Below are 113,939 nucleotides of genomic sequence, written 5' to 3'. Positions count from 1 at the left end.
TAAAATGTTAGTAAAATTAAATTTATCTTTTATGAGAACCGTCATGTGTTGAATAATTGAATCATTTTTATCACTTTAAAATATATTCAACGAAAAATATACTGATTGATTCCACGCTTGAAAAAAGTAAAGTATAATTAGATATGTGAAGATTAAAGTCCTTATAAATTTAGCAGAGATTAAAAGGTATCAATAATTAGTTTATAATAATCACCCGTATAAAAATTTTAATTTGTAATTATTATAGCTTTTACCTAATAGTTAAATTTTAATATTAAAAAAGTGAGTACGATGGAATCAGCTGATCAATAGAATCAAACAATCTGCACCAACGTGATCGAGCAGAACTCGGTCCGATTGCAACATTTATAATTTGTATTTATCAATTATTATTTGGGAATCATAAAACAATTGGCAAATCAGGATGGTGACCTCGGGCTTACGGGTGGACAAATAGGTAAAGAAGAAAAAGGACTAGAATAATCAATTTATATTTATTTATTTTTGACATCTTCATAATTTTTTATCAGCTATTATAATAATTTGTTATTTTAGAGGTTTTTGTGTGGCCATTTCTGTAGTGTATAGTTGTTATTATTATGGTTATCGTTGCGAGAAGACGGATGACGACCATGGACTATAATAATAATAATAATAATATTATTATTATTATTAAATGTAGGTACATATACCTACCTATATAATATATATTACGGGCAGAACCATACGATCGGACGAGACGGTAGGAAAATAAAATTTATAACACCGCTGCCGCCTCCGTTCACTTTCACTCAGACCGCGCGCGATTTCTGTTAACTACAGTCGTTCAGTTACCCGGTGGTCGCGTGCGCCTCAGCTGCTCTGCGGTGGTTACGACAAAAACATACGTTGCGCTTTACAAACAGTATCGGAAATTTGCACGTGAGTACCTATAACTATTCACTAGCCACACCGCTATTAAATTATTTCGTGATTGCTAACCAAAATACGTTTAAAGCGTCCGGTGAGTTGAGTCTACTCGATATATATGTACTCGACAATTGTCTCTCAACAAACGTTCGCCTGCACTACACGCAGATTCGAGTAAATATTATATCTATATTTTTACTTACGTAGGTGCACATCATACGGCATAACGGGCATAATTAATTTGGGCGAATGACCGAAATGTACCCGAGTTAAACGTCTGTTTCATTTGAACGAGAAATTAATCGATTTTTAGTGTGATATAAGTCGTTAATCTTTAACAAAATGTCAGTCAACTATTTTTATTCTTCCTCTGAGCAACGCGATACTACGATACAAAATATTTAGGTTCATTAGAACCAATTTTTTTTTTTTTTTAGACTTAATATTAGAGTAAATTATTGGGCTATTATCAAACTTAAAATTAAGAAAATGATTTCTGTTTGTATGTTATATTTGCAAGATTTTTACGTTAAATTTTAAATAATTTATAATATACCTAGTATAGAAGGTATATCAACACAATAATACCAATATTAATTACATCCAAGAAACATTTTTAACCATACCAGTTGAAAGTTGAAACTAACAGACTCTAAGTCTCTAAGAAATAAGAATGTGAAATATATTAGACATGTTAGATATTCATATAATTTCAACGAAATGGTATACATGTGATATGTAAATTTTTAGGAATTTCACCAGAATTAAAACAATCCATTATAACTTTGTAGTCACGAATATTCGATTATATTATATTCGAGCATAAATTCGAACTCTATACTAATAGCCAACGGTATAATTTCAAATATCACATTAAATATATCTAATTTATTAAGTATTGACCAATTTTTAAATATATATTTTTTCATAACTTTAATTTCCATAGTAATATTAAACTTCAAAGTATGTCGTACCCGCCTAAATTATTTCTGTCTATATTATATACTAGTATGACATTTTTTACGTTTAGAAGAGTTCATTTTACTTATTTATAATATAAGAGTGTATTGACTTATAGCCTATAGGCTATAATCAAATTTAAAGGTAAATATATCCAGAGCGCCGAATAGATTTTTTATATTTTATTGTTGAAACAAGCTATATAAGTATTTTAAAATTGTAAATACACTATTTTATGCGTTAATAAGATAAAGACAATATACGACGTTTTATAACGAAAACTAAATATATTTGTCAATTGTATTAATTTAATCATAAACCACAGTACCATCGTGTTTCGTTCTCGTGTATAAACATAGACGTGCGCATGTGGTGTATGAATGGTATTCAGCTGCACACCCTGCGAAACATTATACTTACTTTAAATATTTAATTTATTTCAAAATATTATTAGAATTATTAATTGCGAGAAAAATTATGGTGTAACCAAAAAAAATTTTTTTTATATGCCTATACTTATATAGTATAAACTGGTCATAACTCGATCGTTACTCTGTTAAGGCTGGATATAGGAAGTCAAAAAAAAAGTTACCCCTACAGAAATTATTAAGTACTAAGAAGAATCCTAGTAGTAAGAAAAATTCTGCGCACGCCTATGTTTATCTAGATTCGTTTCAAAAAGCTCCAATTCGAATTTTGAAATCATTTTATAACATTTTTTTTTTTTTGTATTGATCAATTAAAACATCAACGACAAAGGTATTAGCTTACAACTATAGCTATTACAATATTTAAAGTTTTACGATAAATATAGTTAGGTACAATGTTTACATATTATAAAAATTAATTATTTAATAAATTGTTAAATTTGATTATTCAGGTCCATTTTTTTTTAAGAAGATGATTATATATTGTTCAAATTTACTATGTTTAGACCTAAAGCTGCGTTAGGTTACCAATTGGTATTGTGGGCGTTGTGTTTAAAAGTGAATATAATGGCCAATTTTGTTTACATTTTTAAAGATCGTATCATGTAGCTGGTGTATATATAACATCGATAAAATGTCACAGAAAGTGTGACGTTTCAAAAATAAAATATCTACTTTGAATTATACTTGGAAAATATCATTTAAAGTATTTTAATTTAATGCTTTACACATAATTTTTATATATTATGTAAGGTTTTGGACTTGATGCACTAAAAATTATCAGAGTATGCAATTTGAATTACCAAAAAAAGTCTAAAATTAATAAGATGATGTTAGTATCATGCTGAAAGTAATGTATATCGATTTTGATATTCACGTTTTTTTTATCCATGGAACTTATGTACAAACTTAAAAAACTTCCAAAATATCTGTCATTTAGAGATTTTAACTATATTTAGTAATAGATATTTATTTATTCAGAGGTCAAATTTAATCTTATACTCGTATTAATCTATTATTATATTTAAATAAAATACGGTTCTACTGATTTTGAAAAAAATCCTTCGCACAATTTCGATGTAAAAGTGTTAATAATACTAATTAATAATATATTTATATATTTATGTAATTACAACACCGATTAAATCTCTCAGTTGAAATTACAACTATGTTTATATAGTTTATAGTACAATATTAGCGTATTAAATACGTAGATATCTTTAAAAACGTAAATTACATTAAAGTCGTATCTTCAAGATATTATACAAAACTGTTATACACGAAATACGATAACTTATGTTAAACTAAAATCATTAGTGTGTGGCGTCCTCTTAAGAATACATTATTTGATCAAAACTATTAAAACGGTCTTAGTGTTCTACCGCATATCAACATTTTTTTAAATGTCTTTGATACAGATTTATAATTATATTACATTATTGGCTTGTATATTGTCACTTTTATAACTTAAAATTGTTTATTATTTTTCTATATGTCGATAATTTTTAGAATACAAGGGTGCAATACTAGTATACATACTTTACCTATCTAAAATACCTTTTTTAATCTCACCCCATTTGTAAGCAGTTATCGAAATTCCAACTGCAAGTATAGTTATAGGAAATAATCGCGTATTATGTGTAGATTCCGAGTAGTGCGGATGGATAAATTTATTTAGTTTAGTTAAATATAGTAGGTATGACAATGAAATTGTTATACATTTGTGTCTTATTATATGAACATTATACAGAAGTACGGAAGTCTCAAACGAAAATCAGAATATTGTGGCATCCTTTTAGGAATCAATTTTTTATTCGAAATCATGAAAATAATCTTACCACCGGTTGAATTAATAAATTCACTCTTTGGTAACAGATATATAATTATATCACATTATTAGTTTATATTATATCGTCACTGCTATTACTTAAAATCGTAGATATATTACACATATGACAATAATATTTTAATAAACTTACACAATATGTATAATAACAATCTCACAGGATTTGTCATAATAAATTGAGATGAATGTTGATGAACACAAAAGTCTATTTTAACCGTGTCATGTGCTATTACAATAGATTAGTGATATGTTCATAGTATTATTACGATGATGGCGTTGTGTAATATACCAAATATAATAATATTACTATGCATAATATACTTCGTACATCTTCAAAATACCAAAATTTCACTTGCAGTGTTGAGATTGTAGTGCGAGAAATACACAGACTTAGTCTTCCGTAAAAACGAATTCATTATTTTAGTGAAATTACAAAATATAACTACAATGTATAGAGAACAATAGATAATGCGTTATTAAAGTGTAATATTACAATTTATAATAAACATAATATTATTAATATGTGATATAAAAAACCTTAACTTGATTTCAGCATTGATTTTCTTGGTTATTGTTTCTTTTTTTTATCTTAATAAAAATTTCAACTAATTTATGTCCGTAAAAATTAAATTTTAATTTTCCCCATCAATTTTGCCATTAGTTTAACACACTGTTTTTTATACATATCTAGGTATATAGTATAGTTATTATTATTATTTCTATGTATTACTTAATGCTGATATTAGGCATTATAATAATATTACTTATTTATTTAGCTAATTTATAAATCCAATTTATAACGTATATAATATTATATTATATTAGCTCTATTATTTTGATTGTTTTAAGGGTACCAACTCAAGCATAATATGTTTTGCACGTTTGAGTGATATTAACGGTGTAATTAAAGTATATGTTTTTTTTTAGTAATTGTTACATTAACCATTGTGTATAACAAATCGTAGATAAATAGCAGTTAAAAATTAATTTTTTTTTATATTTATTCTGTGGTTGACAGTATCAACCTATCTAAAAATATTATTCACTCCGTGTAAATCGTGTAACTGTAAGTATATATAATTATATTGCATGCACAAATATAAAAATTATTATTAAAAAACAAATTGGAGCAAAATGTATGCCAAGGTCTATATTTCTTGTGAATTGTTCTTAATTTGTTCGTTTATTCTGTTTAATAATTTATATCATTTGATATCAATATCAACAATTAATATCAGTCTGTACTGTATTAAAATATTATAATTTTATACACAAAAATAATATTTTTCTGTTGTAATATTTCAAATGGGTATATGTATATAATATTATAAACATGTTTTTAACGTAGACATTTTAATGAAACATATTACACCTTGTCAGATAAATGTACAGATTTCAATTTATTATTTGCAAAATTTGATCCGAAGAACAACTATTTTTTCATAGTATTATAGTAAAATTTAAAGTTTAATTACAAATCATTTCTATCCATTTTTTAAAATATTCTATAGTTTTTAATTCGGAATAATCGAGGTAAGAATATGCGGTGTGATTGTAACAAATCGTGTATTATGATATTATCTCACTAACAAATTTTAAACTTGAAAAATTAAATTCAACAATTTTCGTGATTTTTTTCTACGATTAACTTGACTAAATGTATACCCACAATTTATATTATTACTTGCTAGAGCTTTTACGAAATTCCGCATTTCCTGTCATTATACTAAATCCGAAGGTTGTAGTCTTTTTGTCGAACTACACAGTATTATCACGTCTTGAATACTTCACCCCGCGACTCTTATTATATGCTGCATTATTTACAAGGTCATTGGAGCTTTAAACACCCGTTGGCAATATTATATATACACAATGTCACTATCGTTCTATTGCGGTTAAACCGTATATAACTATTATATTTGATAGTACAGTAAAATTAGCTGAGTATGTACGATAATAAGTGTACTGTGTAGAGGTACCTATTTTATATAATAATATGTTTATTATTATTATTATTGCAAATTGACGCGCAGAGAACGCTCAGGTAGACGGATTGACTCGGGATTGATCTTCATCGTCCACAATGTGAATCGGCAATATTTTTCAGCAATCATCTCGAAATCGTAATGAAGAAACGTTAACGTAAAATAACTACAACCTTGACCCGGTTATACGGGTTTCTGGAGTTACATCACTACAGCAGGCCGGTTACCGCGGTATACCATCAGCTCATACCGGTTGGACAGGGGAACACTCGAGCACGGCCACAATATATGACGTGTGTGCGCTTATTGCTGCACATAAATATTGGTACCTATACCTATTACACGCGTGGCGCGGGCGATCGAGGGTTACAATTTCTTAGACTTTCCAAAAACAAACGAATTTGTCGCGACAAAAAGAGTACGCTACCTTGAACCCGACACTTAAATATGCGTATGTAACACGTTAAATAATATTACGGCGTCGTTTGTTTTATCAAATGCTCCTATGTACGTACATATATTCATAAATAATTATGATTTATTGTGAAGGTTGTGGTTAAACTGCACACACATGCACAGGTGATTAGGTCTTACGAGCTTATGCGCTTCGAATATGGACAATAAGCGCGTTGATATGACTTTTCTTTAACGGAGGACAATAGAAAAACGATTTAGAAATACCATATACTACCATCATAGATTTCAAAACGTTTCAAAAATTTGTTATGTACATGATTATAATAAAATTTGAACTACAATCAACCAACTAGTCAACTGTCATCGGCTTACGACCCTCAAATATATTTTGATTTAAACAAAGTTTTTGAAAGTTTTATTTTTTTTAATTTTTAAAGATTGACGGAAAATGTTATTGATACGAATTAGTCCATCATAATAATAAAATAAATATAATATAAATTTGTGTTTATGATATATTGATGTTACAAAATACGATCGCCAAGTGAGCTTATTCCTAAATGTATTTAGCCAAAATTCGACAATAATATTGTTCTATTGTTGTATATTTATTTTATGTACGCGTGCAAAAGTAGGTACGTTGCACTGTGTAGGAACTTACCTACAACACAAGTATATTAATTTACATTATTAAAAAAAATTGTATGTTGATTAAATCTTTTTGCAACCTGAATTTTAAGTAATATTTTTAATGATTCATATGAGCTTTCTAAAAATACGACCTCGACAATTAACGTTATTTTTTATGTACCGATTGGAATTGGGTAAATTGTCGTCATACACGTAAAAAAAAATTAATAATTGTCGACAACATATTAATACATGACGTGCCTACATGTATATAGTACAGAGTATAACGTTTTATCAGCTGCGCGCGCAGAAGAACCAAAATATATTATTTTGTAAATAATTTTTATTCGCGTATTATTTAATATGCAATCATTAATATTACATCGTCGTTTATATTTTCCAGAATGATCTGACACCAAGCATGAACATGAAAGAGCCATGGCCGGCTATACAATCAAGAGTTACCAAACATTACTATACCTGTTCACGTTCGTTGCAATCGGTACGTGCGCGCGGTCGTTCGGGTCGACCGCGGTGTTAATACTTTTAGTCATATATATAAATATATTAAAATACTAATTAGATTATTAAATATTATAATGATATATCATGTCATTGGATTTAGTCTGTGCAATGTCTATAGCTGTATAATGATTATGTATAACTACAGACTATTATGTCATTACGAGTGTTTGATATATTTTAGTTTTAGAATGGAATAAGATAGAGGGGATGGTCTCACGAATAAAAAATCAATAAAGCTCATCGCTTTTTAAATTTTGAAGAACAATGTTAACATTGGAAAAATTAGTTGTTATTCGGAGTGTTAAAATGTTGGACTACTTGTTACGGTCTCGATAAATTTATTCTTTACGAATCGCAGTGTTGATCGTCTATGGCGATACCGAGCTTTCGATTCGTGAAACAATAATATCGTGTTCTCGAGGCCTTGGATTGCTGTTGGCCGTCGGGTATAAGCGTGCTTACTGAGAAGACAGGGTGTGAAACTGCCCCTCCTTAGGGTTAAATTTTTTTTCCTCGAAATTTAATATAGTATACAAATTTCAAGTATTAAGCAATAATTTATCTTGAATCATGACTGATATTAAAAAATTATTTTTAAAAATACAATAATACTTGACTAAAAATATGCGCCTAGATGTATGGCCATGCGGTTAAGCGAACTAATAATTATTCGTATTTCGTAGTATTATCAATATTCAATACCATAAATAAAAAGACATTATTGCACTAAAGTATAAAATAATAATAATTTAAAAATAACTCAAATAAAAAGTAAATTGGTGTTTATATTGAAAACGAAAGAATTAAAATACCAATAATCGTATTTTATTCTTGATTTAAACTAAAAAAAATTATCATTATTATTATTATTTTTTATTATTTATATAACATATTATTTTTGATTTCATTTACTTGCTTTATCGGGTTCAATATTCAATGTCGCAAAACAAAATACATTGAATATGCACTAATGTAACAAATATATTATACTTTTAAACTTTTAAAGTAAAATAGTTTGAAATATGTAAGTACATAATATATATATATATGCGATATAAAAATGTTATTTTTGTATTGTAAAGGTTACGAAATATATTTCTACACTCAACTTTTACTATTAAAGAAGGCAAATGTGCAAATTCATATAACTTATAATTAATAAGTCCTAAATAAACATATGCGCGTAAATTAACGTCTTAACGTTTACACGTTTCAGGCGAAATACAGTGTCAGGGTAGAGATGCCACTGTAGCGAGACTACAGACGCCACTGCCAAGAGCGCGCGCCATACCTGTAGCATCTGCCAATGGAGGTACTGCGTCAAACGCTATTAGCCGACCGTCCAAACAGCAGCAGCAGGACGCCATCTCCAAACAAACCACGCCGACTCCACCGGTCTCTGTCAAAGAGCTCTTTAACTCTTCGTCGTGCGTTGAACCTCCGTTCACGTGCCCTCATCCGAGGATCCAGTTTTACTTGTACACCAGGTAGTGCCTATCTACATAATAATAATATAGAGATTGTAACAATGAAGAACATGATAAATGTAATTAACTAACAAAATATGTAGGAAAAAAAATAAAAATTATTGATGGACACAAAAGGTAGGTATATAACATACCGAGTACCTACCTAATAATTACATAATATTTAATTAGTTCTCTCTTGCTTTGTATATAATATGCACTATTTTTATATTCAAATCCGATGGATAACAGTTTTTTCTTTCGATATTTTCTATTTTTCTAATTCTCATAGAGCGTTATCAAAATATAACGATTATATTATTAATAATAACAAAATGTAATTATAAAATAATATCGTATTCTTTTGTTTTATAGCCAATATTCAATAAAACTATAATGAACTTTTTTTTTATCAATTTAATAGTAGATGATAAAATAAAAATTACCTAATAACCAATAACTAGACAGCATTTTATTACAAATGATTTACCCCCATGAGAGGTACCTATCCTCGTACAATAATTATTTTCAACTGATACAACAAAATTGAAAACTTTATCAATTTTGTGTATAAAATATTAAATTACGAAAGTACAATAATATATTGTTTAATTAATTAATAATGTCACCTGAAAATTAATTAGATATTTCTTAAAAAAAGAAGCCGCTGGTGGCTGGTAGATTAAATTTGAATTACACTTCTATTATAACGTCTGTTATTATCGTCGATCTGTCTATCACAGATTTCTTTTTAAAAAAATCATTTCATTTACCTTCATTAACTATTCAAAACATGTTTTAATTATGGGTCGTATATCATACTTTATTATGGAAGAAATCAGTTGTACCTATATTATACATTATATACCTCTCATTCTACACGTTTCCTGTATACTCATTTTAATCCACGAAATACCAAATAAATATTGTTTAAAAAATGTTTTAAGGATTTTAACTTGGGTTTTATTATGATAGTCGTAAGATGATGACTGTAATATATATAGCGCAGCCGCGTAGGACGTAGGTATTACAGTAATACTATACTTTCTCTCATTTAGTGGCTTTCGTTTACGCCGAAATAACCATAAATATTAACCACTTGTTATTTCAGGCTCACACAGAATAATCCCGACTTGCTGGACGTGACCGACCCGGAATCGCTGTATACGTCACATTTCAACCCCAAACATCCTGTTAAGATTATCATACACGGTTTCCAAGGTGGGCGAAACTTGTCACCGAGTACAGATCTCCGGAACGGTAAGTACATTACTACAATGCAGATGTTATAAATTATCCGACAATATTATATCATATTCAATTGATGATTAAAATTACTAAAGAGATAACATATTTAAATCGATACATTTTAATAAATAATTTACATCTGTTGAATTTGTCAATACTGTTTATTATGAATTGAGATATTAATGCTAAAAATTAAATTTTAATCGATTCGACTATGAATACGAAAACTAATTAGTGAAATTAATTATAATATTTTCTATGATTCATTTTTTTTTTTTTTGCTTTATTTTTAACAACTAATAAACTATACAACTATATTGAGAAATTCAATGAATGTATACATTTAATGAAATTTATAAATTTAAAACTAAGATATATAGAGTAATTCAACTAAGTTATTCTTATTTTCCTCATGTAATTCATTTGTTTAAATTTCTATTTTTGGAATTTTTAGGTATACTTATAAGAATCATATTCTAAAATAATTATATTCATTTTCTATTCAATGGATTAACCTGTGTTAATAAAAACATGTTTATTTATTAAAATCTCCCTTCGTTTACTGTACCTATATTGTTAATCAAATTATTATTATTTAAATTTTTAATGAATCTAAATCGAAATTCGAACGTTGATTATTAAACTTTATGTAGGTATTAACAAAACCATCCAGTATAATAAATTAAAACGTATGATAGCGGTTATAACTTTTTTTGAATTATTATAATTCATATTATTATAATAATAATTAATAAATAAGCATTTTATATTTGTAAAAATTGTTTAAGTATAATAATTAATACTATATAATGGTTATTACGTCTATTTTATACTTGAAGTAAAACCATTATTATAAACTATTATTCTTAGTTCAATAATTAACTGAGAACTAATCTAACAATTTGATTTAGATGTATTAGTATTTTTTAAAAATCAGCTGCCTAACAATTTACAATAAAAAAAATGGTATTTCTCATTTGAACAATTGTTTTCACCGTATCACAAAAATCAGAACATTAATATATTTAACATATACTATCAAATTATAAAAGTAGAGTGAGCATAATATGCTTCATGGGTATAACACCGAAAAATTTTTATACACATTTTAATGATATGTTGATCACATCACGTGCACCCTCATCGCGTGTATTATTCGTTGCTTATTTGTTTTTTTAACATTTTTATATTTATATGTGCTGTAGCTTATTTCACTCGGGGAAACTACAATATAATCATAGTGGACTATTCAAGTTTGGCGCAAATACCTTGTCTGAACCAAGTAGAATGGGCACCAAGATTCTGTGGCATGTGCATTGCTCAACTAGCTAACTACTTAGCCGACCATCCTCGAGGAGTTCCACCTGACAAGCTACACATGATGGGGTAACATTTGTCATAACTTATATAGTCATACAGAGTGTGAATCATCAACCAAGTTTTACCGTTTTTTCTGTATTGTCACGGCTATACGTAGAAAAACGCGGTGAATTTAGGACAATCGGTCTCCGCAAGTAAACACCGTATGTGGACAATTATTGGCCCCATCCTAATTTTATAACCAATCAAAATTCGTATATCTTATCTTATCCTATTTAAAAATTTATCTCAACTGTTAAGTTAAATACATTGTGTCTGTTGCCGAAACTATATATGCAATAACTTAATTTACATTTTTTTTAAATGTATTATTTTGTAAATTTTTTTTTTTATTATGTGTATGACAAAGAAAAAAATTGGCTGGTAACCAGTTGTCCACATACCTATACTATGTTATTTCGTGGAGACTAATTGTACGTTTACCAAACACGGTGATAGCCTTGCGCCCTGTATCAGTGGCGATTTTATAGAGAGAAGAGAGAGGAAATTAGTGAGTCACCCCCTCCCTTGACCAGTGTAAATATGTAAATACGTTGAATACGTTAATGTCGTTAACTCTAATGCCTTGTTATCATGGTCATCTACAAATCATAAAACCTTTATTATTATAAATAAAAATTATTGCATATATTATATTACTATATTAGATAATATAAAGGTATGGTATGTATAATATAGGTAACAAGGTAACAGGTAACACGTCATAAAATCATACTTCTCGTGTACATATCAATAGAAAATTAAGAGAAAAGTGTATGTATTTTCGCCCCACAATCTCAGTGTCTGCATATTTTTTTGTCGCTCAAACGAAAATAATTATTGGAATGTGTGCGAATAAAAGTGGTATAAAAAAGGAAACAAGTCAAACTATTCAATCTTACTAAAAATATACCGTATACTTTTAGTTTATTACACTCAATATTGTACTATAATTTATAATTGTCGCATGAATTTAATTATACTTATTAGGACTAATAATACTTGAGTCATACACTCATACTAATTAAAAACAGCACTTTTTTTAAAAAATAAAGTATTTTTGCTATATTGTTATCATTTTTGAACTTCTTACTTTTTTAAATAATATGTGACAATTTTGGTAAGTACATTTTTAATTTATATTTTAATATAGAATATTTTTCTGAGTATTTTAAAAATGTAATATGGAAAGAACAGATAATTAGTTATAAACATATAAAAATGTTTAATGTTTACGGAGTACTAATTATAACTAATTAAAAATGCGTTAAAAATTGCAAGAAATATTCAGCACTGGAGTGGGGAAATAAAAATATATGTTGTCATTAAAAAAAATAAAACTAATAAATCATAACGATAAAAAAGTGAAAATAAAAGTTTTCTTCAAAACTGTTATTTTTAATACTTACAAATTATGTAAAATAATAGCTATAGAAATAATGAATGACTTATGTTATATCATATTATGTACCTATGGTTTGTTTAATTTTATACAGCTAATTTAAGATGCGAAATAATACAACATTTGTTTTTAATTTAATTGTAAAAACTACGTCAAATATCATATGTTAACAAGATAATAGTAGAAATATTGTCAAAATCCACAGTTATTCCCTTTCACCAGAAGGTATACTATGTAAAATATAGTGTTGTGTTTAAAAACCAGAACAGATTTAAAAATGCGATTGCTCCTGTTGTTGTATTTCTATAAAATAAAAATAAAAAAATATATTTTTAAATCAAATTGGCATACATCGAACCATAACAAATTATTAAATCAGAATGTATAAATGTATAAATCTTCAAAGTGCACTTTGTTTAAATATATATACACCTAATCAGTCGTAAACTGTTCTTAGTTTCTTAGAAATTGAATATTTTACATAAAGATGTGTGTAATAACTAATAACATTATTAATTTTGAAACAGCAAACCATAATAGTATTTCTATTTTGTACAATGGTGTTAAACATTTTTTACAAAATTTACGTAATAATAAAATTGATCAAATTTTGGATTTGATATGCACGTTTGTTTTCATGACAGTGACGTAGCCAGGATTTTTTTCGTGGGGGGGCTTAATTTTTGATGGCCAATTATGACAACCAATTAAGTTAGCTCTGTATTTCTGATAATATAATTAATATAATTAAACATATTATCAAATTAAGTGTGATAAAAGTGGCGTTACTTTATCATCACAAACGGTAATTAAATTAATAAAAATTATTGTCGACTGACATTTTGGGGGTCTTGAGCCCGGAAGTCCCACCCCCTGGCTACGGCACTGTGTCACGAATTTATTTATGTTGATCTGGTTTTGAATGCTTTTTTTTATTCTTCCTATATATCTTATAAATTATAATCAATAAATGGAAATCCATCAATATTTTGTCCCTGATAATTACTATAGTAAATAATAATAAACATAACGATAGGTATTTTTGTTAAATCAATTTCCTGTCGAGCCATATTATTCTTTACAAATCTAGTTATTACACAAACCCATTGTCATGTAATGACAATATATAATGACTATAATTATATTTAGGCAATGTATATATAGTAACACAATATTCTTTTAATTATTATTTAAGCACTGTTAAAGCCTAAAAGCTATTTTCAAATTAGATAAAACTTTCAAAGATCACAATGTCTGTAAGCGTACCTATAATACTACAGCAGATACATACATATTTTAGATTCCAATAAATTAAGTGGGTAGGCAATTCAGCTGGCGATGTCGTATAAAGCTTTGTTTTAGGTGTATTTTTACACTTGTCTACAACATGCTATGCTGCGATTTATTTCGAAATAAACAATTATTATTATTACACGTTTATCCCATATGAAAACAGGTTTCATATAAAGAATCTCAGTCAAATTATTTTAAAGTATGTATTAGTAATACAGTATTGCTAATAGAAACGCGACCTTTCTCTAGATTCGGTTTTAGTAATTATAAGGCATTAATCTATTACATTCAATACATAACTTACTATAATATTATTATTTATTTATAATACAATAAATGTATTATATAAATACAATAAGATGTAAGAACATTTCATACGATGACGCGTGTCGTGAACGGATTTAATTGTAATCTTAAACCCGAGAATTTCACAAATAATATTAATACAGAATGAATCAGAAGTTACAATCAACAATCATACTAATATAATTTTTTTAGGGGCTCAAAGGGTCTAATTGAGAAATTTGTTTCCATTACACTTTTTTTTTATTTACATACATCTAAATATAATAATACACAATATTATAAATTATTATTTATTATTTAGTAAAATTAAAATTTTTAATTAATAAAGTACTTCACTGCATGAAGGGTAGGGTGATTATTTTAAAGGTAAAAATTGATTTTCTCGAAAAGTTTAAAATGTTTCGTTTCTGCAATAATTATTAATTTAAAATCATTATTTTTTTTAAATTTTAAATTTAATATCATAGGCTTAACGAACATATAGGCCAACATTGTATTGTGTATAGGTATATTATAGTATACTTATATAATGTTTTTTCAAACAATATTGTTATTTTGTAATGATAAAAAATAATGTAAAAACATTCTTACATTTCGAAACAATGAGTGTTTATTATAAAAGTTTCACGAGACTGTACAAAATAAAACCGAAATTTAAAACAATAAAAACTATTAATACGTGCTTATTTGAGACGACGATTAAAATTATTACTAAAGATAAGGTTAGGTTAGGTGAATGATATTTTATAAAATATTTAAATACGTTCATGTCATATATTATATGCAACGTAGGTACAGCGTAGGAGCTCACATCGCAGGCCTGGCGTCCAATTTTATCAACTCAGGAAAAATTGGCCGGATCACCGGCTTAGACCCGACGATCATATTCTACATGAGCAACAATCGATCCAGGGATCTCGATCCCACAGACGCACATTTCGTCGATATCATTCACACAGCGGCAGGCATCCTAGGCCAGTGGGGCCCCAGCGGACACGCCGATTTCTACGTAAACGGCGGTACTTCACAGCCCGGCTGCGCCAGCGATAGTATCATACGTGAGTACAAATATGTACAGTACCTATATGTTAAAACTTTAAAAGCACAACGAGTTTATTAAAAGTATAATGTGTCTTAGTCCCAATCTTGTTAAATGGTCGAATGCTTGTATTTAAATACTTTTTTGGTATTTCAAATATTTTTAAAATACGTTTGGGTTTGGCAAAATTATTTTAAATATTTTTTAATCGTTTATTTACGAAATTATACTTAATACTTTTTTTTCGTTTTACCGTATTATTCCAATTGCCAATAATTTCATATTTTACTATTTTAAATTGTATTTCTAAAATAATATCTATACATATTTCATAATGTTTCTATTAATTTATAACAAGATTTTATCAAATAAGCTGATATATTGGCTCCAAATCTAAAATTGTATGTACCTATAATTTAAAATTCCAATAAGTTATTTCTCAGTTATTACAATATTACATTAAACATTTTCTGAAACTCCGATGATAGACTCTAATAAAAGTAATTTTTGCTATAATTAGTTCTATATATTGAACATAGTGAACATACCTCAACTTTTAAAACTAGTCCTCGACTAGTAGTAATAAATTGACTGTCTAGCCTTGTCGAAGCGGATACAATTTTCAAGTAACTTAATAACTTATTGATCGTTGTCGTCCTTCTCCGACGTTTCCGCTATGCATAATATTAAACTATACTCACTTGTCCAACACATAGTTATTAATTATTACTTTAGTGCTCATTTAATTAATAATTATTGAAATTCATCGAAATAATAATCGAATAATTATTCACGTGGATGTTATGTTAAATATTGATTTTATAATGACTCAAATCCATAAAGTCAATCGATACAGTTTTAATTTGAAGTAAAATTCAATATATCACAATATACCTACTATACTATTACTAATTACTATACTTGGAATTTATATCTAATCGAATAAAAACCTAATAATTGTTATTATAATCATTAAACATAGTATATATTTATTATTTATTACTAAACACGTTTATTTCCTGTTTATGATTTAATTAAAAATATTTATTTTTTAATTTTTAAAATTACACTGCAGTTTAACGACCATAGTCCTTAATAATAATTAATAACTAATATGTAAATGATATGAAACGCTTGATTGAATCATTAATAATTGGTCTTTATTATGGTCCTATTTACAATTGTTACGATGTGGTGCATAATGTGCATATTATACTCTTTTACATAAAATGAAAATTATTACAAAAATTATTTTTTTACATAATAATGTATTATTATGCGTATACTGCTAATAAAGAGTTGTGCGTTTTACAGAGACGCTATCGTGTGACCACACCAAAGTTACGCCGTACTTCATCGAATCGATCAATTCTAACATTGGATTCTGGTCAATACCGTGTGCTAACCGGTTTTATTTCAATTTGGGTCTTTGCAATCCGCCGGAGTCTGAGTACGTTTTGATGGGCGAACACGTGACACACAAGTAAGCTGGTTTTAAAACAAATTTTAAAAGTAAAACACTCGCGTTTTTTCAAAAATTGTAATAACGCTTTTGACCTAGCTCGCTAACTATACAAAACTACATTTTTTAAATAAAAAATATTATATTTATTATTTTTACCGTTAACAGTTTTCATTTTTTTTAAGAGCAGCATAGATTTTTAATGTCATAACTTGTGTCGTTCCTTGTGCCTAGGAATTTTCGATGCGGAGGGATGTATGTTATAAGTTATAAGAAAAGGCTAGATTTAATTACATTAAAAACACACAAAAATTGTATAATTATATCAAAAAATACATAATAATAGCATAATAAATTGCACTGTAAAAATGCAAAAATCTTATAAAAAAACTTTAAATTCTTAATTATAATTAAATTAATAAAAAAAAAATAGATGAATACATTACTTTTTTGGATTAAAATTGATAATTAAATATATTTCCAAATTATTTTTCATCAAAATTAAATCTTTTAATCACTTAAAATATGTTTGTACAAAGAAAAAATACGTTCTACTTCTACACTAGTTATTGATGTATGTTTAAAAAAATTCAATAAGTTAAGCGTTATATCTAAATAAACATTTGCTTTACCTGACATGACTTCATAGTAAGATTTAATAGTTTTATATCCATTATTATTTTTAATTATATACCTACATTAATTTATCTTTAGTTTTTTTTCCATTTAGACCAAGAATATTTGTTAAAATAACATCAATTTTTCTAAACATATTCATACTTTTAAATAGCTCACTATTCGATTCTTGCAAGTTTCTAAGATTAATATGGATAACTCAGATAAGTGTAATTGTATGAATGCTATTATTTAAGCTGTTTCCACTAATGGGGATTAACATTGTCTTTTAAATTTTTAATCACAATTAAACAATTTTCAAAATTATTTTCATGGAAAAATGCAGCATTTAATCATATTTTCCCTTTTCCACCTTGTAATAATAGGTTCGGGAAGTAAAGGTATACCCAGCATTTAATCATAGTACTTTTAGGAAAGTTTTTTTTCCAAAAATAAACAAAATAAGTTACACATTATGTATTTAGATTTTATAAATAAAATTAATTACCATTGCTAAATAATCTATTTATGTAATACTAAATTAGTTTAGTTAAGTATTTTGTAGATTAAAACACATAGGACAGAATTTAAAAAAAAAACCAAAAAAATGTGGGAAATTATAAAAAAATGCATATAAAATTAAATAGACAGAGAATGAGAAAACATAAAGTAATAAGTATATATTATGGACTATATATTTGATCAGATTTAATTTATCTTAGATGCAAAAAAAGTTGCAATATCAATTAAATCCTATCTTTAGTTATAAATAATAATACATTTAAATTAATTTATTATGGTAATCCAAACACAAATAAGGAGCTTTATGAGTTTATGACTTATGGGTCAATAATTTATAAGTAATAACTTATTACTAATAATCAAAAATCATGACTTTATAACAACTCTAATATCTAATAATGTGTTTTCTGAAAGTCAGCAAAAAAAAATTCAATGCGGGGGTATAAGTATATAACACCTAACCTCCCCCCTGGACACCACTGCAGATCATAGGTGTTCCAAAGCAAAACAATTTTTTGGGGAATTTCAATCGGTTACCTACAGTTAATTAATAATATAGACATATGGTCCTTTGCTCTATACTCTATAGAATACTTTTAAAATTATAACTTATACAATTTATAAATTTTTAACTAATTAGCTATTATTTTGAAATTCTCAAAATTAAAAAATTTTGCTTTAGAATGTGAAGTTTTAAATATAATTATTGTAAATCTAAAAATTAAAAACCTTGATACAATGACAATGAACAAAAATATTAAGAACTAACAAATAACATTTCCAAAAATGTTATTCTGCTCAATTGTGAAATTATGAAGAAAAATATTTCCAAAAACGCTAATACTTTTCAATAAAATGAGTTTTTATCTTTAAAATAATTACCTTTTATATGAGGTTAGTCATCTTATATATACACTTACACTCAAACATGCAGTTATTTTAGACAATACGTCACAGCGAACGACCAATTTTTATTTTTACAACCCTATTCTTTTGTACAAATATTTTTATTTCACATATTATACTTATTAACTTTTTCCATTCACATATTTTCAATATTAATGTTCTTTTTTTTGTTCACAGAGCCCGTGGTATTTATTACTTGCACACGAACGCGAAAAAACCTTACGCCAAAGGCTTCCCCAAAAAGTGATCGTCGACAAACTGCAGCACGGACCGCAGCACCCGACAATACACAATACTCATACAAACAAAAAAAAGAAAAGGCCTAGTCAAACAATATTTTATTATTATGGTTTTTTTGCGATATGGACTGATACCATCATCGGATACTTTTAATGATAATTATATCGTATTGTATTGCACGTGTGCGAAAACCTAATGTGTATATATTGCTTCTGTATATTTTTTACGCGGACGGTGAATGTTTCAAGATTATTGTGATCATAGATTATTGTATAGTCAGGTATATAGTTGTAGTAGGTACAATTAATTCGTATAAGTACATGTGATATGTGCGTCTACTTTAGTAACGGTAAAATGAAAACGCTTTATATACATATGTATATCTGGAACGACACGTGTAGACGATAAATTGCAAAAAATAATAATGCCAATTTAGTTTAAAATAATATTAGTAAAAATTAGTTTTGTGGTGATTAAAATATGAAAATTATTATTACATGATGTATAGTCCCAAAAATATATTGTGTCGCAGTAGTATGAAATTTCCTATAATGACATCACAATCGTATTGTATTTTATTGCCATATAATATTATTATTACAATTATTATTGAAAATAAAATGTTTATTGTAACGAGTCGTAAGTTGTAACCATTTTTGTTTTGTCTACACCTAATTTGATATTATAATATATCTGCATGCTTGTGTATTGTGTTTATATTATGTGATCAATAATCGCACAGGTAAATATTTTATCGTTACACACTTGTCACTTACACTTAATAGTTAGATGACTATTTGACTATTGTGCACTGAGAACAAACTGATCCAAAAATAATGAAAAAATAGATTAATTTTAATAAAACTAAAATTGTATTCCTACAAGTTGCTGTTGATATATATATAGTATCGTCTTGTAAAATGTTTACACACAAATTAAAAAATCCAAAAAGTCGAACTTGTTTTGACTAATTAAATTTTATATTTAATTCAAGTATAGGTAGTTATTTATTTTTATTATTAACACATATAAGATATAAGTATATACCACTAAAATCACGATTCCAGATTTTAGAGTTAGGTACCTATATTGGGTAATATCTAGTAACGTTACGTTTAGTTACTTTTTCGAGTAACGAGTAACGTTATAAAGGTAACTTCTTTTTTTATTTATTAAAGTACCTCAAGTACCTAATGCAAGAGTAGGTATCTAGTTGTCCTAGGCAGGGCCCCCACAAGGGGAGCTGATGAACCTTGAGTACAGAGGCCTGGCTATTTTAAGGGCATGTGGGCCCATTGAAATTTATTTGTAATTTTTATAAAGTTTTATAAAGGGCCCGGACAAACTTTAGTACAGGGGCCCGATATTGTATGTAGGGACCCTGGTTCAAGGTATATATTAATTAGTTAAGTTTTACATTATCATAAATCATTTAACATAAAAAAAAAAAAAAATTATGAATGTTTTTCGTTTAACTATACAGTTAAATATTTTTTCAAGAATACCAAATATTTATTTTTATGCGATAAAAGTTGTTTATGGTCTATTATTATATTTTAAATAATAGTCAATAGGAAGATTTGTTTAATACCTATTGTCTTATCATTTTGATATAATTTTTCAATATTTTGATTTTTGATTCATAAATATAAAAAACACAAGTTATTTTAATTTTTAAGATTTATTATTTATATAAGTAGTTTATAATCTAAATCGGTTGTTTTATCTTTTATCACAGAATAGGTTTCATTATGAAATGAACATTGATCGATTTGATCATATTATTAAATTGTTTTTAATTATACCTATTGTTATAATTTAACTGTTATGATTTTATATTTTTATCATAATGACATGCCTAGTACCTATATTAGTATGCAAGGTTCATGTTTGTAGTCAGTACAGCTACATCTTATTTTGGTAATTGTCTAGTCTTATGTTTGTAATTTTTATTCAAAGACCACAGTAAAATATTTTGGTCTCTAATGTTCTTAATATAATTAATAACCTATACAATTTAAAATTATACAACATAAATATCAACAAATCACCTATAACAGTGTACCTACTAAATATTTTTAATATTTTCTCAGTATAGTGTGTAACATAATATTATAATATTAAATAGTGTACACTACATACCTAGGTATACGGTCTGCAAGTCAATACATCAATCAAACCTGTGCTCGAAGAACTGTCCTTATTAGTCATTGTGAATCAATATTCAATGGTATTTTATTATTAAAATTGTGTTCTGAGTTATTGAATTATATCGAATGAATATAGGTAAGTCTTAATTTTTAACATTTTAGGTACCTACCTATATCAATTGGAACTATTAATATCACTAATTTAAAGTAAACTACCTACCTACATTAAATCTGTATGAAAATACATATAGATTGAATTCATTTTTACCTAGTATGTACTTTATTTACATTACATAATATGCCACCATATAATATGCAATGTGATTGTAATATTATTATCCAAAAATTGTTGTAATTATTATAGGTAAATTCTTGAACATTGTTTGGTGTTTATGTATAAATTGCATAAATAACTAAAATTTTTAAACAATTGATTAGAGTCACAACATTCTAGCCTAATTCTTATAATAGTCGAGACATTGACTTAAAGTAATCAAATAGATACTAATATTATGTTAATCACAAAAAAATATTAGTATATACAAATAGAATGTATACTAATTAGAATAGTACTAAAGTACCATGTTTTATATAAAACATTATTTTACTAAAAATAACTTATTTTATGATTTATGTGCAACTTTTAGTTCAAATTTGTATTTTTTGAATCGTTGATAATTAATTTGATGTTACCCAAGCTTATATTCAAGAATTTGTAAATTGTAATGATAAATTAATAAGACCATCTGCATGCATTATGCTGTTTGATTATAATTGAAAATGCAAGTAAATTATCAATTGCTCATTGTTTATTTAAAGTTACTATAAATAAATATGTAAAAAGTATACACCATTTTTATGATATTTTAAAACATTTTATGTTCATAAAAGAGATGGATGCACAGACTTTATTATGTGAACATAATAAAAAGCTAGTTACAAAATCCAATGGATGTGAACCAACAAACTATAGAAATAAATCTCACATGGTTAATGTATTTAAACTCTTTCAATCTCTACGCAAGTATGTTGTGAGAAATATTTAATGCTAACAAAATAAATATTTGTAATACATTTTTGTTTTAGAAATGAAGTTTTATGTGAAATAAAATTACAAACGAGTGATGGTAAAGTAGTAGTTGGACATAAAATTGTTTTAGTTTCTGCAAGTCCATATTTTCATTCAATTTTTACTAGCTTAGTCAGCTTAGATGAATACAATAAATATATTGCCAATATAAAAGAGTTAGATTCCACAGCTTTACAACTTATGGTAGATTATATTTATACTGGAGAAATCAATATCACCGAACAAAATGTACAGGTATATATTATAAATATTTGATTTATTATTTACTTGAACACCAATTGGCAATTATACAAATGCAGTAATGTATCTGCATAACATAGAATTTTTCCATTACTATTTTATATTCAAGTATAATTATCAGGAGTTAAATGACAAATAATATTATCCATTAATATTACTTAAGTTGATTAAAAATAATAACCAAAAATTTGTTTTAAATTTTAACAATATCAATGTAAATGAAGTTTGATTTACTATTTATCATAATTTTTAAAGCATTTACATATTAGACCATTTTTTTTAAATATTTAAAAATATTTAATACTTATACCTATATAATTCCAACAATAGGCAAATAAAAAAATATTCTCAAATCATATAGAACTTTGATAAATTACTGCACTCGGTTATAAAATTCTATTGAAATTATTTAATTATATTTTTGTTGATATTTCAAGGATTTGTTACCAGCTTCAAATCTCTTACAGTTAGAGTTTGTAAAAGATGCAAGTGTCGAATTTTTACAAAAACAACTAAATCCAGCGAATTGCCTTGGTATCAGATCACTTGCTGATTTACATAACTGTATGGAGTTGTTGTCAAGTTCTGAAGCATATATTAAAAAACAGTTTTTGTAAGATATATTTGATTTAATTTTCTAATTATGTCAGTAAATTGTATAAATTTTTATTATTATTTTCAGAGAAGTGGTTAAATATGACGAGTTTCTATCTTTATCATCTGAAGAAGTGATTAAGCTAATTTCTTGTAATTGCCTTGTTATTCCATTTGAAGAAAAAGTAATGTATCTAGAACTAATATTGTTGTTAGGAAATCAATTTACTTATTTTTAGATATGTTATATAAACCTATATAGTTTTAAAAAAAATGTTGAATCACATTTCACACTAATTAAATTATATGTCTCTAAATGTTATATATACATGTTGACAATAATTATTTTTATATTTTTACAATACATTAATAGTTTTTGATAGCTGATTAAATTTGAAATAGAAATGAACAGTTGTATAACATTAAGGGTACATTGCTACTGTCACATACATGATTATGTTAATTTATAAAATTTTTAATAAATAATAATATTGATTTTAATTTTCTACCTTTCAAAACTTTTTTTAAATTTTGAGCCAAAGTATAAAATATTATTGATAGGTGGTATAGTAAAATAATTATGTAAATCTAGGCAAAAGAATTTGAGCCACTGATTATACATAACTACTTTTTGTTTTATTTTAATTTGATTGTACCTATTTATTTGTTTTAGGTATTTGAATGTGTTATTAATTGGGTAAAACATGAATTAGATTGTAGGTATAATAGCTTACCTAGATTAATTGAACATGTACGTTTGCCTCTAATATCCTTAGAATACATAACAAAAGAAGTTGTTGAGGAACCTCTTCTTAAAAATAGTCCTGAATGTATGTATTTTATAAATATTCCTTGTTTTAAATTTAATCTCATAATTCAATTGTAATATTTTTAGGTAAAAATTATGTAAATGAAGCTTTACATTTTCATAAACTTAAGACACAACAGGTTATTACTATTCCACAAACAATTCGTAGTACACCTAGAGTGTTTGGACATAAAGTATGATTCTGTTTTCATTATATTATTTTTGCAATAATTACTTTATCCGTTTAATTCCATCAGGTTATTTTAGTGTTATGTTTTTCATTAACAATGAAAAAGTATTGCTTAAACTGGTATGACCCAGTAACCAAAGAATGGCAAATTCCAATTAAAATTAATAAAAGGTATTCTCCGTGTGCTCTTGCCTTATTAAAAGAACATTTTGTGATTATATTGGGTGATGAATGTGGATCAAAATCTGTTGAAATGCTTGATTTATCTTCAAACTCATACTGTTGGGTATCAATGGTTGACATGTTAGTCAGTCGAGAATCTTTAGGAGTTGGCGTTGTTGACAATTGTTTATATGCTGTATATTACTTATTTTTATTATTATAGTCTATAAATAGTTATTTATATATTATATTAATTGTTAGATTGGTGGATCTGATGATGTCAATATTTTAAAAAGTGCAGAAGTTTTTGATGTCAATATTCAAGAATGGAAAATGATATCTAGTATGTCTACTATGAGAAGTGACATGGGTGTTGGAGTAATCGATAATCTTTTATATGTGGTTAATAATTATTTATTTAATTTTAAACTTTTTGTATTATATTGCATAATATAATTAAATTGTATAGGTAGGTGGTTATGATGGTTCATTGGCTTTGAAATCTGTTGAATGTTATGATCCCAGTACTGACACATGGACAACAATTCCGGAAATGTCTGTACGCCGCTTTGGTCCTGGGGTAGGAGTCTTAAATGATGAATTGTATGTTATTGGTGGTCATAATGGAAAAAAGTATCAAAAAAGTATCGAGACTTATCAACCAAGTACTGGTGTTTGGTCTTTTATTGCTGATATGCACTCATATCGATTCAATCCTGGTAATAATAGATATTATTTCTTTTATATAATATTCGCTTCAGATTACATTTTTTATATAGGAGTATTCACATTAAATGGTTTATTGTATGTTTTGGGTGGAAGTCACGAATTTACTTATTTGGATTCTTTAGAAATATACAACCCAAAAAGTAATACTTGGTCCATTGAAACATTATCAAAAGGTGCTGGTGAAATTTTCAATGGAATTGTTATTAATAGACAACCACTTTTTAGTACTAAGTAGCAAATACAATGTATATTATACATTATGGTCTCATTCTTGGTATATACATATTATATTGTAATAGAATATTAAATACATATTCATGTAAATTTAAGCTAAACATTTATTGTGATTTTCTGATTGTTTGATTAAAATATTATTATACAATTTAAAATGACTGATTGTATTTGAATCAAATAAAATACTATAATGCCATATTATGTAATAACTCATGTAACCTAAATATTTAATTTTTCATTCCTATAACCTTTTCCATTGATAAAATAAAATAAAATCTATTTTGTTAAGTTAAAATTATGTTCCATAATGATGTATTTTTACATAGTGTAGGTACACTCCACAACAAAATAGGTTTTTGAATAATAATACCCAAAACAAAGTTTTAAGAACGATAACAAACGCTCCTTGGTTCGTAAGGAACTCAAGTATACACAAAGACTTCAAAATTCCAACTCTTCAAGATCACATCAAGTTCTTGGCTGTGAACTTCTTCGAATCCTACCACAAGTCAACAGGCTCAATGCACTACCACATCAACACCAGACCACCTTCACAACGTCGCCCGCATGACCTAATTCCTCAAGAAATATTCTAACTATTGTTATCATCTAACTAAAAATTGTAATAATTTAATGACCGCACTTAACACGCCAAAATGTGTTAATTATCCTACATCTCTAGGTATAGATAGCGAAAGCTAGGAGTACCTTATTGTAAATAAAACAAACAAAAAAGAATAATAATACCTACTATTTATTTTATTCACTCAAAAAGTCTATTATAAATTTTGATTATTAATTTGTTATTGATTAATAATTACCTACAGTATTTGAGTATTTATAAGAATTTATAATCATGTGAATAACATGACAATTTAATGAAAAAATTTTATAATACTATATAATTTAATAATTTTAGACTATGATTATCATTTTTTTTTTATAATTTCTATTTACTCATGCAATAACCAATAGGTAGATCGTAGACACTGGGACTGGGGAGAGCACAAGTGACGACCGACGCGTCTTTTATCGAACTCCGATTGGTCAAGTGCTCAGTGGCCAATGCTCATGTGTTCGACAAAAGTAACGCTTCAGCTGAAGACTCAGAAGACTGAACGCAATAACATGTTTATCGTGCTATCATTATTTTAATAAGTATCTATTTTAAGTCAAAATTTTGACAAAAATCACTAAAAATTGCAATGTTCCGCAATTGAAAGTTTTATAAAATATTTTATAGCTAAGGCTTGAAAATTGTAAATAAAGTTTCTAATCAGTAATAAGTATTTAAAACTGAAACCAAAATAACTAAAAAATATACAAGTATATTTTATTTATAGACGGACTTACATATTTAAGCTATAAATAACGGACATAATTATTTTGTTATAATTCAGATCATTTTCGTGGGGCACATTAAATTTTTACGTGCGTATATTATTATATTTAATACACACAATGTTTTCATACACGATTTTTTCGGAAAAAAATCAATTAAACTTATCTACAATTTTTTTAACGGCGAAATAAATTACTTTATCCAATAGTAATATGGAAAAAAACGAAAATTCAAGTCCCGCCAATAAAAATTTGGCCCGTTGGCCGTTGACAGTATATCCTCATCTATTCTATTATAGGTAGATTATACAGTCGTCGGACAAACAAAAAAATTAGTTCAACATCAACCGTAACTACATGTCAACCATAGGCAAAACTAGGAGGGGGGACTTTGGTTTTTTATGTTAATGTCAATAATCAATACTAGTGGTGTAGGGGGAAAGCCCCCACGGGTTGCTGATATCAATTTAGCCTACCCAAAAATAAAACTCTATAGTTGCGCCTATAATGTGATGTCAACATAAAAATAATATAATTTATAAATTTTTAAATATATTATATAAATAATAAATAAACTATCCTTACTATCCTCAGATCTCAGAATCAGAAGAAATATCCGATCTACATGTCTTATTTGCTCGGAATCGTCAATTCACAGAATTCTAGTATTCGTTCATTGCAATGACCTGAGTAAATAAAATAATGATAATAATATTACTTAATATTTTATTACCAAGTGAAATAAATACATTTAAAATACGTATAAGTAAATATATTTAACTCTTCCTCCTCCTCCCCCCCAAAATAAATAAATAATAATTTAGACATGTCCCTGACTAGGTAACTAGGACACTTGTAACTAACTAATAATTATGCAGTACCTAGCCAGAATGGGTCTAAACCTCTACATTCTAAACGTCTGTGCCCCAGAATTAAGAAGCAAATTCGGGTTTTTCTTACTGATATTAACTATATAGTGTTGTTTTGTCATTATAAACATACTAAGTAAATTATTTTCGTCTCCGATTATTTTAATTTATATATATATATATATATATATTATAAGGTAGCCTATTATACTATTATAGGTAGGTATAAATAGTCATTTGCCATTTATAACAACAAAATATTTATAACCGTTGACCGTGTATTTACTAGGTATTTTTAATATCTTCATTAGTCTATACTCTATAAATACTCTATTCTATTTGTGTGTACTGTGTATATGGTCTGCAAATTTTCCAATAATTCATCACTCAATTTCTTTTCCAAGTAGTGATACACTCCTCGCGCAAGACATTATTGTGTATCGACATTCAATGTATTGTTGGTATATATCTATCATTCAGTATTTAAATTAATTGTGTTTTGAATTTTATTGAATAAATAGTTTTTAAAATTTAATTATATTATAGAAATATAAAATATTGTAATATAATATTTCTAATCAAATTCATTTGTAAGCCATTACTTACGTATCCTGATATTATTAATTTGAAGTAAACTACAAATAGGTAAGAAAATACGTTAATATTGAAATTACACTACCTACTTATATTTTATTTATTACAATATCACCATCTCTAAATATTATTATAAAAGTGGTGTGTCACCTAACTATATCATCTAATACAATAAAAATTCCTTGAAAATTGACAAATTATTTATACAAAATGATGATGATAATAATAATAATAATTGTATATTTTAATATTTTAAAATTAGTTGATACTTATAAGTTATAACATAATTAAGCTTTAAGAAATATGATCTTATTATAATACTATAATAGTATTACATTTTTCTAAACCTCGATCAATAACAAATTAACTTAAAAACCAAGTTAAATATAAGTGCTTATTAAATTATAAGGGTCGTTATTCATAATTATTATGATGAAAAAAGAGACTTGCTAAGTAGGTATGTTATTTCTATTAGACTTACATTTATTTTTTTGTGTTGTGTCCAATTTTAACCTGATAATAGTAATAACTGAAATATGAAATAAAAATAATAAGTTAAAAACCCTTGTGAGTTGTGGAACACTAAATCCTGTACAACCCAGTATGTTGTACTTCCAGTAAATTCAGCACTGAATTCCATACATACACTATTCCTAAACAGTTTATTATGTGAGTATGGTATTTATTTTATTGGTCCTTAATCTTTGCAGAATTTAATTTAATAATTACACAATCAATATATATAAAAAATCTACTTATTTAAAAGGCGTGTGTCCTTATAAAAGATGAATGCCATACAAAATTCATCATGTAGTACTGATCAAAATCAATTTATGAAACCTGAAATATATGAATCAAAAAGTTATAGAAATTGCTTTCACACGATCAGAATATTTGAAGTCCTACAATTATTCCGCGAGTATGTTGGGAGGGATATTAAATGCTAGTAGAATAAATATTCATGGCAAATTTTTTTGTTTTAGAAATGAAGTTTTATGTGATATAAAATTACAAACAGACGATGGTACCGTACTATGTGCACATAAACTTGTTTTAGTATCTGTAAGTCCATATTTTCAGGCAATGTTTACACGTTTTAATGAAAGCAATAAAGATATTGTCAATATAAGATATCTGGATTCCACTGTTTTACAGCTGTTATTGGATTATATTTATACGGGTGAAATCATGATAAGTAAAAAAAATGTCCAGGTATAAATAAAAATTGTATTTCTTACCAATATTATGTTTATTTGTTTCAATTAGTTTCAATTTACTTAGCTAAATGCATTTTTGTTAATTTCTCAAGGTTTTGTTACCAGCTTCAAATCTCTTACAGTTAGAGTTTGTAAGAGATGTATGTGTTGAGTTCTTAATAAAACAACTGAATCCTTCAAATTGTTTTAGTATCAGAGCATTTGCTGACTTACATGACTGTATGGAATTGTTGTCAAGTTCTGAAGCATACATTAAAAAACAGTTTTTGTAAGATATATTTGATTTAATTATCTAATTATGCCATTAAAGTATATGAATGTATTATAAATTACGATAATTATTTTTAGAGAAGTGGTTAAATATGATGAGTTTTTATCTTTATCTTCTGAAGAACTGATTTATCTAATTTCAAGTAATGATCTTAATGTTGCATTTGAAGAAAAAGTAAGTTAACTAATTTTCATAAGTTTATATAGTATTTTATTGTGTTGAACTAAAGATTTATTTACTTACATATAAAATGTATAATATATAATCATTATAACCCTATAGATTAGTGTCTTTAAGAGAATGTATATTTGATTATTTGAATAACATGTTCACAAATAAATTAAAATATGGTTGTCTCGTTTCTATATTATTGATAAACACAAATAATTATTTTTATATCTGAATAATAAATAAGTTATTGACAGTTAAGTGGGTATATAAATAATATGGTTGTAAAAAACTTGTCTTAGCCATGAAGGATTAAAATTATTTTATAAGTATTAAATAACCCTCTATCAACTTCATAACATGTATGTGTAAATGTGTAATATTTATTTATCTCATAAAAAACTGAAAACTTAAAATCATTTTGAGTTTACCAACAATAGTATATTATCAATTTAAAGTCCAATAATACAATTTAATACTCGTTCAATATTCTATTTACCATATGTTTTGATTGTATATAACAAATATATATAAATCTAAGTAAACAAAGTTTCAACCACTAAATAATCTTATATAATTTTTTTTTGTTATATTTTTATTTGTTGTAGGTATTTGAATGTGTTATTAATTGGGTAAAACATGAATTAGATTGTAGGTATAATAGCTTACCTAGATTAATTGAACATGTACGTTTGCCTCTAATATCCTTAGAATACATAACAAAAGAAGTTGTTGAGGAACCTCTTCTTAAAAATAGTCCTGAATGTATGTATTTTACAAATATTCCTTGTTTTAAATTTAATTTCATAATTTAATTGTAATATTTTTAGGTAAAGATTATGTAAATGAAGCTTTAAATTTTCATAAACTTAAGACCCAAGAAATTATTATTATTCCACAATCAATTCGTAGTACACCTAGACTGTCTGGATATAAAGTATGATTTTGTTTTTATTATTTTATCTTTGCAATTATTTTATCTAATTATTCCCATCAGGTTATTCTTATGTTAAGTTTATCTCAAAGAACAATGAAGTGTAATGCAAACTGGTATGACCCTAAAACCAACTTATGGCAGACTGCGGTTGGAGTGGGTGAATGCCCTAGGCCAACTGGTCTAGCAATAGTGACAAGTCAATTTGTGTTTTCTTTGGGTAGTTTTTATATGTCTAATTCTCGGTCTGTTGAAATGCTTGATTTATTTTCATATGCACCCTGTTGGATGCCAATGGCTGATATGTTAGTTTGTCGATATAATTTAGGAGTTGGCGTTTTAAATAATTGTATATATGCTGTAAGTATTTCCTTTACATAACTTATTTCTTATTATAATTTATAAATAAAATTATCTATTATATTAATTGGTATATAGGTCGGTGGATCTAATGGTATTGGTAGTCTAAATAGTGCAGAAGTTTTTGATGTTAGTATTAAAGAATGGCGAATGATATCTAATATGTCTACCAAGAGAAGTACTTTTAGTGTTGGTGTACTCGATAATTTAATATATGCAGTAAATAAATATTTTTATTAATTGTATATTAATTTTAAATTTATAATACATGTAATTTAATTGTGTAGGTAGGAGGTTATAGCGGATCAGAAATTTTAAAATCTGTTGAATGTTATAATCCAAATCTTGATACTTGGACATCAGTTGCAGAAATGTCAGTAAGTCGCTTTGGTGCTAGTATTGGAGTCTTAGATGGTGTTATGTATGTTGTTGGTGGTAATAATGGATCAGGGCATCTTAAAAGTGTTGAGGCTTATAGACCAAGTACTGGAGTTTGGTCATCTATTGCTGATATGCACTTGTGGCGATTCAATCCTGGTGACTATAATACTTACTTTTTTGAAAACAATATTTGTAGATGGCCAATTAATTTAAAATTAAATTTTGAATATAGGAGTGTTTGCATTGAATGGTTTATTGTATGTTATTGGTGGAAAACGTGGAACTACTTGTTTACATTCTGTAGAAATTTACAACCCTAACACCAATACCTGGAACATAGAAGCATTGTCAAAAAATTTTGATCAAATCATTGGTGGAGTAGAGGTAGATAGGCTACCTCAGTTTAGATTCCATTAGCATAAATGACATCATTGTTTATTTATATACATATATTGTAATTGTATATAGCACTGAATACATAATTATGTATATCCCTAATGATAAAAAGGTTATTATATTTTTACTATTTTTACTAGTTTTATCAATTTTATTTTTTGTAATTGTAATTACATTTTTAAAATTTAATTTGACCATTTATTTTTAATTTTTTTTTAAATCAAATAAATATTCTTTATTAGATTATTCATATAAAATATATGATATTGTTATTGAACATACCATGTTTTTCTGCATAATATTCTGATCCCTAAATCAACTATATAATATATATATTTGATTCATAATCTAGAAATACATTTTGTTTATTTAAACTTTAAAGAATAGGTACTAAATAATATACATTATGTATTATATGTATGAATTTATTGTATATGAGGTGGTCCAATTTATTGTGCAACTTGAGCCACATTACATATAAGCGAATAGGAGTTATATGGACTTAATATATTACATAAACTATATAGTTGGGGTGGCAAACCTACTGTACGCGTGCGAAAAGTGACATATTGATTAAATTTCAATGGCATGTGAAAAAATTGAAATTATTAAAAATGATGCTATTTATAAAGTTTTGATTATAACTATTATAAGAAATTCAAAGAAACAAATTATATACATTTTAAAAATATAATTACAAAAAAATAGTACACTAATAAATTTTGAATGTATTTACTATTTACTTATTGCATTATTTTGTGTACTGTGTATGCAGACTGTAAATCTTGACACACTTTTATATTTTACAACAACTAACTGTTTATTTGTTTGTGACAAATACATTTTCTGTACTGGTATAGTGGTGTTACTTTAAACAAAACCCAAAGTAAAAATTAATTTTTTATACATTTCAGAATTTATTTTGAGCAAAAGTACTTGTACAACATATAGTATAACAATTTAAAATAATTATAGTTTAGTGTAACTATGTGCAAAAAAAAGTCGTAGGGAATGTATCTATAATCCTAAGATTAACCTTTTAAAGGATCAAATCAGAAAACTTAGCACACATATTATGCACAAAGAACGTTAATTGTCAACTGCAGTTTGGGTACAAACTACAAACATCATTACTTTAATGTGTCCACCAGTCCACCAACCTAAAAATTCAATAGCTTGCCGATTTGATTGATTAAGAAATAGGTATTTATTTTAATTTTTATATTTTCAAGTATCTACTTCGTTTTTGAATTTTGAATCACTAAATGTCTAAATAGTAAATATTACCAATCATGTCTCATATAACTAAAATAAACTATTATACATTATCCTTATTCCTTAGTAAATTAAATCGATTCAGTTATAGAATTCTACATTCAAAAGATATGTTCTATTCGACTACCTAAGTAATAGTCTTTAGTAACCAAGTTGAAAGTTCATTGTTTTTCCTAATAATGATTGTATACGGCTTCTTTTTACAAGCGTTTGACTGTTTTTTATACCACCATTGTCCATTGTTATACAGTTCAAATACCTACTCAAACAAATTCTATAAGATATTCTTATATTCCCGACGTTTTTTCCTTCTGAATTTTTAACCATTCCGCTGTTCATGTGGTAAATTCCATGTTTACCAAAATAATAGATAAACATTAATTTTGTTTTTATATTTAATTATTGTTGATTTAACGATATTTTTGCAAAGAATTTTTTTATATAGAATCCACTAACAGTCATAAACCACTTTACGAGTGTTTACCGTTCGTAGTAGGATACTGTTGCCCACTCTCTGTTAGGTGATGGGCCAGGGATTTCGGGAACTTCCGGATTTGCACGTAAGAGAGGCTATGCTTCTCGTCGCACTATACGGAGGTCACTAATCCGAATGTAGTACAGACCAATGACTTGGGAAATCGGCGGCGACGCGTAAACTTGTAAATAATATCATGAGTTATGACAGTCGCTTGCAGGCTGCACTCAAACAAAGCCGCCTTAAGACGACTGTTGAAAATGCCTCAAGGCTTTACGGGTACCTATAGGTAATCGACGTCCATCGTTCGCGGATATTGAAAGACAATTATAGAGTTCGGGCTAATAGTAATAGTAATGGAACTATGGAACTATTTACGTGCAGCAAGCGTCGTCGAGTTCCCAGCTGCTCATTATATCTATTATATGTTTATAATGTTTACATATGAACCGGATCTGAGACCGGAGATCACCAGGAATCGCTGCGGCTACCGTCTTCATAATAATCGAAAGTCTTATCGAGGTGTCCGTAATTATTATTGATGTCATATATACAATAGAATATAAAATTAAACTTTTCCATGTGTTGTTTTAAAATTGGTAAAAAAATTCCGATAAATACGTTGTCATTCGAATAACTAACCTTTTTTTACTACGTTTTTCGAGTTGCTTATTATAGTTAATGTAATATAATAGTTAATAGTATTAATGACTATGATATTAGGAAATCTATAATTATTTCTAACAAAACATTTAAACATAAACATAAAACGTTTTTATAACATATACATTATACAATATATATATATAACATATATAAAAAGTAACCCACAGAAAGACAAATGACATTTAGACAGCTTACATGATAAATGACATTATATTTGTATTGGTATTTAAGATTCAATTTTTCTTTATGCACGATTGGTTGTATAATATGTGTAAATCCAAGGTATATAATAGTATATTATATTATAATAATGATAATAATAATATTATATTATATTATATCCGTGTCATTACCGTTCGTCCGACCCAAGCGGAATATAATAATAATTATTATATAATATTCGCTTTCACTATTAGGTACACTCGTCCGCGAAACCGTTTTTACTATTTAGTATTTACTATTTAGTTTTCGTATTTGATTTCGTGTATAATATATATATATACTCGCAGATGTTTTGAACTTATATTATTATCTTAAATCTTCATTTTTCACAGACAAATTAAAACTGTCACACCACTCGCACGTGAAATATGTATATTCGCTGGGCCCTGCGCGTGTCGTGCGAAACAGATCTGTACTATATTAAATCTACTAAACGTCTAAACACATATTAGACGAAAAAACTATAAATCTTAGCCCTTAGGTAATTTGTAGAAATCATAAGATCTCGTTGATGAAACAAACACCAACAACGTCCAAACGTACGCGTCATCATGATTCATGACACCATGTTAATATGTTATACGTTACCAAGCAATCGCGCAGAATAACCGAATAGCACGACGCAGCTTGAACAAGACGCATAAATTACACCGATTTATTATATTATTTCGTTATAAAAATGTATTTTAAATATTTAATATCAATATAATATTATTATAGACTTTGAAAAAATAAATAGGCCCAAATCCCTTAAATCTATTTTTTTTTTATAGTATGCACGGTGGGGGCGGAAGAATATATAGTGTATACGCGTTTAATCTGTGCGCGATGACGGTGACGACGAATATACATTATACAGTGAAAAATATAGTGAAAAAGTGCTGCGCGGTATTAATGGCCACCGAAGGCGGAGTGATTCAGCCGCCGAAATGTAAACGCGTAAAAGAGGTAGTGTCTGCTGCACAGATCATCGCGATATTCTGTATAATGGTAATGTTATAATGTCGTCCCGTCGTCGTCTGCGTCATGTCTGCATCTTCCGGTCGCCGTGTCGATGTCTGCGGCGCACTTGCACCGTGCCCGGAAACCGTCGGATCGGCCACAGTCGACATTTATCCTATTCCGTGCAATTCGCCCCCCATACGGTTTCCGCACGTCAATATACGTCGCTACCATCGCAGCCGTATCCGGATCGCGTCGTTGCTCGCGTTCGCGTATGCCAATATTAGCCGCGCCGTACGGTATTTCCGGTCATCCGTCTTATACCGGCAACCCCGCTTCCCGTCGTGATAATAATATATGATATAATATTATGACGTTTGCGGGTTTCTCTCGGCGGTCACGGATCTGCAGACTGCATCTCACAAGTACACAAACGTCGAGGCGTCTCGATGTTTGACCCGCGCGCGCAGCCAATGCACGATTCGGCCCATCCCGGTCACTGCACGTGCGTATATTCTCGGCACATTTTCCGCTCCGGCGACGACACGATGTCCGTTTCACACGATGTCTTCGCATCTTTCTGAACTATTACGAGTGCGCGTATACGCGTCGTTTGGGAGGTGTCCCCCTCATTCACCGCATTTTATACTTATTTTTATTATAATATGAGATATTTTACAACTCTATACGCCACATGTACGGAAATTTGAACTTTTTGTTTGTGCCTCCTCCATAAGACATTTCTAAATAGGTACGCCCCTGACAAGTATCTAGGTACTCACTTTTGTCGACGCGCCGGTAAGACATTATACATATAGTGTATAAGTGTCAGACGTATTATACTGCAGGAAGGAATACCTTCCGAAGGACGAATCATTAGACAAGTAATTATTTCAATAGGTGTTTAGGTATATATACGAGTCATCAATATTATATCGACCGTCTATTATATATTATTAAGAAATAATTTTCGCTCGCATCTGGAATGTCGATTGTTAACACGTGTTGACAATATAAAGTGTACAATATACATAAATAATTGTCAATACCCATATATAAAAAATAAATTTCCTGTATACACATAGCACATTCTGCACGTTACTGGGTTACATCAACAAGGTTTACGTACACAAAAACGTATAGAAAACCCATTGACCAAAAAACCAATATCTATTGAACATTGATACCACTGTAGTATAGGTACCATATACCGGAGCCGGTCATACTTAAAAACATAATATTTGCTCGCACCCGGAATGGCAATTATCATTAGGAGACATTATTCTTTTTATTTCCTCTAAAAAATGTATTTCGTTATAGTGTTTTGGAGCGCAAATTAAAATCTGTAGTCCGTGTACACTATATATACCGTCTACATAAGTGTGTTGAAATGACACAGTATTTGCTGGCCACTCCAAGTTTAATCGTTTGCTGCCAGTTTGTTCTGTCTTAAACTCTTAACACGTTTTCAGTGTTTAATATTTTATAACAAGTGTTACAATGGCCGTCAACCATCCCGTAATGGTCGTCGCGCCGCGCGCCCGATCAAACGTGTCAGTGATCGTCCGCGACAATATTGCAAAGAGGTGACCTGCAGTCGTGGGCAGTGGCCTACTGGCCCATATGGTTACTGGTTAGTATATATTATGTATTGCACCTTTTTCACAATGTCTTATATATTATTATTATTATTATTATTATTTTCTTGTATATTCCGTCCTCGTTTATTGCGTTGTCTATCCAATGCACTTTTTTTTTACCATTTTTTAAATCATTTTTCTTTTTTAAAAAAATCACTTTTTATTTTACGTTTCGTTATTTTATTTGTTATCATTAAAATTGTGTTTCTTATTCAGCCATATTTTCAATGATATATATATATATATTTATTTATATTTTTTAATTTGTTTCGTTGTTTTTAATATACAATGACACAATGCCACGTGAGCTACTGTGTCAGGCTGTCAGTGACATGTTTTTTTTTTGTTTTTCCTAAAGGCCAATTCCTTAAATAAACCTACACTCTCAATGATATTATTTTCATTATTATAAAATTAATGAAGTTAAAAATTGTTTATTTTTCCGTATTGTCGAATATTTAAATCAATCGTTTCTGAATTATAACGACTAATATATAATCGTTAATACTTCAGCAGAAGACTCGTGCAGGGTGCATGTAGAGTTATGACTGTTATGAGTATCGAGTTGTAGTTTAAACACTTTAAACGGTATACGTGTATTATATAATATGTTTCAAAAATAGTTAAAATATCATATTTATAGTCTATTGGTAACTATAATAGTACTATAGCCGTGACCACAGACCAAAATTGTGCGAAACCCTATTAATTATTAAAAAATACAACACCGACGACAATGTATATAAATTATGAAAATTAATTTTTAATAATCAAATAGTTTATACAATTATACGATATAATGAATAAAAATAATTCAAAATTGTAACTTCCATTTTATAGTAGGTACTTGTAGTACAATGGTCCAGACATTTAGTCGGTGATTGTAATTTGTAACTGAAATAAATATAAAAACGTTGGAAGAAAAGTTGGAACACAGATAAATAGACAATAAATCTATTTATTCTGTGGTTGCCGGTTGGAATACATTTCCTTGATTACGCTTATCATCTGTATCTTTATCCGCTTATCACTGGGAAGATCCGACCAAGTCCGGTTCTGTACTTTAGTGTGGAATTTGTTGTTTACTTTTTTGGTGTAATCACAAAATAATATTTTGAGTAGAATTCAAAATTCAACGTTTATTTTATTCACTTTAGTACTTGAGTATTTTACTATTAATTATTATATAAATCCGACTATTATTTTAAAACATGATCTGTTAGTGTTTCTTTATCGTTAAAACTGAATAAACGATGTGAAATAAAAATACTCGATTTAAAATAAAAATCGTTTACTAAAACTAAATGTACTCGTTTATACGGTGTGTACAATAACATTATGATAATGTACCTATGTTTTTTATTTATGTTTACATATTAGTAATATGATATTATATATTAATACAAATTAATTTTTCCTTTGCGGTAGACTGTTGTTGATTCAATAATTTTGGTTGTGATTACGATTTAAATGATTCAATCATGTCGGATGCCTGGCAAGAAATTCAAGCTGTGAAAAGCAAACGAAATTCGCTGCGGGAAAAACTTCAGAAGAGAAAAATCGAACGGCAGGTTATTCTAAATGAAACGCCTGATAAAATTGTTCCAAGTAAGTGACGCCTACAATAATACCTTCATACATCAACGTTAGTGGTCCAGTGATGGTGTTTTAAAATAATCACATATGTTACAGGGGAATCTTTAGCACCGAGTACGAGTAATGCAGAAAACGAATCAGATTTTGATTGGAGCAAAGTAGGCGGTGAACGTGTATTACTTGAAATACTTGTTGATCTATCAGTTAATCTCCCGATCACATCTCATCAATTAGTGACTGATCTTTTGAAAAAAGAGTCTACCTACATATCACATTCATCTGTTGTTAATTTGCTGTACAAATTTGCTGCACAAAATCTTATAAGGTATTCTCGTTACAATTGATAACTTTTACAATGTCTCATGTTATTATTTGTTTAGTTTAAAAAATATTACAATTGATGGCCAGCAAGGTTTGAAAATATTAACAGCCGAACATGCAAAATTACTTGCAATGACTAATAGTTTATCATCAGAGATTGATTCAAACTTGCATCTTGAAAAATCTCGCTTGCTGATAGAAGATAAAATCAAACGGCTTGAATGTAATTAACACCATTGTTATGTATATAGTATCATAAATTCATAACGGATTACTATTAATTTAAACATTTGAACTATTTTCAGATGAAGAAATTGATGAATGTTTAAAAAATTCAAAAGTACCAAAGTTGTCAATTGATCATAAAAAGTCTGATGAGTCTGATGATGATATAATGGTGAGTAGAATACTAGAATGTAAGGCAAATTTAGTTTACCATGCACTTTGATAATTTAAAAAAAAGTTGCTGGAACTGGTGTTTTTTTACCGACATTAGAATGATAGTGAAATTAGAAATTGTTACTCAGACGTCATTTTGATGTTATAATTATTTGAAATTTATAACGAAAAATGAAAATTATCCATAGATTCTTTTTACATGACTGTGCAGACTGCTAATGAGCAATATCACTGTCTATTGATATTGTATTAAATCATATAGTAACTTTAGAGTTTTAACTTAATTTAACTTTATTTGGTGTAAATCCTATTAAATAAATTTCTTTTTTTGGGTTATATTTAAATAAATTAAATTGAGAAAATGTTTCATTTTATGATGGTTTCTAGTTTTGAATAATTATGATACTATTAAATTCTCCACAATCTATCATTTTTTTTTTGCATGCAACCATTGTTATTTATATTATTATACATAGTCAAAATTAAATTTAAGCGACAATTTCTAATTGTATTATCTTAAATCGATGCAATAAAATACATAAGTTTAAGCAATTTTATTTTAATTTCTCGAGAGAATTGGTAAACTATACTTGTTCCAAATGTGATTTATAAGATTGTATGTACAATTCTTATATGTAATCAAAATGTTGTTTATAATATGCTGGTTTAGTCCCTTATTTCAATGCCTTCGATTAGAGAAAAAGAAATAAAAAAAGTCAGTGAAGAAATAATGGAACTGCTTACCAAACAAACAGTTAAAGAAAAATCTTTATGTGAAAAAGTTTCGGTCTAAAGGAGGTAAATATAAGTATTATGACATAAATAATCAATAATAATGTATATTTTTTTTATAAAAAGGAACGCATGTTATGGAATTTTGTCCACACGGTACTCGATCAGATTGCATGGAGGGGCATGTTTGTAAAAAGCTTCATTTTAAAAAAATTATCCAAATGCATACTGATGAAACTTTAGGTGATTGTTCTTTTCTAAACACTTGTTTTCACATGGATACTTGTAAGTAAGTATCAATATATTGTATTTAGTTATATTTATAATTAATAATTTGAAGACAACTATAAATCCTGCTATTTCATATTATGAATACGCTTGTTAGTAAAGTTGGCAAATTACAATCATGTGTTTATATTTTTGTCAGACGACACTACAGCTTATTAGAGAATAATACATTATAAATAACTTAAACTAATTTTAAATTTAGTTACACATATTTTAGTTCTATACTTAGTTACTTTGTAGTACTTTGAGTAGTTATCCAAAAACTAAGAACGAAACATAGATAATTTGATTTGGCTTTTGTATTAATAAATTAGTTATACTATTAAGTTATATCGGATGTTGTTAAAATTGTATGGTACTGGTTTTATAATAATTGTCTATGTAAGCGAATATTGTGATGACTTATCACAGATGGCCTATTATTTGAAATCATGTGTGGGGCTTTCCCCAAACTGTTAAGAGAGTTTTTATCATTTAAATCATTTATTTTCTTGAGTTGAGCAGATTAATGTTTTTAGTATTATCTTTGTTCCATTTTAGTTTTTCCCGATAGATTAATAAAAGGTGATTTTGACTTTTGAGTTTATCATTCAGTTTAGATTTTTTTTTATTTTTGTAAAATTGAGCTATTTACTTGTTTTAGATATGTTCACTATGCAGTTGACGGTGTAACTAGTAAAGTGAATTTAGTAAACGCTCTTAATAGTTTTCCACCAAAAAAAGAATTAATTAATGATAAGTCTGAATTGTTACCATGTCAGTGGATTCAGTGTGATTTGAGGTTTATGGATTTCACTTTTTTAGGTGAGCAACAAATCAAAATTCAGTTATTAAAGGCCTATTTGTCTAATTTATTATGTAATATTTTTAATTTTCATAAATGTTGTGTAATCCAGGAAAATTTGCCGTAATTATGGCTGATCCACCATGGGATATTCATATGGAACTTCCTTATGGCACATTATCTGATGATGAAATGCGGCGGTTGGGTATTCCACAATTGCAGGATGAAGGACTTATATTTTTATGGGTCACTGGACGGTAGGCTTAGCACATGATAATTGCATAAATTGTATTAAATTATTATTATCATTGTAATAGCATCTATTGTTTATAGAGCCATGGAGCTCGGTAGAGAATGTCTAAAATTATGGGGTTATGAACGAGTAGACGAAATAATTTGGGTAAAAACCAACCAATTACAAAGGATTATAAGGACCGGGCCGAACAGGTCACTGGCTGAATCACGGCAAAGAACATTGTTTGGTGAGTTATTTAATAATATTTATAAACTAGAATGTTGTTTGTCCTAGATCTAGTGATGACAATTAAATGAAACACTTGTGTATATTTTTAGGTGGGCAAGAAAGGCAACCCATCCAGTTTGAACTGTGGTTTGGATTGCGATGTGATAGTTGCCGAAGTGCGAGACACTAGTCCATAAACCAGATGAAATATATGGTATTATAGAACGATTGTCGCCCTTTACTAGGAAAATTGAGTTATTTGGACGATCTCATAATATTCAACCCAACTGGTAAGTTTATACTTTGCTATCGTTGCCATCGATTGTAATTGAAATGTTTTATGCAGGATAAACACTTGGAAACCAGGTAGAAGGTATAAGGCTAACTGATCAAGATCTCATAACAAAATTTAGAAAAGCATACCCATCTGGGAATTGTTTGACGACATTAAAGAGGAATACATGAGTTAGATTATATTATTATTGTTTTTGCTGTTGTATGAATCCATTAAATGTTGTAACAATTTGTAATAAAACAAATATCAGTTTTCAGTTGTTTTATTTTACTATGATTTATTTGCTGCAAATTTATTAGCAGGTATGATATTAAATTATGACAAATATAAGTATCTAAAAATCGTTTGACCAGTATATTTAGTTAAAATTTCATTACATAAAATATGCTTAATTTTTATACAATATTATTGGCACTTGCTAAGCTTAATATTCTTGGGGTGGGCAAGACACGTAATGTTGTCTACTTGACAGGTCAATGCTTAAGTAGATATTTTTTTTGACAGCACAATATATAATAATTAATTAATAAATAATCTTAAAATTAAAATTCAATACCCTAAAACCTAAGCATTAGGTAAATAGGTAATATGTTTCAATTTGATTGATTTTCATGTCATGTCGCTCAATTATATAATAATAATATTATCCATAATAACGTATTACATTAAATCTATATAAAATAAAAAGACGTTTGATGTAATGAGAATTTCATAAGGAGAGAAAAATGCGTTACAATGAATTACAGAATGACTTGTGGCATCGAAATCAATTCTTAATTTTTTAAACACATTTGAGGTGGTTAACGTTTAAAATATTATACAATTTCATTTTATATTGATGAATCTTTGATGTTATTAAACGCATTTAGTGTTTAAAAAAAATCATATTAAATTATAGTACAAACATAGTAGGTATAATAAAACGTGTACCAGTGTACCTATGTTAAAAAAAAAAAAAACGCGACATAATATTATAATCGTTACGAATAATAATAATAATAATAATAATAATTTATGTTTACGACATCGTGAATAATAGTATAATACTATAATACTATTAATACTATAATAAATAATAATATTATGTAGGATCAGTACAAATAGTTTTTGGGCTCTTCGGTGGGCTGCCCGCAAACTCCGTGATACTGTTTGCTGACCAGCGACCGGGACCGGCAGTTCTCCATTTCCAAGAAACAGTCGTTGCTGTAAGTCTTCAGATCGGTGCCGCAGATCGGGTCGTAAAGGGTCGGACACACTCGCTGGCATCCTTTGAACTGGAATCCGGTCAGACACCTCTTCATGGGCACCACATACACGTGTTTCCTGCGGAAATACAAACACGGTCAGCACTCCGCGGGGTAACTGGATTTGTATGGCGTTACGGGGATTTATATTTTTAACGCGCGGTGTTGAAGTCTAAAGAATTCCAAGGCGTTCAGCTAAATACAGTCGATTAGTTTTCCTATAATCTGCCCAAATATTTGGATTAAGTCCCGTCAACTCTTTGCTCCGTTCGACCCGGTCGTAAATATAGAACCAGCACGGTGGGACGCATAGTGTCACATCACAATGCCTTGAACAGGAGTACGGCGTACCTTCCCCCCCCTAACCCAAAGTGTACACTCACCCGCAGTTTTCGCGTTTCATTTCGCACTCGTTCCTGTACAGTTTATTGTCAGATCCGCACACAAAACTCTTTGGTCTTTTCGCATTGTTGGTGGCACAAGGCCGTCGTGGGACAGTGTTGCGGCGGAACGGCCACGACTTTTTGTCCGCACGTGTTCATCTTCAAATCGCACTCCGACCTGTAGACAAAGTGTTTTCGTATCAATTACCAAGTCGGTATAATAATACATTGATAATTGGTATATATAAGTATAGATGATTGTTTTATGGGCTGAATTCTCGATCTGTCAAAATAACTATTTAATTATTCGTTTACGTTTCTCAACTTTTACTACTACGTTTTTTCGTAGTGTTTGTGAATTTGTATTTTACACCCGGTTAAAAAATAGCAGATTAAACTAAAAAATGAGCCATTTGATTATAATGCGTTGAATAGATAGTTTACCGTTTACTTATTCGAAATGAAAAATTAATCCTAAATAAATTCACAATAATTGGACATTCCAACAAGTGTCAACTACAATCAATAATTAAGTTTTTATTTTATTTTGGTGGAGGCGGTACTAAAGTTTGTTCATTTTATTTTTGTAAGAATACGAATATCTAAATATTTATCAAAATAGTTATTCAAGTAGGTACCAGGTACCTATATATATAACACTCAAAACACTGTAATGTATATTGGCGTACCTAATGTAATTTATAAATTACGTTCATCTTCATGACTACATGTCCTAAATAATATCTAATAAGCGTTTAGTAATCATAAATAGTTTTAGAAATAGAAATTTGCTGACGTAATTTATGTTGATATTTCATAGTTATTTTAAAATTGCATATTTTTTTGCCCCATCCTGCACGTTTATTAGCTGAAATTCGTAGACTTAAATTTATATAAGTAATCCATTTGAGTATTTGGCGCTTAAAACGATAAATTATATTACCTACATATTTTATTTAATGTTCACAGTTTGTCTGTATGTTCGACGTATATATTGTATGTAATTTATAAGTACCATTGTTTATTTAATATATTATACTATATATATCAATGGTAGTTTATTAGTACCTAGTACCTACGTATATAAAGTCAGAATGGCATTAGGTACCAACTAACCGTGAATACTGACCTGTAAACGTTTGCCGTCAGACGCGCACACCGGTTCTTCGCGTTCGTTTTTCACAGCTCTGTGGGCACTTTTCAGTGGACAGCAGAGACGAGCACTTGCCCAAGTGTGCCATTTGGATTCCTCTCCTGAAACGACAAAGCGCGACGAATTTTAGTGACAATAATAACGTTTACAGAGAGTGTCACACATATATTGTTTTCCTAAACGGTTTGTTCTGCAATCCTGTTTGGAGCCTTGTAATTTATATAGGTATTATATAATATGATAAATAATAAATCATGAGATAAATAGAAAATTTTCTTTAAGCTGTCAACATACGTTCTAAAATATAAACAAATTATCTGAAATTGTGGATATTTAGAAACTGTAATGACTTCGGTAAAAAATTTGGTGTCTATATCCCAATTAAATCGTTCGATATAATATTATTTTAATTGATTTCTAGTATTTTTTTAAAGCCCAAAACTCTTAAATTAATATATAAAAATATAAAATATACACATGTCATCCGGGACAGGTTCGCACGCATTGTATATTTATAATATTCAGTTGCGTCCAATTTCACGTTGAACACGGACTAATAATATAATTTTTCTTAAATTCGACTGTAGTATATTTTTGAATTTTATTCAGAAATTTGGATAGTATAAAAATCTGCAGTAATCGCGGTACGTATAATATAATAATTTTTTTTTTCATCGAGAGCTATAATTTTTATTTTAAGGGCTTTGATTACTATTCATTACAGTCACGTCATATGTACTTAATCCACGTTTAATAATGTGCCAGTATTTTGTATGTACTGTATACAGACATATAGTGTATTGTAATATAGGTAGGTACATACAAACAAGTGGCCTGGTCTAATTGGCATTGGTTTTTGTAAGTCTGAGCATCGTTTCCACAAATCGGGTCCGCTTCATCTGAACACTGGCCCCTTGTTGCATTTGTTGATTCTGGTTCTACACTTTTCCAAATCTACTTTGGTCACCTTCTTCTTGGTCTGTTGTCTATTAAACAAAAATAGGTAACGGGAAATGTTGAGTTACCCAAGATACAAAAAAAACCTCGACATTTTAACCTAACCCGACACGAGAGTACACCGAGACGAGAGTAGTAGGTAAAAAATTACGAATATTTATCCTTACAAATTATAAATGTCAGTTCCTACACTAATTGTTATTAATTCATTCTATTTGTTGTTTATTTTTTTAAGACATTATTTTTTATTAGTAACATTATTATTACATTTTAATATATTATACAACATTATATAATTTAAAATATAATGTTTTATTATAAAAAATAATAGTTTAAATAATTTAACGTTCATAAGTATAGGCAATAAAATATTATAAATGAAGGGTAGAAATTAAAAATGTTCTATTGTCAAAATACTGATTTATTAGAAGATACGATTTTCTGTACATCCTCTTCTGTAATCAATGTTAAATTGTCCTAAGTTAATTGAAGCCCAATAAATGTAATGTGTAAGCATAATGTGTTAAAGTGAATTAAAAAAAATTTTTTTTCAAAATTTATAATTATCCAAAATAGTACTAGTTCGATTAATTTAGTTCGTTTTGGATTAACCAGTCATTTTTAAAAGCGGATTTGATCGGGAAACAGTCTACAGTAGTATAGTATACATTTGATAAATACCTAATACATACTACATATTCCGATAATCACAAATAAACGATTAGTTTAGGAACTTACATTCGTAATTATTTTACCCCTGCTAGGTCACGTATAGGGTAAAGAAAATTACAAACGCCCTGTAAATTAGGTTTAGTATTTTAGAGGTTTCGTCAGGTCAGGTTAGATCATTATTCGTTTTATTCTGTTCTCACCCGCAGTTGAGCATTTTCATCTCGCACTCGCTACGGTATACGTTGCCATCGGAGCCGCACGTCAGCCTGTCCTTCTCTTTGTCACAATTCACTGGACACGCGTTCGCTGAACCGACCCGATTACGTTCTTGGCTTAAGCAGAACGCCATCGGCACTTCGAACACATGCTTTCCACAGTTTTTGGACTTCATCCGGCACGCGTTGCTGTATATATTACCGTCCGACCCGCAAGTAGGTTTCGACACCCGCCAACACGATTCCCGGCAATGTCTGGTCGTCTGACAGTGCTTCTTGGACGTCCTCACTACCCCTTGGCTGCCATACAAATAATAATTATAATGTTTATTCATTTAAATGTCAACAGTACGACTCATTCGTACGACACATATACATCTCATTCGTGGTTTGTGGGGAAATAAAACTTTTAAAAGGTTATTATACATAATGATGTAATATATATATATAGCTATATAACTATATAAGTACGTATGCCTCACCATTACAACGGGCAAATGCATTCTGCAGTGATTTGTTGTTTGATTTTGGTTTTTTTATCGATCGCAGTCTAGAAAAATTGTGAAAAATTCTTCTGGTGGAAAATAAATTGGATAATGTTGCTTTGTGGAATAAATTATTTAACTATGTAGGTATATTATATATTATATACTAAATAAACTCATAGTTATATAGGTGTTCTACTTAAAAAATGTTTAGTTGTAGGTATTGCCGTACTGGTATAGATTGATTTAAATCAACCAATGTTATCGGATATTCGGATGTAAGAAAATAAAAATAAATATTTGCAATACACTCAACAGTCAATACTCATGAAGGCTTAATGTGGATAAATATCAGAATGATTTTCTAAACATATATTTATTCACCCTCTTGCATCTTTTAATAATGATTTTGATAAAATTCTGATTTTAAATTTGAACTATATCTGCAGTGATTATATTATTATTAAATACTTAGGTAGAATTCTAAATAATTTTGTATTTAATTTAACGAGATACCTGAAACACTATAAGTTTCTTTAAATGAAAAAATATTATTTTACCGTGAATAATTATTAAAAAGTATCCAGACTCTTACCCGCAAGTGAACAGTTTCATCTGACAAGTGTTCCTGTAAACATTTCCGTCGGATCCGCAAATTGGTCCATCCATCGGCGCCTGGTCACAGTTTACCGGACAGTTTTCCCGGTGGGCCGATATGTTGTTACATGGTCCCAAGTGTGACATCGACGTGCCAACCCTGCGCAAATGTAAAACAGAATGCATATGGTTAACATTTATAATATTTACATCATAAAATAAATGGTAAGTCGAGAGTGTTAGATACGTATTTAATATTTATTAATTTATATTGTATTTCGATTATCTCGATTGAACATAAATCGAATACTACAAGTGTTTAATACATTAAATATGAACTGTACAGGTATACGTCATGATCATTATGGTAATCGTGCAAAGATATTTCTGATGTGGTTTAAAAACCACATTTTAATTGGATTAAATAATACTTTTTAAGAATACTTTCTCATGTATGTATGAAAGTATAGGTATTAACGAGAAAAATGATACTCGTTGAAGGAATACATAATATATCTTTTGGAGTTAATTGTCTTGGTCACCTACGCCAACAGAGTATTATATTTTACATAGATAGTCGATAGTCGTAAATGTTCACTCAAGTCTTCTTTCCTATACATAATATTATTATGAACGATAAGGTGTGTAGGTACTGTGCATTCTGTCTGCTTATCAAACCAGCTAACTACCCTGTTTGTGCATGTTTATCTACACATTATATAATGTTTATACTAGGTCGGTTGGGTTGTATGTACCTACCTGTAATGTTTATTTTTATTGTTTTTAATATTTTAATTATTTTTCATCCCCTACGTAGTTCTTATACACCACTACTACAGAATGTAATACACGAATCGCAGACAGTTGTAGGTTATTATATTTATGTATACGGTGTACTGACCTACATATTTCCACTTGCATCATACATCTGTTCAGGTATGTTCGGCCATCGGTACCACACACCGGGTCCTGTTCTTTGCCACAACGGTGTTCGCAATTCGATCCGTACGCCCGCAGACACTGCGTTGAACTCTCTGCCGTGACTATGCCTGTGGTGCACACGCAGTAAAAGAGAAAAAAAAGAGGGCGATCGGTATGATTATAATATTATAAATTAATTGGACACATAATATGATAACGATAATGGTATATTATCGTCGAGCGTAATAACATAAATAATAATAATTATTATAATATGTAGCAATAACAGTAAATAACAATAATATATTAACGTAATTTTCACCTTTGCCGCAAGTTTTCTTTTTCATCTCGCACTCGTTAGGATAGATTATGCCATCCGAACCGCATACCGGCTCTTCGGAACTTCCCTGCGGACATATCCTGGGGCACGCGGAATCCCTGGCTCCAGATGCGCCTGTGGTAATAAAAATAATTGATTTTTATTTTTGACGTACAATAATAACAATAATAATACACAACAAGGTTAATTTGATAATATGAGTTTCTATATATAATGTGTAATAATATAATCTTAACAATTAATTCAAATATTACAATAAATAATAATTGGACGTAAAAATAACAACACGTGACACACTTCTCTAGTTCTACATGTCACGATATAATATATTTGAAAACTTTATTGCTTATTAATAATAAATTATTTCGTATGCCACCGCTTCTTCTCTGCAACGTAGACGATTGAAAAGAGTATATGAATGTTATTGTTATGATATAATATATTATGCCGTAAGGCGTATACGTATATTATTGTGTGGTATATATACGAGTATACTGTTCATTCACTTCATCAATTATGCATCGCTAAATGGTTTATGTAAATATTAAATCATACTCAAATTAATTATTTTTGTTGCAGCAGGGTGCAGTGTAGGAAAACTTTCTTGTTATTAAAAAACTGTCAAATATATTAAAACGTTTAATACGTCCTAACTTTGTATGGTGTTATTGGTACAGTATAGCATTTTTAAGCGCTTTTCAACTTATATAATATAGATGTACTCATGTCTCATAATGTACCAATGTAACATTATTAATCTAAATTCAAATATTTTCCATAATATATTATATACCTACATAATATATTGTTCAACACTATATTACAATAATAAATACATCTAAACAGAGTAAAATGAGTATTTATATAAAATATTATGATGTATATATTTTTCATTTTTAAAAAATGAAATTAATTATAATTATTTATATTGTCTTAAAAATCGTTAAAAGACAATTAACATTCTAATTTAACACTAATTAATAATCGTCGTAATAGTGATTCCCTAAATTCTTATAAAGACGCTAGTTAATTAGTGTATTTACATATAGGTATACCCGTTTCCGGGGAAATCAAAATATTCGTAAACGTCATACGAACGCGTAAGAGTAGGTAAAAGTGCTAATATAATAATAATTTAGTATTCTGCGCATCGTGTCAATATAGGTTCGCGTGTGAGTACCTAATAATATACGTTGTCGTGTTTCAGGTTAATATTATAAATTATAATATGGATTAGATTTTCGACCGTCCGTTTGTGTCACGCTTCCTGCACTCCGTGATGATTAACAGTGTCGTTATTCATTACGCGCTTCATCTGTCGTTCGTCTATTACAGTATTATACAGAGTAATTCACCAAGCATGCTTAACCCCCTTTTTCTTCAATTTTGGAATTATTCAAAATCTTATTTTCGGAATTTTATAATTTATAAAAATGGTCGAAGTATAATATACATTAGAACCAATGTAAACATTAGAACTAATAAATAATATTACATTATATATTTTATATTTTTGAAAAACCATTTTTAAGGACTTTTATGCTTAGTACAAACATTTTTATTACTAAAATACTACTCGTTTGAATTTTGAATTAGTAGCATTAAATATTTAAAAAAATATATTCACAGCTATATTATTATAATTTACAGTATAAAAGGGGATTTTAATTTGATAAACACACACATAAGACACTCCTTAAGTAGAACAAATATCTAAAGAATTTAAAAATGTGGTCTTTATAAGAAATATATTCAAACATTCCAAAAATCAGAATTTGAACAAATTCATTATTCAATTAAAAAATTTGGATGAGAATGATTGACGAATCACTCTGTATAGCCACGTACAAACGCTCAGTCACGTCAATTAATCCACTGCTCTACTGCACCGTCGCGCTTATAAAATATATTACATGAATGCAATATTATTGTCATGTATAAACGACCACGATTTCCGATCGATCACGATCGTTGATCTCGGTTGTTGTTTTTTCACCGTACCTTTCGTATGTAATATATTATTATAATTCTGCTGGATGATATGTACTGTGTTAGGTACGTACATAATATATTATGTACAGTCACTGGTCCTGTGGATATATGTTTCTAGTCACTCGTGTGTAATATATATGAGTATTGCGAGTAGACACCTATTATAGATCCGTGTAAGCATTTGTCTTACTTAGTACCGGATTAAGGTTGTTTCCTCTCATATGATATATTATTAATATCTATCTACTAATAATAAATGATTTAATTGCTGTTTAAATATTTCATCATCCACACCCCTCTTAAAATATTAATTTTAAGTATTTTTTAATAGGTGACAATAAATAAATTAAAAAAAAAAACAATATTCTATTTATTTTCTTGCCGCTCTTTGTGGCATAAGGCTTTCACCTTTGAACGCAGAGTGCCAGAGTTATTATTAATAGTACCTATAACATGATAATATTTCCAGAAGTTAACTTATATTTTAATTTCACATATTTTATAAAAAAAATTATCTCGAAATGCCGATATCGTTTAAGAATTTAAAGTTCAAATGAGAGCCAGAAGAATTAGTGGACTGGATGCCTGGATGTCATAATTTCCTGGTCATTCCATCATCTAAATTTAATAATATTTTATGGTAAACGTACGTTTTATGCTCATATATATTTTCAAACTGCATTTTCTTGATAACAATTTTATTTTATTTTTAACATGTCAATGTGTGATTAATTGCAAACAAGATATTAAATTATACGTGTACGCACCTACCCTGGTTACCTATTAGCTTTTACGTATGTTACGGTATGTGTAAATATAGTATCTACCTATATAGGTATAATGTATATACGCTAATATGATATAATGCAGTGTGCGTCACTATCTTACTAATACTTGTATTACAATTTTAGTATAACATGATACTAGTACCGGTTTCCCGTTGTTCGTTATTTAAAAAAAAAACCATAACGTATATCTGCTAATAATATCTAGTTATTAAGTTAATATATATAAATATATTTTATAAGAGTAAGTACAAGAGTCATTCAGAAAGTAAGGCTCAACATTTAAAAAAAATTTAAAAGTGCATATATTTTCACGGAACTTGCCGAGATTGTACCACAGGTATAAAGTTATTTTTTTTACATAAACACCGTTCAAATTAACGCATTTCTGTAGGCGTAACATCAAATTTTTCTACTGTTAGTCCAATATTATATAACTAAATATAATATTAGGTTTATGTATAAATGTATTGTAATAATTAACAATAAACTCTGATTTAACCTCAATATTATAACACCGTACACTGGACAGTTTGAATGAAACTGATCCATGACCTATACGCGTCATTGTTTTTTTTTCCGGTTTGATGCTTTGAATCTGCATTTCCCTACTTATGTTTTTTTCGATGCATCTAAGAGATAATATGAAAACTATAAAAAAAAAATTGATTTTTGAAACAAAAAATATAAATGTCAACACGGAGAAATCGTATAGTACACATAGTAGCAATTTTTTTTTCTTTTATGGCAAATGATGGTTTATCATGAGGTATAATGGAACTATTGAAAGACACGCCTTGAAAATCCGAAAAAAATCATCTAAAGTAAAATCGTCAACTAATAATGTTTTGAATCCTCTGCTGAGCAGATATTTACATTTCCTATGCACGACGACGTGCATTCGGATTATATATTCTAAGGATTTCATTTTAATCTGATGATATTTCGCGTGAATATCACGCATAAGCTCTATGTCGACACTTAAGTCAGATTATATGTACATGTTATATTGATGTACACACACCTACTCGGTATGTAAAACGAGTTTCCACTTGGAAACACTCGATACGGCGCGTATTATTACTATTATTGCGTTTTGCGTATACACTATATATACGTACAACGCTATATATATATATATATATATATGTATCGGCCAACATATTATACTTACAAACGAGTACGTAACATTTAATATTTAACATTTATACTCGCAATATAATGTGAAATAGTTATTATTGCAATGCGTGCCAATGACAGATATTTTGTTCGAGTATCTGTCGACAATTTTATTTTAAAATGTTTCATGGCTAGCGATATAGGTATAATAAATGTGCAGTATAGAACGCGTGTTTGTAAAATGTTTTTACTTGCAGTAAGTTCAATACGCGTTTGCAACCTGAATGGCGTATTTTTTTTTCCTATTGCAAAAGAAAATATTCACAATCTGTGTATTGAAAAACGTGAAAAATGTGCATTCAATAATATGATGATATAAACTATTTTAATATCGTTGGATGGTGTAGCCACGAAACATAATAAATTATGTACCTATTAGAATATACTTAATACTTATTGTAATAGTGCATTGATCATTTACAAATTGTAATACGGTATTTAACCTATCGTACTTAATCTTTACATCACGACATCACCGTTAAATATCTATGTACCTATACTTTACGTTTCTGCAGCGGCGCTTGTTTTCGGGTCGAATATTTTTTGACGCGATTTATTTAACAATACTTTTTAGGAAAATTGGCTTTAAGTGGCGTGATTATTTGGAACTATGACAGTTATCGGAATGATGAGATACGTGGGATGGGGGGGGGGCAGAGAATCTACTCCTCTCAGAGATCCCATCCCTCGAACGCCACACGCGCCACGAAGGAACAGAATATCATTAGCCGACCGGAGCTACCGCTGCAGAGTGCAGGTTCACCCACGTCATCATTATAATGTATACACATATTATTATTTACTGCAGCGGCGGCATGGCGGCGGTGGAATACGCGCGCGCACGTTACTTTCTATTGCCGTCTGGCCAGCCAGGTCTGCTGGAGGGTCACTAGCCTCGTTCTTTGTTATAACCGCGATCACAATAGAAATAGAAATGTGACCGTCGCATGACGGCTACAGATGTCGTGGATGACCTACTGACCAGAACGTAAAAAATACATAAACATACATACACATTACACACGACACGCACACACACTTCAGACATGCACATCGCGAATTTATTTAAATTGGTCTTACCGTTTACCAGTTTTTTTTTTACGTTCGTCGTATCCACGCACGTCGTTAATAATAATAATAATAATATTGTGTGTTATAATTATGCGCTTATATATGATATAATATATACTAGGTACTTATGTATATCCATATATCGTGTGGAGTCACAAGTTGAATAGGAACTGCGTGTATTTCAATCCCGGAAATCCGTTCCGTAAAATAAAATTCGATATAGTCGTGCGTGTCCCGGTATAGTTTATACCTATAGGTCCAAAAGCACTAACGTATGCCAACTATAACTGCAAGAGTAAAACTGGTTCTTAACGTTTCGCGTAAATATAATATTATATAGTGTATTAGAGTATATATGACTGCATATGTTAGAATAAACACAAATGTTTGAAAAACACGTATTTCCGTCTCATGGATAATATAGGAATGCAATATTCCTTATAATATTGAGATGTAACGTCGAATTTGACCTTGAGGTGTAATGTGTTATCAAATCTTAGAATTCGGTTCAAAATATGTTCACAATAAGGTATTAAGGTGTTATGAGTATTAAACGGTTGATTTCAAATTTCGAGTTTTAATTAATGTAATATTTAACATTGTTTAAGGTATTAGGTATGTGTTTATTGGGATGTTACTATTTGGTTATTTATTAAAATTAATTATTATTTTTCCAGACACAACTACACTACAAGATGTTTAATATGATATTAAAATGATGTACTCGTTTACAAATATATATACACAATACACTGCTCTGCAGGGACGTATGCAGAAAAAAGTAGTGCTCAGTGGTTGGTTCGTTCAAGAGTTAATATAGAGGAATTTGTGCAAACTCATTATAAAAAAAATTATTATTTTTTAAACTGATCGTTTCACTATTGTTCTAAAATGTTTAATTATTTTGAAAGTAAATAGAAAAACTGTATCTATTTATTGTGTAGATACTTTGATATTATTTATTAGGCCACGTCACGTAGGTATAATATAATAACTACTAAGTTCTCAAAACCACTACTCTCCCGAAGTCTCAAAGTTTAATAAAATATTTAACACGATGTTAACGAGGAGATAGTTATTATACTGATCGTGTAGTACAATCCCATGACAAATTTAATGACTTATTGGTATTGTGGTTATACTTTTTTTTAACTGCCAAAACCATCAACAGCACCGACGACATCAGTTTAAACTATTTTGCGGTTAAATTTAAACTATTGAGGACAGCTACTAATAGTCCAAGATAATGTGTACCAAGTACCAAGTTTGTACTGTTTGAAATTTATAATTTATCATATCCTACACGCAGGTATATTTAATTAAATAGGTAATAACATTTAATATTATATTGTTTTAGGATGCGTGTTATATGGGTACCGGTGTTCCATTATAACGGTATATAATATACGTCTAGTTGCACACATTAACTAATGCTACCAAGTACCAAATATCAGGTATATACAATTATACACTTTATGTCAAGATAACGAAACGGCACTTTCTGCATAATATTGTAAATTTGTAATATGTAAAATATATAATACGCAATTAAAGGGTAAGATGGTAAGGTATCGTTTCATTTCAAGTACGAGTGTATAGATACGTAAAATAATTGCGCCGTGTGAGGACATGTTTCGGAAACCAGTCGGCGGCTCCTACATTTCCGGATTGCGATATTTTTCACCGTTATAACATAGATATTAGATTTGTACTTATAAAATAAAAATTTATTTTATTAATTGATCGGCAATAGTGAAGTCGTATTCATACGAAATAATTGCGTTCTACACTATTGTAAGTTTTATATACAATATATTCTATACTTTTTAGTTATTGTTTTATGTTTATAAATTATATACATGTTATTCATTCTACATGTACACTATAGGTTTACAGTGGTATACCATATACTAGCGGTTATCAAATAGTGGGTGACTCGTGGATGAACTTTATCAGGCCCGAAGACAGGAAATTATTTTTTAAATTATTTTTATCGATGATAAATTAAAAGTGATTTTTATTTTGCCTTTACTTTCTTTGGATAAATATAATAATTATGCAAAAAATTTTTGATGAAGTCCAAACATTTCCTAAATAAGCACTTTTTTGTGAAAAATCTATGTTTAGAGTGTTTAGACATTCTTCTGAACGGTTTCGTTACTTAAAGTTAACGGTCGATCGTCGACCATGAATTATAATAGGCGTACGTGTAATAACAACTTATCGAATTCACGTATTTAAGAATTATGCGAGTAAATAAATATATACGTTGTATTGAGTTGTCTATTGTCCGATTTTTATTTTATTTTCCATGACAATACATAACAAGTAATAAGTATATTATATAATACCTATATTACATTTTATAGCGGGAGAGTATCTCTTATATTTATAGCCATTATTTGTATATGTTTAGTAAGTAAGCTTATTTTATTATGCTTATTTTTATTTATTTATTAAATTTATTAATGCTATAGATAACTACATTTTTTATTACTTAGTATTAATGATCACAATTATGATATGATACTACGTTTTTATAAAAGTATAATAGGTATACGACGTATACTATACGTATATATAGTGCAAACTGTAAAGAATCTATAATCTATAATAATAATAATAATAATAATAATAATAGTTTATTCAATAGAATAAAACGGGCCAAGGCCCAATAGTACAGATAGTAAAGTTTGAATACAAATACAAAAGAAATGCAATATTACATAAAATAAAATCTTATAAGTATATGAAGTTTACAAAAATCTAAAAAGGAAAAATAGTATTAAATAGATAGGCAAACCCAGCATTACGTATTCACATTGTTCATGTGAGCATTTATTATCTCCTTTAAGGAAGAGAAGAAAAAGTCAACTCTCGTCGAAAGTTTATTGCATAGAGCCATAGCCCTAGGAATAGGTGAGTTTTTCAAATAGTTTGTGCTATATACTGGAATATAAAACAAAGATGTGGAACGGTTATTGTAGGCTGGAATAGTAAAGGGGATGCATTTTAAAAGATCAGGATCATCGGTGATACCATTAATTAACTTATATATAAAAGATATATCTGCTATTTCACGTCTGGAGGATAAGGCTGGAATGTTAAGAAAAGATCTGATTTGTGTATAATCATGATTATCAATGGTCAAATTAAATTTAAAGGCTACGAATTTTAAAAACCTATTTTGAACGCGTTCAATGAAGTCGATATCGGTTTTGGTGTATGGATTCCAGATAGGAGCCCCGTATTCAAGAATAGACCTGACTAATGCACAATACAGGAGTTTGAATGATCTAACGTTTTTGAATTCAGATGAATGCCGCTTAATAAATCCTAGAACTTTTAACGATTTTTTTACAACACTCTCAATATGATCACGGAAATTTAAATTAGTGGTTAAAGTTACTCCTAAGTCTGTAATTGAAGAGACTGATCTAAGCTGAACATCATTTATAGAGTATGTATAGGTTATATGCCTACGGGATCTGTAAAAACACATTGAATAACATTTATCAGTATTGAGACACATTCCCCAATTACGACACCATATAGATAATATATTTAATTCATCTTGTAGAACTAGGCAATCCTCAAACGAAGAAATACGAGTAAATATTTTTAAATCGTCCGCAAAAAACAGAATTTGGCATTTTTTAAGAACAAGTGATAGTCCGTTTATAAATAAATTGAATAGAATGGGCGATAAGTGACCTCCTTGGGGAGTACCAGATGGGACCGGGACCGTCTCTGAGTAGAAGCCATGCACTTGGGTGAACTGAGATCTGTTTGTGAGATAAGATTTAAACCAGGATAACAATGGATGACTAAACCCTAATTTATCCAATATAATAATCAATAATTCATGATCGACACGGTCAAAAGCTTTCGCAAAATCGGTATAAATTACGTCAACTTGACAATTATCATTAAAAGCGTTGAGTATGAAATTTTGCAGCGATAAATTACAAGTTAAGGTGGACCTCCCCGGTCTAAAACCATGCTGGCTTTTGTCTAAAATGTTATTAATTGGCTTGATCATTTGAACTAGAACCAATTTTTCTAACAATTTACCAATTTGTACTAGACCAGAGATGGGGCGATAATTTTTGACGTTAGATTTATCGCCTTTCTTGAAAACTGGGGTGATAGAGCTTGTTTTCCAGATGGATGGAAATACTCCTTCCTCAAGTGATTTGTTATATAAGATAAATATGGGATAAGCTATAGAATTTGCTAAGTTTGCCAAGAAGTAACCAGAAACACCATCTGGGCCGGGAGACCTACATTTTATAAGTGCCCGTAGACCATCAGATACCTCATTAAGAGAGATACTACATTTATTGGGGATGATGTGATCAAATTGATAAGTAGAGGCGAAAATGTAAGGTTCATCAGGTGAATGGACGGGTGAAGTGTTATATACAGAGGAGAAATAATCTGAGAATAAATTAGCAATAGCCGCACCATTATTAGCAATAGTATCACCTAAGAATACAGAATTGGGTATACCATGAGACTTAGTATTAAAGTTAACCCAGTTCCAAAAATATTTCGGGTTACTTATAATTTCACTTTCTGATCGGTTTATAAAATCATGAAAAACAATTTTAGACTGCGATTTATATTGAGCACGCAACAAGGAGAATTTTTCATAATTTGATTTACTTTTATTTTTGATATAATTTGAATGAGCTTTATTTTTCTTCCAAACAAGGGTTTTGAGTTCTTTGTTAAACCAGTAAGGGAAATTATGGGAGGTGCTTATGGTTTTTTGAGGGACAAAAGAGTGTAAAGCTTCTAAAAGTGCGTGTTGGAATACGAGCGCCGCTGCCTCAGTATTGAGGTGTTTAAAAGTTTTCAACCAATTAAAAGAATTAAAAAACAGGTTCGCATTAATATAATCACCTTTCACATAATTGTAGATTGTTCTGTCGTTGTTAAGAATAGGCTGAGAGATAGGTAAACGAACATTAATTTGAATTGGAGGGTGGCATGGGTCAATAGGGACAAACGGGTCGTCGTAAAGATTTATGGAGCTCTCTGGGAGATTAGAAAACACCAAATCTAGAATATTTCCATGAGCATTAATGATAGAATTAAACTGGTATAAATTTAACACAGAACAACTCTCAATAAGAGAACTTCCTACTTGGGAAGAAAGGAAGTTGACACACTTAAGCCCGTGCTTATCACTTTCCCAGGATAGGGAGGGAATATTATAATCACCACAAATGATAAACTTACAATTCGGAAAAGAAGACTCAATAGACTCTAAGACTGAAAGGTGATTTAAGTATAACTGTAAAATGTAAATCACTATTAGGTGGTATATAATAGCCAATAGGTAATATATTAAAATGTATATGAACTAAATGTTAAATGAAAAATATTTTAACGTAAGCAATTTTGTTAAACTATTAGGTTTGTCTAAAAATATATTCATTTTTCGTTTCTAAAAAACAGTGTAACTTACAACAATAACTAAATTGAATGATAATCCTTAAATAATGTTTCCTTTTTTTATTTTTTATCAATGAGTTATAAGTATTCATGAATCATGATGAGTACATATTATTAATAGACACATCGAATATTAAAAAAATATATTATATTTTTCTTATATTATTATATTTATAGTAAATAATAATTTACAAAGATAAATCAAATGAACATTTTTAATTATTTATCAAAAAATTTACAACATATAATGCGGTGTATTTTGTTTCAGATTTGGATTTTTTTTATCACATATTATACTAAATTGGTTCAGTAATCTAATCTATTTTTTGTTTTGTTTTTTTTTTTAGTAGTTATTGTTCATGATGAGTAACTTCATAATCGCAATTCACATAATAATAAAAGTATCGTGTAAAATAATAATATTGTTCCAAGAAACTTAAGAGTTAAGATAAAAAAAAAAATGAAAGATGCAATATTATAAAATGTATGAAACACCGACATTGCAAACTATTGTGTGTCTGTTACAAAACTACTACTATTGCTACTATTAATAATATAATAATAATGATAATGGTCTCTAATGACTACTGTAATTCAGAGAACAAGTTAAACTGTCGTTCTAGACTCTTCAATGTTCGCATTATATTATATATATTAGGTATGTATTTTTTTATGTGATATTAGATCCTTTTGTCTGGCAGAATCATCATTGTCTTTGATCTCTACCATTATATATACCTATATACCTATCACTATATACAGTATATATATAGTATACCATTATATCTGTATGATTTACGTTACGTATTAATGGAGTTGGTCATTAGACATTTCATATTTAATAAAATATACTATATTATATATATATACCTGAACTAATGAAATTATATATTATACTGTATGATTACCTATAGGTAAAATTAAGGTACAGTTATGTTTTTAAAACTGAAAATTAATTGAAATACGCATTATTAGCACATGTACAAGTACAAATATATGTTAATAAAAAACAATTATTTTTGTTTGATTTGGAAAAAAATTATTAGAAGGCGAGATCAGTCTATCAATATTTTCCATTAAATATACCTAGGTAATAGGTTTATAGTAGGTATAATATAGGTATACACATTTATAATATAAAATTGATAACCAGCCAATGTTTATAGTACAATTAATAGAATAGATACCTACACATAATTGTGTTTCAAACTATTTCAGGAGAAGAACGTAAACGAGAATATCAAATAAATTAAATTCAGATTTTAAACGCCATAACCGATAATGTAATTTCAAAAAAATGATTATAAACGGCTTCTTAAACAAGTTGATTCAAGTTGATTTTACATCAGCGCATCTACTTAAAAAATTGATATAAAATCAAAAATCCAATTAAGAAAGCGAACTGCCTATTTAGTATTTCCTCAACATTATCGCCAGAGAATAGCGATACGCATTAAAGTATATTCTAAAACGCACAGCATCGAGTATACATAATATTGACAAAAAGTAGTAATAATCTACCTAAACTAACAGTAATTCCAGCCAGATTCCTGATCAAATCTATGCAGTGTCTAATTTATGGGCAAGCTTCGCGGTTTGTGGTTTTATTTAATTATTTTTTAAATTATTTTTATTTCTATCCATAAAACGATTCATTTTACGGTTATATTATTTTATGTATTACCTATAACTATATTGGTATGCACGCGTATAATGTTATAAATGTTGTTTGATTGCTAAAATAATAATTAGTGCTGCCTATAGATATATTATAAAGTAAGAATATACTCAATTATATATATTATATTTACGGAACGTAAATTGGACATCACGGCATGTTTTCGACTCAAAATCTGATTGGAAGTGTGCATACAGCATTTTTATTTTTATTATAGTACTTTTCGTCGGAGCTTTAACGATGGATGATGATTAAACGGTTATTAGTTTAACTGGCGTATAGCATAATATCATAATTCGTAATATATAGTCACATAATATACGGTTACGACGTGCGCGCGTGTATACTGTGTATCTTATACACAATATTAGATTATAACATCTTTAACGAATCGTTTTATAGATCGAAAATACATTATAAAAAAAAACGTTAACGATGGGCGCGCATATTGTGTGAGAATGAACTATAAACAAAATACGAAACTGCGAAAATAGCAGAAAATAACTTTAGACGATGTCCTCTGTATCGAATACATGTTAGTTAAACACTGAAGTAATTGTTTACAAAATTACAAAATCACCCAATTAAAACTACCAGTAATTAAATATTAATAAGATAGATATCCGTATATTTTCTATGATATCGCTAAAGAAAGTGAACCATCGTCAGCAAAATTGAGATACTTAAAAACTACCAATAGGTAGGTATAATATCTTACATTGGACATAATTCGTAATTAAAAAAAAATTGCGTTGGAGTATTTATTTGTATGCAGTTCATTACGCCTCAATCACTTATTATTGTATTTGACTATATGCAAAATAATTGTCTCGTCATTGGAAACTGCTACAATAACGGTCAGTTCTACTGCACCTAAAATTATTTTACCCCGGTCGTGACTCAACCACACTGACCGGAAAATATTTTCTATGTACTCGCCAGTACGTACGGCGATGTGTAAAAATCGTATTCGATAAAACTTCCTTACACAGTTACACATATTATGCAATGACCATATCCGTTAAGTTATATGTAATATAGTAGAAGTTAGAGTAGTATACTTGATCGATATATCAAATAAAGATGAACAGTTTTCATAGAAGAGCAAACACCTGTAGTCTGGCGACTCGTCACCACGACGAGGCAGGGAGCTCACGATGATATAATGAGCCAATTTGCGTAGTACGAGTAGATATTATTTCCTAAAATATGTAAAATTAAAAAGGCAGAAAGTAGGTAACTGTTTTACTGTACAGTAGAAAACCGTTCTGCTATACAGTAGGTGTTAAATGCACTTCGTCATTGAGTGAGTCACTATAATGTACGAGTATGTTTTATATTCGAGTTTATTGATAAATCATTGCATTCGATAAATGAATTTCAAACGATTATTATACCTAACTAATATAAATATATTTTATGATATATTTATATTGCTACAATGTTACTATAGGAATTTACTTTACTATTAATAATGCTAGTATCACTAGTAGTTTAGTTAATTTTTGCCTTAAACATATCATTTATCATATTAATATGTAATTATCATTATAGTGTACACATTTTACATCGTAAATTATTGTTATTGATTTTTGAGTTTTACTGACTTACCGTAGAATGGTGTGCATAGGTCAGTTGTTTAAATAGACAGTAGTATAAAACTATAAAATCAATCGAAAACGTAGAATAATAGAAACGTATTTAATATTTTTAAAATTGTTTATACGAATAATATTTTTGAATTGAAAAAAAATAAGTAAACTCGTTCTTCGACATTTGAATTTATAATTTCGTTTAAGAAATAATACGTTGTCAAAGAAATCAAAAAACATTACATTTTTTCGTTAAACAATTTTTTTTTTGACTCCCGGACTTAAGACATGTTAATGTCAAATAAGAAATCATAATAATATAAATACATTCATCGCTACTTGCCTACTTAGAATCCATAATATATATCTGCAAGAGTGAATCATACCTATCATAGATTATAATGTTATAACTTACTTATATTTACAACTTCAGCGGTGTCGCGTGTGATTTTAGTTAACATTTGGTCGGTATCGGATATAATTAAATTGAATACATTCAGATTGGCTGTATAGTGGTGGGATATTATAAGTCGTACTACCTACCTATACTCGGAGGTTTGTAACTGTATATTTTATAATAATTGTAAATGATTTATGGGATACATCCGGGGACCACTTTGAAATTTTTACTCCACAAAACGTACCGAAAATACACACAATCGGTAGAATACCACGGTCAGCGACACCGTTATACCACGTTTATAGACGTAAGTAGCTGATGTCTGTTGCCGACCACACGCGAGTAGGTATCCAATATACACGATGTATAGGTACATATATTATAATATACGCCTTTACTTTGCGTCAGACGTTTACGACGGGACAGCGGTATCGGTATATTATAATAACATAACGGTACCCCAACCCGGGTATACGGCATCCGTTTGAGGTTCAATATAATATCGCGCAAATAAGTATAATAACGATTATACGTATTTACGCGTTTTTTCCGCATACGGCGCGCAGCTATTAAATTCTATATTGTAATACACGACGGTATTCGATCGCGAAACGATTTTAACGGAGGTAGTCGTAAAACAATTACCCGGCAGTCTCGGCGGAGGCGACGAAGACCATTTTTTTTTCACATACTATATAATATTATCGCGGTGGTGAGTGGCGACACGACTCGGCCGAAAGTTCACTGAACCGATCGAGTTCCGATGATATATCGTAGCGTATATTATAATGATATCGGTGCAGCAGTGAAGTACGCATACCATTATTGTATAATAATAATAATAATAATAATAATTATAAAAATAGATATCGCACACGTTATGCAAGGTCGCCGGTTTTGCTGCAATGATCGATCGCCCCGTCGACCACGGAAATACCATAAGAAATTACAAATGAAAAAACAAAAATCGAAGAAACTGTTTAGCGTCTGCGGTGACGAGCGCACCTATATAGTCGCCGGTCGTCCGTCGTGATCGTCCGCGGCATATACACTTATAAGGTACCTATATATGTAAAATATTATAATATACATATTATATTATATATGTATCATAATGACGAGAACCAGTTTTTGTACGGGGCCATCGGCGATCGTCATGTGCTTGTGTGTATAAAATAATATATAATTGGTGTGGCGTGTCGTAGAAAATTGGATATGGCATCGGGAACGGATGTGTGAAAAAAAAATCGAAATCGGTTCTTCGACGAGATCTACTCCGGACGCGGGCGCGAGCGTCGGACTTGCTCGTCTGACCACACTAATAATAATGCAATGATTGCAATGCGGTTTCGCCGTTTCGACGACCGCACGCGTTTCGTGGTCCGAATTCTGGCGACTTCATCGTCGACAATGTTGCTGTCGTATTTTTTATTTATCTTTTTTATTCGTTTGGTGTACCTATGTGTTGAGAGCACACTATTATTTTTTATGTTACGTGTCTTACACGTATATGTTTAATGCATACCGTTCCCGCATACGATTTCGATTATGTTCGCGATCGATCTGAAACACTAAATTACCTATACATGCCTCTGTCGATGTTCAATAATACATAATACAATATTATATAGGCACGACTCGTGTACCATAACTGTCACGTCTGTCATCCAGAGGCGCCCCTAGACCAGTTCAACCCAGATAACCTATGGGGAGGGGGTGTCGAGTTGAAAACTAAAGGTTTAAACTCGGTCTTTGCATATTATAGTTTTAGATTGCTTGTAATTAAATATTTATTTATTTTAATAACTATGTATTAATAGGACACCGTAATAACGTAAGCCGCATTATATGTTATTTTTGTCTTATATAAACGATATAAACGTATAACATGGTACATTTACTTCAGAATAATCTATTTTACTCTAATATTTTTAATATTAAAAATAATTTAAAATTTCATTAGATTTAAAGGTAAGAATATTATTCAAGGCCGGCGTAGGCTTATTGATAATTTAATTTTGAAGTAAATTATAAGTATTTTACAAATTAAATTTTTTTTCTATTTTTAAAATTTTAAAATGCTTGTAGTTTGTTTTATAGAAAAATTAAGTGTAAAAACTTAAAACATTTGTAAAAAAAGCTACGATGAAGCGATTGCCGCTTCGCCCTCCTTGAATTTACCCCTCGCTGTTACCACAATATCATATATCTACGATATTTGTATTTGAACAACACGTATCTACAAAAAGTTTAAAAATGTCACTTATCTTCATTATTTTTCTGTAATACTTCGGAATAGCATCATTTCCAATAAATCTGATTACATTCAAATTATAAATTACATAATTTTAAAATTGCAATAACATCCTTTTATTAAAACCGAGGAAAGAAAATTGAATTATTATTATTTATTCTTCTGTAACTAATTAATTAGTTCTTTGTGTCTCATGGATAATAATCAATAATTTTTTATAATTACGTGATATTGCATTAATGACTGTATCGGTCAGTTTCAGAGGGATTCTTTAGAGGACAGTAGAAAAATATCATTTATCATCGTTATATTTTGCCATTAAGTTTGTTTTTTTTCACTTCAATTTTGATTAAAAGTTTTTCTATATAGTAAATCGATAATAAGTGTTCTGCGTAAAAGAATACTTGTGTATTCAACAAAAATCTAAATTTCAATTAATTTATTTTAGGATCACTATTATTTAAATATTATCTCATCATTTTAGTGATATCTATAGACCATAGATCAACAATCACCGTGAGTTACTTAGGAATTTATGATCGCGTTTCCGTCAACAAACGATACGCAAGTGATGTTTGATATAAATATTACAATATATTGTAGTTTATTTAAAAATTTAGATTTTTACGTCACTATTTCAAACGGACGTGTAACCATATATAACTAGTTTCCTATCAACCATATTATGCACCGTTGCATTCTTTTTGCGTGGTGTCTCATGAAGCTTTTTCTCTTCCTCTTTGGCTCTTCCCTCGCCAACACCACGCGTCTCCGCCACTTATGCACTATATACATTTCCCTTCACCGCCTGTCTATAGCTTATATAACATGAACTTGTTACGCGTACACGTGCAGGTGTATTTATATTTTATAATACTACTATTCTGATAACCGCGTGTAGCACTGACATCGACCTTTCGCCCATTATACCTAGGTACCTATGTAATGTATAGTACATCCGTAGACGATACATAAACGTGCGTCTCTCGTGATGCTTTGTCGTTTCAATGGGCGCCGCCTACATGATAATAATAATAATAATAATAATATGTATCTTGTCGGATCTCGTTTGTTAGTCATACGAGAAATAAAAATAAGATTGCATCTAAAAAATCATTCATTTAAAACATAAAGTGGGTACTATTATAGAGGTATAATTATACATTTTATATATGTAGGTACGTTTTGTGCAGAAACAGCACAAATGTGCACTTGTGACAAATCGGACTAGGGACAGCGCAAAATCATTGAGTATAAAATATTATTATGATTATGTTACCGACGTGTCGTGTATGTCTAGACGATATTATTTTATGTCTGTAGTTTGTTTCTTATAATATTATTACGCATTTTTTCATAATATCATCGCAACTTGTCGACTACGGTGTCATGTGTATGTAGGCGTTTATTTTTATTTTAAACCCTAGAATTATATTATATTAATGATACATAGTATTGAAAAACTCACAATAATGAATAACGTGATGAAACTACCGGTTGCTAATGTGGATGAATAAAAAATGTATTTATTCATTTAATTTAAAGATTTACGCCAAATGTGATGTTAATAAATAGCTTAAAATTATAGGAATGATAATAAACTTAAATTGAAGTATTACTTACAACTGAATAAAAACAAAAATATAACGCTTGTACAGCTTGGGGTACTCAAAGAAAACAGTTATTGAATGGATCAGACGGTTATTAATATTCTGTATACATATAATTTGCTTTGTAACTCATTGTAAGTAGGGATAAAAATATAATATTATGTTATTATATCGGTGTACTCGCACTCCAGTTGGTTGAAGGTAAATATTTAGTTACATTTTAAGGTTTGATTTTTTTGTTACATAAGTTAAATATCTAATTTCCATTTTTAGGGAAAAATGTTATACTTGAAATTAAATAAATGTAACTGTCTAATGTCTATAATATGTTTGTATATAAAAATTTACATATATACACACCATCCGGTTCAACCAGTATTTTAACCGTTAAGTCTTGTTTGGCAAATGTCAAATATATAACTATTATAATTACTAACTCAGTAAAATTGTACTATGAAATGATAATACACATAGAACTGAACACGGTTTTTGATAAATATTATTAACATTTTTCAAAGTTATAAACTTTGAATTCAATTTTTTTATATATAATATTATTATTACCTAAATCCGTAATAAGAAAATATATATATATATATATATATTGCATTACCCCAAAGCCTCCTTAGAGTGAACAAAGAATATGTGTATTATGAAGCATAAATCATAATTGTGATGGACAGTGACAAAGTTTTTAACATACAATTTTTTTAACTCGTAAAACTGCAATGTTGGTAGATATATATTCTTAGATTGGAAAATCTGGTTGAACTGGAAAAACGTGTAATTTTTTTTCCTCGGGTTAGGTATAAAAAAAAAATGATTTATCCGTATCAACATTGGATTTCTCGACTCCCTTAAGATACATTTTATTAATTGTTTGTTTAATTAGTTATCGAAAGAAATCTTTTATATAATTTAAAAATAAGGTAGAACTTATCAATGTCATTTTTAAATGAGGTCTATGACCTTTTGATTAAATATTAAACTAGTAAATAAATGTCAAAAAATCAATTAATCTCACAATGTATTATTGAACAATTGTACAAAATACATTATCTCCAATATATTTATTCATATATAATATATTAATTTGCTTTTAAGCTTATAAAACTTAGAATATATAATAATTAAAAAAGTATTTATTAGGTATGTACAGTGTCTACAGACAATAAGTTTTATTTACTACCTATGAAAATAATAAGTAATAAACAAGTAGTGTTGCAGAAATAATTGTTAACAAATATTTTTGTTTCAATTGTTTTGTTAAATTACCTTAAATTGATAATTATAAACTATTACTTATGCAGCGTACTTTAAATATTGTTTAAATAAAGTAAATGTTATTAATCACACTAGATTTTTGTAAAATTTACAAGTTTTTATATCTTTTATTGCAATAAGCATAATTATTTTTACTTATGCATTATTTATTTAGTAGTTAATAATAATAATAATAAATGATATATGATAAACAAAATTATTAACGATTTTATAAAATATAATTTTAATTGATCGGTTAAGGTATGAGATTATGAACTATTTAAATGTTTAATTTGTACACATTTTTATCATCGATGTTGATATACGAGTACTTTTAAAATGTTGTGAAGTACACAAATAACCTATAGGTTATAATATTGTTTTGTATAAATTTACAGTCAACACTCTATGAAAATTTTGATATAATACAGCATATGTAGTACGTGATATGTTATGCACCTAATTTTTAACACACAATTTGATGAATATTTTGGATAGAAAAAAATTTGTTAAAATATTTTGTTATTTTATATTCTAAAATAATCACTGTGAAATCGCTGCAACGGTATATGTAAATTCATACCTATACCTATATACATATCGAACTTTTTTTTCTAACTTAAAATATTAAAATAAAATACTCGTTTTATATTGTACCATTATACGGCTTAAAACGACGATATAACGACAAGAATAATAAAGATAATACAGATGATATTATGCTCACCGTGGTATATTAGACATTGGCTCAGGCACCAGCAAATGGCAAGGTACTCGGCAAATCCGAGACTCTTCATCGTATCGCAAGGTATAGATTATATTCTTTCGTCAATTACGGAATACGGTTTGTGCTCCCGTGAGTATATATAAGTATACTGTTTCAACAATTGCACATTACACTGTCCCGACGTGTGTATATAATTTTAAATACTTAAATATTATATATATAAGCCGGTTTTAAGGTTATAGCGATGAAAACAAAAACGCGGATACGACAATATCGATGTGCGATACAACGTCGAGTACGTCTATTAAAGTGTCTCGGGAGAAGCGAATTACTATACTATATACGATTCGCGTGCCGGTCGTTCGTCGCAGAGTGTGAGCGCGAGACTGCGCGTGTGTTATATCGTACGGACTGATAGGTACGACTGATACGATGCACCTGGAGCAGGGCCACAACCTACTGACTCCGTTCTAGAAAATACCGGCGGCAATGAACTGGGCACACGAAAAACGTACGAAACGAAAAATGCAAGAGAGGAGAAAGGCGGTAGATGCGGTACGACAGAGAATATAATGATGATAATAATAATAATATAGTCGCGTATCGGGACGGCGTGTGTTTGTGTGCGCGTGCGGAGGAAAAAGCGATCGGCGGCCTGCGGAAGGGGAACGCGCACGGCGCGGCGCGCGAAGATGCAGCAGCAGCAGCAGCGGCGGCGGTCTTCATTTCTCTCTCTACAGCTGCTGCACCAGTGATCGTCGTTCATTTCTCCTTTTATTATCATTATTATTTATTATCCGTCTTTCTCCGCGATATTATTCCTAGGCACTGCTATTATCACGGCCAACGGGTTATACACACAAACACTTAATGATAAATAGTAGACAAATATATAATGTATCAGAATGATCCGGACGTCTCCTCCCCGCGCCTCGCTTCCGACGCCTTCGGTTTCGTGACTTGATGTTATATACACGTGAATAATAATATATTATTTTTACTATTATTATTGTCGCCGCCTTGACTATAGGTCGCCCGGCAAAACATTTGCGTTTTTTTTTGTCATAGCAATGCGTCGTAAAAAAAAAACGATTGTATTGCAACTCGAAAGCTATACTATTATTTATATTATGCTCGTTCTGTGATGGACTACCCGCCGTAAAATTAAGCCGCACTTACCATCCGTAGTTGTGCGCGTTTATTTGCACAATGCTCCGAATGCCGAGTGTATTCTTTTTGAAACGAATATTATATGTTATGTATGTTGTACACTATAAAATACTATGTAAATAATGTGAACCGATGATACACAGTGGTACACATACTTCTGCAATTCAACTCGGGAAAAATGAAAATTTAATGGACTTCAATAATTTCATTCGGCGAAAAGTCTACATTTTTATTTCATATAAGATAAACAATTCACGAAAGTCTTTTTGTTTAACACAGTATCACAACCCTTAAGGAAAATATTAGTAGCGTAATGGACATAGTCTAAAACAACTGTTTTTACACTAAACTGTGTATATAATAATGTAATACATAAATAAGTTATTTATTTATTTTATTTATTATATTATAAACGAGCAATATCCAATTAAACAAAAGTTACAGCTTAATTAATAATTAGTAAAGTATTGTATAAGTATGATCATACTAATTCTTCACTTAATTTTAAGTTCTTCACGTAAAACGTATTCTTTCTCTTTATCTATTTATAACCCTTAATAATGGCGATGTTGATGGAAAAATATGTAAACTAATTTTCCGTTATTCTTAATATTTTCCCCACTTCATTATTTTGCAATTTTTGTTTATTATAATAATTATAATTATTTACCATTAAGGCATTAAATATCTGACTGTACTTTTAAGAAATACATTTTAAATATCATTTATCTAATTAAACTATTTAGGTACTGATTAAAATATCGGAGTATTTCGATCATAATTCGAATGCTGGAAGTATTTAATTGTCATTTTGCATATTATATTGCCCTGACTATAAAAATAAGTTTTAATTTATTCCTTTTTTTAATATTTAACTAAGTTACCAAACAATATTCGGATATGACTAGTAACTAGCCGTTGAGTTCGGGCACATTAAAAAAAAAAGATTAGGCTATGGCTTTAACTAAACAAAGAACCACTGTCAATGCAATTGTAAAAATTTTAAATAAATTCAAAATATTTATGTACAATATTCATGATAATTTAAGGTAATCTATTAACATTTTAAGATCCTCGTTTACAATGGGCCTAGTGAATTAAATTAAATTAAACATATAAACATTGGTTTAAAACTTTAAAATATACTTAAAAACTGTGCAGTTATGTATATTAATGAATTAATTATACGAATATTCTATATGTCAACACAGTGACATGAATATACTTATTACTATTACTATTACCTATTAGTTATTACTACATTAATAGTGTAATGTGAAAGCTTAGTCCAGATATTCGGGTCAGAGCAAATTGAATTATTAACAGGATCATTATTAAGACTATCTCTTTTGGAGATGAGATACACCACTTTTAATTTGATAATAAGCTTTCTCTATCAATAATATTTAAACAGTTATGATAACACTCGATACATTGAATTATTTAAATAATATTTACCAGCACCAATGTTAAGTGAAATTACAATGTATTCTTTTTTTTTTTTTTTTACTAATGAAATTTTAACATACAAATTATTATATATCTCAACACTTAAGTTAGTAAACATTAAAGATAAATTACAATGTATGTTGAGTCGTATATTAATAATAAATTCACTTTTACAGCTATGGGATTTCTTGAGTATCTAATTAGAATTATTTGAAATTTGTCAAAATTTAACGGAGTATATAATATATATATATATGTATATATATATATGTGTGTGTAAGTATGTATTTATATATAGGATTTTCTATATAATTTTCTATAAAATCTAAGAATTGGAAAAATAATTCTAGACATACTTAGAAATATGTCTAAAATCATTAATTAAATACATTTATTATATTAGGAAAAACGGGGTGAGAATGTTTGGTGAAACAATTTGTTTATGTATTGGTGCAACTAAACATAAAAAGGTAATAATAATAATATTATAGCCATCAGCCATCATATTAAAAAAAAAATAGGAAACAAAAGGAGAATAACACGATTTTTTTTGTACAGCTAAGGTATATATATATATATATATAGGTTTGTGTGAACCCACGACTTTAGATTCAAAACAAATTCTCACGATTTAAATAGTATGGAAATTGCATACTTTCCCTAATGACACATTTAATTTCTTAAACATAATATTATATTATATACTATTGTTGATTGAAATAGTATGTTGACCATTCATTGTCAAATACCCTATTGGTATTTAATAAGTTTTATGTATGTACGAGTATACGTTTATTTAAATCGTTTAAGTTTACATTCATACAATTATTATTGTAATGAAATAGTATTAAAGTTTATAAATAATAAATATATTTTTTTCTGTTTGCTTAAGTTATAAGTGTACTTTATCGGTAAAAATTGACGAAATTATTGATTTTTTAAAGATGATCTTCTAGTTTGTTAACCAAGAATTCAAAATTATCTGAATCTGTAAAAAATATTTTATTTTATTACCGTAGTGCTATTAAATTAATTTATTTTTTACTGCACTAATTCTGTCCATTATGAAGCTTATTTATTTTTTATGAATATTTAGAGAAAGACAATTTAATTTGCCAATGTATATATAAAATATTATAACAAAAATACATATTGTTGCTGTGTTTATACAATATAGTATGTAATATTTCAAGCCTTTAAATTAATACAGTCATTCTTCGATACTCGTATACACAACAGTACGTAGTTAAGTAGGTACATAATTTAAATCAAACCATTGTCTATACATAAATTAAAATACACGTAATATGACAATATAGACTGGGCTCAATTTATTCAATTTTTAGCATTGGAATTGATAGTTTAAATTAGTTATTATTATGACCTAAATAACTAAAGTTCATAAAATAAATGTTGGAGGGTCGTTAATTTCCTGTTTCTAACGGTTCGAATCAATTTAGCTGATAAAAGAAGTGAACGGCATACTTGAGTTTTCCATAATATTTTAACATTATTTCGATTCAGATAAAGTAGTTTGGCTGATAAATGAATTTAATTTAAATAGTAATGCGTATACTGAGTTTTACGATGTATTATATTTTGTTTATTTTAAGAGTAATATAATTTCTGTATAATACACAATATTATCCGATCTCTTACATTATATGAAAAAAAAGAAGTTTTAACAATTTATTTAAAATTTATTAGTGGTTATCATCAATAACCTATTAATTACAGTTTTGATTTTGATATATTATGATAAAATGTTTCTGAAGTATTATTATACCAATATTAGTACAGCTTAAAATTTAAATTTAAACTATACTAATTGCAGGAATTATGGTCACGGCAGAACACTAGAACGTGATACTGTAATATACAAAGTTAAAAAGTTAAACATAAATCAGATAAAATATATACGGCAAACTAACGTGCTTCTAAGTACTATAAGAGAAAAAAATAGATAGATCCTAGAAGTAGGTATAATTAATAACCCGATAATAAGACGTGCCGGCATATATTTTGTAATTGCTTTATTCCGGCAATAATTATTTTATATAGGGACCATAGGATCGATTTAAATCCATTAAATAAACGTATAATTTTAATGTATTTTAACTACACCCCACGTCTTCTACTTGCTGTTAACAGCTGTACAAGCTTTAATTAAGAAGATGATAAATCGAAAGTATATTATATCTACCGACTATATATTACAACTAGAAGATAAAATATAAATCTCATAAATGTATGTTTTTGACAAGTCGTTATGTTAAGAGATGGATAATGTGTAGAAATCTTATTATTTATTGTTCCAAAGAGAGTGTGTAGCTGTTGTAGCACCTAGGCCGTGATAAATACAACGTGATACTTAAAAATAATTTCTTTTTCATGTTTAGGCTTAATGTATGTATACCTATATATATATCATTTGTAGAGGTTTACAATTATTACGCTATACATTTTCACGTAGAAGTTTACAGGTTCCGTTACTGCAGAAAAGTCATTCCAATTCTGTCCTTTTGTGTCTTTAATTTTTAAGCAATAATATTATTATACATATTATATGCACCTATCATAATTATTAACGTATATATAATTTACAAATTTTTAAGTTTTGGACGAATTGTGAAGTATGTTACATAATATATAAATATTAAGAAATATATTATAGATATACATTGTTTACGTTTATATACATATATAATGTAAATATATAGAACACATAGTTTATTTTTTATAAATGTTGACATAATATATGTATATGGCTTATAATTACGTGACGATTATGTAAAGTTAACTCTTCGTACAATTTATTTAACATATTCGTATATATTTACACGTTTATATATAAATATAACTGCATTCACTTATAGCTGCGTTCTGCGTTATGGATTTCAAGGTTAATAGTTATATTTTATACGGTTTTTTTTTGTGCACTTGAATATTATTTTTGAATGCCTTTCACCTTAACCTTCATCATCATATTATGCCGATTGTTATCCATTAATAACTATATCATACATTTTCATACATAATTATGCCCTTACGTTAACTGTCCAATATTTGTATTTAATATAAAATATCAGCAAAATATAAATAATTTATATGATGCGGTATTTTTGAAATTGGTACTTATTTATTGTTACCGCTCAACCGTTATGCCACACAAAATGTATCACTCTTTTGTCTTGTCTGTAACAAAACTTTCAAATAAAAGTAAATAATAATAAATCATATTGCAACTACAGCACAGTTGTTAATTAATATTTCATAATTACATATTAATACGCTAATATGCATAAAAAACCACATGAAAGTCGCTCTACTGTATAGTTGTAGGTATCGGATGTACCTCGTATTGATTGGATCACTGATTTAATGGATGTGATAAATTTAAATTTAATGTTAAATCATTGTATAAATACAAAAAACGATGCCGTGCAGAGACCGTTATTGATTAAGTATTATTATTAAGTATTATTTATATTACTATTATACACGAGAAATACATTTTTCTATAGGTAATTCATCTAATTTTTGCCAACAAAATATCACATAAATCATAAAATTATAATTATAATATTATTTTTTATAAATATTTAATATATTAATAACTTTTATCAACATATAATATCTTTTTAAATCGTTAAAAAAACAAAATTTTTCTAAAATATAATATTTTATATTGCTATAATTTTTTTTAAGTATTTTTAACTACTTCTTTCAAACTTTCAAAGTAAAATATTTTTATGAAAAATCGGAATTTAGGCGAGTAGATTATGAGTTATAATAAAAGTATTTAAAGTTTTGATAAACATGATAATGGACCAATACGTTTCAGGGTACCTAGTTGCGTTCCATACAACTTATTAAAATTTCAAATATTTATTACTCATAAAGTATTCATCTAAAATTTAACTTTTAGACATCGAAGTATTCCAAAACTCTCCGATTTGAAATAAGTAATTAAAAATGCACGTTACTTATCATCTAATCCATCATAACTTCTACGATTAATGACACATTTTCGACAATAGGAGTTTTAATGAATATAATTGAAATTTTTTGAAAATTTAAATTTACTTTCGTTATAATATACTTGTATACTATATTATTATGTTGGAAAATATAAATATGGACATTTTGTTTCTATGTTTAAATCATTAGGTATTATAATCGAATTCTAAAGATCATAAAATATGATTCTGTAATAATTATGCATATTACTAATAATAATTCAACGGTATATTGACATAATACAGTACATATATAGTCATTTTTTATTTTATTTATTATTATTTTATAAACTCTTATTTCTCGCCATCTGACTTACAAGCTATTCGTGCAGCATATACGTACAAAATAACATAATATACAGTATATAGTTGTTTTCAAACGAATATACAGGAAATGCATAAGTATAATGTATATTAGTATAAGAATCCTATTTTCGGACAAAATCCTGTTAATATTTTTTTTTTTTTTTTTGGGGGGGGGGGCTATAATTGTAGTGATATTAAAGTAATAAAATTAAACCAAATTATTTGAAATATTATTATAATGCCTGTATAGTATTTGTAAACATATCAATACCAACGCTACACCCATGCGAGCCGTAAACACTATAATTCTTTTTTATTGGGACTTTGACTGGGGACAAAAAGGGGCACGAATACCGGAACTGTAATAAACTATAATGTATATAGGCTGTTTTTGAGCAATGTAACGCGATACTTAAAATATTATCTTATTACCTTATGCGGTAAAAGAGGTTAACTGTGAGTAAAACGCATACGCGTCTAGCCTCGTCGTAACACATTTTCCACCGGTATTGTTCTATTTTGAAATGCGGGCAAGCAGCGTTTAGGACGAAATGATGGCTAAGGGGAGGGGAAAAAAGAAATAATCGCCTAGTATTTGTAGAGAAAGTATGTCGTATCGTGGTGATTCACATAAATCAATTAAATGCCTTAAAAAAAACACACTCACGCGCATGTAATACCGTGTGCATTTCCGGGTTAACAGTTATTATATTGCGGGAAATAGTCGGTGTCGTGATCAAAGAGGTGTCGACCGTTTCAAGAGCTTAAGTGGTAAAATGGCAAACCCGTTTTCGGTATTTATCGAAACAAAAAAAAAGTTCAAGCTATCTGAAAAAGGCGATTTAATGGTGTATTTAAAAGTTGTTAGGTTTACTGCAGGGACGTTCAAATGGAATAAACCTGCTGAACCAGAACCGCCTACTAAAAATTCTCTAACTCGTATACATAATACATGTATACGAGGATATGAGTAGGTAATAGGTATAGTGTACGCATATACAGTTATTAAAATCTTATATGCAAGTACTAATAACTAAAAAGAGGTGTGTAAGCATTTTGTGTTGGAAATGTATCACGAATATTGTGTATGTTATATACAGCTATATGTGATTGGTATGGCAAAATTAATGGTATTTAATGGATGTATGAAATATAGTTCTTCTTTATGCAGATTTTGATGAAACGTGTGATGTGCCGAAAAATATTCGGTGTACACACCCCTAAATTAAATGTTATTGTGACCTTATTACGGAATAGACAATTATATAAGTACGTATTAGAACTAGAAATATTAAATTTTCGAAAAGTTTCTAATAAGAAATTTCTAAAAATGTCAAGAAATATTTGAAATGTATATGTGATTTAATTTGTAATTTTAAATACAACCTTATTAGTTGATTTATATCATAAAAGTTTGAAATACTTTTAAATTAAATTTAGAAATATATTTCATTAGTTTGACATTGTTCTTAATCTTAAATTATCATTAAAAGCTTAATCTTATTAATATAGGAGTACTCAATATATATATACATTTATATTTGTGTGTGCGTTTTTTTTTTAAATAAACTTAATTCTTAAAGTTAATATGTGAACGTAAATAGTCATTAAAAGATTGTTGTTATGACATTTCTAACAAATTAGAACAAATTAATATCATTGTTATATAATTGTAAAATACATAGATGATGCATATCAACACTTGTACCAATGTTGATTCTTCCCAATTACTCGTCAATATAATTATCAAAAAACTTAGGTATAGATATTACGCGCAAATTAAATTATGATTCACTGATATTACTTTTACATGATAATTTTATAATAATAATATGTAATTTAAACAACTATATAATCAACTATATAATATAGGTACCGACCCTCCTATTTTGTTTTTAATAGAATATTGAAAGAGAAATTAATCATGTATAAGTAAGACCCGTATATTATATTGCTTCTGTGTTTTGGTGTCTATTTAATGAATTAAATATATAAATTAATCGTTTTTTGTTTATCTTACTAAACCTATGGCATAAATACATTTATAATAATTATACTACGATTAAAACTACAACTTTTATAAATTTAAAACATATCTTTAATATTTTTATTCTTAACGTTTATAAAATATATTATAATTACACCAAATATATATATATATATATATACATATATATTATATACAAATATATATTTTATTAAATAGTTGGTTAATTGTCTAATTTACTTAAATAGTTAGAACTCATTGTAATAAATTAGCTTTTTCTAGTTGATTTAAAAAATAATATGATAAGTTAAAATTCCTTTTAATAATACTGACTTAACTGATATCTGCAACTGCGACTGTGGTTGATACTAATTAATGAATGTTTTTGTATGTATAACTATTCTGTATATATATATTATACAATAATTTTAAATACAAATAAAGAAATAAATATATCTTCATTTCATAATATATAGTTGATATAAACGTATATAGTTTTCCAAGTCACTACGGTTAGTGTTCAATGAGAAGGAATAGCAGTTATATAGGATGCTTTTTAACAAAATGTTTAGTTGTTATTTAAAAAAAAAAAGTTAATATCTATTAAACAATTATCCAATCACTATAATGTGTGTGACTTAGGTTGTAAAAAAAAAAAAAATAATAACAATAATCTTCTTTTTACCCGTTAACGTCTTTTCTTTATATCGACTTTAGAACTGTTAGAGTTGAATAGTTTGCACTATTAACTTAATGTTCAACGTTCTTATCATTGACCTAACTTAACTAACTCAAGTTTATTTTTTTTTATTAACTAGGCTATCTTTGAATATGGTACATAGCTGAGTGTACCGAAATTTGCAAATTTGCGTTTCCGACCATATATGTATATTACCACGGTCGTGCTCTTGTAGGTGATGAGAGATGAGTTTGCACAGTCAAATCGTTTCTCAAATTATTAAAAATATTATAAATTACATTTTTACTTTTTATCAAATTTGACGTAAGCTTTTAGTACGCGTGACTGTGTGAATATCATGTAAGTACACTTATACACTTTTATACACACTAAGTGCGAACGCCAAACCGCGTTATAATCGAAATCACGTCACCGTGCAATTAATTGATTTTGGCTTACGTGAAACCTAGGCGCATTGTAACACGGTAGTATAGTAGACAGTAGTGTATTATTATAATAAAATATGCGTCGTATATATTCCCACAGCGTGTGCGCGCGTACTGATATCTAACTTTTGTATGTGCGCGTGTCATCCGTGATCATCGTAACACCGAGATGACATAAAATCCTTCAAACATCAAATGCGTTTTGTAATAATAATAATCATCATTTTAGACGCACAATGACGAAAGAAAGGGAGAGCAGCGGTGACGGTGACCGGGTGCAGTCCAAAACAAAACGAAAAAAAAAACCATCACGCGGAGAAGAAATTCAAACGAAAGTAAATCGTCGGCGAAAAATAAAATTACGAAATACGCAGTTTGTTCGGTGATACGATCGTACGAGCATCACATCGCGTAGTTGTATTGTATTAAACGGCTGTCGTTTTCCATTTAATATAATAATAATAATATCACTCGCGGGTCCCCGGCGATCGCGCGCGGATACCCGTCGGGCTCTTGTCTCCAACAATTTATTTTTCTCTCCCGTCCGCTTTTAAACGGTACGACGTCACAACAATACAACAAATGACAACAATAATATATGCGCCTTTCACTATTATTTATGTACATAATATTATTGTATTATTCGTGTTGATATTGCGCGACGTACGATTTGTATACGGTACACGGCGGAGGCTGCATCCGACGAGATCTCCGCGCGAGTTTTATGGGAGCTGAATGGGATGGCCCACCCGCGGCCGTCAAACGAGCGCGCGACCGTGTGCGGTAGCGTATACGTATCATTATTATTTATTTTTCGTTCTTTTCTCGCGCACGCTAGACGGAAGCGTTAATGTAAAAAAAAAAAATTATATTATGTTAAATTGATATGGTAGCAGTGCTGCGGAGAAAGTGGCCGTCGGGTGCGGGTCGCCCGCCGTCGTCGTTTAACCGCGGTGTCGAGTCTTTATTATCATTACACATTTACACGTGTACCCATAAGTATTATAATAAAACTTCTACTTATTGCTTACATATTATAAGAACCTATACCCGTCGGGCGTCAATTATCATCAATTTATTCGATTATTACCATGACGTTATTATAATTTTGTGTACGCGCCTTTAGGTCTATCGTCTTTAAGTACAATTTTAAGCATTATAATATTATGTAGTGAGTGATATTTCAAGTGGGGTAATCACATATTCACATTCTATTGGCCCTATATTTTTACAGGAAAAATTGTCGATTTATTTAAATTTTAAATTTTTGAAATTTTAAAGTCGGTATCTACTTAAAGTTATAAAAATGATATTATATATAATACCAATATAATACTTTTAAGATACTTGTGAACTTCGTCCTGTAATGATAAGTGTCTATTATTTTTTTAACGAATACCAACTTTTTTTGTGTGCGAATAAATAACAGCAGTGCTTTTTTTTTTAAATTTTGATACGTCAATAATTCGGATGAGTAGGTTTAGTTTATCAGTTATAAAAGGTGTCTCAAAAAGAACGTTGGGTTTAAAACTGCTATAGATCAAATTTATTTATGTAAAAAAAACAAAATAAAAAACATATTATTCTCTTTAAAATAAGTTGAGGCTTAAACATGAAATATAATATCTGGAATATGCCCCCCCCTACTAGCCCTACACGCGATCAGTTGGTCCATGCAATTCTTCATCATTCGATCACATATTACCCTATCAAGTTCGTAAAGAACACGTCCAAACACCAACTTATAAGGTATAAAATATAAATTATAACTACGCCACTAATTGCTCGCTGCTTTATATATAAAAAACTGCAGACGTTTCATCATGTACATATATTAAGTATATTAAAATATTACGTGTATCTAGAGATCGGGTCTCGGTCATTTTCGTATTTCGAAATGACTTTTTTTTCTTTCAAACATCCATTAGGTATACACAATATAATATATACGTGTCATGTGTCGCACTACACGTCACCTATATAATATTATAATTTAAACACGAGCAGTTCTTTTCGATTATCGATGCTATATAATATTTAAAAAAACCGTCCAGAAACGCCCCTGATAGAGAAATGTATAGTTGTAGGCTACGGCGTGTTTTAATAACCACGAGAGCTTTCCAAATATGAAGAGAAAAAACCTATACGACGTAAATATATATATATATATATAATATATATGTGTGTGTGTGTTTATATACAATTACAATATGCTAATTATACCGGACATCAACGCAGTCTCTCTGTGTATATTATATTATATATACCTTTAAATTGCACTTATATCTATACTATTATACCGTATATGGCTTTGACGTGTATACTGTACATGCATATGTGTGTGTGATTTTTAGTCGTCTATATCGTTGCCCGTCAGTCACATGCATGAGTAATATATTTAGTTCGTTTATTCGTATAATGCGCGGCCTGATTTCCCCCATATCGTGTGCAGCCTCCCCGCCGGTCGCATCCATCCGGTTTTCACAATCCATGAGAGAAATTTCCAAATTTGGCCCCGCGGGCGTGATATGAAAATCGTATACACTTGGTCTTTTTTTCTCCTTTCTCGGTAACTCTACAACGGCCGTCGATATCATAAATATGTATACATTTGAATATGGTTGTAACTATCATAAGCGCATAATTTATATATGTGTGTCATACGCTTTGGTTGCAGCACAGCGATCGATTAGTTATCGAAAACGATCTTCGTGCAGGTCTCCTGACCTAATGATCTGACTTGACTGCGGATCGCGTTCAATATTTAGTGTGAAGAGTATATTTTTTATTTTATCGTCTTAGTCGTTGTCGTGATGCTTGTGATGAGGATGGACGATGGTTTTTTTGTCAAAGCAATGTCTTCATCCCAAAAATAACCTAAGTTAAACGTGGAAGGATGTTTAAATGATGATTTCATAATAAAAAATTAGGAAACAAAGGTGGATACTGGATATATATATAGAGGTGTAAACACTTCCTATCTTTTATCATTATAATAGTGGGCCGAAAAAAGTACAACATTCGTAACTGCCATCGGAAGCACTGACTACCCTAAGAAGTCTCAAACATACTAAAGTTTGTATGGCACATAATGCATTTTAGCATTTATTCTTACTTTAAGCTCATGGCTTCTACAGTTTTATTTTACCTGCTGTTTATATATTTTATTTTGTTTGGGTAACACCAAAGTTACATCCACGCATAGAACACTTGAGAGGCATACTAGATAAGAAAAAAGTTAGGTTTGATCAAAATTTATTGATACGCCACGTTTTAAGTATCTATAAAAGACCAAGAAACTAGACAAAATTACGAGACTTGGGGTTGATTGATTTTATTTTTGAAAAGTTGAAAAGTTTTATCCTGATATTATTATTAATTTTTACATAGGTTATAAAAGCCAACTAATTATTTGTAAACGAAATTATTACCAACTGTAGGTAATAACAGTAACTGGGTTTGGAATAGGAAGTATTTAAATTATAGTTGAAATTTTTTGTTATTGAAAAGTGAGCTTAGTTAAATTATATTTTATTATTTTGGGTACTAGATAATTATATGTGACATTCAATAAAATATTAATTCTACTGAAGTATTGACCACTAAATTTACGACCATCTCATAATTTTATAATGACCTAATTTAAATTATCTGTAGACAATAGGCATCATTTTTAATAAGTAAATAAAAAACACCATCAAACATATATATTATATGTATAATATATTTTTTTTTTTTTAAGTAAATGTATATACACATATTTGATCTGTTGAATCTTCTTTTCTTCTGCATTCACGCATTTCAAACTCAAATTTGATTGGTTATATATAGCTTAGTAAATAATATAAATTACAGTTTTTAATATTATGATACACGCATATAAATAGTATTTATTATAAAACTACGCAAAACAAATGTTTTTAAAAATAGGTATGAATATTGTTTTAGAAATCTAGTAATATTTTTTAAAAATACTTGCTAACAGTAATCAAAGTAAAGTTTTATAACATGAGTTCGTTATTGTTTTAATTTTTATTAGTCTACTTATTATAGAGCTGATATAAAATGTAGTATTAGTACATACATTTGAAATTTAAAATTTTTATAATATTTATGCACTTACTTGTTATATGTATTTAGTATAATATTATTACTGTTTTGAGTTTAACGGTACGCTGTTTATACTTCAATAAATAAATAATCATAAAATAAATTGCAGCGTTAAATTCTCTATAACCACCATATATACATTACATACATAAATAATATGTATATAAATTTACTTGGTAGGCGAGTTGGATGTTAAAGTAACGATGATCTGCAAAATATATGCATAACTATACTCAATGTGCTTATTTATTAACAACTTCTCATGGAGAGAAAGAGAGAATCCTGAGAAAGTTTGCAGTTAAATTCGTTCGTATGTACCTATTATATATCTTATAATAGGATAATTTATCTCACGCTTTGTGTGATAAATAGAATCTCGAAGCTGCTCCATCAGCTTGTTTTTTTCGAACGTATGTATTTATTGCTAGATCGGTTGTACATCTGATAGACGGTAGTATAGTTACGCGAGTCTAGAACACAATTTATAAACACTCGTTTGTATAATATGTTTGTACAAGTTTAAGTGGATTTATAATTTTATGACATCTATACACTCACATAACCATAAAAAGTCGGACTATAATGCTATATTTAAAATGTCTTCAATGATATTATTAACGTTATACATATTCTTATGTATAATATACAGATTGAATATTTTCACTAAACACTCGTAATTTAAAAATCTATTTACGTATTTGAAAATATTATTTTTACATAATTTTAAATTATTAGTATTTGTTACAAATAAACATTTAATATAACAACACTATTGCTATTTAATACCAATTAATCATTTTCAAGTTTAAATGGAAGGAATATGGTGGAACAAAATTTTGCGGGGTTGGTAAAGTTTAATACTGGGAAATAATATTAATAAGTATAAATAATTAACCAAACCAAAACATTAATGTATTGAATATAGAATTGCTAGAAAAATATTCTGCTTTAAAATATGAAATAAAAATGTATGGTGTGATTCAAAAATATTAAATTCTTTTAATTTAAAATTATAAATATATTAGACATTTTTTTATATAGTTTTATATAAAGTGAAGAGATGTTACAGTGATTACAAAAAACAAAAAAAAATTCAAAATTGATAATAGTTTTTAACATATGTTAAAAAGATCGTTATGTATTAAAATAAAAAAGTGTTCTTAAGTATTTTTCTTAAGCGTTCTTAGTGTTCTTAAATGATGCATTAAAGTTGTATTTAGAAGCCCACTGTATCCTTTTATGCCAATAGGTACAAACAATTTTAGATAAGATTTTTCAAGGTTATTTAAAACCAATAGACTGGTAAATTTTTCTTGTATTCAGGGATGAATACAATATATCTCGATTTGTGTATAAATAATTTTTATATCTGCAACATTGAAGACAACAATCAGGTCGACAAAGCTGCTAAACTCGCTCAATTATCCAATAGCTGTCCTATACTCCCGATCTTTTCTTACCAGGATGTCAAAATAATTATCGCTAAAGAAACTCATGAAATGTGGGAAGATGAATGGCACTATCAAACAAATTACATAAGATAAAAAGAACCACATACTTTCGGCCTTTCCTCAAAAACATCTCCAGAAAACAGAAGACAACCATCACCCTATCTTAAGATAGGTCACACCCATATTACGCACCAACATCTCATGAAAAGAGAAGAATCACCAATCTACACTAGCTGTGGCACCTCAAACATATATCCTCGTAGAAAGTCGAATTTTTGAAATGGAAAAGAGAGAATCGCTTCCGAAATACCATCTCGCCAAAATCCTAAATCCAAATCTTACATAACGTTGATGTAATTCTGCATAGAAGCGCCAGCTGTAGTAGAAATAGAAACATGCGTTTCGCCTACATTATTGTTCTGTAAACCTCCAATAACGCATCGGGCGTTTAAATCTTTTACGGATATTGTACAAATTTGGACGCCAATCGAAATTAAGTTTGCTAGGTCCACAGTAGGGAGTAAATACAAATACAGGTGAAGAAGGTGCGTCAAATAAAAATATATTTTTTTATGAAAATGTCCTTAATATCATCTATTATTATTTATACATAATATATATTATTATATTATTATTCTTTGGTTAACTGTATATTTTTTGTTTCAGTTCACAGAGCACCATGTAACGCACGAATAACGTTATATATATAGAGATACGTGTATGTGTGCCTATATGTGTACCTGGAGTATTTCAGTTTTGAATGTCCTCGGTGTTGGATCAGATGGCAACGATATATAACACACACACACACACACACACACATACACACATTCATACGAACACGAGTGTTTTGTAACTCGTGGTTTTACAATGCATCATTGTTGTCTACATACATTGTATTAGGAAAAGTAACGAAATAATATAAAATACATAACTGTGCGCCGTTCAGCTACACAAACGCACAATGCCTTCGGGTGGATCGTTTATTTGCTCGCTTGACGTTTATTTGATAACCGAGCACAATATATATATAATATATAATATTACATTATTATTATTTATTATTATCATTTAAGCTATGTTTCGCCAACCGCGTAAACCGTATTATATTGTTATTATTATTTGCCAGTCAAGCAATACAATAATATAATTACGACGATGTACTTCTGCAGGCTCGCCTCATTGTGATTTGTGTTAGTGCTTAAAATATTATTACTATTGTATATATATTATATTATGCGAGCCTTCGATTGAAAAGCACCTTGGGGAAATAGTTTACAAATAAGTCAAAATTGATCGAGTTTCTCAGTTGCACGGCGAACATACCTACTTTGTTTATGTGGCGTATATAGACATTTTTTTCTGGGTAGGCCCTAATGTTGATATTAGTTTAACGTGACATACTTCATACCAGTCATACCTACATATTTTATAATTTTATTATTATACAATTATGTATTATGGTTATTTGACGTAATACACATTACAATTATTCGTATCATTGATTTGTCCAGACAATTATTATTTTATAGTTTATAATAGACGACACATTCAATACGGTATACAACATTTATTCTTGAAGAAAAGTGGCCACGCCCGGGACTACCATGACTACCCGCTGGTTTTGTTCCTATAATATATCAAAATTCTATGATTTGACATTGATGAGATATACAACTTGAACTTAAAAAAAAAATCAGTACGGGAGAAGACGAACAACGTGAGCGATTTAAATTAAATAAGCGAATGGGGCTATCATATAACATCTGCTGCATTCTGCTGCTGTGCGTTATATAATACGAATATATACTATGCTGTATACGAGTTGATCTCGTTTAAAGTCCGTACGTTTATCAAAATGTCTATGGCTGCTGCGCGCATATAAAATATAATATTATATAGTGTAGGGCCATGCACTTTTACACGTTAAAACTCGTTCCGCTGATGGAAGTGCATGCGTTTCCCCGCAAATCGTTATTATAAACTCGCAAGTCCGCAACCATACATAATACGTATTATTGTATTATATACCTTTATATATATCAGAATAATGATATATTTTTATCGTCGAAAAGACATATATCCGCGATAACGAAGCGATACATCTTGTGCTTGTTATGCATATACGGCTTTATAACTTTGCCGCGATCTCTGAGATTTATATATACGCGTGTACGGTGTACATAATATATAATATGTATTATATGCCACTACCGCGTTACATGTATTTACGTTTACATAAATTAAATATAATACGACTCGGAGTATTTTAATGTTTTTATATATATATATATATACATTATATATTATTATATATAGCGCTTAAATAGTCATCTTAATTGTGTGAATAAATAATAAATATCCTTCAAAGTCACGATGCGCCGTATACCGGCTATATGTGATGTAACCTAACCCAAACGATTTTTAAAATTGGACATCGCCTTCTCATTATTTTTGTTCCTGCGCCAGTGATTATCTGCAGTAACTAGTAACTATAAGTATACTGCAAAAAATAATAATAATATATGTACGTGTGTTATGGTACAAATATGCTGCATTATAATATAGGCACCTACATTTACGTGCATATATACATAAACCTAACCGTCTTTGATATTTCCGCGAAAAAAAATGAAGGTGCCCAGTTTAACGGTAGTGTTTCGTGATGAGTAAGTACAAATTACAATATGTGTATTCACAATACTATTTTACAACTTCCAAGTATTATAACTGGTAAGTAATGTAATAACTTATGAGCATTTGTATGTATATAATATGTATATATTTATATAGGTTGCTCGGCGTTACTGGCGGGAAATGGTATGCTCTTGCAGTTCCCGAAGCACAAACATCATATACGATTAATGTCATAAATACGGTTTTAATAAACCATTCGTACGGCGAAAACGCGCGGTAGGTGTTACATTATTTATTGACATTTTAAAACGACACAAAATGTAAACAACGAGGAATGCTTTATCATTAACATATTTCCCTGTGCCTGTGGTGAGCAGTCTAATTTATTATAATTTTATGAATCACACAGCAGTCACATGACGTATATATAATATTATGACAGGCCCTACCCTGTGCGTATAGACATTATATACATTACGTATTAACGTGCGCCAGAAGGGTTATTATTATAATATTTGTTATGAATGCATTAGTTGAGCTGTGTATTCCGATGAATGCTATGTGACGGCGACGGGGTACTTGCCACGTTTGCTTGACGTAGGTCGAAATCATTTCCAGTTCTTCAATAAACTGACAGGTGACTTTCAAGTGTTGGCATTGAATTTCGTCATAACGTCATTTTCGTTGGATTCCGTCGACGTCGTAACGGTATTATACATAATACGATATGCAATTGTATTGTAACCATCAGGCGGACTCAATATTATTATATACGTTCCCTATATATTGTGTCTTACAACTGACTACTAAGAATATTATGAGTGCCAATATCATTATTGTTACATGTACATTTTGTGTAACATAGTAAATCTATATACCTCAGTCATTTAATATAAATCATTCATGATTTGCAGAATATCTCAGATTTTCGAATAATTATTACGACCGAGTATTATTATAAATAATAATTACACGGATAATCTAAATAATTTTACCGAACAATCAGATGTCAAAACGTCTTATCTCAAGACCGTTAGAAAGGTTTTCAAAGTAATTCATTATAAATATTTTACTAACCTAATACACTCGCCCATAAAATTGGATTGGCTAGCTTGGTTTAAAAATGTCTGTGCAATTTAAAGATGGCTAAAACTTAAAGGAAATTACAAATAAATGTAAATAAATTAACTCTTACGACTTCAAAACTCAATGAAAACATTTTTATTATTAAAATTGTCATATTTTCTTCTATAGTTTAAATAATTTAATCAGTACAATTTTATAATAAAAAATATCATTATTATTTTTCTGAAATTGTTTAAAATAGGGTTTTCCTTTAATAATGCATTTATTCAAATGTTGTATTATTAAGTAAACTTAGTAAAATTATTTTCATAATTTGAGGAATTTCCAGTGAAATTTCAAGTTGTCAAATTAACCTTTTTACTCTAAAATCTAAATGAATGAGCTGGTGATTGTTTTGAAAATGCTGATATAACTTAATTGAAGTTCTAATAACAAATAGTTCCTGGGTTATTAAAATGTATAATATATTTACTAAAAGTAATCTTTCAAAAATATAAAATAGATACAATATTGAATCTAAACATTTTATACTTGGATAATATTTATAAATTATAAAATGTTGATACATTAATAGTAATAAAATAACTAAAATTTTCAAATAGTCATAAACCCTTATCTCCAAACTCATTTTCATGTCCTAACTATCTAACTCCTAATATCCTTAGTAGGTACACAAAATTAAATTGAACAATAATTATTTGTTCAAATTTTTAATTATGTATCATTTTCAAAAATCTCATTATGTCGACTGTCGTTCAAAAAATAGAAATTTGTATCACCGTAATATGACAATCTTTAAAAGGTATAGGTATAAGAAATTTAACTACTTAAAATATGCTTCTTAAGTATAAATACTTAAAAATTCCAAAAATCAGAATTTGATTAAATTATTTTGTTAAAAGGACTTTATACCCACATGTGTTGTCTCTGTCTTACTAACGTACATCATAGAAAATTTGTGTTCAACAGAACATATTTTGTGATGTTGGTTTTAATATTAAAGTAAATTTACCTAATTATCAAATTTAAAGGTAAGAAAATTATCTAAGAAATGTCACATGCTTTTATTCATATTATCATTTTAAATTGAATTATAGGCTTATATTTATGTAAAATATTACAACATTTACAACTTAAAAATATTTATAACTCGCTTTAAAATGTTAATGTCAATAATAGCATATGCCATTTCTTAGATAATATTCTTATCTTTTAATTTGATAATAGGTAAATTTACTTTAATATTAACCAACATCACAAAATGTGCTCTGCTGGACGCAAATTTGCTATGATGTACGTTGGTAAGACAGAGACAACACATGTGGCATAACGTCCTCTTAAGGAAATATAAAATCCAGCTTACTTGGTATATCACTCTGTATAATATAAATCTGATACATGGAAATCTTATTTAATAACAATTTGTATCTTTGATATTCAATAAAAAAGTGAAACCGGAATAGTTTTTATTTTAACCTCCCTGATTTTCATTGTAGATTAACTAACAACCCTCTTTAAATATATATATATATATAATAATTGTATGATATATCTATACCAATACATTTTATAATATTTATATTGTGTAATATTAATATTAATATTGGTTTTTTGTGGATTATTATAAGAAAGAGAACGCCTTATAATTGTATTGAACGCAACAAAACTCACATTGCCGTTAAAATTAAATACTATTTGTATTTTAAGGCGAAGTACATTATTATCGTCTGTTTTTAAAATATCATTGATTTTGAATAAATTCAGAGGCGGACTGGCAGATCGGTAGATCGGAAAATTTCCCGATGGACCGGCAAAAATTGAATTATGGGGCTGGCTAGGGCCGGGAAGTTTGGTTGTATAAGTAACTTATTATAATTTTTATATTTTATATTAAAATAATAGTTTTTCAGTTTTTGGTCTATTTAAATTAAAATCTATAAAATACAACATAAATAATAATTATACTTAAAATTATATTTTGTTGTTTAAAGGAATAGTATTTATTAAAATATAAATTATAGCCAATAACGCATCCAGTAGAGGTTTGTTTTTGTTTCATTGATTGTTATTTATATACGATAATTCAATATAATATTATTGTTTTATTATTTAAAAATATACTGTTTTCGTCCACAATTCTGTCGTCTGTGATATTGTAATATTATTTAATTGTTAATTTGCATTTTGCATTTACTGCTGGAAAGAAGCACATTGAATGTTTACGAACTATTAATATCGCCTTTTTAAAGGGAAGTCAAATTAAATTTTATACAAAATAATAATAAAGTTATAAGTCCTATAAATTATAATCTGTGTACAATTGTCTTAAAATAATGTTTTTAATCTAATTTTTTTATTTTATATTTCTCTATAGTATTTGAATAAAAATATTGATAAAAACTGTCAAAAATAATAATAAAAGGCCAATATTTATGGGATATCGGGTTTTAAAAATTCATATAACTTTCAAGTTTAATAATTAAGGCTCGAGTAGAAGTTTTACTATATTATTTTATTAATCCTTATTTCACCATTGATTACATCGAACATCTCTATTTGTGAAAATGTGTAGTATTTGATATATATAAGTGCTGTGATTAGGTATTAAGTTATACGATGATTTTTAGGCTGCTTTAAAAAAAAATTCCCAAGCCGCTCTGAAGGGCTCAGTCCGTAACTAGATTTTGTATTATATTAACATGTTTCTATCATGTTATAATATAATCAATGATGTATAATACTATTTTATACATTATTTAGATCTCCATTAACTCTTCGTTAAGTGAAATGTATCAAAAAATAAACATACTTTGTACTTTTACATTGTACAATTTATAATATTAATCTACTTTTTAGATACTATATATTTGAATCTATATACAAATATCATCTGTCTATTAAAATTACATAAAAATAATATATAAATATGCATTAAAAAAAACAAACAAACAAACCAATCATACAAGAACATGAGTATTTTATGGTCTATAGTAAATATACTATGTACCTAGGTAAGTATGGTCTGTAGTGTCATTGGACAAGAAAATAGTATTTTATTATTTGTAGAACATGATGGTGACGTTATAGTAAATTGTTTACAGAAAAACAACGGAAATATAAAATCGCAGAAGAAAGTGAGAAAGAATAACAAACCAAGATAATAATATAATATATACCACACGTTCACACCCTAAGTAAAAACAAAAAACAAAAACCCGCCAAAAACAAACAAACTCGGCTGGTGTAAACCAGCTTACAGGCAACGCGTGTTGCATGTAAGTATTTGATAACAGATTTTCTTTATGTGTTATATTATAATTTCTTTTCATTAGGGTTCTCTATTTACAGCATAATATAAAAGACTCAATGTCAACATTACATTTTTATTTGTTTTTTTAATAAAGTAACTATTATATTATAATTTTTGTATGGGGCAAGGGCACTACTATAAGATACACATTATTCATATTAACCTTATATATTTACCTGTATTATATAATATACCTATCATTTAAAATATACATACATACATATTACATATTCATGTATATATATTGTACTTACATGATAATATAATAAGGTTCACTTATGGATAAATTTTGATTAAAATTCAAAAATTCCAAATAATTATTTTTAAATTTGTGACAAACAAAATTTTGCATTGTTATTGCATTGTTTAATTCGGTTTTCATTAATAACTATGATTTACTTCTATGTTATATTAGATTAAAATCGTAAAACTACTAAACTTTTTTTTTTAAGCAAATCATTTATTATTCGATTTTAATTTAATTAAATACTTACCAATAAACTATTTTTCAAATTCAGTATTGATATATTTTACCATAAAATATCTAAAATATAATTCAATATAATACGTAAAGACCGGACTTTGCATATAATGCATGTTCATATTTTTATAAGCAATTTATATTAAATTACAAGTGCATACTTTCCATAAAAACGCATGTTTTTGCATATAACGTATACATTTAAATTTTTTGATTTAGTTTTATAATTGTATGTATAATTATTATTGACAAATTTGGTCACAACACAAAAAATGAAATTATTTTTAAAAATATAATATTACGTTTCCGTAGAATGTAGATCATTATTATTTATTACTTATTAGTTGGTAAATTGGTAGGTATACCTAATTTTCATTTCATACTGATTATCGTATCAAATATTTTTATTTTATCTATTTCATCTAACATTATTGACTTATTGTCATTAGTCAATATTACAGAACACGGACTGACAGACTGACGTTTGTAGTTCAAAGTGTACATTCGGCAATAGTCAATGTATTATAGAAATGTGTTCATTTATAAAACATTGTTTGTCTTGGTTACTTTACATTGCCTAAGTGTCCAAGTTCAAGCTTACCATCACTTAGAAAATGGATTGACATATTACTGTTACTTATTGTTTTTCCAATAACGAATATATTATCTATTTTTTCATCACAAACATAAAATATATTATATATATAATATTGTACTTTATTTTTTTCCATCATTAATGTTTTATTTTATAATTTAATAATAAATAAATACCTAGCTCTAATAATCAAAAATTATTTTACATATTTTGTGTCTTTTATGTGCATATTTTAAAATTTTAAATGCATATAAATCCGATCTTTAATAATAAGTATTATATGTACCTCAGTCTTTATTTTTATCTTCGACAATAATTCCAAACTATTGCCAAAGTGGTCTATATTGACCCCCTAGCGCCGATTCTGACCTGCAAGGGGTCCATGTCAGTGAAAAACAAAATTGGGAGCGCGTGAGGTTTAAATAGTGGTTCACCGCGAGAGTTATTAAATCAAAAATGCATGTATCGTAGTTTAATTTAATTTGCATTTCTTGTCCTTTTAATTATTAAAAAAATGAAATAAATATAGTCATTACTCATTATTAAAGAAATAAAGGTATGAATAAAAAAAAACTTAACACAAAAAAAATTGCACTCTATAGTAAGACCTGCATATTAACCGACCATGCCAGTTTGCTATAGTCAACAGTGTACAAGCACATTCGGTCGGTCCATCCTTGCACATTTCGTCCTTATTTGATAAACTATAAATTGTATAGTCTGCTGTTACATGTATAGTGTTATTATATAATTAGTAATATAAATAGCCATATAGGTAACCAAAACGCGGTTAGTCAGTGCACGAAAGCCGATTCACAGCTACGCTGTCTGTTGTAAAATGTCTAAAAGTTGAGGTGGACTACTCGATTCTAGAAATCCTGGGTAGATTATGGTTAGTGAATGGTATACCATGATTGGCGTGATTACCACTAGCTGAATACGACGAAAAACATACGACACGACGACGATACAGTTTTGAACCCGACTTAAGTTGAACGTACTCTTTCGGCGGAACAATAACGCAAAGACAGCCAAACGTAATATAATTGGCGGTATCCACGTCAGCTAATTATTATCACAGAACGTTTAGGTGGTTACGTGTAGGTGTATAATATGTGCTGCAGACAACCATGACGTATTATTATACGGAAGCGGCAACGAAATTTCAAATTAAACATGTTAACAAGTACCAATGCGATTACGGCAATTTATGTCTTAGAAATACGGATATTTAATGGCCAAGCATGATTATGTATGATTATAAATTGCAATACTACGATATTTAACGTACATAATACAATATTTTTTAATACTATACGCACAGATTACCGAGCGGAGCGGACAGACGTACTCGCCGTTGATTTTTGAGATGTGTATACCGTAAACGTATCTATAAATATTTTAAAAAGACTTGTTGTTAAAATAAAATCTCAAATTTTAAATTCCACATGCATAACCTTTATAAAAAAAAAATTCTTTATAATAACACTATATGTTGTAATAATTGTTGTAAATGAATACTTAGTTTTTCATTTTTAATTATATGTAATTATAGATATAATAGTACTATAAGTACTTATCCTCGATATTTTTACAGTTTTTTTTTTTAAATAAACTGTACAATACATCTATACTTTATATTTGCATTTCGAATATAGTTGTGCTGAAGAAACATATCTTTAATAATAAATATAATATATTCCAATGTGAGACATTGCGTGTTAAAACCAAAAAAAAAAAAACGAATTTTATATGATTTGATGTCCTCTAAATGAAATTGGATTTTTTCTTACCACTTAAACCGTTCATTTAATATGTATATATACATATTTTTTTATGATATATATTATTATACTTAAACTCAATATTATATATTGGCGTGTCGCACGTGCAATAGAACATAATATTATATTTCAAGAAATTATAGTAACGTCGAATATGAATTGATAGTAGTTATGTTGTACATGTCTAGAAGGCCAATTTGTTTCACGATTGCAGGTATATGTATTATGTATATAAAAATATATTTATAATAGTATAAAACTATAAAATACACATATATTATACCAAAATATTTCATTAAAAAAAAGACTAATTGAATTATATTCAATGTTATTTTATTCGACATATTATTATGAATGGCAAATAGTCATTAATATATACAGTTAAAAATTGCGAAAAATATTTTATTATGAAATAATACTTAAATACTATATTTAGTGTAAATACTAAGATACTTTAGGACTTAAGCATGTGTCTTTTATCAAAGTATAAACATAGATAATAGTTCACTGTGATTCTATTGGTGATTTTCACCTACATAATATTTGATTGCAAACAAAATTTGAAATCGTCAATGAACTCATTTCTATTCCTTGTATTGCAGGTTTTATCTGTGACGTTTTTGTTAACTCTGTTTGTTTGTTTGTTTGTTTGTTTGCTTATACTTGTTAGTTGTTTAAGCGGACGTTTTAATGTGCAATAAAAATAGTTGACGCAAGAATAGGCGCCTATTTCTCTATATTACAACTGCACGTGTAACTAAACACACTTGTAGCTTCGACTTTTAAGTTAAAATAATGTAAAAATATTATTCAAAATAATTATTCGTTTATACGAACACTTCGTGTCCCGTGGAACTCTTCGACATTTATGACTTTTTGATAATTAGGGTGGTTTGACAACAATTTATTTTAATCAAAAATTGTCTTATATCGTAATCAAAATTTTTATAATTGAATGTTTTAAATATGATTAAACATCAATGTGTTTTCAGATCATATATTAGGGAGGCGTAGTGATCAGATATTCAGATACCACAAGGTTTTTTAAGACATTTATGAAATAATGTTTTTCTTTTAAAAAAGCTTAAAAATATAATATTATTGTTCATGTTCATTAAAAAATGTACTTAGTTCATTTTCTTACGTTATTTTTAATCATAATCATAATAAATCCATAAGCCCCTTGCGGCAATATACGATTTTTTTATAGGCATATATAGTAGGTATAATGTGCAAAAATATTTTATATAATTTATATAATAGGTAGGGTTATTATTATACATACAATATAGACAATAGATCTCATAGATTTCACTATCATTTAAAAAAAACCGTCCACACGATGATAGTATTGGGTACGCAATAATTATATACTTGACAGCAAATATCGTGATATTATATAATTCTGTAAGCTTAGGAGTAATGAGAAATTTGCATTTTGAGTGCTTTAGTTTCATTAGAAATTATTTTTTCGTACACTAATGACCTTTTTTTTTAGAGAATTTAGGCCTTATAAATACTATAAAACATATGTTTTTAGTATACAGAGGTAACGGTTTTTCTTCTGATACCAAAAGTTTTGCACATTCCATTATATGGTACTTAAATGTACAGCATACAATTATTTGATTTACATGCATAGTAGTACACAATTATAAACTGTTCTAATTAAATTAAATTTTATTTCATAGCTTTTAATTACCTCAGTATTGCTTAGTCACATATTCGCACACGTAACATCAGCTAACTGACTGTAGTACATCGAATTTCTATTGTTCTATAGAGAGATATATTAGGTGATTAATAAATTTATAAATTTATTTACTAATTTTTATTTTTTTTTTTTAATTACAATTTAATTCTACATTTTATATTATTGACATATTATTAGCTATAAATCCAATTTAATTTCAATTATATAACATAAATATAATTAATTATAATATTGCAGTACATGATAAGCATTATAATTAATGTAAGAAAATAGATTGATACCCATAAATTACCAATTTAGCTTATTGAATATTTTAAAAAGATAAATTGACTGCGATAAATTGTTACTTATAAGTTATAATTATAAGCAATTTTTTATCAGATACAAATGAATATTATAGGTTAAAATATATATCCCGATTCAAAATCATGATTTTGTACAATTTACTGCGTGTATACTTATTTTTATTAACGCGATCGAGAACAATTTAATTAATCTATATGTTAAATAATTAATTTTAATTTTTCATAGATATATCTGATTATTCGAAAAGGTATGTCGAATAATCTTATACGGAGTGCACGCGCGATTTTATTCGAGTTCGATAAACTTACGGGTACAGCCGAAATAGATACGGCTCATAGAGATGAGATCAGGACAATCGCGTGAAAATCGATGGTATATACAATGTAAGTAATTATAGAAAACGGCATATTGTTCGGCGGTACGCGGAAAACGTGAGGAAATGTTGACTTAATAATAATAAATTAGAGATACAATTACGATTGCAATGAGAATTAATTAGTGTTAATGAGACACGGTTATCGACATCATATCAGTCTGAAATTAGTTGTCAGCCCTTTTTGGACACGAGATGGCAAAGAACGACAAGAAAGAGATTAATGGTTTCTTCCTCCAGTGGTCGCCCCATTGTTCTGTCCTTGGGACGCGTTAAGTAATATACCTACGTCTAATGATATTATAACTTCTACTACGAAACATTGTCATGTCGATGACAATAAAATCGTTGCTTCCTCCGGTTAATCACGGGCGTGTTTTAATGTATAGTGCCGCCGGCCGCCCGCGACGGTGTAAATATATTCAGAATAAATTAATTAGTAGATATTATTTATTTCGATACGAATAAGACGATTTTAAATTTTAAAATAAAAGGACACGTTGATAATGTCATAAATAATATAATATATGTTTTACACGTAACACGTAACACACGCGCAAACATAATATTGTTGTTTGTTTCAAAACAGCTAAATATGTATTATTCAATTATTTCGATTTATATGACAGATATATTTATTTATACACGTACAAATGTAGACGATTAAATTAAAAACATTTTTCGTCCGTTTTCGACAATAACTCCAATGTACCATGGTTGTAAATTAGACTCGGGTACACGGTTATTGTGCTTGATGATAATTCTATCGTTGTATTAATACTCGAATTAGTTAAAAATACATAATGGATACATTTTTAGAACTTTAGCTACATAAGTGAAACTATTCTATTTTTGAATATTTACCTTTATTATTTTTTTTTTAAGTTATAGGATATAGGAAATAATGTTTGTATACTAAAAAAATTAAAAATTTCATAAAAACAATAAAAAATTAAAATGTCAAGTAGGTGTTTATTGTTTTAATAATAAATTCTGGATTTTGAACAAATACATTTATGTTCTCGGAAACTATTTTTTTTCCGATAGTAAATAAATAAACTATATTAAGTGTTATAAAAGTTGCATTTTATATTAATTTTATTACTATCGAAGAAAAATTATACCGCAAGGATAGTATCTATTTTTATATATATTTTATTGAGAGTGGTGAGAAAAATGATACATCATTCCTAAAGCAATATGTATGGATAGGTACATAAATACATAAACAATTATTACTAATTGTATATTAGGTATTATTTTCTATTAGAGTATATTAGAAATTAGAAACAAATTTAAGTAACTATAAAGTTATTGAAAATTAAAGTTTACATTAAAGCGTATAAATGATATCATGATATATATATATATTTGTAATACATAATTCGTTCAAAAATATAATAATTTTATTCCAAGGATTATTAAACCCTATCATATTTTCTAACCATATATTTTATAAACAATTAAGATTTGAAAACACAATCACTCGGGTAATCTAAACTCCACTTAAAACTAACTTTTGTACATAATAATCTATATTTTAGTTTTAAAAAGTAAAATAATAATAGGACAGAGCTGTTTTGTGCCAAGGAGAGCGAAGTGAAACGAGTGTTTTACACCCATTCTCTTTTCCGAAATAATGCTAATAATTTTTTTTCTTATACTCATTCATGAAAATATATAGGTAGTGGACAGGTAATAAATATGAATGTTAGTTTAAAATATTATTAATGTTAGTTAATTATTTTCCTCTACTGTAAGACATTTTTTATTATAAATATATTAATTTTATTAAATTGCACACATGTTCAAAATGTTCAAAACCATTACTAACAGTAAACTATAAAAATTATCATAAAATTTATTCATGTTCGTAAAATATCGGTAATGATTATTATAATATTATAAAAATTTCATATTCATTGTAGGTGTTTAATGCGTGAAGTTTATTCATTCAGGATTTAATGCTAATCTATAATGAATAAATAATAAAAATCAACTTATCATACCATATAAAATAATTCAATTTAACTGGTTAATGTTAGACATTGTTATAAATGTTATAATCTATAACCGATCAACTGGTTTTAGAAATATCGTTTTAACAACTATATACACAGTCGTAGGTTTTGTCATAATATTTTGATTTTTGACCTCAAGGCTCAAATATTCAAAAAACAAGAATATACTAAGCTGATGTATTTTGACTATTAAATGTTTGGTCCCTTATTAAACATTTAAGTATTTTATGATATGTCCATAAAACTATAATATTATGATGACTATACAGTAACCACATAAACGTTAACTGACTGAATACGCATATTTTGTGTTTGAAACGTTGGGCATTAAACGAAATTCGCAGTGTCGTATATTATTATTTTTATTAATTGTTAATATTATACATTATTGATAGCAACGACGAGTCGTTATAAATTATTCAAAAGCAATTCGTAGTGAAACTTAGCTTGTACATAGATTCACGACAGTGTACTTATTATATTATCGTGATACTAAATTAATATATTATAATGAGTATAATGGACGTTAATCAAATTTTAAAAGCTCACATTAAAATGTCATGAATAAAGATTTTCACGATTTTATGACAATAGATAAATAAAATGGTATTAATCTTATGATTCAACTTTAAAATATATATTAAATTTAAATATTAAATCATTTTATCTACATTAATTTAAAAATAAAAATGTATTTAGTGGTTACAAATTAAGGGTTGTCATGTTTTAAACATCAATAAAAAACGAGTGTTTAAAACAATATTTTTAGCAAATTTTAAATTAAAATAATCTAAGAAGTTTTTCTACTCTGTGGGATAATTTTTTTTAATGAATTTTTTTTGTTGAAAATCAACAATTTTAACGATTTAAAAATTAAAAACAATGGCATCCAAAAAAATTGGGTAAATTGTTGTTGACAAAACTCCATAACTGAAAATAAGCATATGACCCCCTTGGCCCCCTCTCATATTTAGATTTCACCACTGTCCTCAGCGTCAAAAACTACATAAGTATGAATAAAAAAATAACAAGTTTTAAAAAAGGTGTCCCATTAGGAAGACCTAATTTATATATTTATAAAAATAATAATAACACAATTACATGATAACTGGCGAGTGATGGGGGATGTTAGACGTTAGTGATACCTATATGTATCTATTGATAAACGTATAAAACCTTTTAATTATATTTAAAATGTATAATTATATTTATACATTTATACTTATGCCTATAGTACTATCATTACATCACTCATTTCCTAATTATCTATAATAATTTATAATATAATATTATTAACCATCGAGTACCTAATATATTATTTAAGATTAGGTAATAGGTAAAATAAGACATTAAAAAAATAACAACGTCAAAAAGAAATGTTTATATTATTCTTTCAATAAATCAAAACAAAATCTTAATAACAACATTTATTATTTAAAACAATATAAAATAAAACAAAATCGGCTTGAAAGTCGGAGTGCACTAATTTTAATGTTCAGTAGGTACTCAATAGTCAATGGGTAGCTGTCTTCAAGACCCAACGAGTTCTCAGTTAAAACGAAATGCTGTGTTCAACTTAGATTAGCAAATTACTTAGTCATTACCTAATGGGCAATGGGCAATAGCTAAGTGACTATTATAATTTATCGGGATTCATTAAAAGGTATTTTTTTTTTGTTTTAAACGTCTAAAAATAAACATCTTTAAAAACGTGTTTTTTTCAACCCGGGTTACAATTTTATGCACTAAGTAATCATTTATTTGAATTTCATCCGAATTAACGTGTAAATTTACTAGGTAGACTTTACTTTTAAGTTTTAACTACCTACACAATGTTTGATTTAAATGCAAAATTCAACATAATTAAATCATAAATAAAAAAAAAGGAGTGATTTTTTTTTTAAACGGCGAACTTTTATTAAAAATGATTTTAGGTTACAAATATAATCATAAAGTGTCAAAAATTGCAAAATAAAAATTATTAATTTAAATTTATATAATATTAAAACGTATTTTCAACTAGGAAAGCATAATAGTCAAAGACGTTAAAAAAATATCATCTGCTGTCGAGCAATTATCTACAATATGCAAATACAATAAAAGGCAAATATTATGAAATCCAGCAACATAAAAAAAATAAAAATCATACAAATTTGAAAAGACCTAAGAAATGGAACACACTTTTCTAACAGGTATACTAAATTTCTTAGCTTCTCTGTATTAGTTTACAAAAAGAAAATCTGTCTTATTATATTATCTATAAATATATATATAATTCTTCTATCTTGTCTTTTGTGACTGTATGAAATCTGAACGACTTGACCGTTTCAACTGAAGGTATATGTAATAGCTATATTTTCCAATTTTTTTTCTTTTTAGTCATAAACCATGTTTTTATTGTAGGTAATGAATACATTTGCTAATATTAAAAAAGAATTTAATTGTTGATAACAGTTTTTAGAAACTTTTGGGGAAAATTCCATATTAGTATTTAAAATTGGCAACTGGTAAGTATAAAAAATAATATAATAGTTTTAGTAATTAAAGAAATTATACAGGAATTAAAAATTTAATAAGCTATAATAATTCAATTATTCAATGTATTAGTAATTTCTGCCTTGTAAAGTTTAAAGTCGATAACATATTTAAATATAGGTGGCTAAAATGTGTATTTGCAATAAATCAAAATTTATAGGTTTGATTTATTTTCACTTATAAACCATAATAATATGTACGTTTATAATCTAATATAATTTCAACATATTATATTAAGTAATAAATAATTGTACGAATTGTCAAAATATCGATATGCCAATGAATAAATATGTGTCATTTATCATTAATATTCATCCACATCTTTATGCACGTATCAGATATTGGTTAACCACATGGGGTAAACCATAAAAAGTAAAACCATTATTATTAACCTTATGGATATTATCGTTTTCATTGTTCCCATTGCATAATTGTAAGTATATTCAACTAACCACTTTTCGTAAGCACATAAATTATTTTTAATAATTTACATTAGGTAAATGTATTTTGTTTAATTTTAATAAATTTAATTACCAATTGCTAGAAAAATATTTATTCATACATATAAGTCAATGAAAAATTTAAAACAATTCTCAGTAGAAAAATTATAAGGGCAGAAGTATTAAATGTTAATAAATTGTTAGTTTAAACTATTTTTTTATGCAAAATCTATAAAACGGATGTTAGAATAAATAACTAAAAGTAAAATAAAAAATAATGTAAAAATATATATACCTACTATCTACCTATGATATATTAGTACGTACACTACGTAATATAACAACACTTATTTACATAAATTGTTTAAAATGACGAGTTAAATATATGTATATATGACTTGTAAGAATCAACACTATATTTATATTTATTTATTATTTATAATAGATCGCTGTTAAGCAATTCAGAAAACAGTAAATAAAATATGCAAATAGTACGTTACGTCCATCGATATTTTATTTTAATACCTATTATCCCGGTGAGTCACATTTGTAACTTGCAAGAAAATAAACATACACATTTGCTATTACTATAGTATGCATTATACATATTCAAAGATAGGCATATTGTGCTATGAATTGAGTACATAATTTTTTACAAGTTTTATTGTTATTATTATTTTAATTAGTCTAGTTAAATAGTTATTAAAAAGTTATCCGTTTAAAATTACGATAGGTACCTACATTTATTTAAATTTGATCTATAAAATGTATTCAATATTTAGCCTATATAAATAATACAAGTTGAATGCGTATTGTATGAGTATTTATTTATACATAAATAATATTAGAAACTGTGTTAATGTTATAGTATTTACTAATAGCACATATAGCTAGAAACTAGCTAAGATAATTCCGTTTCTTATGATATTTTATTGTATCTACTTTTTATGTCCAATATATTTTTAAATAAGCCAATAAGTATAATAAACCGTTCTAAGTTGTTAAGGTTAATAAATTAAAGTAAATGTTATATTATGTCTTATATATTATATCATAAAACATTATATCGTGTGCAATTAATGGCTTAATGCGCGCAAATGATAAATTTAATGAGATCAGTAAGAACTGTTTTTACTTTTATTACTTAAACTATCTTTATGCATACATAATCCTTAACACTGAAATTGTGTACACCATAGATACCTACTCATCAATTGTTAAATATTAACATTATTCTGTAACGTCTAATTTATTAAAAGGTTAAATTAAGTATACACGTATTTAGTAAACATGAATAGGAGTATTGTGTAAGGCCGCGGATACAACAAATATAGCGTGGCCATGTGATCTATAATCTTGTATACTTCATTGACAATAATGATAGTTTTTAAAAACTTAAAAATATTATTATAGTTAGAATAATAAATAATAGCGATACCTACGTATTATAAAATCATGAAACTTAATAGGTATATAAAACATACGTGTTACTGTTTAAAAATAATGAATCACATAGTCGTATTTAAAGCTACCTGTACATTTTTTAATTTAATAATCCAAAAAAAAAAAAAAATGGTTATAATAATTCATTTCAATTTAGTAAAAATTCCGAAATAGTATTATACAACTAAATTCTTATAATAAATCAGTGCAACTTTTTAATATCAATTATACTAATAATAAACATTATTTTTGTTTATATTTTTCAAGAAATTTTAATCACATATTCTAAAATAATTATCTGAATATTATTATACACTTACATAATCCTATATTAATTTGTATTTATATACAGAAAAGTATTTGTGTTCGGTTACTTATATTAACGAAAAAAAATACTTTTATATTTTATTTGTAATTGTTGTTTATAATAACTTTCAATTTTTGTCTTAAACTACATATTGAACATTGAAATAATACATTTCAAGATCTAGATTGATGGTTAAATCACACGAAAGACCTACTTTGTATCGGTATCTCTGTGACCAGTAATTAGTTATTACGCCGACAGAATAATTACACCCACGCTGCAACTATAGAAAATACAACTCCAAGATTTAACTTTTTTAATGCTGGTAAATTTCCGACATCGAGGACAAGACGCAGATCTATTTGAAAGGTATAATTTATTTTTGAATCAAGAAAACAAAACGAAACATCATTGAGAATAGAATAATTATAAGAATACATTTATATTATATACTTAAAATACATTATATAAAAATATACAAAATATACTTACTCGATCACTGGTATTGCAACAAAGTTTTAAATATGATCGTATTCATAAAAATTATAATTAACGACTTTTCAATTCAAATCTAAAATATTATGTTATAAATAGTGCTAAGTTTATTGATCTATTTTTTATATTTACAATATTAATTTTTAGGTGAGAGCGATGGAATTAGGTGCAGTAAAAAGGTGTATTCAATAATTAAAACATATCCCTACTGCAACCACATACTAAGATTTTTCAATGAAATCTCTACAGAAATTATGAACACTTTGTTTTTGAAAACCTAAATCTAAAGTAATATTTATTATGGAAATCTTAATAAAATAATTAAATACAACCCCTTACTCAAATCATGATTATTTAAATTGAATAAATATTTCAAATTTAAATTCTAAATATTACTATTATTATTATTTATTTCTAAGATTCTTCAAACTGAATAGTACTTGCAACTTGTAAACGAGTAAATTGCACAATGATTTATTCGAATAAATATTGAACGTAAATTTTATTAATATTTTATTACTTTATTAGTGAAAAATCAAATTTATTCGACTCAAAATTGTAAAAATGTACTCCTATCATTTATATTACAGCAATGTCTATAACATTTCTATTATTATTAAAACATTGACATCAATGCAAACCTAAAAGTAATCAAAAATGATCTATGATAGTACTATATGATAGTGTATCTCTTCGGTTTTATTGTATTTTTTTCCTTAAAGATACATCAATTTCTTCAATAAATACGATGTGCTGCAACAATTGTATACATTTGCACAACAATGTTTGTGTATATAATTAATTCAATAATTATACTAACATTTGATATTCATACTATAATTATTATATTATGAGAATTTACAGCTAAGATGATTCAGGTTGAAAATAATTCAATAAAAAGTCCTTCGTTTAGCCATGAATTATAAAGGATGTAATGGTTGGCAAGATCTCATGGTCTTGGTCAGTGTCCCTCTGTATACATATAGGCGTTTATTTATTTTACCCAAAATATAATAATTAGATAATATAACCGCATTTATATTTCGTTTATTCGTCATGGTTTGACACACCGTGGCCGTCATATTATAATAGAAACGCCGAGCGATGATAGAATTATTATTTTAATTGTTATTAGAATTATTTTTTTTAACTAGTCAGTTCGATGAGTGTTGTTATTACAGATACACTTTTTTTTGTATATTCTTAAATATCATATTAAAAAAAAAAAAAAACAAGTACCACGTAATTTAATATTATATAATAATAAATATGGCTTCATATTATACTCGTTTGGAGATCGTAATAATTTGCGCGAATATACATTAAGATCATCATTTCGAAAAGCTACTTAAGTCGACAGATGATGGATGAGTGGTGTCCGCGAATGTGTGTAGGTGCACCAGCTTACACTTAGGTACACCAGCTTACTATCAAGGTGATGCGGTTTCAATGGGTATATTATATATATTATATATGAAATGTATTCGCAAGCACACGAATTAGCCGGCTTAGAGTATATTTTAATTGGAATCGGGAACCTCGTGGTGAAATATCGCTATTATTGCCGCTGTTGTTGTTTTTAGTGTAATATTCATGTACACACACACGCGCGCGTGCGCACACACACATATACGCACGAATAGAGAAGAGAAAAAAATACTGGACATAAAACGAACCACTCCTAACGATATTATTAACCTCATACAAGCAGGCCATGACCCGTCGATCCTTCCGGACGGTATATACTTCTATAATGCACGCGTATAATATGTAGTAGATAGCTAGGTATACCGGCTGAAGTGTAGTGACTAAACTTTGAAAACGTCAAGTGCTGTTCTTATGATATGGTTAGCACATATATTATATATAATATTATACAGCCGAGGCCATATTAAATTATATTTTAAAATAAATATTTTTTCTATAAAAAATACTTAGATATGTATTCAGAGTATGCTGAACACTACAAGACGAACGTAGTGGAGCGTGGTCAATTAGAATAAAGCATTTTCAATTGGGTTTTTTTCATAATAATTGTGTTCTATACTTCAATGAGTTTCGCATAATATGTATTATATTGTATAGTGAGAGTACACAATAGATGTATTACTTATTCGTATACTCACCTATATCAACATTGTCTATTACTACTTTACACTACTACAGGTGGAAATTATAAACAGAGTAATAAAAAATAATACGAACTTATAATTTATGTATTATACTATATTATGTATAACAACGACTAATAATTACATGTACATCATGTACAATATGATTAAGTTTAATTAATACTCGAGTTAATCTAAAGAGAATGAAAACAATTTTAATTATAAAAACGACTTTGAATTGACGAAATCCATAAGCGTTATTTTGATAATCTGAGAAGAATTTTTCTTCGAAAATACTGATAATTTCAAGTTATCGAGGTTTGACAGTAATAATTTTATGAATTAGATACAAAAAATATTATTTTATTATTAAACGTTTTTAATCCAATGTAGATCACAAATTATTTTTATCGTATCAATTAAAGAGTATTAAGATTTAAAGTTGCGAATAAGAAATTAAAGATGTATATACCTACATACATTTTTTATACAGTAATGCATTACACAAATATTTATTTTAAAACCATTAAACAGGTTTCATAAATGACACACTGTTCAGATCGATTGAATTTAATTATTTAAACCTATAATAATAAATAAAAATGATTGACCATTAGTAACAAGTAAACATACATGAAATACGAGTACAATATAATATCTTGGAATCCATAATTCAATTAAAATATTAAAATATAAGTACACGTGCATCTATTTTTATTAAAATATAAAAAAATAATTATATTATATTATATAACCATCATTTTAAATATTAATTATGAATTATGAGTCTGTGTAATAAACTTGTTCTATCAAACTGTTAAATAGGTACAATTTTTCCGGATTTCGAAATTACACACGAATAGAAAATTGAATACATTTTTTTTATGTAACATACTTGTATCACAAATCGCAATATCTTATTATTATAATTAAGAAATAATTGAATGCTAGTACATGAAAACCATCATAAAGTTTAACAGTCTTAATTATCATTATTGCTTCTTTTTGTAACATCACTGAATTAAATACACTTAACAATAAAAAAATAAAATATTCTTAGAAAAATATTAAATTCTATCAGTCTGTGTTTTTAGGTATTAAGCCTTAAAGTTTGTAAGGTCCTAGACATGTGTAGCAATTAGCAGGTATATGTGTATTTTAACCACCATTTTCCTCCAAAAATGAAATACTGTATTCTTCCACTCTTAATTTATTTTCAAAAATAAAAAAGGACTTTGGGTACTTTTCTATTATGCTCCACGCATTTTTTTCGAACAAAAATCATTCGTTATTTTCGTTTAAATGTTATAATCATGTTATACATAATATATGCTTTAAGCGTTTTAGTTATAACATTATATCCGATATTTTTCCTATATTTTAATCGGTGCCTCATTTTTGTATATTGTATTGAGTATGGGCACTGACAGTCAATAATTTTATCATTTTGATTAAACGTTTTGTGGATAATAAGATTTAAACTTTAAAGTATGATATTTTGTTATTATACCAATAATATTTGTATTATTTTAGTTATTTTATTTGTTCTGTGTATGAATTTATTATTTAATAAAATAATATTTTACTATGTTTATTTACAACGATTTTAATTTAGGTACTTTATATTTGATTTTTATACATAAAATTGACCTGAATATAACAATTATGCGTAGTACTGACATTAATAAGAGACACGCTTTTATTTTTATGATCGACGAAAATTGACAGAAAAAGAATACAATACAATATGTTTTAAATACCATGTTGGATTTTACAACGTATTCAAATTTAAAATGTTAGGTCTTACACGACATTAGATTAATTTCCTAACCACTTTATTGAGTCTTAGAATAGACAGCTTAAGCTAGTTTGGTGGATAAAAATATGGTTGCTTTTGTATGCTCAATCGGTGTATATTTATTTGTGAATTATAAATAAAATCGATATAAATGAATATATACATGTCGTATATGAATAGGTCTTTAAATATATATATATTTATTTACGGGTATCATGGATTCTGTTTTATTCAGATGCAAAGCATTTAAAAAAAAAATCAACCACCAATATAGACTTGAGGTCATCATGCAGGTTACCCGTTAAATGTATAATTAATTAAAAATAAATCTACATCTATCTGACTTAATTAGGTATACAACATAAAATATTGTTTTTTAGATGTGCACCAGTAGAACAAAAAAATTTTAATATATTTATACGAATTACAAGTAACTATTGACTAATAAATAATGATTAAACGTATACTTTAGGTATATATTTTTGGAAATAATTTTCCAAATAGGTATACAAAAATAAATATAGTATTACCAAAATGCAATAATTATTATAATATTATACATGTGTATCAATCAATAGTTTAATAAATAATACAATACTAGACTACAAAATAATAAATCACGTACTATTTATCTTAATATTTGTAAAATAATATGATGAGCAAACTCTGACAATTGTATAGTTTTGCCTGCTGACGACATATATGGACTTACTACTTACCATGTATCCCATATCCCATTTTATTGCAATGGCAATTGTCATTCGATTTAAACATAAAATTCTGTTACAATGCTTAAAATAAAAATATACATTTTATTTTATTTTATTAAAACTTTTTTTAATACCATTAAAAATATATATATTTCTGGATATAACCATACATGATGAATAAAAAAATATCAGTTTTGTTTAAATATAAGTTTAAACTAGTTTTTAGTTTTTGTATATCAGAGAAATATTTATTCATAATTTATCATTTATATTTAGTATATGTTATAAACAAAAATGTTTACACACTCGTACTTAAAATTGTTTTCGATCAGCTAAAACTTGTATTTATAACATTTATTTAAAAGTACACAGTGTGTAAACTTCTGTTTACATTTTAAATTACACTTAAAACTTAATTAAAACATAGCTTAATACTAATTCATTCTTAATAATTGTATGTTCACCCAGTTCCTATAATGCAATGGGTACTTTTTTAGTTGTTAGAATTACTAAATCAACAGAATAACTAATTAATTCTGTTCGTTTACAATAGTTGTGTTGGAACTTTTTTTTAAATCGTGAATAAAAAATATAAAAATATTCGTAAGCCTTAAATTATTTAATTAAAGACATAAATGTACCAAACATTACAAAATATAAATATTAGGTAGGTATTAACGCAGCAACGCTTTATGTATTTTGACTAAGTAACGTTTAGAACATTATATTATAATATTTTAACATAATGTAAAAATATAAATAATTTTGGTTTAAATAGAAACAAATTGTCATAGGTTTTTAGTTATAATAATGTATTCCATGAATGTTGTAAGTAATTGCTATAAATTTAAATCGACGGCTTTTTCATAAAACGTAGTAAAACAGTTTTAAAGACCAAATACTTACCTTCCAAATGCACAAACAGTAGTTTACAAAAACATTACCTAGTGAATTTATGTATTATGATAATAATTTAACATTAATTTACACTATAACTTCCGTGAATTAATGATCACAAAAAAAATTAGTAAACTTTTCTTAATTCAAGAGTTTTAAACATTTGAATTTATAGATTTTAGAACTAAATTTTAACTTTTCAAAGACAAAATAAATTTATAAATTACGGATTTGTGCATTTTATTGGTAGTAGGTACTGGTACATATTGTACTTATCTTTACTTCAATTTTTTTTTACTTTAAATTAGTTAATTGTACGTATATTATTACCTACTTATTTACTAAATACAATAAATCTTATTGCATTACATTAAAAATCAATTTTTTCAATTTTTTACAATGTAAAAAACGAGTACAAAACAAATATATTTTAGTATTTCAGTACATTTATTATTTAAAATTTAAGATATGAATATGTCTTACGAAAAAAAAAATTATCATTTTATACATTTATATATTCAATTCAAAGACACTAAAAATATCGTGCAGAAAAACTAATAGATCACCTAATATATATGAAATGTGAGTTGTATAATAGGAAAATAAAAATTTTCTTTACACACCATGTAAATATAATTATATAATTACTCAAAACATATAATCTTTATTGGGTATAAAACTATTTTAAAATTACAATAAATATTACAAAACAATAATTAAGAAAAATAGTTATTGATATTTTTACTAAACGTACACTATAATATTAATATAACACAAATAATATGTTTTATTCTAAGTGTTCGTTTAAAATAATTAAATAACTTTTGCTTGAAGGCCACTGTGCTTCCCACATCTCGATCGATTATTCTTAGTGGGTAATATATATTTTTGCAATTATCAAAAATATATGATCCAACGATAATAGATTTACAGACACGGAAGATAAATATATAATTTTCCGGTTATTTATAATAATTTATTGCTATTTAATATTTAATAGATACATACTGTTTACGTACGTGTAACTGACAACTGTACTTTTTCGGATATTGAGTTTAATGTATGTTATTACTTAATAATTGCCATCATATATTTACCCTTTACATTTTACAGATTGTCAGTTGTTTCATATTAATAATCTCTTTTATAATTTTATGTATCATATAATTGTTTATATTACATTTAAAAATATCAAAACATAATATCATAATTATTAAAACAAGTATTTTAATTTTAAATTTTAAATACATTGAAATATTTGAATGGGTTGAAAATGCTTAGTTAAGTCTTTTATCAAACAATCCGCAACCATTTGCAGTTCATTTCGAATTAAATGAAAATTCTGTCTAGATTTTTAGTGGAAAATAACAGTCATCAGATCTTAATAATATTACCCTGCAATTTGTCAATTTGTACGTATTCGAATCAATTTAAACAGTTGCAAGTGATTGTTATCGTGAACCAGTATTCGCACACTTAAAAATAAGCCCAAAATCGATTCCGTATTTACCTTTTCAATAATCTTACAAATCGTTGAAAAATTTTGCAGCCGTGTCAACGCGAGCAATGACTATGTTATTATGAATCGAACCGCGACAGAACCGCGCTCGGTATAATTTTATTATTTAAAAATCATCCGAAACACCACTATACCGCGTTTAGTCGAGCCAAACCTGCAGTACCCACAACCGCGGTATCCTGTTTACGTGTTATACCATCGAAACGACGCATGCACACGTCTATACGGACGGTGAAATACGTCAACGTTTCCGCGGTTTATATTTATCCACTGTATATAATATAATTGTTTTTATCGTCGTTTCCGGATAGAATTTCGTGTTGTAAAGACGTCGGCCCGAGGGATCCGATCGGACCTACTCCGCGATGACCGGAGAACAAGGCGCGTAGAACAATAAACTAGAAAAAAAAATATACCACATTAGCATTCAATAACCTTAACAATAGTCACGACCCATTACAGTACTGCAGTAGGTTCCGCGGCGCAAAGTATGTAAATATATAGTGGCACATATAAGTATAATAATTATTTATTTTATAATACGTTATTATTATTTTTGTTTTTTGATTTCCTTTATCATTATACGTATTATATTACGGCGGTAGGTAAACACCGTGATGTATGATGTATGTGATTATTATTATTTTGTAGCCCGCGAACTTACTGTGGGTGTTTGCGAAAACAACAAACTCCCGTGCGGTTACTTTTCGCCTCACGTCAGGCCGATCTAGACCGCGTAAAAATTAAAATACGCGCGCGGATCCGTACAAGTTGGTCAAGGATCAACCCACTGTCCGCGAACGCTCATTGTCTCTTGACGTGTTCCATTATAACACGAATTATTGGGTCTCATTACCTGTACTATTAAACGGACAAACATCTCCGCGCGATGAATAATCTAAATAATTACTGGCAGCCGGTATATACACTATATGTATAGGCGGTGCATCGGTCGTATTATATTCGAATAGTGTATAAGTATATATAGGTAAGTACGTGTTTTATACTCAATTACGGTCCGTTTCGGTGCCGTGCGCCGCGTATACTCTATATATTATGTACGCACTATGTTATAATATTATAATACGTCCGAACCGCTGCAGTTGTTACTTTTACAAACAAGTTTATTTCAATATACGTATGTGGTGTTTATGTGTGTATGTGTATTTTTTTTTTTTTTTAAGTATGATGACTGTTGCCATAAGTGTTTCTGCCACCTGTAATATCCATCGACTGTGTTTTTCCACAATTTTTAAACGTGACCGTGGGTACATTTATTTCGGTGCCGTCTTTGTGCGTGGCTCTCACATCTTTTCCCATCTTTAAAAATAAAAACCTGTAGACCTTGTTGTCGAATGTCCTGAACTCGTTCTAAATTACACTCCTATATTATAATATATATAATCTAAACGGTTTTGGGAATTTTTATAGGCCTATTTATTACGACATGTGCGAATGACTGTGCTTTATATATATATATATATGTGTGTGTGTGTGTGTGTATGTATATATTTATATCCGCAATTATATTATTTTTTCGATATTATCACAGCCTGTACATTTCCGACGCATTTGGTCATGATTTCATTGAAATTGCGTAAGAATGCCAAACGTTTTCAAATCTTATTATATCTTATTATCGGGTTATCTGCAGTTGTTTTTTTTAAAACGCGAAGACCGACAGTATCAATTTATTCACTCGAGCTTCGTCAACCTAATGGGACACCAAATGTAAACATGTAAAAAGTATCGTAAGGTGAACGAGGAAACTCTCGAGATAAAAAAGTATCTAAATTTATCTATGTTAGATTTTACGTGGTTTTTTTATAAACAAAACCACAACTAAGGTCGGTCTGAAACTCTGAAATAATTAAATGACTTGGTGACGCCAGTGAAACAATACAATTACCAGCTATATTGTCCATAGTAATTCGATGCCATGAAATGTTTTACTTTGCCTGCTTTTCATGCGATATAATGATTTGTAAGTCGTAACACTAGATAAATATACTTTGGACTATTTACAGGTCTAAATCTAACCAATTCAAACTTCGCCGAGGCAATATAATGCACATGTAATAACTGTGATGTATAATGTGCATTATTTATAAGTACCTGCTAAAAATTATACATACTCGTATGATAATTAATTAATTAATTTTTTCAACTAAAGCCTAGAGGGACGTTGGCCTCTATTAGTCTATACAGTATATCGCTGAATGGCCCCCAAACACAGCCGATATACATATTGCATTATATAAAAAAAAAAACAACAACAAAATATTACTATAGTCACCGCTTAATCAAGAAAAATCGGCTGGCATGGAGGTTTTTGTCCGTATTATCCGACAATGCGGACGAAAAATACATTAAAAGCACTGTTTGATTTAGTCCT

At 28.2% G+C, this 113,939-nt stretch overlaps 5 protein-coding genes across 7 annotated transcripts; 4 read left to right on the top strand and 1 right to left on the bottom strand.

Moving 5' to 3' along the window:
- Nucleotides 1–761: 761 nt before the first annotated feature.
- On the top strand, nt 762–20,201 carry LOC132929374 (inactive pancreatic lipase-related protein 1-like). Of its 2 annotated transcripts, XM_060994693.1 has the most exons (9): nt 784–921; nt 998–1,083; nt 7,579–7,677; nt 8,917–9,187; nt 10,278–10,426; nt 11,620–11,800; nt 15,567–15,832; nt 17,128–17,296; nt 19,496–20,201. In XM_060994693.1, the coding sequence occupies exons 3-9, from the start codon at nt 7,614–7,616 to the stop codon at nt 19,563–19,565; spliced, it is 1,170 nt and encodes a 389-aa protein (XP_060850676.1). In that variant the 5' UTR covers nt 784–921; nt 998–1,083; nt 7,579–7,613; the 3' UTR covers nt 19,566–20,201. The 2 variants fall into 2 exon arrangements, with proteins under 2 accessions (XP_060850675.1, XP_060850676.1); XM_060994692.1 differs by lacking the exon at nt 998–1,083 and having other exon boundaries at nt 762–921.
- Nucleotides 20,202–21,371: 1,170 nt separating this feature from the next.
- On the top strand, nt 21,372–25,908 carry LOC132929372 (ring canal kelch homolog). Of its 2 annotated transcripts, XM_060994690.1 has the most exons (11): nt 21,372–21,844; nt 22,600–22,732; nt 22,795–23,032; nt 23,476–23,651; nt 23,721–23,817; nt 24,306–24,462; nt 24,528–24,634; nt 24,698–24,988; nt 25,054–25,194; nt 25,262–25,511; nt 25,572–25,908. In XM_060994690.1, the coding sequence occupies exons 1-11, from the start codon at nt 21,835–21,837 to the stop codon at nt 25,754–25,756; spliced, it is 1,785 nt and encodes a 594-aa protein (XP_060850673.1). In that variant the 5' UTR covers nt 21,372–21,834; the 3' UTR covers nt 25,757–25,908. The 2 variants fall into 2 exon arrangements, with proteins under 2 accessions (XP_060850673.1, XP_060850671.1); XM_060994688.1 differs by lacking the exon at nt 21,372–21,844 and having other exon boundaries at nt 22,587–22,732.
- A 2,497-nt stretch (nt 25,909–28,405) lies between these two features.
- On the top strand, nt 28,406–32,476 carry LOC132929373 (ring canal kelch homolog). Its single transcript, XM_060994691.1, has 11 exons — nt 28,406–28,610; nt 29,270–29,478; nt 29,543–29,771; nt 29,869–30,044; nt 30,125–30,221; nt 30,824–30,980; nt 31,046–31,152; nt 31,213–31,509; nt 31,588–31,728; nt 31,797–32,046; nt 32,123–32,476. Exons 2-11 carry the CDS (start codon nt 29,345–29,347, stop codon nt 32,305–32,307), a joined length of 1,773 nt encoding a protein of 590 aa, XP_060850674.1. The 5' UTR covers nt 28,406–28,610; nt 29,270–29,344; the 3' UTR covers nt 32,308–32,476.
- Nucleotides 32,477–38,557: 6,081 nt separating this feature from the next.
- On the top strand, nt 38,558–42,640 carry LOC132928971 (N6-adenosine-methyltransferase catalytic subunit). Its single transcript, XM_060993958.1, is given in 14 exon segments — nt 38,558–38,852; nt 38,935–39,114; nt 39,199–39,427; nt 39,483–39,646; nt 39,729–39,820; nt 40,493–40,600; nt 40,602–40,620; nt 40,681–40,843; nt 41,486–41,646; nt 41,739–41,883; nt 41,960–42,062; nt 42,064–42,108; nt 42,200–42,280; nt 42,282–42,640. Coding segments are annotated over 13 exon segments (1,710 nt in total). The 5' UTR covers nt 38,558–38,852; nt 38,935–38,987; the 3' UTR covers nt 42,555–42,640.
- A 71-nt stretch (nt 42,641–42,711) lies between these two features.
- Nucleotides 42,712–69,950, bottom strand: LOC132928972 (agrin-like). Its single transcript, XM_060993959.1, is given in 12 exon segments — nt 42,712–43,707; nt 44,012–44,076; nt 44,078–44,198; nt 45,151–45,188; nt 45,190–45,265; nt 45,988–46,076; nt 46,078–46,150; nt 46,994–47,308; nt 48,089–48,250; nt 48,992–49,139; nt 49,334–49,465; nt 69,366–69,950. Coding segments are annotated over 12 exon segments (1,521 nt in total). The 5' UTR covers nt 69,436–69,950; the 3' UTR covers nt 42,712–43,475.
- Nucleotides 69,951–113,939: the final 43,989 nt, after the last annotated feature.

This window comes from Rhopalosiphum padi, chromosome 4 (genome assembly GCF_020882245.1).
Source record: "Rhopalosiphum padi isolate XX-2018 chromosome 4, ASM2088224v1, whole genome shotgun sequence".
Classification (NCBI taxonomy): Eukaryota; Metazoa; Arthropoda; class Insecta; order Hemiptera; family Aphididae; genus Rhopalosiphum; species Rhopalosiphum padi.
Note: the sequence above shows the minus strand (reverse complement) of the source record. Positions and strands in the feature narration are given on the sequence as shown.

What these genes read in the sequence shown, in the direction of transcription:
- LOC132929374 (XM_060994692.1), top strand. Translation starts at nt 7,614, where the DNA reads ATGGCCGGCTATACAATCAAGAGTTACCAAACATTACTATACCTGTTC. An exon ending in CAGTTTTACTTGTACACCAG is followed by an intron (nt 9,188 to 10,277) that starts GTAGTGCCTATC and finishes TTGTTATTTCAG; the next exon opens with GCTCACACAGAATAATCCCG. An exon ending in GGCGAACACGTGACACACAA is followed by an intron (nt 17,297 to 19,495) that starts GTAAGCTGGTTT and finishes TTTTGTTCACAG; the next exon opens with AGCCCGTGGTATTTATTACT.
- LOC132929372 (XM_060994688.1), top strand. Translation starts at nt 22,587, where the DNA reads ATGTTCATAAAAGAGATGGATGCACAGACTTTATTATGTGAACATAAT. An exon ending in CTAGAGTGTTTGGACATAAA is followed by an intron (nt 24,635 to 24,697) that starts GTATGATTCTGT and finishes TAATTCCATCAG; the next exon opens with GTTATTTTAGTGTTATGTTT. An exon ending in TCGATAATCTTTTATATGTG is followed by an intron (nt 25,195 to 25,261) that starts GTTAATAATTAT and finishes TAAATTGTATAG; the next exon opens with GTAGGTGGTTATGATGGTTC.
- LOC132929373 (XM_060994691.1), top strand. Translation starts at nt 29,345, where the DNA reads ATGAATGCCATACAAAATTCATCATGTAGTACTGATCAAAATCAATTT. An exon ending in GTCCTACAATTATTCCGCGA is followed by an intron (nt 29,479 to 29,542) that starts GTATGTTGGGAG and finishes TTTTTGTTTTAG; the next exon opens with AAATGAAGTTTTATGTGATA. An exon ending in TCTTAAAAATAGTCCTGAAT is followed by an intron (nt 30,981 to 31,045) that starts GTATGTATTTTA and finishes TAATATTTTTAG; the next exon opens with GTAAAGATTATGTAAATGAA.